General features: G+C 41.1%; 2 protein-coding genes and 7 pseudogenes across 3 annotated transcripts; 5 read left to right on the top strand and 4 right to left on the bottom strand.

Annotated features, from left to right (window-relative positions):
* Positions 1-5,452: 5,452 nt before the first annotated feature.
* On the top strand, positions 5,453-6,552 carry LOC113881215 (annotated as a pseudogene).
* Positions 6,553-14,604: 8,052 nt separating this feature from the next.
* On the top strand, positions 14,605-15,949 carry LOC113881880 (annotated as a pseudogene).
* A 6,369-nt stretch (positions 15,950-22,318) lies between these two features.
* On the top strand, positions 22,319-22,437 carry LOC113882308 (annotated as a pseudogene).
* Positions 22,438-45,811: 23,374 nt separating this feature from the next.
* Positions 45,812-64,134, bottom strand: LOC113881931 (liprin-alpha-1-like). 2 transcript variants are annotated; one of them, XM_027525059.1, is made up of 7 exons: positions 63,975-64,134; positions 62,331-62,873; positions 58,899-59,030; positions 55,020-55,099; positions 52,228-52,441; positions 49,401-49,624; positions 45,812-47,611 (listed from the first exon to the last, which is right to left on the bottom strand). In XM_027525059.1, exons 2-7 carry the CDS (start codon positions 62,502-62,504, stop codon positions 47,257-47,259), a joined length of 1,179 nt encoding a protein of 392 aa, XP_027380860.1. In that variant the 5' UTR covers positions 62,505-62,873; positions 63,975-64,134; the 3' UTR covers positions 45,812-47,256. The 2 variants fall into 2 exon arrangements, with proteins under 2 accessions (XP_027380860.1, XP_027380861.1); XM_027525060.1 differs by lacking the exon at positions 58,899-59,030.
* Positions 64,135-72,915: 8,781 nt separating this feature from the next.
* On the bottom strand, positions 72,916-91,601 carry LOC113882272 (annotated as a pseudogene).
* Positions 91,602-105,133: 13,532 nt separating this feature from the next.
* On the top strand, positions 105,134-106,117 carry LOC113882269 (annotated as a pseudogene).
* An 11,729-nt stretch (positions 106,118-117,846) lies between these two features.
* Positions 117,847-118,860, bottom strand: LOC113882268 (olfactory receptor 5M10-like). Its single transcript, XM_027525468.1, has one exon. The coding sequence runs from the start codon at positions 118,858-118,860 to the stop codon at positions 117,847-117,849; it is 1,014 nt and encodes a 337-aa protein (XP_027381269.1).
* Positions 118,861-127,709: 8,849 nt separating this feature from the next.
* LOC113882267 lies at positions 127,710-128,493 on the top strand (annotated as a pseudogene).
* Positions 128,494-136,223: 7,730 nt separating this feature from the next.
* On the bottom strand, positions 136,224-137,250 carry LOC113882266 (annotated as a pseudogene).
* Between the last annotated feature and the right edge of the window lie 6,929 nt (positions 137,251-144,179).

Raw genomic sequence — 144,179 nt, 5'->3', positions numbered from 1 at the left:
GTCTCCACAGTAAGCCAAGGGAGTGAGAAGTGGGAGAAGGTTACAGGGATGGATTTATGTGACCTTCAAATGGTTTTTTCTAATAGAATATTAGGAAAAATTTGACAGCAATTCTAAGATGATCTTTCTGAGTCTCTATCATTCTAAAGTAAATTTTATTATAAGCATTCTGTGTTTTTATGTCTCTTAAATACATGACAAAATAATTATAATGATAATGACATGTAATTAAAATGAATTTTCATTTCATTCTATCAAATATTGAAATAAAATTTATTTATTTGACAAATGCATACTGAATACTTAAAATAATCAAAGTATAGAGTGAGGGTATAATGGGAAAGACAACAGAATTAATAATTTAATTCATGATGAGACACAGTGCCATATAATTGATTAAATGAGGAGTGTTTTGTATAACCTAATTCATCAAATCCTTGATAATTTGTCATTATCCAGTCACAACCTTATTATGGGAGAACTAGATAACTAACTTACTAAATGAGAATTTCAATAAAGCCTCCTGAATGATTTTAGTCTTTTTTTCACCTAGCACAATTCTTGACACATAGTAATTGATAACTGGTTAATAACTTTTCCCACATCCAAGATCAGATCAGATCAGATCAGTCGCTCAGTCGTGTCTGACTCTTTGTGACCCCATGAATTGCAGCACACCAGGCCTCCCTGTGCATCACCAACTCCCGGAGTTTGCTCAGACTCACCTCCATCGAGACCTCCCAGCATCAGAGTCTTTTCCAATGAGTCAACTCTTCGCATGAGGTGGCCAAAGTACTGGAGTTTCAGCTTTAGCATCATTCCTTCCAAAGAAATCCCAGGGCTGATCTCCTTTAGAATGGACTGGTTGGGTCTCCTTGCAGTCCAAGGGACTCTCAAGAGTATTCTCCAACACCACAGTTCAAAAGCATCAATTCTTCGGTGCTCAGCCTTCTTCACAGTCCAACTCTCACATCCATACATGGACACAGAAAAAAACATAGCCTTGACTAGATGAACCTTCATCCAAAAGAGATGAGCTTTATTTTCCTTTCTTTAGAGATCAAACAAGTAAGATGGCTCAGAAAGTTTATATAATCTGTTCCAAAGTCAAACATTCACTGTTCAACATAGATTTGAATGGCATAAATTTTGTTTGGTTTTGTTTTTCATTATGTCCAGGTTAGGGAGAAAATGAGGCACTGGCCCTAACTCTCACCAAGATAAGATTGTTTTAGAGAGATAAGCTAAAGCACTTAACAGTATCTGGTAATTATTAGAAAAAAAATATGAAGCAAGGTAGATAGTTCTAAGAACCCCAAGACTTAGAATATTTGAGTAACCATAGCATGGTGGGCTGTAGTTAGTGAAATCTACCTGGAAGTAGTAGATTTCACAGAGTTTAATACACTGTGATAGTATTGAGCAAAGATTGGTTTGAAACTGCTAGTCCAGGTTCACTACTTCAGGGAATCATTAGGGATTCCAGAGAAGAACACTTAAGTTTGAACTATAGATGATGGAGCCTTCTATATACTTGGATTGGATAAAGGGAATTTAAAATATCAGGCTATAAAGGATCCAAAGAAAAGGAAAGCTGGAGGAGTTGTGTTTCTTTCTGAGACTGGATCAGTTAATCTTAAAGGAAATGAGAGACAATAACCTGGAGGGGAGTTGTAAATTTATTCTGATTTGTTTGGAAAATAATAGTCATCAAAATCCAGCTATTAACTCCTCAAAATATATGTCAGAACCATGGACAAGGAGTTAGGGTCCAGCAGAGATCCTTAAACATATAGTTTAACTCCCATTGCTTATTGATGCCTAAACTGAAATACAAAAAAGGGATGTGGTATACTCATGCCAACAAGTTAGAAAATAGTACAACGAGATGAAGGAGACAATATTTTGCTTCATTTTCCAAATAGTCCAGTATTTTAAAGAATACCTTCTGTTGATATAATTATTAATGTTTTAAAATATGAAAATGACGCTTATAGACAAATGAGGCACGCTTCCTTTTTTTTTAATTTTTTTCCTTTTTTTTAAATTTTATTTTATTTTTAAACTTTACATAATTGTATTAGTTTTGCCAAATATCAAAATGAATCCACCACAGGTATACATGTGTTCCCCATCCTGAACCCTCCTCCATCCTCCCTCCCCATACCATCCCTCTGGGTCATCCCAGTGCACTAGGCCCAAGCATCCAGTATCGTGCATCGAACCTGGACTGGCAACTCGTTTCATACATGATATTTTACATGTTTCAATGCCATTCTCCCAAATCTTCCCACCTCTCCCTCTCCCACAGAATCCATAATACTGTTCTATACATCAGTGTCTCTTTTGCTGTCTCGTACACAGGGTTATTGTTACCATCTTTCTAAATTCCATATATATGCATTAGTATACTGTATTGGTGTTTTTCTTTCTGGCTTACTTCACTCTGTATAATAGGCTCCAGTTTAATCCACCTCATTAGAACTGATTCAAATGTATTCTTTTTAATGGCTGAGTAATACTCCATTGTGTATGTGTACTACAGCTTTCTTATCCATTCATCTGCTGATGGACATCTAGGTTGCTTCCATGTCCTGGCTATTATAAACAGTGCTGCGATGAACATTGGGGTACACGTGTCTCTTTCCCTTCTGGTTTCCTCAGTGTGTATGCCCAGCAGTGGGATTGCTGGATCATAAGGCAGTTCTATTTCCAGTTTTTTAAGGACTCTCCACACTGTTCTCCAGAGTGGCTGTACTAGTTTGCATTCCCACCAACAGTGAAAGAGGGTTCCCTTTTCTCCACAACCTCTCCAGCATTTATTATTTGTAGACTTTTGAATCGCAGCCATTCTGAGTGGTGTGAAATGGTACCTCATAGTGGTTTTGATTTGCATTTCTCTGATAATGAGTGATGTTGAGCATCTTTTCATGTGTTTGTTAGCCATCTGTATGTCTTCTTTGGAGAAATGTCTATTTAGTTCTTTGGCCCATTTTTTGATTGGGTCATTTATTTTTCTGGAGTTGAGCTGTAGGAGTTGCTTGTATATTTTTGAGATTAGTTGTTTGTCAGTTGCTTCATTTGCTATTATTTTCTCCCATTCTGAAGGCTGTCTTTTCACCTTGCTAATAGTTTCCTTTGATGGAGGCACGATTTCTTATTTTCCATAGAAATACCTGAAAATAGGGAAAATGCTTTCAAGTCGTTCAGGAATATAGATTATGGTTTTGAGTCATGCATTAAATAGTTTTTATATTTTAAAATGCAAATTAATTTTTAGGTATTTTTCACATATTCCCTCTCTTTCTAATGGCCTAGACTGAGTGCATTTTCAAGATTAAAATTTTTTAAATAATTTTCAATCTGTCTGAAATATTCAAGTATTGGTAAGACAAAAGAATCTGCATTTTAAAAGCTTTTGTTTATTTTCTTGGTAATTCATAATCATTTCATTGATTTTCCACTTTTAGTCTGCAAATACACTTACCAAAATGGCATTTACATTGTCTTTTTCAAATATGATTTGACCTGCTATCTGATAAAGAATCTCAGAGGTAGGATTTTAGACAAATAGTAAGGGAAAAGATGCTGAGAAGATATAAGTTAATTGATCAATTCAAGCAGTAAGTCAAGTATTAAATTAAGAATAATCTGTGATTGAATATATAACTTACAGTGTTTCCCACCAAATCAGAAGAATATAATTTAGGGGAGAAGTTAGAATAGAGCCCTGAATTTTTTAAAATTATTGGGAATTATTTTAAAAGCCTAAAATGTAATTGTTAGTTGAATGAGATGGTTTATTTGACCACTACAAATATCCTCTCTTCACTATTCAGTTGTTACATACTTGAATGTCATTTTGTGGCCACTGATGTTGACTCTCACACACTAGATAGATTTGCAGTTTTTCTCTTCCAAACCCTACTTTATGTACACAGATTTGAATGGCAATTTCACTGAAAATGAAAAATAAGGAGAGGAGCATTACAGATTTGAAAATAAATTGTGGATATATTGGTTCTGAAGTTTGGAGTAAATGAAATAAAATATTTTAAATATTAAGGCCTTGTGTTTTATATAGTTGAAGTAGAGAATTTTGGTGTGATTTAGTGGAATGATTAATTCTCAGTAGTTCTCCCTAGTCTATGCTTCTTGAACTTCTGCCAGGAGAAAGGTATTGGTTTGTTCAAAGGCATAATAGTTATGAGCATATTATTAGAGCTGGTTTTACATTACTTTACAGCAGTGACTAGAAGGAGGAGGAGGTAAAAATAACAGGAATGGAAGAGAGAAAAGCCAGCCTGAGATACTAAGACATATGATATAGGAACAGAAAGAAGCAAACGTTTTCAGGATGAGTGATTATTAGGAAGAGTTGAACAGCTTGAGTACATCGCTTAGAAAGAAGCCAATTTATGCAAGTGAGTAAGACACTGTATGAGACTAAAATTCAAGTGAAACCTACTATTAACCTCAAATGCCTTACTGAACGTAAAAAACAAATATTTTTAAAGTTTGAGGTGATACCTTTTGAAAAAATAGAGGTAATTATACTTTGCTTGTTATCCTTTTGTTTGACTATAAAATATAATATTCTATCTGTAAATTAAGCACATTTGTAAATTAATAATATTTGTAAATTAGGTACAACAGATATATAGCTGATTTTGGTCATGTATATAGTACTTTGGCCACCTCATGCGAAAAGTTGACTCATTGGAAAAGACTCTGATGCTGGGAGGGATTGGGGGCAGGAGGAGAAGGGGAGGACAGAGGATGAGATGGCTGGATGGCATCACTGACTTGATGGATGTGAGTTTGAGTGAACTCTGGGAGTTGGTGATGGACAGGGAGGCCTGGCGTGCTGTGGTTCATGGGGTCGCAAAGAGTCAGACATGACTGAGGGACTGAACTGAACTGATATACCTCATGATTCCAAATTGGTTGATTTTTTTCTATTTACCACATTTCCACCTAGGATGGATGGAAGGAAATTTCTCACATATAGCATTATCCACATATAAGTGCTTTTTAATTTTCTCTCAAGGTTTCATTTCTGTGTCTATTTTCTCAATAACAAATAGTGAGAATAGGAAAGGGATGACTGATTTTTATCTACAGTACCATTTTTGAATTCAACCAGGGCCTATTATCCAGTTATGTTTGATAATACATGCTAATAGAATGGTTGCATAAATATGCTGCATTCTACAGGGTTAGTTTTTAAATCAGGTATCAAAGTTGTTTATCAGGAATTAATATTTTCCAGAGAGGGACAAAAAGAATGCAAGGGAAGCCTTTCAAATAAAAATCAAATATTTTTCTTCAAGTTTTGAATGCTTTCCATTTTAAAATGCCCATAATAAGGAATAATATACATAATTGTATTTACATATTTGTAAAGATTGATAACTATTTAATTTCAAGTGGCTACAAACTGCTCTGAGTCATGGAAAATAGGAATAACATCACAGAATTTATTCTCTTAGGACTTTCTCAGAAAAAGGAAATTGAAATTCTCTGGTTTTTACTGTTCTTACTTTGTTACTTTGCAATTCTGATTGGAAACCTACTTGTCACGATTTCTATCGCCTCCAGTCAACTTGTGAAGCAGCCCATGTGTTTCTTTCTGAGTCACCTCTCCCTCGCAGACCTTTGTTACACCTCCACTGTGACCCCCAAGTTGATTGCTGACTTGCTGGCAGCAAAGAAGATCATTTTCTACCATGGCTGCATGACACAGCTCTTCACCATGCACTTTTTTGGGGTGATTGAGGTCTTCATCCTCATAGGGATGGCCTGTGACCGCTATGTGACCATCTTCAAACCTCTGTTCTATACTCTGATCATGACCAGACAGAAGTGCATTGCCATGATAGCTGCTTGCTGCGCTGGGGGGTTCCTGCGTTCCTTTGGTCAGTTTCTCCTGGCAATCTTTTTACCCTACTGTGGCCCATGTGTATCATTTGCTGAAACTGGCCTGCACTGACACCACCAGAATTGGTCTCCCTGTCATTGCCAACTCGGGCCTCATGGGCCTGGTGACTTCTGTGGTCTTGTTGGTATCCTACGCTGTGATCTTGTCCACTGTCAGGTCCTACTCTGTAGAGAATCGCCACAAAGCTCTCTCCACCTGCAGTTCCCACAACACTGTGATGGTTCTCTTTTTTGCTCCTTTATTCTTCATTTACATTCGACCAGCAACTACTTTACCAGAAGACAAAGTGTTCGCTCTTTTTTATACTATCATTGCTCCCATGCTCAATCCTCTAATCTACACACTGAGAAACTTGGAGATGAAGAATGACATAAAGAAATTCTGGTGCCATATCACAGTAAGAAAGGAAATGAACTAAAATATACCTCTGATTTTCACTGCTGAACTTGGTTGAATATATGGATTTTCTACAATGAAGACTTTAAAATGTATAACGCTTGCCTTATATGCTTTTTTGTTTCATTTTGTTTTAGCAATATATAGGTTTAAGTATGAGCAAAAGCTTACAACTCCCTGGATTTGTCCAGACTCTGCTGTGCTCTTTTCTAGTTTTCTTGTTTTCTTATTTATAGCTCCTCTTCCCCTCTGATCTTTTGGCTGTGTAATCAATTTAGATATTTAGCAGTAGACTATCAAAGGCATCATGTAATACAAATCAACACTGAGAACCTATACAGCCCATTCTTGTATGTGACTTTAGTCAATAAAGCCAGTCCCAGGTAGCAATGATTTAGAAGATAATTCCAACATTTTACTTGCATCATTTAAAGAATATTCTAAAAGACCAAATTTTGGACCTGCAACTATATTTCTTAAAAATATAGCTTTCTACTCTGATAATTTTGTAGCCAACGGTGATCTGGAGCTTCTCATATGTCCAACACCAGTACTCTTACCTAAGTCCCACATCAATCTCTTTTCTTTTGTTCAAAGGAACTGTCTCTCCCAACTCTGTCCGTGTAAACGTGAACTGCAACTCTGGCTAATTCTAGCACCTGATAGTGTATATTTGTTATGGGCATGTGTTCTGGACTCAGAATTGCTTACTAACTATGAGGACTGGGACATATGCTCAACAAACCATCCATCAAGTGATAATAATAGCCCAGCACCCAGTCTAGTGAGGATACGTGCAGGACTGAAACACTGTTGGTCACACAGTAAGTGCTCAACACGTATGAGCTATTTTATTGCCCAGTCTCCTGTTATGCATCAGAAATGTAACCCTTCTGATAATAACTTTCCTTTGCAACAGTGAGGGTGTGAGAATGGGGCTCATATTAATGTCATGCTCCTATTACTAGGCTTCCCTGGTGGCTCAGACAGTAAAGAATCCACCTGCAATGTGGGGGATCTGGGTTCAATCCCTGGGTGGGAAGATCCCTTGGAGGAGCTCATGACAATCTGTTACAGTATTCTTGCCTGGAGAATCCCCATGGAAAGAAGTACCTGGCAGGCTACAGTCCAGGGGGTCACAAAGAGTAGGACATGACTGAGTGACTAAGCACAGCACAGTGTGCAATGGGCACCTATTACTGGTGAAATTAATCTTTTCTTAGAGTGGGCAAGTGGAGAATATCACTCAAAGTCAATGATCACATCTTTGGCACTGTTCAAGTTAATAGCAGTTTTTCCAGTAGGAATTTAAAGTCACCCTGGAGCACCTTTGCCCAATGTCAGAAATGACTAGGAGCAAGATCAGGCCACTGGATAACTGATTAGGAATGAGTAGAATCTCAAAACTCTCAAAAAAATCTCAAAGCTTCATGGATATGATGTACTTGCATGAGAATTTATTTTCAAGTTGTAGAGAGAGCCAGGTTAGATAAAAATGAGTTGTCAATGTTGAGGATTCTTAAGATGGGTTCATAATATAAAAAAGAAAAATAGCATAGTCCTATGACTCAGTTGAAAATGCCCAACAAATAAACCTAAAAATATTATGTGCTAGAAATTCTTATAGAAAGATCCTAACATATTTGCTTGTTGTTGTTTTAAACCTACTTCTTGACAGCTCTCTGAAAACTCCTGGATAGGGCATGCACAGTATACATATCAGAGAACATAACAGAGCAGGAAAGTGAAAGATCACTTTCTGGTATGAAATAAGCAGGGTCTTTAATAAGACCAGCCAACCCTCAAAGTTTCCCTCTGCGTCAGAAGCCCTATCCTCCAACCAACCAGACTTGTATTATTGACAAATAAAACTTCAAAAATTAACACGAATGTTTCTGTTTTACTTTTATTCTTGGAACAAAAGTTGTGAATGTGGATTATTAAAATACTTGGAGTCTGCAGCAACATGGATGGACCAATAAATTATCTTACTAAGTAAAGTAAGAGAAAAACAAACACATATAATCACTAATATGTGGTTTATAAAAAAAATTACACAGATGGACTTATTTACAAAACAGAAAAAGACTCACAGACACAGAAAACAAACTTATGGTTACCAAAAGAAAAAGGGGGAGGGGAGGGATAAATTGGGAGTTTGGGATTAACAGATACAGACTACCAAATATAAAATAGATAAACAACAATGATCTATTGTATAGCACAGGAAACTATACTCAATATCTTATAATAACCTATAATGAAAAGTAATCTGAGATGGAAAATATACATATATATGAACCACATATATATGAACTGAATCACATGACTATATACCCCAAACCAATACAACATTGTAAATAAACTATAGTTTAATAAGATAAGCAAGCAAACACTTCATTGTTAATATTAATCATTAACTAGGGAATTATGATTAACTCCTTCACTTTTGCACTGTGATCTCCTCCCTTCTCAGCTTCTCAAGAGCATCAGCCATATTTCTCTCTTCAGTTAAGTCATTAATAGCACATATAATATCAAGAAAGAGCAGTGAGATTCTCTGTAATTTAGTGAGTGACCTACTAGTTCTTGCATTCAGGTTATTACCTATCTTTCAGTATTTTTGGCTAAGACATTTTACAACTCAAAATAGAGAAGTTGACTCACACAAAATAATATCAATGTCAACAATGTCTGGCCATAGAAATTCAAATTGTGTCAGGTGAAATGCAAGTAATGATAGCCCTTTGGATACTTGACTAGTTTTGCATCAACTTATAAATTCATTTTAGCACCCCTTACTGATGAAAAATATGTGGTAAACTGTTGCCTGAACTGATGGTAACATCTTACTGGTTTCTACATTAAATATTAATAATAAATTCAATAGAATCTTTGACATGTGTCCATTCATCATTTGCATAAAAATTCAATAATATTCTCTTTTAAAATGTATCCTTTTACAAATGGTAAACTTTAAAGAACTATAGAAATAGATCCATTCACAGATACCCACTGACTGTTTTAAAAAATTCAATGGTACATGAAAAGATCTTAGAAGCTTTTAGACAAACAATAAAGATTAAGTAAATTTTTAAAAATAAGAATTCAATCATATGATTTCAACTTTCAACAAATATAAATACTACATTTGCAGGTAAAAAATGGATGAGAAAATACAATTGTCTTATGGAATTACATAAAGTAAAATTCAAGAGGCAACTGAGGAATAAATGTCTGTATAACATAAGAATGTCCAAGATTTACACTTGACTAAAATGTCTATAGATTAAAATTTGTATAGATTAAAAAGAAATGACCCACAACTTCCTATTCATTTATTTAAAATATACTATTTGTAATTATACATTTGCTTATTTTCTTGTTTATTTCATTTTCTATCTCTTTCCTTAGTCTCCAGCCTCACTGAGGACAAAGGCTGTTTTGTTCACCACTAAATATATTCTCTAGGGCTTCCCTGGTGGCTCTACGGTAAAGAACCCACTTGCCAATGCAGGAGATGTGAGTTTGATCTGTGTCAAGAAGTTTCCCTGGAGAAGGAAACATATTGCAGAAACCCACTCCAATATTCTTGCTGGAAAATTCCATGGACAGAGGAGCCTGGCAGGCTACATTCTGTGTGTTTGCAAAGGAGTGGGGCATATCTTAGTGACTAAACAGCAACAAATGCATTCTCCATAGTAAGTTTTGTCCAAGTCAGACCTTTTAGAATTAGGACATAGTAAATATTTTTATATGAATAAAGGAGTAAAGCATAGGAGTCTTTTCCAGGCATCAGCCAGAAATTATAATGCCCTAACAAGCTTATTTTTTTTCCTCCCCAGGAAGAATTGTCTTAAATCCTGGGTCTACTCGCTGAACTTTTAATTCTAGCTGTAGGGCTCTCAGTATTTCCCATGGCAGCTCACTTCAGTCTCCCTCAGCTAACTGATTCTGCCCCGTCCTGACAAATGAGCATTATATACTCCATGTCCATAGTCATCATATACTCCATTTCCTCATAGTCTCCATGTCCCATGTCTGATCTCAGTGCTTTGGATGTTGATGCAATAGGGAAATATAATTAAGAACTTTGGCATATTTATTGATTAGGTAGAAATTGAGAAATTGAAGCTATGATTTACGTCTTTGGCAAAGTATACTGATGGGAAATTTCTATATTTTTAGAGATATTGAGATCTTTTCTATATTACACATTTTGTCAGAATTCTCCTTAAATGCCAATTTAACATCAAGCAGAATATTCAAAAGCAGAGACATTACTTTGCCAACAAAGGTCCGTCTAGTCAAGGCTATGGTTTTTCCTGTGGTCGTGTATGGATGTGAGAGTTGGACTGTGAAGAAGGCTGAGCGCCGAAGAATTGATGCTTTTGAACTGTGGTGTTGGAGAAGACTCTTGAGAGTCCCTTGGACTGCAAGGAGATCCAACCAGTCCATTCTGAAGGAGATCAGCCCTGGGATTTCTTTGGAAGGAATGATGTTAAAGCTGAAACTCCAGTACTTTGGCCACCTCATGCGAAGAGTTGACTCACTGGAAAAGACTCTGATGCTGGGAGGGATTGGGGGCAGGAGGAGAAGGGGACGACAGAGGATGAGATGGCTGGATGGCATCACTGACTTGATGGACATGAGTCTGAGTGAACTCCGGGAGTTGGTGATGCACAGGGAAGCCTGGCGTGCTGCGATTCATGGGGTCGCAGAGTCAGACACTATGGAGCGACTGAACTGAACTGATACATATATATGTATATATGTCACTTTTCTATAGAGACAAAGGCAAAATATCAGAGAGACACATATTTATTTTTTAGAAGTGGAAAAACTGCATGTTAAAAAAAATCTCAAAATTAGTTCAATTTACCAAACATATCTGTAGCAGTGGAACTCACAAGTTCTCTTGTAAGATTTTATGCAATTAGAGATGGATTACTGCATGGAAATTCCAGTTTTTTAAATTCTGACTTTATCTTAGGTATGAAGCCTCATCTTATAAGAAATCTGTCTGATGAGTTAAGCAGCTGGTAAGTTAAATCCAGTTCGTAATTATAATAGTGATTTTCCTTAAAATGAATATTTGAATCATTCTGATTGTATTTATGATCTAAGCCTTCTAACTAACCTTTGAAAAATTCCAGAAACTTTAAAATGCTATTTTTACTATTTGGGAAAACCTGGCTTCAACTATCATGACTTGTGATTTGTACATGAGCTCTTAAAATTATCAGTGCCATGTCTCTCAGCAGCTCTCAAAATATTGCTAGATTTATTTGTCTTTTCATATTTCAAAAATTTAATCATATTATTAGCTCTTTGGATTCCATTATGGAAAAAAGTTTAATATGAAGAAGAATGCACTGGCCCAGCAGATAAGTGGACAGTATTGCAGTGAAGGAACTGAAGATGTATTTTAAAAAATTAAAATCAAAACACCAGTATGCTTCTAAGATTATGCAGAAGCAAAAATATATGATGAAATTTTCAAAGAAGCTATTTGAATGGATAGTATTTAAGTGGTAGGTTTCTTTTTCCTTAGTTGAGATGAAGAAAAATTATCAAAGGGGAACATAAATATCTGTCTAATTCAGATCAGTTCAGTTCAGTTCAGTTCAGTCGTTCAGTCCAGTTCAGTCGCTCAGTCGTGTCCGACTAGGACACCATGAATCACAGCACCTGTCCATCAATAAGGTTAATTAATTCAAAAGAAAGAAAACAAAAGTATTAACTGGATGAAATAAGCAGTACATTTATCTTCAGAAATGTGGAAAGTCAGCTCAACCCTGACCAAAGAGAACGATTTGGCTTAATGACAGGATGTTTCCCCACAGTGAGCAACCCCAGCCTTCAGGTAAGAAAGAGCACATTGTTTATGACAGGGAAACTCTGCTATGTCTTATCCATATTTATCCCATGTTACAACATTACATATTTTAAGTAAGCGATTCAAAATAAAAAGTAAGAATAATACAGTGTACCCATTGATAGGACAAATATAATGTCAATGACAATGAATATTTACTAAATGTTTTATCTTAATATATACCAGTTTCTGTCTTAAGCTGTTATATAAGTGAACTCATCATATCTTTACAGCAGATCCCAGAGTTAATTACAGTATTATTCATTTTATAGATGAAGAAACTGAGGTTATATATTTTATCTGTGATTATGCTCCAAGTGAATTTTGGAGCCAGTATCTCATTCTATGTAGGTCCAGAACTCATAACCTTAATTACTAGACTCTACTACCACTCAAATAGTGTGAGGACCTCCTAAATTTATAACACTATGGGGGTTCCAAGAGGAAGGAGGGGAAACTAACATGTTTTTGAGCATCAAGTTCTGTATATGTAAGCTTATTTACATTCCACAGTAATCCTGTAAATTAGGCACTGCATGCTTATTTTAAGGAAGAAGGAAAAAAGTATTTAAGGAGGTGAAGAGTCTTGCATTTGAGTATCAGAGCTGTGTCTGAACACAACTCTTATCTCTGAAGTTTCTGATATTAATGTTAATAATATTTCCTATCTTGTTCAGGGAAGGATAGTACAAGGTACAGTTCCTGAGGTGGTGTACTCACATTTTCTCTGGGGCCTTGATCTTATAGTTAGTAATCATGTGTGTGTTATTTGCTCAGTTGTATCTGACTCTTTGTGACCCAGTGGACTATAGCCTACCAGGCTCCTCTGTCCATGGAATTCACCAGGCAAAAATATTTATTGAAGTGTGTAGCCATTCCCTTCTCCAGGAGATCTTCCCAACCCAGGGATTGAACCCTGGTCTCCTTCATGGCAAGCAGATTTTTACCAGCGAAGCTACCACGGAAGCCCTTAGTAATTGTTGAGGATGGCCAATAACTATTAAATATATAGTACTTTCCAGATATTGCTTTAAGAAATTTCATATTTAGAAACTAATTATTCAAAAAATCACCATATAAAGAGATATTATCTTTACCTTGATTTTACAGAGAAGTAAACTGAGGCACAGGAATTGTAATGAAATTGCCACTGTACTTGTTACTTTTTATAGTTTCAATGTATCAAGCAGAGAAGGGAAGGCAGGAGAGAGGTAAACAGATGTCTTCCCCAAATTAATGGAGAATCAGAAGTCACACATTATTGGAATCTGGGGAGATCTTCAGAGATTATCTAATCACTTTTGTTTTATGAATGGGAGCCTGGGATCCTAGGGAATGAACAATTAAGCAACAAAGTGGGAGGAAAAAACTAGCTATTTTGCCTACTTACATAGTGTATTTACCAGATGATTACATGAATACAGGTATAACTGTTTCTATTTTAGAGAACCGAAGAGATTCCTCTATATAGTCATGCAGATTGTGTGGGTGAATTGTCTAAGAAATTAAGGGAAGAAGTGCTACATCTTGTTTATTGTATTGTGTTTGGGGGAACTATTTTGGAATTAGAGGAGCCCATTTCTCAGTATATTATTTCCAAACTAGGCAACTATAATTACAGTCTGATAAGATGTAACTCAAATAACTTCTGAATGTTAATTTATTTTGAAAGAGGAAATAATCTTGCAAGAGAAATGTAGACAAATAGGAAAAGCAGAGTTGTAAATATATTAACCTAGAGATGCTACAAATAAAGTTTAAGAAATATGAAAGTTTCATGGAGTATTTCACATGAAGGAATTATTTCCTCTTAAAAGTCAAAAGGGCTTCCCTGGTGGCTCAGAGGTTAAAGCACCTGCCTGCAATGCAGAAGACCTGGGTTTGACCCCTGAGTCAGGAAGATCCCCTGGAGAAGGAAATGGCAACCCACTCCAGTATTCTTGCCTGGAGAATCCCATGGACGGAGGAGCCTGGTGGGCTACAGTCCACAGGGTCACCAAGAGTCAGACACAACTGAGCAACTTAACTAACTTAAAAGTCAAAAAGGATTATGAGTCCACTCATAAAAATGATTTGTTCTTCAGTTTTATCATGAATTACCTGACTAAAGGATGATTATTTATTGTATTATTCCTTCAAAATTATAGCACATTGTTCACTTTCCAGATTTTTATTTAATTGATATTTATTTAACATTGACTCTATGCCAGCACTGCAAAACCCACCCACACACCCTACACCAATTTTGTAATTTCATTAGAAACCACTTAATCAAGCAAATTCTACAGTTGCCTCTATTTTACATCCTAAATTGGCACATTATATGTCATTCTACTTAACACTATTAAGATTATCTCTTTTTTTTTTTAAATTCTTGACAAATATAATTCCTTGCTTCCTCACAAAATAATTTAAATTATATAAAAACTGGAACTTTGTCTAATTTATCACTGTATTCTTAGCTCTTAGAAGAATATTAGTACTAGATATTCAAAAGACTCATATTAAATGAAAATGATTTCAGTGGGTCTCAAAATAACTTGTCTTTAAAAGGCATTGGTGCCATTTTAAGTAGATATTAGGTTTCCATTTTCTCATCAATGATTCGTTTCATTGGTTTTGTCATTTCAGATAACTTTCTTGAACATCATATCATGGAAGATAGAAATAATGTTACTGAATTTATCCTCTTAGAACTTTCTATGGACAAGAAAGTCCAGATCCTCTGCTGTTTATTTTTCTTATTCTGTTACCTGGCTATTTGGTTGGGGAATTTGATCACTGTGATTTCTATTACATGCAGTCAGCTAATCACCCAGCCCATGTACTTCTTCCTTAACTGCCTTGCACTCTCAGACCTCTTCTACACCTCCACTGTGACACCCAAACTCATGACTGACTTACTGATGGAGAAAAAGGCCATTTCCTATAAAAACTGCATGACACAGCTTTTCACCACCCACTTCTTTGGGGGGAGATTGAGGTCTTCATCCTCATAGGGATGGCCTGTGACTGCTATGTGGCCGTCAGCAAACCTCTCCACGACGCCATCACCATGAACAGGCAAAAACGTCACTCAATTCTCATAGCATCGTGTGCAGGGGGACTTCTTCATTCTCTTGGTCTCTTTCTTCTTGCGATTGTTTTACCTTTCTGTGGCCCCAGTGAAATAGATCACTATTTCTGTGATGCATATCTTTTGTTGAAACTAGCCTGCACTGATACACACAAAATTGGCTTTCTTGTCATTGCCAACTCTGGCTTGATGGGACTGGTGCTCTTTGTGGTTTTGATGGCCTCCTACATTTTGATTCTGTATAATGTGTGCACATATTCTGCAGAAAGCCACCATAAAGCACTTTCCACCTGTAGTTCCCACATCACAGCCCGTGATCCTCTTTTTCACACCTGTCATCTTTGTTTACATTAGACCTGCCACATTACCAAAAGATAAAGTGTTTACGCTCTTCTACACAATTATTGTCCCCGTGCTCAACCCGCTTATCTACACACTTAGAAACATGGAGATGAAAAATTCCATAAGAAGAGTTTGGTGCAATAAAAGGTTCTGGGAAGGGAGCTTAATGATCTGAAGGTCATTTGTCTCTGACGCCAGTGACTGTCTTCTCATCACTCCCTCTGTTGCTGATTCTCTCCTGCTAATGGGAAAATCATTCAGAATGTGTAAAAGCCAAGCCTCCAACAACAGCTTGCCTTCAGTGGTTCCTTCTTTATTTTCCTCTCAATGCATTTTCCTTGATTTCACTTTTCACTAATAATCCCCTTTGTTTAAAAAAAAAAGAAAAGAAAAGAAAACTTTTTACAGAGTAAAAACACACTGAAAAATCTGGAGGGAGAGTGATCCTGCCTGTATTGAAGGCTAAACCTGGGGGAGACCTCGCTCTCAAAATACTTGGCCTCAAGGTATAAAAGGTAATAATATGTTAAAAGGTAAAAGACAGTTAAAGAACCCACCTGCTAATGCAGGAGACACAGGTTCAATCCTTCGGCCAGGAAGATCCTCTGGAGAAGGAAATGGCTGCCTACTCCAGTGTTTTTGCCTGGGAAATCCCACGGAGAGAGGAATCTGGTGGGCTACAGCCCATGGGGATGCAAAATAGCTGGACATGATTCAGCGACTAAACAAAAACAAAAAGGCAGTTATAGGAAAATAAGAACAATCACATACTGCAAACTCCTTTCAGAACTATATACCTAGCCTCGTATCCTACAACTCTAGATTTCTTTTAATCAAGTACCTAGAGATTTTTTTGTGTGTATTTGTGAACTGCGATTATTTTACTTAAGTGAAAAGAATATATAGATCTAAATACAACATAGTGTAAAGTCCAGCCTTATAGTCTACATGGCAAGTCTTACAGTCTGAAACGCAAGTCACTGTGTGATCTGTTTGTGAAGTAACATTGTAAGTATTGGGGAAAATATATGTGTGTGTATATATATATATACACACACAAACTCTTGCTATTTTAACTGGGTTTGACATTAAGTATACATGATCAAGGAATAAATAAACTACAACTGACTTTGCTACAAAAAAGAAGAAAATATAAATCCAGCTTGAACATCTGGAAGTTCACAGTTCGTGTATTGCTGAAGCCTGGCTTGGAGAATTTTGAGCATTACTTTACTAGCATGTGAGATGAGTGCAATTGTGCGGTAGTTTGAGCATTCTTTGGCATTGCTTTCTTTGGGATTGGAATGAAAACTGACCTTTTCCAGTCCTGTGGCCACTGCTGAGTTTTCCAAATTTGCTGGCATATTGAATGCAGCACTTTCACAGCATCATCTTTCAGGATTTGAAATAGCTCCTCTGGAATTCCATCACCTCCACTAGCTTTGTTCGTAGTGATGCTTTCTAAGGCCCACTTGACTTCACATTCCAGGATGTCTGGCTCTAGGTCAGTGATCACACCGTCGTGATTATCTGGGTTATGCAGATCTTTTCTGTACAGTTCTTCTGTGTATTCTTGCCACCTCTTCTTAATATCTGCTGCTTCTGTTAGGTCCATACCATTTCCGTCCTTTATCGAGCCCATCTTTGCATGAAATGTCCCCTTGGTATCTCTAATTTTCTTGAAGAGATCTCTAGTCTTTCCCATTCTGTTGTTTTCCTCTATTTTTTTGCATTGATCACTGAGGAAGACTTGCTTATCTCTCCTTGCTGTTCTTTGGAACTCTGCATTCAGATGCTTATATCTTTCCTTATCTCCTTTGCTTTTCACTTCTCTTCTTTTTACAGCTAAGTCATACAGTGACTCACTTAGTGGCTCAGTCACACACTTGATAATGTAAGGAACAACACTTCTTGAAACAGGCAATATAGAAAACAATAGCAGTAATAGTAGAATCATAAGTAAGAAGTTAAGTCAAGAACTTCTGTTAGGTGTAGCCCAGTGACATCTCCATGTCATCTGACTTAGTTTGCTAAATGACTATAGCTTGCTGTTGATATCCTGGTTGTAGATCCTGAGCATCTGATCTTTATTCAAAGACTGGTTATTGAGATAAGCTTTAGAAACAAACTCAGAATGTCCTTTTTAACAACTTAATTAAACCTCTTAGCAATGTAACATAACCACAAGGAACTATCTAAGGAGTGAGTCTTAGTAAATACAGACCTTAATTAAAAAAACTGGAACTTAATATTCAATGAAACATAATAGATGCCATAGGCCTGACATCAGTTAGGTGGATTTTTCTTTTAGAGCTCCCCAGTATACGTTGAGATTTCTGTATATGTCAGGAGACAGTCTTTTTATTTACCTGATAAGGCTGTTCAGAACCCAAGTGTCTCCAGTTTCTGGAGGGATGAGGCAGGGAGAAAAAAGGCATAATTTTACCCCCAGGAGTAAATCACTAGATTGTTTTAAATGATCAGTAACTCGAGGAGAAGTGCTTCTTTATATCTGAAAACACAGAGTAAAAGTCAACAATATGTCAGACAAAAAGTCGTGAAAATTGTGGTCATATTTAGCAATCTACTCCATCCCATGCAATTGATCCCTTTGTTCTGCTGTCCTTGCCCAATGACCAAGGACATCAGGGAAAGCAATAGTCTCGAAGAAACTCATGAAGTTTTTGTGAACGTCTGTGTGACCTGTCCAGCAAAGTGGGTGCCCTGATCACTGGAGACTGTGGAAAGCACCTTTTAACCATTTTTTCTATTCTGAGATATTAATCCTGAAGCCAGGAAAGGCATTATCAAATAAAAATGAGGTTTGTCAGGGAGCCAGGAAAAGCCAAGTGGCCATCTTGGACCTCTCATAGCCCCAACTCTTTGGTTTATGGCCATTTTTAATCCATTTTAAATTCCCTGAAGAGGTGTTAACTTTTGTAGAAGCAGAAGGAGCTTTGTCCATATGTGCTGTAGTCTATTATCAAAAGCCACATTCCAAGAAAACTGTGTTCTTTTAATCAGTGAGAGAAAACCAAATTCGAGTTTGGTAACAGCTTATATTCACTGTGAAACAATAGTTATTCACTTAGTCATAGTAACAATAAGACTTCAAAGGCAGTTTAATGTCTTAACAAACTTATACCATGCACAAAACTCTTCTTTCACTTGCAACACACCTGTTTACACTTTCTGTATTCATCACTTCATTTGTCCATTTAGAAGACAGCCACCTGTACGTTTAGACTTACTTTGCTTTTCCTTAATAGAATGTAACTCCATTCCTTATTACTTTTTATTAAAAACACACATCTTACTTTTCTTCAGAAACCATGACTTGTACTTTACATCATCATTCTGTAGATTGGTAAGGATAAATCACCCAAAGTTATATCATTTATAAAAGTATCTTCACAATGTCTCTGTTAATTAGATCAATAAACAAACATCAATATCATGTATCAATTCAATAATGATTATTTCCCAGTTCACACAAGCCTCCAATTCATTTACTTTAATTTTCTTGAATTTAGAATTGTTTGATTTGTAAGCACTTACTTCTCTTTAGGCCAATTAATTAGAGCTCATTGAACCACTTAGCCTTTAGCAATTTTTTCCAAGGATGGAGACACACCGAGACACAAACAAATCTGGACAGACAGAAACCTCAGATTTTCCACCTGAAATTTAAAATGTCTCTTTGTCCCTTTTATTTTCTTGGCTTGAGTCCCAGCTCATGGCTGGAGTCCCAGATAGAGTGGGCTGTGTATCTCAAGGACATGATAAGAGTTAACTCAGGTTTTTCCCCAGGCATGTTTCTGTTTTTCAGGCAGGATCAGAGCTCCCCAAAAGAGTATTTTCACAAGTCAAACTTTTAGTAATTACATGTGCAAAAAGAACCAGTTTTGCAATTTCAAAAAGATTCCATTTTACCTAGTTTTCTCCGGAGTCTAAAGAATACACATGGCCATTCAGGGTTCAAAATGTCATTTCTCCTTCATGTAGTCATAGCTTCATAGCTAAAATTTAAACCAGAGAGTGCTCAAATTGGCTCTGATGACAGGGGTAGACTGATCGATAAGATGTCCCAGCAGGGATTATCTCTCTGGGCAGGCGAGGTCTTCTCTTAAAGCAAAGAAACCTCATATATAAGGGATTTTTAGGCCTTGAGGATCAAAATTATCCCAGTTTTTCAAGATATTATTCAAGGGGGGTGGTTCTGGACTGTTAGGCCCCATCTGTAAGAGAGAAAAAAGCAGTGCCCAGTGCCATGGCTTTTTTCTACCAGAGGTGTCTGCCCCTGCTCTAGACAGGGTTGGAGACTGATTTTCCACCTAAGCTTCCTTCCCTGGCCAGAGCTAACCTGTCTCTTACAGGTGGAGGTGTCCTACTCCCAACCCCCCTCGTTCTACCACCCAGGCATGGTGGAGATGCACCAGGGTTAGACCTGATGGCATCCCAGATTGATGTCCAGGTCCTCACCATTAAAACCTTGGTTTGATTTCCCTTTTATTCCGGCACCACCTGGGGTGGAACAGAGTAGTTTTCCGGATGCTTGCCGAGCCAAGACCACTAGGGGAAGCACCCAACTTCTGTGTACCTGCACACATTCCTCATAACAGTATAAGTGGCAAGTCATAAAGGGATGAACAGAAAACCCAAGACATCCTCCTGACAGTGGCCACACGAGTCTATTTAATAACAAAGGAGGCGATGGAGGGCCCGCCTGTGAGGAAAAACTAATCCTTCATATTCATGGAATGCCAACATCATCCTTTTTATTCCTGTCCATCAGACTGTACAAAAAGAATACCTAAGGAGTTGAGACAAGAGCCACTGGAGGGCTTCGTCTGCTCTGCTAAGAGCTAGCGCTACTAAGGGAAGAAGCCCAATGCACTTTCAATCTGCCCAAATCTGGGGTGTCCCAATCTGTGTCCTCAGGAATCTCATGCTCACCAGCAATGCCTCAATCCATATAGTCCAGAGGCATAGCCATGACAAGAACTTTCCTGAGTGTCTGTGGGATCAGGATGGTGATTTCCAGTCTGAGAGATGTCCCTGGAGCTAGAGCTCCAGCTAGCTCCCTAAAGTGCTCCTGTCTGCAGTGTCCTATAAAACTTGGAATGGGGGCCTTGCTAGAAAAGCACAATAACAGCATGGATTGCCAGTCCCTTGAAAGTCTACAATCTGGCACACAAGGTTAATAACTTTAATTCCCCAAGCAGATATGAAATGGTCAGAGGGACCAGGAAAAGCTGACTGGGGAAAATAAGTTCAGTCCACATGCTTCTGATTTAGTAAAGTAGCTGCTGCTGCTAAGTTGCTTCAGTCGTGTCCGACTCTGTGAGACCCCAGAGTTGGCAGCCCACCAGGCTCCCCCGCCCCTGGGATTCTCCAGGCAAGAGTACTGTAGTGGATTGCCCTTTCCTTCTCCAATGCAGGAAAGTGAAAAGGGAAAGTGAAGTCACTCAGTCGTGTCCAACTCTTAGTGACCCCATGGACTTCAGCCTACCAGGCTCCTCCACCCATGGGATTTTCCAGGCAAGAGTACTGGAGTGGGGTGCCATTGCCTTCTCCGTAGTAGAGACCACAGTAAAAGAGCAAAAGAATCTCAACTCTGAGTGTTCTTACCTTGTCTCGAAGATCTTGGACAAGCCCCCAAGATGATAACCTAGCAGTCAACGGTGACCAAAGCCACTGGATTCATGGTGTCTGAAGAAGAAGATATTAATCTGGGGTCAAAGACAGTCTCAGTCACTCAGAGCTTTGTGTATATTTTATTTAAAGTGAAGGTGACAGAAAAAGCTTCTGACACAGATATCAGAAGGGGTTCACTAATTTAAGTGGGGCCATATATACTTCTCAACTAGCCTCTGAGAATAGACAAAAAACATCTCAAGGATGTGAGCGTTTTGCCCAGACCCTTTCCTATAACATACATCCAAAGCTCAAAAAGAGGAATGTCCTTGAACCTGAGATACTCCTCCCTACAATGCCTACTTGTCTTAAGCAAAAGAATGTGAAAAAGAAAGCAAGCTTGCCTCCTCCTTAAAGGGGCTTTAGGCTTGGACTCTTTATCAACCTGCTGGGACAGGTAAGTATACAGTTAAACTCAGAAAACTCTAATGTTGTAATGGTGGTGAGTAAAGCATTTGTATAACATACCACTGATAACTCATATAAGTATATCACGTATAAATTCAGTATGAAGGTCAAAAGATAAAATATCAAAATGATAACTACAAAATGAAATAATGGAACCATGTTTGAAGAATTAGATGACAGTATGATACTAAGTCAACAGAGAGACTCAATGAAGAGCTACAAATTATTATTTTTTTTAAAGAAAACTAACATAAATTCTGGATTTGAAAACTAAAATAATTGAAATGAAAAATTGATAGGTTCAACAGCACATTTGAGATGCTAGCAGAAATAATCCATAAACTTGAAGATGAATTCATAGAAATCAATGTAAAAATAAAGAGAAAAAAATGTTCAGGGAAAATGATCTAAGGCATCCATTCATTACACCATCAAGTATGGAAGGAGAGAGACTCTCAGAAAGCAGGGAGAGAAAGGGGAGGGAGTAAAATTACTTGTAGACGGAATGGCTGACCGGCAGGTCAGAGCAAAAGGGAGGTGCAGCGCAGGGCTCTTAGGGCGCCAGGTGGCAGCAGCCTCCGTCTAAGGCCATAGCACCCTGAACGCGCCCTATCTCGTCAGATCTCTGAAGCTAAGCAGGGTCGGGCCTGGTTAGTACTTGGGTGGGAGACCGCCTGGGAATACCGGATGCTGTAGGCTCTTTGCCTTCCCTCTCCTTTAGCCCCCACCCCAAGTCCCAACTCTTGGGCTCCCGCAGCCCCAGCCCCTCCTGGGGGTGGGTGGCCAGGGCACCGACTCCCGCTGCAGACCTGGGTTGCCTCCGCGCGGCCCGCGAGCCCCTCCGCATTTGGCTTCCAGGAAACCAGACGACCGTCCCTCGGGTCTCCGTCTGGGGCTCCCTTGGCGTGCCTCAGGCAATCCCGGGGGGCTGCACCAGCTCCAGCCCCAGCCCCAGCCCCAGCCCCAGCCCTACCCCCAGCCCCACCGCCCACCCCCCATCCTCGCAGGCGAATGCCCGAGCTCGCGCGCACCCACGCGCGCACACACAGATATATGTGCACAGACGGTGCATGTATACTTTTGGTGGATATATGCCTGGGAGTGGAACTGCTGAATCATATGGTACTTCTAGTTTTAGTTCCTTCAGGAACCTCCATACTCTTTTCCATAGTGGCTCTACCAACTCACATTCCTACTAAAGGTGGAGGCGAGTTCCCTTTTCTCCACATCCTCTCCAGCATTTGTTATCTACAGACTTTTCCATGAGGACCATTCTGACTAATGTGAAGTGGAACCTCGTTGTAGTTTGGAGTTGAGTCTGTCCAATCATGAGTGATGTGGAGCAAGATGACCTTTTTAAAATGCAGATGCATTTCTATCACCTCCCTGCTCCAACTGCTCTTGTATTTTCCCATCATAGAGAAGATATGACCAAATCCCTTCATTGCTTGGTCCCCACTTTCTTCTCTGATTTCTTTTCACAGGAATGCCCTCTGCACTCTTTTGGTTCCATCCCATAGGGCATTTTTCATTTCTTGAATGTACTAAGGTTCCCTTGTCACGTAGCCTTCCAAGATGCTATTTTACCTGCCTGAAATTCTTCCTGCATCTCAGCCCTGGTTTACGTTGGTTCAACCTATGGATCTCAACTCAATTATTAGGCTGAAAAGCCTTCTCTGACACCCAGTTTTTGGTGAGGGAAGAGGCCCCTATAGAAGTTCTCAAAGTATCTGCCTGTTATTTATCATTAGATTAGTCTCAGTGAAAGAAGGAACTGTGTTTCTTCTTCTCTCAGCATTCTATTTCCAGAAACATATTGCATGCTCATAGTAGGTGCTCAATATTTATTCAGTGTGTGAAAGACAGAAAAGTTCTGTGAAGCCTCAACTTTTCACTTGGCTCAGCACTTTTGATCTCTTTGTATCTTTGTCGATTCAGTTCTTTTCTTTCTTCTGTTGATGTGCACACTATATTCAAGGCATGATCTAAGGCATGAAGACATATCAATAAATATAGGTTCTTGCTTTCCAGGAACTCGTACATCAGATTTCTATAATTCAGGTTTGTTTTTTTTTAATGCTCTAGAACAATGTGAACTTTTAGTATTATCCATTTTCATTTCAAAGAAAGATCATTTTACTTACATAGCAAAGGTGGAGATCTTCCAACTTTCAGTCCAATACTTATACCTTGACGATTTCAGGCAAGTCTTGTGGTTCCTTCTGGAGGTGTGTGGCTCTTCCAGAAATGTGAAGATCTTCCATAGTCCTCAGACTTTGGTGTGATTTGGAATCATCAAGAAAGTTTCCAGGTATAGGTTCCAGACCACCACCTCAAAGAGTCAGTAGCGAATGGAGTGGATTCCAGCAATATGCATTGTTAACCAGCATCACTGGTGATTCTGTTGCTACAGACTCAATGCAGTGGGCAGGGCCTGGACTGCCCACTTGGGTCTGATGTGGAATGGAAAGAAGGGCTTACCCCCTCCACTGTTTCTAGCCCTGTGACTAGAAATGGTCCCCAAACAAAAATCAGACAAACAAGATTATCCCAGATCGTAGTCCATGAGATGAAGGAACTAAGCAGCTGGTTGAGATGGAGCCAAGGGGAAAGGTTGCTCTTTTTTTCTCCACCTCTACTCCTTTCTTCCTTGATGCCTTAGTGATTCATCGTGGAGATTTGAAATAAAGTTCACAAGAGTCATATTTGTTGAATAAAGATTTTGCATTGAACCAACTCTATAAAATGAAGAAAGTTTCACCTGCTACATGGGTCTTTTAAAAAGTCAATTGCTTTTCAACTCTGGGGTTTCTCCATTGCCTTGTTCAAGTAGCCTTAATCGTAAAAATAAAATAAAACTAAATAAAGATTCAAATATACCAACAAAGGAAAGCTTCCGTTTCTTAAATCATCTTTCCACTTAGTAGAACACTAGCTCTTTTCTTTGTATTTTGACTAGGCAGTTAGTTGTATTGTGGCTCAGATGGGAAGGCATCCACCTGCAGGAGACTCAGGTTTGATCCCTGGGTTGGGAAGATCCCCTGAAGAAAGAAATGGCAAACCACTCCAGTATTCTTGACTGGGAAATGCCACGGACAGAGGAGCCTGACGGGCCACAGTCCATGGGTAGCATAAAAGTTGGGCACAACTGAGCAACTAAGAACAGAAGTATTTCCAAGGACCACATTCAAGAGATTTGGAACTCTTGCTTGACTCCCTCATGTTGACCATGTTGACTAGGCAGCAGATAGCAGCTGATTCATCTGTACAATTAACAAAGAATGTGTTATTCTGTTCTATACTTTTCTGTACTGTAGGAAGAGACTGTACAGAGCAGATGTCTGGACTTGTACAGGACTTTTGGTCCTTTAGAGGATTACAGTTGCACCATCAATGCTTGCCAGAGGTGGCAGGAAGGCGGCCCTGAAAGTTTGAGTCCAGACATGTTCAGTGTTTTAGGATATATCAGATGAGTAAGAATGCATTTACCCTTCACTATGTCTCCATAGAAAGTTGCTTTGGGTTTGGAGGTACACACACACACACACACACACACACACACCCTGCCGCCGAGACAGGTCAAGAGCTAGAAACCACAGGTAAGGGAGACGGAGAAAGAGGGAGAGAGAGACAGCAAGAGGACACGCAAGCTTCCCAACCCCCGGCCTCCACACCCTCCCCCCTCCACTCTGGGTATCCACCCGGCCCCAAGTCGACCCGACCCAACCCTCACCCACTGACACACTCACACACACTCTCACACACTCACCCTCTGGCCTGGGGGTGGGGGCTGGGTCTCGCCTTAGGTAGCCAGGCCGAAGGGGACCTTTGAGACCTCGGCTTCGAGGAAGTCTTGGGGTCCCCACGGGTGACCGCCAGCCCCAGGGCACCACGTCCAGCCGGGCCCGGCCCAAAGCTGACGCCCCCTCCCTTGGGGAAGCTGCTTCTTCCTCGTGGCCTTCCTCTGAGGTGCGTCACGGGCTGTGCCAGTGTGTCTGTCTCAGATCCGATGCCATCCTCTCTTCCCTGTCTGTCTCCTGTTTGCTGTCTCTCTGTCACTTGCTCTGTGTCTCCCTGTCTCTGCCTCCGTGTGTGTGTGTGTGTGTGTGTGCGCACGCGCACGCGTCTGTCTGTCTGTCTATCTGTATCTCCCTCTCACAGTCCTGGAGTCTATCTCTGAACTTTCATCTCTTTCTGCCTCTGTCTCTCCTGACACCCGGCGGCCCGTCCGTTCCTCTGGCCCCGGCCTCTCACAGGTGCTATGGCTCTGGTTGACGAGGTTGCGACGGCGAGCTGTCGACTGTCTGTGTGTCCGTGTGCCTGCCTGTCGCTCGTCTGCTCTCGCAGGAAGGTTGTGTGCTTGTCCGGCGGCGTGGGGGAAAGGGGTGGGGGGCCTCGGTAGGGCGAAGGGGCGGGGCTGAGGCGCTCGGGTGGACCGCGCCTCCGTGGCTCCCGGTGGGATTTGGCACCAGGCAGGTGTCAGGCAGGATGGGCACTCAGGGCCCTGGCTGGGCTGCGCCTAGGCCCACAGGAGGCTCAGAGGCCCGAGGGCCGCGGGGGTCGGGCGGCGGCGGGGCCGAAAGCCAGACACCTCAGGGCCGCGTGGCCCTGGGCAGCAAACGGGATAGGGGGAGGCCCGGCTCGCCGAGCGCGGCCGGGCCTGGAGAGGCCCGGGGTGGAGGGCGCCGAGACCTCCGCGCCCCTCAGCCCACCCCCCAGGCCCCGCACGCACGCACGCCCGGCATGCCGCTGGGGGTCCCGGAAGCCCTCCGGGCTGCCGAACCTGGCCAGGCGTTTGCTGGCCGCGGGGTGGCGGTGTTCAGGGGCGTGGCGGCATTGGCCGGCCGGAGTCTGGTCGCGGGTCGTTCGGCTCAAGTACATCGCGCGCCCCCGTGGTGAGGTGCGGCTGGCTGGCCCGACCGGCAGGTCAGAGCGAAAGGGAGGCACAGCGCAGGGCTCTTAGGGCGCCCGGCGGCAGCCGCCTCCTTCTACGGCCATACCACCCTGAACGCGCCTGATCTCGTCTGATCTCAAGGGCTCACATTTGATGGTGGTCTTGTCATCTTGTACCTCTTTCTCGTAAAGCTGGCAGCTGAGGGAATGAGGTAAGTGTAAAATTGAATAACAATAGACTGTGTAGAATCTGTGAATGTGGAGCTCTGTGAATCCGTAGGTCTAAGGAGAGACTGGAAGCTGCCGACGTGGAGTATCTGTCCCCATGACCGCGTTTACGTCATCAAATGTGCCACTGACCGCCCTCCCCCCACCCCGGGTGGCAGGGACCCCCACGTGGCAGCCCCCAGGCTCGCTTTCTCTGGCTCATCCACCTTCTAGAAGTTTCCCCAGACCCTCAGTAGGAGTGGGCACTGCTGCGGGTGTGCGTTGTGTGTCCTCGTGCCCCATGTGACGTTGCACGACTAACCGCACTCTGTGTTTGCACCCTTCCTCCCGCGCTCATGGGACCAGGTAGCGTGGCGGGAACGCAGGGGCTGGATTCTGCTACAGTCAGGACTTGCTCCTGATGTGCTTCGGGGTGAGTACAGGCCGGCCTGGTCCTGCGGGGGCACGGAGCCCACGCCCCAGGGAGTGGAGGGTCAGTGGGTCTCCAGAGGTTAGCCTGGGAGAACCCTCACAGCAGAGAACGTGACCTTGGTGCCCCACTGCCGCCAGAGTGGTCAGAGCATGGCCAAGGCCCCTGGCATAGGGACGCATGGGTATCCCTCCCACAGCGGCACTGCTGCCGGCCATGCCCTGCGTGCACGTTCTCGGAGGGAAGCGGGCCCAGAGCGTCAGGGTTCACGAGGCTGCCCTGCCCTGGGCCTCTCCGTGTGGAGGCCAGCGTTTCACACGGAGGTGCACCGGCATCTGGGGCTCGGCCACCGCTAAGGGGCCACCCTCCCTTGCAGGTGCTGCTCTAGGTGGTCCTCTGGTGGGTCCGGCCCTGGGGCCCAGCCCTGCTCAAGCAACTCTGAGGGCAGGAGGCTGTCTGCTCTGTCCTGTTCACATCTCAGCTAGAAAGCTGGATTGGGCTTTTGAGGTTTTTTTTACCAGCAGCTTTTAGCTATATGTCAGAATAAAGTCAGCCACAGAGTTCTCTCCTTGATCTGCTTGGTCCTCCATGTTTCTCTGAATTCTCAAAGCAGCTGAAGCCCCAAATGGGGTGGGGGGGTGGGGGTGCCAGGAGGGGCAGGGGCTGGGGCACCAGCTGCCAACCCAGGACTTTTCTGTGTGTGTTTCCAGTTTACCTGCACGAATTCTCCAGATGTTTATACAGCATCCAGTATACAACAAAGACTACATTTTGAACTCGATGTAATCTTTACTCTGTTAATACTTGTTACATGGACCCGAAGATATTACAGGGTTTTTAATTAGTGAAAAATTCATGAATACCATAGAGAAAATATTTTAGAATTTAATGTTTCTGATATTTATGTAAACTTATGACTTCATTTATATAATTACTTCCTTTTTCTTGTCTATTCAGGCTATGAATATCCTTTCAGACCAATTCATGTTCTGATACCTGATTTCAGTCTTTCAAATGAATGTACTGTAGTGCTTGTCTGTATAAATCCTATGAACAAACACAGGGCTTTTGTAAATGATGCATTTATTGTAATTATTCTTGTTTAATTTTTCAATGTTAAACCATGAGAGAAGGGGTTTTCCTGCGATTGTAAAATCATCATGACACGGTGTGCTTTATTATCCTTCCAGAATGTAACCAAGCTCTCCAACAATCACTCTGAAATAAGCAAACTTAATTTCAACCAATTGTTGTTGTATGTTAACGACTGGCCTAAACTGTACTTTTTCTAGCAAGAAATGCTTTTTGTCTGCAGCGTGAAGTGATTTAAAAGTACTGGGTGTTAAATGTGAGCTTCTAATGAAATTTGGGCTGAAAGGATGCCTAGAAGACTATGAAAATCTGTGGACCTGGATCCCTCCTGTCTGGTGAGACTCTTTGGGGACCAATCGCGATGCCCTGCACCCGCTGCAGAGCCATCGAGCTGGACAGTGAAGGTGCCACTTCCCAGACAGACAAGGTAGTGTAGCTCTGTCAAAGGCCTTATTTTTATGTAAATCATCTTTTTACATGATTGTAAACATGTTTAAAGAATGGACCTAGGTGTACATTTTTAGATTGTGATGACATAGCCATTCTGGATTGTATAAGTAGCAAATGTAATTTTTACTTTTTCAGTGGCACATTAAAAAAGCCAGCAAGAGATGCGTTCAGGTCACAGTGTGGTATTTATTATGCAGCTGGTATCTTGGTAGACAGAGACAGCATGTCTCTTTACATGTGGGTTCCGCCTTTAATTTACTTGTACAATTCATTGTTATCATTCTATTTTCCTATTAATCTTTTGTGAACTTCCCGAATATGTGACAAAGTATGTACAGTCTACTTTTGAACTATTTTTATCACAGTATTATTTATTGCTTTCTTTCAATAAAGTACTGAAGCAAAATTTCCCAGGGCCAATAAAGAGTGCCGAGGGTAAGCTGTACTCTCACTGAGAACAGACCAGAGCTGGTAATGGGAGCCCGTGTCATCACACGGACATTCTGTTAAGAGAAACGGACGGATGCAATGGAAAGGCCAGAAGGCGGAAGCATAGGTGTCCCTAGAGGACGACCGACGGTGTGTTCACGCCCTTGGCTCTGGAGATAAGAGGTTCCATCACTTCAGCATCTGCGGGGACAGGGCCCCTCTGCTGCTGAGGCGTGGGCAGCTGGCCGAGGGTGGGAACAAAGTGCAGATGTCTAGGCTCGCCATCAGTCACAGGGTGGGGTGTCCGAGGGCAACCTTGACGGGGACCCAAATGATGCACCCTAGTCCAGCATCAGGTCCTCCCCTAGCATCAGGTCCTCCCCCAGCATCAGACCCCAGTCCAGCGTCACGGCCCTAGGCCAGCATCAGGCCCTCCCTGACCTTCAAACCCTCCCCCCACCTCCGACCCTTCCCCAGTATCAGGCCCCCCAACTCCAGTATGAGGTGTGGCAGCCCTAATTGTCTGATACTCTTGAGCACACTCAGGCAGCCCCAGAGCAGCAGGACGATAGCTCTGGCAGAAGGTGCATCTTTAGGAATCACCTGCAGAGCAGCAGCAGCTGGGGTTTGTTTCAGGTCAAGGAGAGACAAAGAAAAAGCACTTGTGCAGGAGGCAGTGGAGGCTGTGGGCACATTCCCCCAGCTCTGCTTCCTCCCCGTAGGGGCTTTGCTCTCCTGCTCTCTCACAGGCCGCAGGGTGGTGTCCTTCCAGATTCACGGTCTCCTTGATATCTCAAGCCCAAGTCCTGAGTTGCGTCCCAGTCCAGTGTGGCAGAGGGCTGGGAACACCCAAGCTCAAGGGCTGAAAGGATTCCAGGGGGACAGCCGGGCCCCAGCAAGTGGCAGGGCAGGGGATGAGGGTGGCCGCCCACAGAGGGCCCCGGAGCAGCACTGGAAGGAGAGCAGTGATGCCTTAGCTCACTCGGGGACGCTGCCCGGCCTGGCACTCAGAGATGTTACTGCCAGCAGCTCTGGGGATACAGGAAGCCCGGTGAGTGACACCACGCCACCCAGGCCGTGTGGTGGGCACTGCTGACCATGGCCTCAGTTTCCATTCTGGTTCCAACTGTCCCTCCAAGGGCTGACGGGATCCTCTTCCGAATGGCACAGATATTTTCTTTCTGTGGGTGAACGCATCCCTTGTTTCTGTTGGCGCTGTTGTCGCTCATCGTGTGTTTTCCTCTTTACAACCTGTGCTTGCTGCTCTTCCAGTTTAACTTAGGAGCAGCCCTTATTTTCTGCATTTCTAGTTGTCAGCATTCACTGGGGCTTTCCAGGTGGCACTAGGGGTAAAGATCCTGCCTGCCAATGCAATAGATAATGAGAGATGTGGGTTCCATCCCTGGGTTGAGAAGATGCCCTGGAAGAGAGCATGGCAACCCACTCCAGTCTTCTTGCCTGGAGAATCCCATGGACAGAGGAGCTAGTGGGCTACAGTTCCTGGGGTCGCAGAGTCAGACACGACTGAACCAGGTCAGCACACACTCAGGTTTTAGTTCAGTCGCTCAGTTGTGTCCGACTCTTGTCACTCCTTGGATTGCAGCACTCCAGGCTTTCCTGTCCTTCACTATCTCCTGGAGTTTGCTCCAACTCATGTCCATTGAATCATCATGCCATAGAGCCATCTCATTCCTGTTTCATCCACGAGAGAGGTGGCTGGGGCTCGGCAAAGTGTCTGGTCCCACTGGGTGGGTGTGAACCTGCCCTCACCGCTCCCTAACCACGTGACTGTCACTGTGTCCTCCTCTGTAAATCGGGAGGGGGCAGCACCTGCTTGGTAAGGGGCACACACGGCATCTGGTACATAATCAATGCACCATCCATCTCAGCATTGTATTTACTACTAATAGGGACAGCATTTAATAATCTGCTCCTTTTTCTCTCTTGTCACTTAACTGTGCTCTAGACCACATCTGCTTTACTTACCCCTGTAAATCCCACACCCAGCACAAATGAGACTCAACACATTTGTGGCTGAAGAGGCAGGAACATACGCTGTCCTCAAGGAGAGGAAGCTGAGTGATATGGGGGCCTGATGATAACCCTGTGTGATGAGGGGACCCCAGGAGGACCTGTGTGGCTGTGGGGTGGGGTGGGGGGCGTGGGCAGAACCCCTGATGAGCTCCTGGGGATGGGGAAGGTGGCAGGAAGGAGGGCGGGCTGTTCCTTGTGGGGTGTCCACAGATTGTACCTCACCCCTCACTGAGGAGCACTTAGGCCGTTTCCAAACACATGTCACTGTTAGGATGAAACAATCATTGCCCAGCTCCTACTCAATCAATTTCGTAGAATATGTTTCTAGCACTGGAGTACAATCATCTGCTTTATTCATTCCATGCTCCGTTCATCCACCCATCCAGCCAGCCATCTGTTCATCCATCCACCACTCACTAATCAATCCATCCATCCACTCTTAATTCATCCATCCATCCAACCATCCACTCATTAACTCAGCCGATCATCTCAGACCCATTGAGAAGACAGATGCCTCCTCCACTCCTGCTCCCAGGAGGACCCCCAGCGTGATTGACAGGAGCCTCATGGGGACGACAGGGGAGACACAGAAGGGAGATGCCTGCAGGCCCTCCTCCCTCTGATCGGTGAAGCACCCACCTGGTCCTAACGCCTCCTTGCTGGGGTGTTCAGGCCGGCCCTTTTCCTTCTTGCGAAACAAGCGGCTGATGGAGGACTTGATGCCCTTCTTCTTTGGGGCTTTGTGCAGCGAGCCCTGGCTGCTGGTGCTGCTGCTGGGGTTATTCCTGGGGCTGTCCTGAGAGCCTGTGGAGCTTCGGGGAGAGAAAACGACCTTTAACTGGCACCCTTGTGCAAACACACACCCCTCCACAAGAGCTACTGATAGAAACGGGCACCCAGCAACACCCGCGCCTCAACCTCGCAGCTGACAGTTGGAGTCTCCTTCACCAAGCACACTCCACACGAGCAATGCAGGCTCGCGGCGTAAGACAACCGCACCGGGAAGCTGAGATTCTCTGCCTTGAGCTCTCCCCTGAGGAGGGCTTGACTCCAGGCCAGCTGGTGCAGAGGGCGCTCTGACCCTCCCTTAGAGTCGCTGCTCGGCAGGTGATGACGCTCCAGGAGAAGACGAGCTCCCCTGCTCTGGGTAGGTCCCCCCGCCTCCCACAGGGTAACCATCCGCGGCCGTGGCAGGTCACCGTGTAGGGCTGCTGGTCAGGTGACCACACGTGCTCCCCATCGAGTGCTGCCTGGCTCAGGACGGGAGCTCAGCAAGTAGTGGTCTGAATGAGGACAGTGTCAGTCACAGGAGGGGACAGGGTCTCCTGAGAGGAGACCCCTGCAGAAAAGGGAGGGACCCTCAAGAGCGAACCCGAGAGGCACGGGGCCGTCACCATCAGGAACGTGCCCCAGGCCAGGCAGACCTCTACCAAGAGCAGGAAGAAAGCTCCCACAGGAGTCAATCTGTAGAGATGGACGTTTTCTAAAATCACTGAGGTCACTGAGCTCTTCTTCCCCAGCACCTGAAGTTCACCACTAAACACAGGCACCGAACTCAGTGGTATTCCTTTAAAATCATCCTTGCAACTCTTTCAAGACAAGAGGCGCAGTGCCGGGGACCAGCCCCGGCTGATCCAGGGTATTCGAAGGAGAGACGGCGTAGGCGAAGATCAGGAAACAATTGCTTGATTAAACGTTAATTAAGGATATAAAGAGTAATAGAATGAGGATAGCTCAGTAGGAAAATTCAGTGGAGAAAAGAGGCTGAGATAAGGATAGCTCAGTGAGGAAATTCAGTGGAGAAAAGAGGCTGAATAATTCAGCCAGAAGGTAAGAGAAAGAACGACATGGTGAGACCAAGTTTCGGTGAACAAGGCCCGCACTTCATTTTTCAAAGTAGTTTTTATACCTTAAGTTATGCACAGAGGATAATGGGGGAAGGGGTAGAGTCTGCAGCAAACCAGGCTTTCTTCCTGCAAACTTATCATATGCAAAAGCTTAGGTGATTTGCATCATCTTCTGGCCCGGAGGCCTGTTAACATTTTAAGACCTTTTCTTCAGAAAACTTATTTTTCTCTAAAGGTGATTGGTCAGGAGCCACCCTCCAAAAGCATTAGATAAAGTTGCATTCCTACAGAGCAAAGGTGTGGTGGGCTACAACAAGAAAAAGAATTAACTCAAGGGTCCCAGGTTACAAACATTAAAGCTACTATTTACACCAATTATATTAATCAATACACTGCCAGGGACACAGCAGGTAAGGGATATGGAGACTTAGCAGCAAACATTGGCCCAACAAGTGAAAATCCCTTCACCAATACAATTTCTAATCAATCTTTTAACTACTCAAAAGAATCTGTGTTTAGACAGTTTAGAACATCTCCTGCCTCTCACAGTTGGGAGGCTCTGAACAATCACATGTGGCCAGAAAAACCTATTCAGGCAGGCTAGAGGATTTCCAAAGGCGTTTGTAGGTTAAACACTGTCACACCCAGGAATTATTAACTGGAGCTGTAAGCTAACTTTTTTCAGAGAGGTAGTAGGGGACAGCCCCCCGTAAAGTCAGAGGTGTAGGTGAAAGCACAAAGCAGAAAGTAGGCAGACTCTGGTTTTGGGGGTAGATTGCTCGAGAATTTCCAGGGAGACTCCTGAGGCTTGATCCCGCCTTTGCGTATGCCAAGCCTCCTTCCTCATGACCTTTGCCAGAGGCGGAGCTCGCTCCCCACATCTCCCCCTTTTTTATTTCTTAAAACAGCCAGAGGCAGCTCAGTCGCGAGCTTTTGAATGTTCTGCCGAAGAATCCTGACAATACAAGGAAGAATGATTATGAGAAGCAAAATTAGAACTAAAGATATTAGACAGAATGTTTTTTCCAGAAGTAAAGTTAGAGAAGGTGTGAAATAAGTCATTAGCTGCTCCAGCGGTGGTAAAATCCAGTCGGCAGTGTTCCAGGGCTTGTATTTGATTATGAACTTTCCCTAAGTCCAGGCCAATGTCAGAGCTGTTGCAAACACCTGAGATATGTTTTTTGATTTTTTCCCATTCATAATCTGTCTCGTTTACCTTTAAAGATGTCATGCATATCCACCGGTAATCAGCGTGGCAAGACAGAGCCATTTTCACTTTTAAAGCCTGTAACTCAGTCCCAGTATGCATTATTGCCTCTTCTAAGGCATCTACTCTCATCTCCAATTTTCTATCTATAATTTCCTGTGTTGCTAGACTTAAAGAGACATTTTTAGACATAGTATCAACATATTGGGCAGTATGCACTTGTTGAGTCAATGATATTGCTGCCACAGTAACAGAAGCAATTGCTGCTATTAAAGCTGATATTCCTAAAATAAGTAAGGCCCACAAATCGTCGTGATCACATTAAATCTTGTAGTTGTTGTAACACAGCAAGACTATAGTTAACATATCAATAAGTGGTTACATCATAAGATAAGGTGGACGTTGTAACACTACAAAGGAGCAAACATTATATTGAGGGTTTAAACAAGATGAGAGCGTGCATTGTTCACAAGTCACTACATTGGGTCCACCAGTGAAAGTCACATGTACATTAAGTTTTCCAGAATCATTGGTAAAGAGAAGAACATAAGGAGAGGGTAGACAAGCCAAAACAGAATAAGTAGAATTATTTTTCTGGTTGGAGTTCGCGCTGCAGCAGCCCCATCGGTCGTGCCAGGATCTCAATGTTTATCTTGCCTCCCCTTCTGGCGGGCTTCTCTTTTGTGATCGAAGCAATGGGGGAACTGGATGTCTGGGGGTCTGCAACATGGAGAATCAACCTGTCTTGGATCTAAATTGGAGAATCTGCATCCTGTGGAAAAATACAAGCACATCCTCGACCGCTAGTTAATAATGGGTCAGGACCCTTCCATTGTCCTGAGAGGAGGTCCTTCCATTTGACTAATGGTTTTGCATTTAATTGCTCCAGGCATCAATGACGAAGCATTGCAGTAGTTCCAGCCAGATCAGTATTTAGAATATTTATTACGAAAAGAGCATGTTGCAAGATTTGATGGGGAGAACTATACTTAAACTCCCCTTCTTTTAGTTTTTGAATTTGGATTTTTAATGTTTGATGCGCTCTTTCAACAATGGCCTGTCCCTGGGGATTATAAGAGATGCCTGTATTATGTTTAATTTGAAACTTTATACAAAATTCCTGAAAAGACTTAGACGCAGGAGCATTGTCAGTTTTCAGAGCTTTTAGCAGGCTCAAATATGAAAAACAAGTAAAGAGATGTTGTATTACATCTTTAACTGCCTCTCCGGTACGAGCAGTTGCAATAATAAAATGAGAAAAGGTATCTACAGTTACATGAACAAAGGACAGTTTTCCAAATGAAGAGATATGAGTTACATCCATTTGCCAGAGTACATTAGGTTTGAGACCGCGAGGATTAACTCCCATAGGTAGACTATTATAAACAGTGGGGCAATATAAGCAAGAACGCACAATTTCTCGAGCAGTCTTTCTGGGAATTTGGAATTGATATCTTAAAGCAGTAGCGTATTGATGAAGTGAGTGAGAGGCTCTGGCCTCCTCAATCACAGTAGCCATGTATTTCTGGTTAACAAGTTAGCCAAATCATTAAAGGCATTTTAAGGGCCGGGCAATCTGGAATGAGCCCAAATATGTCCAATGAAAAATATTTTATTTGTTTTCCAAATTTGTTGCTGTAATTTAGTTAACAAATGAAATATGGTAGTTTTATTTTCAGACAAAACCCGCAGTTTCAGTGTGTGGAAACAACCTGACAATATACTGAGAATCAGAATAAAGATTAAATTCCTCATCTGCAAACATAGGAAAAGCCTCTATGACTGTTGTTATTTCAGCGCTTTGAGCTGAAGTTTCCTGTGTTTCTAAAACCTTTTGGTGATTTTTAGTAACTATGGAGGCTTTACCATTTGCTGACCCATCAGTAAAAACTATTTGAGCATTTGGAATAGGAGATTGTTTACATCTGACAGAAAAAATAACTGGATGTCTGGATATAAAATTCAGCAAAACATGCGAGGGTAAATGATGCAAAAATTTTGACCAAAATAGTTTCCTATAGCAATCTGCCAATTTTCAAACATTAGAAGAGCATCAAGTTGTTCCTTATTATATGGAATTACAATTTCTGATGGCTCTTTACCAAATAATTTAATGCTCCACTTTTTTCCTTTAATATCAAAGTAGCTATCAATCCCGGATAAGAAGCCACTACCTTTTTAGTTTGAGCGGGAAGATGGACCCACTCTAGGGGGCCGTTTTGCTATAAAACCAATTTTTTGTCTGGCCACCCCAATTACACCTATGGGGGTTTTATGGCAAAGGAATTGTCGAGCAGTTGTCAATTTAATTTTTAAAATTTTTTAAAATTTACATTTTAACAACATAAATTTAGAGATATGTTAATTTAGGTCTAATGTTTAGTTTAGGTCTCTATAAATTTAAATAATAAATGTATAACCTCCTTATCTCATTTTGATATACAGATATACCTAAATGCAAAATGTATTTATATATGGCAACAAGTATAAACTTATTGACATACAATATATATAAATCAATATACTTGAATTAATCTTATAATATATTAATTCATATATATTACAGCAATACAACACGCACACAGCCAATACCAACCAACACAAACCAATGTACTGTAATAATACATGTCACACATATATAATATAATTATACAGCATACAGAACATATATCACAGCACATCAATCCATACCAATTAATATCAGCCACATACATTATATTACTGCAATATACATTTAATTATACAGTATATATATAATACATATATTGATTTATATACAAATTAAGTAAGTACAGATCTGTAAATAGAATTAGGCATACCTTTATTATGTTTTATTTATACCCATACCTAATTAGGCAAACTGTAGTTAGGCAAATATATTTATATTACGTATTTATAGCAGTATATAAAGTATTGTTAATTGTACCACCTGTTGATAACTAAGAAATTGAGAAAACCCTTCTCTGAGTATCTCCTATTTGAGACAGCACGTCCCTCCCCCATAGGGTAAAGGGGAGCATAGGAACTACATAGGGTTGGAAAGTTCCACAGGTATCCTCAAACTGCCAATCTAACATTTTTGAACTTTTAACTACTGTGGGGGCTTGAGGGCAAATGAAACAAAATTTGACCCCTGAAATCTATCAGGGCAACTTGACAATCATCACTATTTTGTAAAAGACTTGCAGTTGATCCTTATTGAGTGAAATTATTATATTTGCTACTTCTTTTCTAAAAAGTTCCACACTTCTTTTTTCCTCCTTTTATAATTAATTGTGCCACCAAGCTGGGATAAGATAAAACTATTTTTCTTGGGGTCACTGGTAGATGGAACCAATGGGCCTTTTTGTCACAAGCACCCTGTAGGTGTATGTTTTGTTGGAAGAATAATTTAATCTCATTTTTTGGTAATATTAATCCTAATTAACTGATCATTTAAAGTCTCATACACTTCAACAAGAGCTAACTCTGTCTCATTAGTCAACTTTCTCTTAGAACTGGAATTAGGATTAATTTTTAAGCAATCAAATAAAGGCTTTAAATCTGCAGTAGTCAGTTTTAAATGAGGGCGTATCCAATTAATGTCCCCTAATAATTTTTGGAAATCATTTAAAGTTAGTAAACAATTTCTCCACAGCTTCAAAGGGGCATTATCAGTTTTTTAAAACTTTTGGCCAACCTAAATATGAGAAGCAAGTAAAGAGGTGTTGCACAACATCTTTATAGGCTTCTCCAGTTATCGTTTTGTAACCTAAATCTGATCTATAGCTTTTTAGATGACAAGCAACCATCTAATCTTTGCTTGAATACTTCCAACAACAGGAAACTCACTACTCTTCAAGGTTTTAAACTCTCCCTCACCTTTTTCTCTACAGCATTCCCACCCCGCATACCAGTTTCTCTAATCTCAACTCATTTTTAGTAGTATGTGTTGGCCAGGAGCTGGGTCAGTCTTTCCCAGCAATGTTAAGAGACGTCTGTTCCTGTGTCTAATAGCCCTGACATTTTATTTTCTTGAATTAAAAGATCTTTTAAAGGCCTTGGAGCTGTACTTTCCTGCACCCAAAAGGCTAGATCACTAGATCTAAATGCTCTGTGGCTCTTAGCCTAAGAAGTCAAGTTTTTTCCTGTCTGATACTAAGGTAAAAGCAAAAACTGTGTTATTCTTTGACCTTTATTAATTTGCACAGTTTTGGTAGGCAGCGAGATCAAAACTTTAATTTCTCCAATATAATCAGAATCTACTACACCATACACCACCCAAATTCCTTGAAAAGAAAGCGAGCTACACCCTAGCACAAGTCCTACAATGACCTCAGGCAGGGGGCCAGCCACTCCCATTGGAATTGGAGCAACCGGAATATCAGGGTTAATATTGTTACTAAATCCCTTTACCGTTCGCTTTTTTCTTAGCCTGGGTGAGACGCCCCTGAGGGGGTTTTCTCCAAAGAGCGCTGCATAATGTGCACGCAGTCTGTTTTAAAATCTCCACTGTTCAAAAAACTTTTTATCTTCCTCAGGCTTAGGCAACACTTTGAGAGGCTTTGGGGGCAAAGTGGGGAACTTTTGGGCCCTGGAAGGCGCAAACGGAGGCGGCAGCAATGGCCTTAAATCAGAAAGTGGTGGATACGTTGGTTTTTTTTTTTTTTTTTTTTTAAGGTTTGCGCAGGGTGGGTGGGAGCTCGCCAGGGCACCTGGTCACAGCGTCTCTTACAGTCTGTCTCTCTCTTCCTCTCTTCCTGCTTTTCTCTCCCCCTTCCTTTTTCGCTACCCTTCTCTTTCCTTTGTTTCTTTCCCTTTACCCTCTTCTCTTCCCTAATCTTTTTTTTTTTCTCCCTATCTTTTTCTCTGTTATCTACTTTTTTAACTTCCTTTCTCTATCTTGCTGCGTTCCCTGATTCCTTCCTTCTCCGTTCCTCTCCTTTTCACTCTTTAGCTCTTTCTCTATCTTTACATCTTTCTCTATTTTCTTTTTTTCTTTTTCACTTTTTTTTTCTTTTTATTTTTTTCTCTTTTTATTTATTATTATTATTTTGTTGTTGTTGTTTGGGTGAGGCCCCCCTGAGGGGGTTTTCTGCAAGGAGCAGGCTCTGTATATTGTGTATTTTTTAAAAGCTCCTTTGTTTAAAAGAAATCTTTTTTATCTTTTTCAGCTTTAGGCAATGCTCTGGGAGACTTTGGATGTAAACTGGGGAATTTTTAGGCCCTGGGAAGTGCAAGCGGAGGTGGAGTAGTCACCTTAAATCAGAAATTGTTGGATAAATTTTTAAAGGTTTGTGTAGAGGGGGAGGGGGCTCGCCAGGGCGCCCGGCCGCAGCGTCCTGTAAGCCCTCTCCTTCCTCCGGAGGTAGAGCACAGTCTCCCTCCTTTTCTTCGTAAAATATGCAGAAGGTGGAGACCCACTACCATCCACCGCTATAGCCTCTCCCATAGACTATCCCACAGCCTCATGACGAGGGTCCAGAACATTTTTAATCATATTTATAGGATACGTTTTTAGTTGTTTTTTACCTTCACCCAAGTATCTAAATTAACAGTAGCTTCTTTAACAGTTTCAAGATTACTTGTATAAAGAGTTGCCATTCTTAGTTTCGTGTTACCCATGTCAGAAAATTAAGTATAATAGAAGATAAAGCTTTTAGCTTTTAAAAGATCAGGCTTTTCTTTGGCCTTTTAACTCTAGAAACCGTTTTCTCTCTCTAAGTCTAACTCTTTTAACACTTTCAACACTTCCCACTCCTCTCGCCCTGTCTATCCTACAGGGGGGTCCGCGGCACCCTTGAGTGGGGTCCTAGCCGTCCCGAACACTGGAAGAACAATAGGGCTGGTGACCCAGATTGTTCCGGGGGAGGAACAGTAGGCTGATGGCCCAAATTGTTCCAAGGGAGGAGCAGTAGGGCTGGTCACCCAAACTGCTCCGTGGGGGAACAAGAGGGCTGGTGACCCAGTTGTTCCGAGAACGGGGAGCAATAGGGCTGATGGCTCTGATTGCTTTGGGGAGCTTACCTTCGAAAATCCCTGTCTCGGGCGCCACCTGCCGGGGACCAGCCCCGGCTGATCCAGGGTATTCGAAGGAGAGACGGCGTAGGCGAAGATCAGGAAACAATTGCTTGATTAAACGTTAATTAAGGATATAAAGAGTAATAGAATGAGGATAGCTCAGTAGGAAAATTCAGTGGAGAAAAGAGGCTGAGATAAGGATAGCTCAGTGAGGAAATTCAGTGGAGAAAAGAGGCTGAATAATTCAGCCAGAAGGTAAGAGAAAGAACGACATGGTGAGACCAAGTTTCGGTGAACAAGGCCCGCACTTTATTTTTCAAAGTAGTTTTTATACCTTAAGTTATGCACAGAGGATAATGGGGGAAGGGGTAGAGTCTTGCAGCAAACCAGGCTTTCTTCCTGCAAACTTATCATATGCAAAAGCTTAGGTGATTTGCATCATCTTCTGGCCCGGAGGCCTGTTAACATTTTAAGACCTTTTCTTCAGAAAACTTATTTTTCTCTAAAGGTGATTGGTCAGGAGCCACCCTCCAAAAGCATTAGATAAAGTTGCATTCCTACAGAGCAAAGGTGTGGTGGGCTACAACAAGAAAAAGAATTAACTCAAGGGTCCCAGGTTACAAACATTAAAGCTACTATTTACACCAATTATATTAATCAATACACTGCCAGGGACACAGCAGGTAAGGGATATGGAGACTTAGCAGCAAACATTGGCCCAACAAGTGAAAATCCCTTCACCAATACAATTTCTAATCAATCTTTTAACTACTCAAAAGAATCTGTGTTTAGACAGTTTAGAACATCTCCTGCCTCTCACAGTTGGGAGGCTCTGAACAATCACATGTGGCCAGAAAAACCTATTCAGGCAGGCTAGAGGATTTCCAAAGGCGTTTGTAGGTTAAACACTGTCACACCCAGGAATTATTAACTGGAGCTGTAAGCTAACTTTTTTCAGAGAGGTAGTAGGGGACAGCCCCCCGTAAAGTCAGAGGTGTAGGTGAAAGCACAAAGCAGAAAGTAGGCAGACTCTGGTTTTGGGGGTAGATTGCTCGAGAATTTCCAGGGAGACTCCTGAGGCTTGATCCCGCCTTTGCGTATGCCAAGCCTCCTTCCTCATGACCTTTGCCAGAGGCGGAGCTCGCTCCCACAGCGCAGGGCTCCTGAAACTGACGATGCACACACAGGTCGCTTACTTGTGGGCGTCCCTGAGGTCCTCATGGGTGGCTGTGCGCAGCGCCCCCGTGTGCAGGCGGCCCAGCTGAAGGGACCGCGGCCAGGCGAGGGTCGAGGTTTCACATTTGATGGAGGTCTTGTCATCTCCTACCTCTTCCCGTATAGCTGGCAGCTGAGGGAGTGAGGTAAGTGTCAAATTGGCTAACAATAGACTGTTCTGAAAAAGGCAATCACACAGGCTTTACATTATAACCAGAAACTTATTTGAAGATCTATTAGCTATGCTTTCCCCCAAGTACAAAAAAACCCTTGTTATAGCTTAATGCCATCTTAAAGGACTGTCTTGTTCAAAAAATGCGGGGCTATGGGGCAGTGAGAGCATCTGAGTGCAGAGACCCCGGATGGGAGCCTCCCTGCAGCCGTCCTCGGCCCTCCCTGGAATCCAGCGACCAGATGACCCTGCAGGGCAGGACAGCAGAGCGATGCTGGCACCATGAACCCTGCATGGCATGAACTGCCCTGATGAAAGGACTGTGCTCATCACCAGATGCTGCTCAGAAGCACCACAGCTAGAGTACAAAACCTCTCAGCAAAGGCGTCCAGACCTTTCTGTTTGAAGGAGAAAAAGACACAGCTTGTGCCACCATCCAAGATCATTTGTAGTGATGATGCAGGTTATTGGAAGCCATGACAACAACAGAAACACAGAAAAGGTACCTAACCCCTCCACGCGAACACCGTGTGCCTGGATCATATTTCTCAGTAACATACAGACTGGGGACTACCCACTGAAGTACTTACATGCAGTTTGAGTGTCATTCGCTCACAGTGGTTTCCATAAGGCACCCCCAGGTCTTCACTAAGAGATGATCTTGTATCACCCTAGAGCAGTGGGAAGTTCAAAAGGGAGGAGATATATGGGTACCTATGGCTGATTCATGTTGAGGTTTGACAGAAAAGAAAATTCTGTAAAGCAATTACCTTTCAATTAAAAAATAAACTAATCAAAAAAAAAGAAGAATAAGATGATCTCTCTTGGACTCCCAGCGTTTCCACTGGTCCTGGGTGTGAGGAAAGGAAAGACAGTGTGGGAACAGATTAACCCTACAGGGTCCAAACAGGTCTCACTGATACATTTCGGTGTGTGGTTAAACCAGGGGAGGTTTTAGGAAACATGCATGGCATGTATTGTTATAAACAATGAGTGCGTTGTTTTGACCAACTAACCTGTGCCTCTTTGGTGGGATTCTGTAAGGAATACTGATCCCGTGCAGCCCCACAGGAGCTTGGTGACAACAAAGTAACTTAGTGCAAAATACAGCTGAACTCATTTAACAGCAGCTGGATAAACTGGGCTCCCTCCCCTGAGCTCTAACAAGAACCCTCAGACAACAGAAGGCTACAAAGGCTAGAAATTTTCCACATGGAACTGAACAGGGATCAATCTCAAAGTCAAGTAAAAAGAAGCATTTATAAAAATCAGAAAACAACAATGAACAGAGCAGGGAAGTGACACACCTGGGTTGACTATGGACTCAGTGGAGACAAACACCTGCCTCAGAGTCAGGGCCCAGGCCAGCACCTTCCCCCGGGCCTCCTCCTGAGGAAGGCCTCTGGGTCTGCAGCCCAGCTGCCCTCCCCCAGGATGGGAGCTGCCCCACTGGTGCCACATGTGGCTAGGAAGGGCAGTGCCGTGTCCTCGCTGAACAGGAGAGCAAAGCAGGCCACAGAGCAGGCGAGCGGCACACCCAGGTCACCAACCCCAGGGGGACGGCGCTGCTCTGCTGTGCTCAGCAGAAGGTCTCCTGGGCACTGAGCTGCCTGAACTGGAGCACGGCCACCCCAGTCCTGCGGGAAGGCCCAGGAGTGCTTGGTCAGTGTGCTGGGAGCAGGAGAGGAACAAGGAAGGCCAGCCCTTGGGGCACTGGACTCCAACAACAGGGGCTCATCCAAGTGACCTGAGGGGAGAGGCAGAACTCCCTCCTGATGCTCCCTCCATCAGGGATGCTGTGATGGACACAAGAGCCTCTAGAGGAAAGCGGGCTGGACAGCACCATGGTTAAGTGTCTAGGCTCTGATCAGACCAGTCCGCACCACACTGCTGGGTGTGACAGCCTGGGCACGATGCCCGGCCTCGCTAAGCCTCAGTGTCTATGTCTGCTGAATGGGGATAGCAGCAGCCTGGACCTCACCTGAGGATGAGAAGACAGACTCGGAAAGCACATGCCCAGCACACAGAGTCTCCTGCACACTCCTACCCACCATCATTAAATTGGCTTCCCGCAAATCTAACATCTATGGCTCTGATTCAGTCATTTCTTTTTTTTTTTTTTTTTTCTCTCTTCTTTTTTGTGCCCCCCTGGCCGACGGCGGAGATGGAGGCCTAGAGAGAAGAACAGAGAAGAGAGGGGGAAGGGAGGATGGATGGCTGTGTGCCTCAGTCATTTCTTACATGAAAACACTAAGCAGAAATTCCATGGTGGTCCAAAGGTTAAGACTTGGCACTTTCACTGCCGGCACACTGGTCTGATCCCTGCTTGGAGAACTAAGATCCCATAAGCTGTGCAGCATGGCCAAAAACATAAGTATAGAAATTTTTTAAAATAAGAAATAATACTATGTCTATTATAAACAAGCATGAGATGATCAGAAGGCAAACAAGTGGGAGAAAGGCAAACTGTTACAATTGTCCCAACGAATGACCTATTTCCAACAGAACCATCAGCACATTTTAAGTGGTGGGTGAGTTTCATCACTTCCATTAAAACGTCAATTATTCACCAGGACATAACCACACAGTGTTCATTCACGTTAAATGATAAGGACTCTTTAATACTTCACAGAGAAACAAAGGCGTGCTACATTACTAAATAGTTTACCTTTCGACACTGCTTCCTTAAATCACTAGGCTGATAGATGCATGCAAAGAAATGAAGAGAAACCAGATTTATTGCGACTTTGAAGCTAAAATTTCAAGAATCCGTAGAGGCAAATACAGTAAAGCAAAAATGATGGCAAACATGTAAGTGACATAAAGATTTAGAGAACATGTGACTGGAAACAGAACATTTTTTTTGACCACAGAAGTTAAATAAGCTATTCAAGATTTACTAGAGAAACAGTATAAATTATTACTCAGGAAGATACCATTCTATTACAACATCATGATTTATTAAAGCATAGCATTCTGTACAACAAAGGGCCTTAACAGGTGTCTATTCTCAGCCAAATTTCTCTATAAGTTAGTTTCTCTTAATCAAAAACATGTTATACTTTAAATTATTAATTTAACTGATGAGGAAGTTACCATAGTATCTATTTTAACATTGAACAAATCTAACCACCTCCTGGACATTAATGTAAAATCCTGACATAGAATTTGATTTAAAACTTCTCACAATAAATTCATTAAAGCAAGTTTGCTGTGAAAATATGTAAGAATGAAAGCTAGCATAATAGCAGGTGCAGTCTTTACATTTTATTAACCATAGAAGATACTTTCTTAACGAGTCTAATAGAGACATTAACTGTGCAAAAGCTGATGAGATTTACAGTCTTAAATACAAGCACCAAGACAGAAAGGATATTGTGTCAGTTCAGTTCAGTTCAGTTCAGTTGCTCAGTCGTGTCCTACTCTTTGTGACCCCATGAATCGCAGCATGCCAGGACCCCCTGTCCATCACCAACTCTTGGAGTTCACCCAAACTCATGTCCATTGAGTTGGTGATGCCATCCAGCCATTCATCCTCTGTCGTCCCCTTCTCCTCCTTCCCCCAATTCCTCCCAGCATAAGAGTCTTTTCCAGTGCGTCAACTCTTCACTTGAGGTGGCCAAAGTGCTGGAGTTTCAGCTTTAGCATCAGTCCTTCCAATGAACACCCAGGACTGATCTCCTTTAGAATGGACTGGTTGCATCTCCTTGCAGTCCAAGGGACTCACTCTCAAGAGTCTTCTCCAACAGCACAGCTCAAAAGCATCAATTCTTTGATGCTCAGCTTTCTTTACAGTCCAACTTTCATATCTACACATGACAACTGGAAAAACCATAGCCTTGACTAGATGGACCTTTGGTGGCAAAGTAATGTCTCTGCTTTTGAATACGCTATCTATGTTGGTCATAACTTTGCTTCCAAGGAGTAAGCGCCTTTTAATTTCATGGCTGCAGTCACCATCTGCAGTGATTTTGGAGCCCCCCAAAAATAAAGTCTGACACTGTTTCCCCATCTATTTCCTATGAAGTGATGGGACCAGATACCATGATCTTAGTTTTCTGAATGGTGAGCTTTAAGCCAACTTTTTCACTCTCCTCTTTCACTTTCATCAAGAGGCTTTCTAGTTCCTCTCACTTTCTGCCTTAAGGGTGATGTCATCTGCATATCTAAAAGTCCATTAATTCTACACTTAAGAGGATCATTTCTTTATGTAAGCACAATCTCATTTATGAATTACACATGATATGTAGTTTAGGATCCATCTACATATATTATGCTTATAACTGCGTGCTGCTGCTGCTAAGTCGCTTCAGTCATGTCCGACTCTGTGCGACCCCATGGACTGCAGCCTACCAGGTTCCTCCGTCCATGGGATTTTCCAGGCAAGAGTACTGGAGTGGGTTGCCATTGCCTTCTCCTGTAACTGCACAGTGATACACCAATTCGACTTACTGCTATGGGGGAAAAACACCATTTAATGAGACATGAAGACAAAGCACAAACCCAACTAAGGGGACACATGCTGTGGACCACAGAACGGCTATGACCAGAGGAAGTGGGGGGACAGGGGAGGGGAGATGGATAGGTAAACGACAGCCTCGGGGGCTGGTGGGGATCTGGATTCATGACGACTAAGCAGACAACAGGATGAGAGAGGGAATCAAAAGCAATGATGAAAGCAGACACACTGTCAGAGAACTCCAACAGCAGGGAAAACATACAGAACTGTTCTTTTCCAAATATTTGGAAAGAAATCAAGCATGAATCCGCAGAGAAATCATCAAAGAATTTTAAATATCAACTAATTAGCCAATGATGCCAATTATAAAAACAGTGTCAAAAGACCACAAAATGGACTAGTTACCACTTCACAGGCCGCTAAAATGATTCACGGTTAATTTAATTATAAGCTGACTAACAATGCAGCTAACATGAAATGGGTGGTAACAGAAAAAAGAGACAATACAAGTCCAGTTACAAAGCAGAATGTTGCACACGTGATTTCATGGGGTAAACAGCAATACACTCACAACACCTAAGCTAAACACGCAAGAAAGCTGGAACATGTGCTTTAGAGCCGCACACTCTGTCACCAAAAGCCCTAGGTCGTCATCCCAGTTTTAGACTCGGAAAAGTGAGGCAGCCCGACGTCTTCCCTGGGGCCCTGGGGCCCTGGGCTTTTAACCTGGTTTCACACGCAGAGCTGGACTGAGCACGTGGCCAGGTCCATCAGCAAGCAGACCAGTGTAGATTCTTGGTTTTGTTCCCACCGCATGCCCTGCACCCTGCAGCCAGGCATCCCCAATGGAAAATCTGCTGTACGGCTTTCCCATGCCATGAGAGCTGCCTATGGTTACTTTCACGAAGCTGTCTGCTCCCTGAGAACAGAAACTTCCCTGCAGCTGCTGTGCCCAGCACAGGCCAGGTGCAACGTTACAGAGGCAGGCTCTGGCTGAGTTCATGATGACGTGCTAAGTAGTGGTCCAAATATCAAGACTAATTTGTCGCTGTGCCATTGTGGAATGATTAAAGACTAGGCAGTTTAAAAACTTTTAGACCTCTGAGCGTAGCAAATGTACCTAATTTTCTTCTGGGTATAAAGAGAAAAAACAAAAAACAAACAGAAAACAGCGTGCTGGGGGAGGGATGCGGCAGGGAGGAGGCAGACACATACCAGAGTCATGATGCCCAGCTGGTCTCCCTCCTGCGCCAGGCTGTGCCGCCTCCTTCTGGGCTTGGGCAGGGGCGGGCAGGAGCCAGCATGCGAGGAGGTGGGAAGCAGGTTGAGGGAGCTCACTGATTTAAAACGACGGAGGCTGCCTAAGCTCCCCCTGCCCTCCCTGCTCTCAGTCTCCTCGGCCCACTGCTCCGTGTTCTCCTTCTCTTCTTCGATCAACCTAAAATAGAATAAAATGCATCACCTGCCTTTGTCAGCAGAGGAACCTGTCTGGACAATAAATTTGGGCTGGCATTCTGTGTCATGATTAGCAAATTCCAGAAACAGTTGCTCAATGAACATCTCAGCCAAAAGGTTCTACGTTTCCTCTTTTGAATATTCTCAAACTTAGAATAACTTAGCGTTGAGTCTTACAAACTGGCCCTGATCATTCACGCTTGATTTCACTTATTTACTCTAACATTCTGAAGGGGCCCTGGTGGCAACTCTCTTTCCTGTGAAGAGATACCTCAAGTTGACAACCCTTACCTCCCCTGCTCTCAGGGCAGAGATGCACGTCAGTGCCTCAAGTCTTTTCCACTGGGAATCAGGAACTCTGTATAATCAAAACACCAATTCACAAACAAGCTGCAGTTTCTAAACACAAGTCTCCAGACCAGATGAAGTGCTGAGTTGATCTTTTTTTTTTTTTTTTTTAAGGTTGTATATATACAAACGCATCACTTGATGAAGTTCTCCACCAGTTTTGTCTGAGTTTCTGGATTCATGTCAATGTGCTGCATTAACCTAGAATTCAGTTTCTGCTCTTCTCCCCTAATGTGTGGTGGATGTTTTTATATAGCAGTTTAAATACACGATTATGCAAATAAAATGATTTTCAAATTAAAATACAAGATTCTTACAGGAAGTAAACTCTCCAGCTTCACTTCTACTCATACATCTGGAAAGTTTTTCACTGTTGATAACAAGTTGATGGATAGAATTGACCATTTACATCAAGTCAACTTGTCGAATAAGGAAAAATCACTTTTACCTGACAACTTGCTGTAAAAATAAAAATATTAATCTATAACCGTTCCATACTTCCTGCAGGGACATGGAAAGACCATCTTTCTGAGCTCATCTGTGCTCAAACACGGCCCACAAAGCTGTCTGTCTTGGCGTCAAATGGGCAGGTGACACCACTTGCGTTTGCTGGTTGTCCCGTACACCCCCTGCCTTTCCCCCGGAGCATCCCGCTCGGCCGACAGGAACGGGCACCTCGGCCTGGGCTGACGTGGCGAGAACAGTCTGAGCAGCAGCTCTGCCTGGTCCTGTGCAGGGTCACCGGCCTGCGGCCACTCTGAAGGTGGACTCGGGACACGGGCATAGCTGTGAGGGTGTGGCACCAGGCAGGCCTCGGGGCCCCCAGCCACCTGGCTGCACCCAGACCCAAGGCCCCCTGCTCACCACGAGGGAGGCCTTTGGATTCTATCCTGTTTTGAAAATTGTTATAACTGCCAAGACGGTGTCTAAAGAAAACATCTTAAATATACTGATGAGATGAGAAAAACTCAAACACATGTCCTTGGACCACTGTCTTACAACAAGCCAATCTTCACACTGCATTAAGTTAAAAAGGAAAATGCAGATCTGAGTGGGAATTTGCCAACCCCAAAACCCCAGCTTTCACCAGGTGGCTTTTCACCAGAACATGGGGGGCTCTGAGGGACACAGGAGGGTCCACGGGCCGCAGGGGACACCGCCTCGGCACCTCACCCACCTTGGTGCTCAGAGCTGAGGGGGGACACCCCACAACGCCTCCTGCCGCCCCCACAGAGTGCGGAAACCACACCATGGACAGAACGCCCCGGCTGACCGAGCTCTGTAATCAAGGGCCATCTCAAAACTGAAAATTCTTGACGCAGACCTGAGGTCAGGTTTCTTACTATGGAACACTCAGACGTCCCTAGGAGAAGACAGCTCCTCAGAGAAACCGAGTTTCTGGTGCTGAGTTAAGGATCACCCACCGGATCTCTTCATTGATGACGTCCAGCTGCTCCTGCATCATCACGGTCAGAGTCTTGGCATCGGCCTGCCTGCTGGGCGACAGCTGAGTGGCCGAGCTGAAGAGGGTGACCCTGTCGCCCTCGTCGTCAGACACGCCCTCGTCACTCTCAAAGGCCTGGGCCACGTCGGCCAGCATGCTGGCTTGCTGCGTGTGCTCGCAGTCCTGCTCCTTTGGGGTCTGCACCTGGGCACGAGAGGACCACGTCTCATCAGCGACATTCAGGGCAGCTCAAGTCTATCAGGAACTGAACCCAATTTTACATGGAAGCCCTGACTCTGGATAAATGGGCCATGCTCATGAGACACTGCCATCTCTTAAGCGAACAGGACTCAAGAAACAGGCAGGGGAAGAATCCAGTTCCTAGATGGCCTGGTGACACTCAGGTCTCAGCGTGGACGGCAGGCAATCCTATGAGGTTATTCACAAGGGTGGGCTGATGGAGTCAGAGACAGAAACTGAAAATTACAAAAATACATCCATGCCTCCATCAGCCAGGCTGGAGGAAAATAAGAAAAAAGAACCTTTCAGCTCGGCAGCCGCTGGGTCCCTATCAGCGGTCATCACTGGTACCAGTTCACCAGAGTGTGCCGTCCTCCCAGGCTCCCAGACCTCCGTTTCCCAGGCTGGTCTGAACACCCACAGACAGGAGCGAGCAGGGGCAGCCAGGAGACGGGAGGGCCAGCCCCTCCGCGGCTCTCCTCTCGGGACACAGGCCCTTGGGCTGTTCTGGGGGATGGCTCCTCGCACCGCAAGGGTGGCTCTGTCATCAGAGACACATGGGATAGTGCCTGCGGGGCCCCGTGCCGCCCTCCCGCTCTCACACCTCACACCCTTCTCTCTGAAAACATCCCCCCTGCCACACTGTCACCCAGGTCCTGCCTTCTTTCCCAGACATGACCTCAAAGGAACTGAGGGGCAGCCTCGAGGTGCTGGCTTGCTGGCTCCCTACCCCTGTGGCCAGGGCCCTGGCCTCCTGTCTTCATCACGACCCCGCCCCAGGGCTGGGCTACCCCATTCGCTGGCTCCAGGACCACCTGCCATCATTCCTGCTCTGCTCCAGCGAACCAGCTGCCTATGGGTTCACCCCCATCAGCCCGGTCGGCATGTCCTCTCCCTTCTCTCGCCTTCCAATCGCACAAGGGGAACCAGCAGATTCCTCCTCCAGGGCTCCCTGCAGCGCCCACTGCAGGTCTCTGAAAGCTCCTTGGGAGTGGCCTCTACGGTCCCCCTCCCCGCCAGGTCTCCACTTCTCTGCCAGCAGGCGGTGAGCCCCGCCCTGCAGGGCAATTCCCCGGGGGCTCGAGGAACCCGTGTTACCAAGCCCCTTCCCTTCCTTGCCCTCCCCCACGCCACCCCCCTCCCCCAGCATGTCTCTCCCTGGGCTCCAGGCCCTGCCCTCCCTGCGGTTATTCCTCAGTCCCTTGTGCCCCTTCTCAACCTTGGAATGCAGGATGCCCCATACCTCTACCCTTGCACCCCATCTCTCTCCACCGGCACCCACCTGGTGACTTTACCGTGCTCGTGCCTTTAAATGCCATCTGTATGCCCACGACCCCAAGTCCACCCTGAGCTGAATGAGTTCTCTCCCGGATGCAGGCCGCAACACTCAGCTGTTCTCCTGACACGTCCCCGGGACACCCAATGGGCTCGTCCACCTCAACAGGGCTGAGGCCCGGCTCTTAGCTCCCCGCCCCGGCAGCCCTCCTCACCTCAGGAAACAGGCTCTGGCCTCGAGCTGCTCAGGCCTGAGCCCAGGCTCCTCCCTGATGTGGCCTGCTCTCTCCCTTGTCCCCGCTGGTTGACATGACCCTTTTTCTATCTCCGAGTGGCTACTTCTCTTCCTGCCTCTGGGTCTCTGGTTCAAGGTCACCCTCCTGGTGTCACCTCACTGGCCACCCTGTTTACACACGATCATCCCCTCCTCCTTGGACAACTCAGGCACTCTGGTCTCCTTTCCCTGCTCATTACTGTTCAACAGGCTGCGCGGGTTTAAAAAGGGGTCCACAAATTCTTCCATCCTCCTCCCTTCAAGAGGCAGAAGGGGCAACTCCTGCTCAGCCCCTGAGCGAGGCAGGACTTTGCAGCTCACTCTCGCAAACAGAAGTGAAGGTGTGCGGCCTCGAGACCAGGGCGTGAAAGGCCCCGGGCTAAACCCCACGCTCTCGCTCTCAGAGGGTATTCCGAGGAAAGCCAGGCCATGGGAAAGCCACACGGCAGGGACCTCGGCCTGTCCCCAGCAGCCAGGTGAGTCTGAAAGCCTGCCATCCAGCCCTGGGGGGCCTTCCCTTGCCCTCAGGAGGCCCTGAACCAGGCCCGCCTGCTACAATGCACAGGCACTGGGGACTGTGAGCTGCTCCCTGGGAAGTCACTAAGCTTTGCAATGATTCGTTACGTAGCAGTGGATAAAGGACACACACGGTTTTTAATTCACTGCTGGAGTCCTACTTCTGACCATGTCTGGCCCAAACTAACTGCTCACTGAATGTGGAAGCTCAAAACACAGACATGTATGAACAAATACACGGCATGAATGAGGCGAAAAGATAAAGGCACTTAAACTCCCAATGAGAATTCTTCTCACTATAAGCTGATGGATATGTGTATCCATTTACTCGTAGGACGATTTCAAAACTGTGCTAATTAGTACCATGCTGGGCCTCACAGTAGGCCACAAATAATCAAAATTGGTTAAGGAAAAAAAGCATGCCTTCAAAGTAAACTCTTAGCCAGAAAAAGGAAAATGGGGAGACGTAAAGCAATCTATCAGCGCTTTGTTCCAAACCCACCTCAGGACCACGGTGTGAGGGGGCAGGTGCCTCACAAGGTGCCCACCAGGGACGGGAAGGGGGCGGCGGGGTCCTTGCCTCAGATGGCTCATCGTGCAGCGCTGCCAGCCGGCCTTTCTGGGGGCACCGCAGCACCGCCCCGTTGCCCAAGGAGTCTGCCGGCCGGTCCGCCACAGGGAACCTGAGGTCCGGGGCGCTGCCCAAGTGGGGTCGGCTGAAACACACGGGGAAGAAGAGTGCTGTTAGAAGAAAAGAGAGCTCACTCTGTCAGACGAGCCAGAGCCTGTCCATTTGGAAGATCGGCAATTTCACAGCAAAAGGGCCCCCGGGAGGGCACTGCCCTCCTGGCTCCAATAGCAACAGGCCGCCCGCTGCTCCGCAGACACTCAGGGCTCATCCCCAGCAGCTGGAAAACTCCCGTATGTGGGGAAGGCAGTGCTGACGCGAGGGTGTGGAGCTGACTAGGACAGGATCGGCTGTCTGGGGTTGGGGCGTCCAGGGTCCCCCTGGAGCCCGCTCTCAGGTCCCAGGGCAGGGCGTGCACCTGCTCTGCTTTCCCCTTGGCACCCCACCTCCCCTTTGGCCCACGCCTGCTCTGACCTCCCTCTCCCACGGGAAGTCTGTGGATCACAATCACCGGTCTGCCTGGAACACTGTCTGCACCGCTCTCAGTGTTTTTAAAGGCGCCTCAGACAACCCGCAGCAGAAAAGCCTCGGACCCACAGCTCGGAGCTGAGCACCATTGGTGTCTCCCATTAAAGCAGAGGTGAGCGTGTCACCAGAGTCTGGGCTGAACAAGGCCCAGCACAGATGCTCAGGCCCTGAGCACTAAGGCCTGGGCCTGCAGGTGCCAGGAGCTCACTCAGCAGGGGCCTGCTGGGAGGCAGGGCAGCCCCGCCTTGACTGTGAGCCGCCTGCACTGCAGGACCGCCCGGGCTCTGCTCAGTCTTGTCTCTGGGACGAGGGTGGTGCCTTCATGTGCAGGATTCCCTAAACCCAGGAGACAGGGCCTTCCTCCGAGGACAGGACACCCCATACGTCTGCAGAGTGGCCAGGGCCAACCACCAGCTCAGCCTGCTCGGGGTCACACGCTGCTCTGCTCGACGGTTTTGCGAACACTGTGCTGCACAGGAGATGGAAGTCTGGAATCTCCCGGAGCCACACCTGTCTTCCCTCCCATCTCCCCTCCCTCCTGACAGAACTGTTCCCTTCTCTGCTCCACTTCCACCCAAGGGCCTGGGGCTAGAGCACACTTGGGAACTGAGTGGGGGGTACGACACAGTCCCGCTGTGGACTGGGGACCCTCGAGGGTCCTCTGAGGGCCACAGAGGCCTCCGGGTTGGGTCGACCCCCAACCATCACCTCCCAGTCCCCTCGCGGGGTGCAGCCTCCATCTCTCTCCCCCTCCTCACCCGAAGCTCTTTCCTCCGGGAGAAGGTCTCAGAGACAAGGTGACCAATTCCTCTGGGAGGTCCCACCAAATACGCCGTGCCTGCCCTGCCTGTGAGCCAGTTTTCAGTCCCCACTCCCTCCCTCCTGAGGCAGCACAGTGCCCCCCACCCAGCCCACACTGCCCACAAGCCCCACTCTGAGGCCCCACCTGTGCTGCTAAGTCACTGCTGTGACCCCTCCAGAGCTGCCTCCTGGAGACACCCCTCCCTCGCACCAGCCGCTGTGGCCCACTGTCTTCAGAGCACAGCGGCTCCTCCTGCCCCGCGGCTGCTTCCTCTTCTCGTCTCTCACTCTCACTGACACACACGGGACTGGTGACCAGGCCCCAGGCTTCTCCATCTGAAGCCCCCAATTGTGTCAGGCCTCGGTTCCTGGCACCAGGTCCCTCCTCGTTACCCAAAAACCCCCAAGAGGAGGAGGCCGTGTCCACCTCCTCTTCCTCCACTGTCTACGCAGTCCTCCTCACACTCACCTCGTCCACCCCGGGAGCAGGGGTTCCCCACCTCTGACAGCCCCAGCCCCTCACCCTGGAGGAGCTCTGCCACCAAGTCCGGCCACGTCCCCTCCTGTTCTGCAGGGCACGTGCTCTCCTTGAACTCCACCCACCATGGTTTCAGACACAGGACCAGTTTCTGGCTCTGCCTTTGTCTCAAATGACATCTCCTTTTCTCTAGAAGAAGGCTGGGTGGGGGCTCTGGACTGCGAGGATCCCCTAAGCACACAAACACAGAAATATGCGTATGGGCTCCAAACTGTCTCCTAAGTCAGGATTCAAGCAGTAGTCCATTTCCTACAGATGAATGAATGTCACCAGTAAGCACTTAATAACCTTTGCTAAAGTTTATCTCTCACTTGTGACCATTTTCCGTGAAGAAGCCAAAGAAACATTTAAATACTTAATAAGAATTACCGCCCCTATAACAACGAGGAAGAAAAAATCAGGATGCTCAGTAATCTGCTCTCCTCATTCACAAGCCAGGTGATTCCTCCCACCGCAGTCAAAAGACTACAGGTCATTAACCTTCTGCGACTCTTCAGAAACATCAGTGTCACAGTCTGTCAGGCCCCTCAAATGAATACGCCCAAATATCAACTGGTCGGCCCCCTACTTCCAAACCTCTGCCTGTGGTTTTGAGTGTTGTCAATCCTGTGACGACCACTCCGTGGTACCAAGTTTGACCCTAAGGAACGATGCTTGTCTCTTCCCTCTCGCTGGCCACGAAGCTACAGGCTCCTTGAGGTGCGACCATGAGCAACACCCAGTCATACTGTCCACACACCAGACAGGCCCTTGTCACACTCGACAGCGCTGAGGGGAGCTGCCCGGGGGAGCAGCCTACCTGTGGTGGAAGGGAGCCCCTCGCAGTCTCGTCTGGTCCACTTCGGCTCTCAGGGTTTCCAGGTTTAGAATCAGCTGGTCCTACGAAACAGCAAATGACACAGCCTGCACCGCTTGCTTTTTGGATGTAAAGTGACTTGCACCAAAATGTGCAGAACAGGTTACATCAGTAGGTATCAACTCCCAACATTGTAATTCTGAGAAAATGTTCTCTAAGAGTCCCTAGCAAATAGAAACACTCAGAACAATATTAACCCTTATAAACCATAATGAAGAGGAAGTTCCATCTCAGGTGTAGAAAAGGTTTCTCTGGAGGAAACATGGCAAGCCATTAACAACGATGAAGTCTGTAGAGAGAAGCTAGACTTCAGGCGGGGGTTTCGGGTCAGGGGGACATGACTCACTCTATTGCCCTCCCTCCTCTCACTGCTTTAAACTGTCTCCATGGAGCTCACCTGCATTCCTCACATTCATTCCTCTACAGCCCACTTCACTTGCTCATGGGGTAAAACAAGTCAAACGGGCCAAGTTTGTGAGTCACTCAACTCAACCTGGAAGCTCTGTGCTGTCGGCCACGGCAGTCACTCGCCTCGTGCAGCCCCTGAGCACGTGAGACAGGCTGGTGCAAAGCCCGATGTGGAAATCACACAGAGGATTTCAAGACTCGTGGTGAAAGAAGGACGTCGAGTAGCCCGTTGGTTTTTAGGAAATTTTAGATTGTGTAGGTGGCTCGTATTATCTTTCTGACGCACAGCACAGTCCACGTGAATGGCTCACGCTTTGTCTGAGCTTTTGGGTGATCCCTGAAAGGACTACTCAGAATTCTGAACCACACACAACAGCCACACACTCTAAATCCATCTATAATGCAAACACATTCAGTGTTCAAAACCAGAAGTGCTATACGTGTTATAGCAGTGGATTAGCCATAAGGAAAATGGAACTCGACTTCTGCTAAGCATCTGCTCAAACTCATGTCCACTGAGTTGGTGATGCCGTCCAACCATCTCATCCTCTGTCATCCACTCTCTTCCTGACTTCAATCTTTCCCAGCATCAGGGTCTTTTCCAATATGAAAATTCATATTAAAAAACTGGAAATAATTACCTCAAGCAATTTTTAAATGCAATAACAAAGTTGCCAAGTCTGTGTTTTATAAGATGAGCATCAATTTCAAGGTTTAAAAAGCTGTTTTAGGACCTACTGTATTAAAAAAAATGGAGAGAAGACAAAAGAATGATCTATTTGAGATTGGCTCTGTATGAGAAATTGCTGAGACTAATTGACGGGACGGGTCATGGGTATTTATTATACTACTCCATCCACTTTTGTGCATGTTTGCAATTCTCCATCGTAATACATTTAAAAAGTTTATTTTCTGTTAAAGCAGAGTCTTCTCCAGCAACACAATTCGAAAGCATCAATTCTTCAGTGCTCAGCCTTCTTTATGGTCCAACTCTCACACCCATACGTTACTACCGGAAAAACCATAGTTTTGAGTATATGGTTTGTCATATATGGTTTGAGTATATGGTTTGTCGGCAAAGTGATGTCTCTTACTTTTCAATATGCTGTCTATGTTTGTCATAGCTTTCCAAGGAGCAAGCATTTTTTAATCTCATGGCTGCAGTCACCGTCTGCAGTGATTTTTGAGCCCAAGGAAACAAAACCTGTCACAGCTTCCACAATAAGGCATCGGCATTCAAAGATTTTTAAAGCAAAACAAAAGTTGACTTTGAATTGGCTTAGTCTAGTCATAAACAGCATCCCGATCTCAACAGCCTCTGAGCAGCAGTTATGAAAGTAAGAAGTGCACACCTGATCGGGAGATATTGAGCTCTCTGCCTAAGCGGGGAGGGCGCCTCACCGCGGGTCTCACGATGGGAGTCAGAACCACTGCCCCCTGGAAGTCCGCCTGTGAGGCTCTGCAGTCCAGGCCCAAGAACACAGGTATGGTGGGGACAGTACTGACACGTGAGGCTGGACCCGGGATCCCCACTCCATTTCCTGGATGGTCTGTATTGCCGTGTGGCCAACCTTTCCAGGAAACCTCTCTCAGGACTCGGTGATGTGAGCCTCCACCATCACCCTTTCCTGATGCGCCTTCTGTTGCAGGGCAACTGCGGTTCTCCTGTCTAGAGGCAGCCATCCTACACACACACCGTGTCTGGACCAGCGGTTTGGCATGTGGGACTCCAGCGCCATGTCCGAGGCAAGCAGGCTCCACACCTGGGTGCCATGCCTTCAGTTTCATGGGCCCCGGGCTGGCACCCCTAGGTTTGTCTGAGGGGCAGTTGGGAGGTCCACCTGTATCCCAAGCAGCTCCCCGGACTGGCTGGTCAGAGCAACAAGCAGCCTCTTTGAATGTGGGGAAGCCCTGGCTCCTACCCACTGCCTATGGGCGACCACCTCTGGCCCTGCTCCCAAGGAGGTGGGTGCCCGGATCAGCAGATGGGGCCACACAGGCACACACTCGATGCCAGAGACGGGAGTGGTGGAGAAAGGCAGTGCTGGCCCCCGCCCAAGCCACGTCTCCTGCCCAGACGCCGCCTCCCTGTCAGCACAGGCACCCGCTGCAGCTCCTTGTTCTTTGCCTCCAGTTGGGCCTCCATCTGGCGCAGCCTATCCTCGATGCTGCTGTGTCTCTCTCTCCTGCCTGTCGGCCAAGAACAGCGTCAGCTCCGCTCACAACAACCCTGTCCTGACAGCACGCGGGCTGTGATCGCAGGGGCGGCAAGCGGGCCATGCTCTGTGCGAACCACGGGCCCTGGGTTCGCCGGGGGCACGCCCGCATGCCTGCTCACACAGCCTGCGCGGCTTCGTGTGTGACACATGGCTCACGGAGGATGCTGGTGACCAGCTCGTGAGAGGAGACGTGCTCCCCGTGCCCCAGGCCCCACACCCACGGCCGCTGCGCTCCCTCCTCGGACTGCCTGTGGCGAGCCCGCGTGGGCAGCAGACAGCGGCAAACCCGAGGCACACGTTCTACCTTCCTAAGCTGGGAAGGAAGTTCGAACCGTTTAGCCTCCTGAGTGGTAGAGCTTCCGGAAGACAAAAGGTCGGACTACAAGGCCGACTGGGGATGGACAGCAGAGATGCCAGGGGAGAGGAGAAACCAAGCCTGGAGAGGAAGATCACAGGCAGAAGGGTGCCCCCTGGCGGCTGTTAGTGACCCTGCTCTGGGAGGGTCTGTGAGCACCGGACACCGGCGGCCTCCCGCGACGTGATGGCCCCTCGGGCGCTCACTGAGCTCCTGGCAAGGCTTCCGACAGCCGCGTCAGCACAGACCCGGCCCGACTCTCTATGTTCAGCCAGTGCCCACTGGCAGCGCAGGGCAACACCTTTCCCGTCAGAAGGACAGGGTGGCTGGCTGGCTGGCAATGGGGTCGGTGCCCCCAGCAGCGCCACATCCCAAGGACATGGCCTCTCACCCGCGGGCTCCTGGGGACGGCGAGTGGGGAGTGGGGCCTCGGGTCTGCACGTGCCCTGCTGGGACTTCTTTAACAAGTGTATGGATAACAACTTAAAACTGTGTTCATTACAGAGCTATTTTGGCCATCTCTTAAACGAGAATGGGATTTTTCTAGGTCTCTATCCTGCTAGGCTTTGAGTGGCTGACTGAACTCTGAGCAGCAGTGACTCGGAGCTGAAGCGTCCTAGGGACACACAGAACTCGGGACAAAACTGGAGGGAAATTAACGTAGGGATGACGCAGAAGTGGGGCGTGCCTGACACTCAGGGAGCGCTCCCATCTCAGACGGGCAGCACGACCCCCACGTCTGCGCTCCTGTGTGGACTGAGCAGCACGGGCAGGGGCGCGGTGGGAGAGCAGGGGAACAGGCCCTCCCTGTGCCCGCCCCCCAGGGACCCAGAGCAGCACCTTGGAGAGCGAGGCCACCCTCTGCGCCTGCTCCGCCTCCACCTCGGGCAGCGTCTCTGCCCTCCGCAGTCTCTGCTGCAGCTTCTCTACCAGCTCCAGGCGCTCCTGCAACTGGCGGTTCTTATCCTCTGTCTACAAAGGGAGAGCAGAGGATCAACACAGGCCGAGAGGTGTAGCCACTGTCGCTTTAAGTAAGCTGAGACAAAACCTAAATGCACGTGTCTAGTGGATTCATTCTGTTTCGGAAGCTCCCTCAGGGTAAATTTTCTCTCAGTGTTCCTGGGCTTGGTCTCAGTGAGCAGAACGCCTCCTGCCAGAGTATTTGCTTTTCCTAAACATTCCCCAAGGACATCTTAAAAAAAAAAAAAAAAAGTTCTTCTATATTAAAGAAGATCTGTAGAATCTTATTCATTCTTATTGACAAGTTAAGGGAAGAAGGGTTCACTACAGACCCTTCTTAAAACATCACCAGAATCATCATTTAGAGGGAACCCTACCGACCGCAGATGGCTACGGGCGTGTAAGCCAAAATATGGCTTTCATCTCCTCTGAAATACAGACCTGATAAGAGCATGCCTGGTGAAATGCCAGTCAACTAGTATTTGTAAATGCACGATTATTCTTTTAACAGATCTTCTTACTCTGAAAAACTTTCAATGTAGAACATTTAGACAGATTCTTTTTTAAAAAAGAAAAAAATTAAACTATCTATAAGCTCAGGTTCCTGAGAGGTTAGCATTTGTTTCTAAGCAGCTTTCTTACTTTTTCTGTGTGCGTATTCCTCTATGTACGTACACAAACAATATGCTATGCTTTAAAACCCGCAGAAAACAATAGCATATGGTACATAGTATTTTCTGATCTGCCTTTTACAGCCATTATTTTGTATATCGTGATGCTTTTAATTAGCATTCCCCATCATACTTTTCAATGGCTTTCTAGTATTTTATTTTTGTGGTGGGGACAATGATACACTTTGGCACACACCAGACTGACTCACTTTGTTTTGGAGAAGCCAGATTTGGTTTTCCTGGTTAAGTCCTGATTATCTGAGACCACTCGGGAACAGGAGCGAGTAAGGCTCACCACACCACAGGAAGTACAAACCCTAATCAGACCGGAGCTCTAACCCTGCCTTTTGTCACAGTGACCCCAGTTCCCAACAGGCAGCCAGCTGCCGTGAAGTTCCCTGCTGCTCTCTACTCTTTCGGTAAAAACTCTAACAAGCCAACAGATTCACCTTCAAGTAAAACAAAAGAGTCAGGAATGGAATTCCACAAAATGGTTAAACCAAGTCCCAAATAATTCAAACCTGTAAGTTGCAGTCACCCGCAATTTTTTAAAAATGTATTTCCTTCCAGTACAGCTGATTTACCATGATGTACATCCACACTTTTGAACACAGTATTTTAGGGTCATAAGAACTTTACACTGGGACTTGATTTCCAATGTGGGAGTCACATGAAAAGATCTTTACCTTCCTTCCTCAGTAATTCACTACTATAAAAGTCAGACACAGTTCATAAAAGCCATTACCTGTCGATGCCTAGAATCCTTATTTGCAATTTCATTTTCAAGTTTATTACTGATGTCGTCCTAAGTTTCAAATCAAACATAAAGTTAACGTCCTCAGAATAAAAGTCCTAGACACGGCAGTTTTCTCGGACGTGAGCAAAAATGCGCCTATCCCAAAGGTCACGATTGGCACCCATCTGTCTTAACGTTCTGTCCAGCCACTTGGTTTACCAAGCTTCTTTTCTACATAATAAACCCAAACAGCAAACGAAAAGTATACTAAACTACCCTGTTATTGCAAGAATTCCAGGAGGGAAGGTATCTGGCATGAAGTCAGGACCTCTGTCTGCTACACCATACAGGCGGGCTTGACCCAGAACAAGGAGGGACCTTCAACAGATCCAACGGGGAGCTCTGAGGCTCGTTTCCTCGAGTGAAAGTTGGAAAAGTCTCATGCAATTTCCTCAGAATTAAAGTAGAATATTAACGAGTGGAAACAGAAGTCAAATTGTACACAACTGGGAGCAGCCTTCTCAAGCCTAGTTCTTCAAAAGCAGAGTTACACCACATGGATGAAACGCTCAAACCAGGACCAGAACTTGCTGCTGGTGCAACTCCTGTCCGCCACTTCAAAATCCACTTCAGGTCCCTCCCTGGTCACTAAGTAACCAATGTGGGCAAAGTCCTAACTTTAAAAGTGAAAGGTCTTGAAAACGCGTTTTCTAGAATTCTATACGTATTAAACTCTGCCACCTAATCTCCTGTTGCCAAAGAGTAGTGTGAATAGCTTATGCAAACCTGTGCAAATATTTCTGTTTTGAGTTCTCACACAGAATTACTCACACCAAGCTACTAAACAAGTACACCTGCTGTACCACATGTTGGAGGGGTTCTCTCTGAGACGGTCTCACGGGGGAGGGGTGGGCCGGGTGGGTGCTGTCTGTCTGTGCACAGAGGAGAGGCGAGGCTCACAGGAAGAGGCCTGAGTCCCCAGCACTCTCTGTTTTCACAGTGACCGCTAGGGAGTTTCTCATAAATCAGGACACCCGCAGACATGACCGCCAGAGACATCACGATTCCACATGGTTACACAGCTCGGGCCTGAGGATCTGAGGGTGAGCAAACACCACTCGACTTGTCTGACCGCCGGTATCACTGTCACACATCCCTTCAAGGAGCGAACCTCAGAAAACTCGAGAAGATGGCCAGGCAAGCTGCCTCAGCAGAGCCCACACAGCATGCTCCCATCTCTCCGAGAGAACAGGCTCCACAGGTGTCACCAGACTCGCCTGAGTGAATCAGAAGCAAATTTCAGCATCATCAGGAACACATTCGACAGGCAGTAGCGGGGGGCGGGGGGCGGGGATGAACTGGGAGACTCGGGTTGACATATATACAGCACTGATACTACACATAAAGTCAACGAGTGAGGACCTAGTGTACAGCACAGGGAAGTCTGCTCAGTGCTCTGTGGTGAAGCAAATGGGCAGGAAATCTAAAAGAGAGACAGATACGTAAATAGATAGATAGATAGATAGATGACTGATTCACTTTGCTGTACAGCAGAAATTGACACAGCAGTGTAAAGCAACTATACGCCAATAAATGAATGAATGGATGAATGAATTTTTAAAAAAGGAACACAGTGGGCCCCCTAGAACTTGTGGAAATGAGGAGTCCACACCCAGGGTGCGGCACAGCGTCAGGGCTGCCCTCATGTTGGTCCACTGCCAACGGACCGCCTGGACCAGGCCTCTTCTACCCCAGAGACCTCGATGCGGAGGCAGGGAGGCAGCCAGTTGTGGTCTCTCCAGTGCTCTGCTCTTACTCACGCAGCCATCCCAAGGCTGAGATCCCCGGGAGAACAAGAAACCCACATTCCACCTCAGGACAACAGACACAGCTGCAGTCACTCACTTCGCGGACGTCCCGCTCAAGTTTTCTGTTCATGTCCTTGGACTTGAGGAGGTCCTTCCTGGCCGTGTCCAGGTCCTCCTCCAGATGTTTCACGTGGGCAGAGAGGGCTGCCAGGCGCTCCTCCATCTGGCTCTGCTCCCGCAACTGCCTCTCTATGATTTCCTGGAGCTCCATCTTCTTAACCACGTCTTCCTTGTGGCTTAGAGAGCCGTCGGAGGGTCTCTAAGGGGGAAAGGAAGCCTTACACAGCCTGGTTTTGGGAGGGAGGGAACACAGTACTTCCGGGCAATCTGTGAGGTCAAAACTGCCTTCTGCGCTCTGGGAGCTCACAGGACCCTCGTGGCCACTCAGACCTACATGGTGCATCGGTGAGAGGTCCCAACAGCCCCGCACAGACTGGATGGTAAGACGAGAACCAGACAGAGAGCGAGACCAAGGACTTGCCTTTCCATTGGCGCTTGGCATGTTTTCTTGCTCATGATGTACATCAAGCACCCTGTCCGTTAGTATCTTTTCCTGGTTATTCTCCTCTGAAAGAATCATCTGCTAAAACCAAAAAAATTGAATCAGAGTAAAGAAATAAGTAAAGACAGCAAAACTCCACCTGGAAAACTCAACTCTAAACTGAAAACACAACATAAAAAGAAAATACATGGTGATGCTATCCATCCCGAATACCACCAGGTGATTAGAGTCAGAATTTGTCTTCTACTGGACAAAGGGGTACTTAAGAGATCCTGCAACTCTGAGCCACAAGTCTAGTTTACTAGTCATTAAAATAACCCTGGTGGGCGGGTCCTCAATCAGAAAGATAAATAACATCTGATGCCCACCACTACAGCCTTCATTCTTTTTTAAAATGAAAGGATTCAAATGACAAACCCTTCACGGAAATTACACAAAGACTGATCAAACTTACCTCTTTATGTGTGGCACCTAATTCTTCTTCTAACAAACTACACCTTTCGAGTGCTACTCGTAATCACGCTCTCAACTCAAATAAAAGGGGCCGAGTCACTGTGTGTTGATGTGTGTATATACGTTAGTACACTTCTTAGTGTATACTCACCCTAATACATGGATACTGTCACAGAATACCTTGAATGTCTCTCATTGATCTTAACGTCAAGAGAATCTGCTTGTTAACAGCTTTAAATTCTAAGTTTGAGAGAACAAAATGTTCTCCTAAATTAATTATTACCCAGTTTTTAACTGCAAATTGATATACAGAATATAATAAATCTTGAGACATTCATGCCAACTAATACTTTTTAACTGGGGGCTTCCCAGGTGGCTCAGTGGTAAAGAATCCGCCTGCCAATGCAAGAGGGCAGGTTCGATCCCTGGGTCAGGAAGATTCCCTGGAGTAGAAGATGGCCACCCACTCCAGTATTCATGACTGGGAAGCCCCATGAAGAGAGGAGCATGGTGGGCTACAGTCCACAGGGTTGCAAAGATTCGGACACGACTGAGCATGTATGCAGGCAACGCTTTTTAACCATATAAAACTCTGAATTCTTACAGAAAAAAATGTATATACAAGAATTCAAGACGCTCAAAAGTCAACTAGTTACATAAATATGTGCATCATCCGCCTAACAAGGCAGCAAGTGTACAAATCCAGGACGGCCGGATGGCTGGTACCTTCTCGTCCAGGGCCTTGTGGTGTTCAAAGAGCAATTTCAGCGCCCTGAGCACCTCCACCTCACTCCTCATGCCGGCTGGGGACTGCGCCTGCCGCTTGCCTGCTGTCATCCCGACGGGTGGAATATATCGCGAAACCAGGCACTCCAGGTGCTCCAGCAGCAGCTGCAGGGCAGGGCCAAAGGAACACCTTCAACCTCATGCTCGAATTCCGGGCCGATAACTCCTCTCAGCCTCACGCTATAGCCGGAAACATGCTAAGGCACGTCGGAATCCTGCCAGTTCAGTCGAAAGTTAGAGTGGACTTCCCCAGGGGTCCAGTAGTTAAGACTCCACACTTCTTCAAGGATCATGGGTTTTAACCCCTGGTCGGGGAACTAAGATCCCACACAAAGTGTAGCGTGGACAAAAATGTAAGTTAAGAGAACTCCCCCCTCATATGTACTAAAATTACATTAGCTCTCATCAGAAATTTGAAGCAAGGTATGAGAACCCAGAACTGATCCACCCTGGTCTGTTCAGTGGGAAGATGTGGAAAATGACTTGAAAATCAGACAAAGTTTAAAGACAGCACACGGAGGCCAGCGGTGACCCCCGCGGGGCAAATGTCAACACGTGAGAATCCCCCTACTGACCCTGGTGTTGTTTCTTTCAGCTTTCAGCTGAGCGATTTCCTCTTTGCTTTTACAAAGCTGCTCCCTGTAGGTGTATCCTTCGGGAGTTGGAAATTCCTAGAAAACAGTTAAATGAGAAACTAAATGCAAACATAAATTAAAAAGAGAGCGAGACTGTGAAGACTGACCCTGTCAAGTCTCTCCAGGCTCCACACAAAGGATCTCCATGCCCCTCCAGAGAAGAGGGGTCCACTGACCCCAAGACCACACAGACCACCACAACTCAGACCGGCCTTCAGCCTCCACCTCGACCTGGCAGGCACGCGGCAGGAGAGAACCTGGAATCCAAGCCTGCCTTCTCAAGACCCAGGGACATTTGAGAAACTTTCCAAAACGTAAACCTAACAACAAAGTGGATAAAGAGATTCTTAAACGACACACAGACCTGGAGCCACTGGGGAAAGTGAAGAAAAAAAGGAAGGTCTACAAGGCCACGAGGCTTTGGAGTGTTCCTCTGGGAAAAAGGCGGATGGCACCTCAAAGCCATCTGTTAGCCTGACTCCACAGAAGCCACCCAGTCATTCAATCAACTGGTTAAAATGTTAAATTTATGTTATATGTACTTTACCACAATTTGCGTGCATGCGGGGCCGTCCACGTGGTGAACTTGCTCAAACTGAACCACACGGAGTCTTTCGTTCTTCTATTTTTCTTTGCAGAAATTAAAAAAATCCTGGGCTACGTATCCACTACTACATACTGAGTGTTCAGCACCCAGAACAGTGCCCAGCACTTGTAAGAGGCATGCAGTAGACATGTGTAGCTATGAGGGTGTATGTCATACACGTAAGCAGTAGGTACCTGTCATTAAAATACTGGACACACTGGTCTGTGCTTTGTAACATGGGAGACATTAACGGGCTTAGCCGTTCTGCTTCAAGGACTGACTCTCTAGCTCGATCCTCATGCCCCAGAGATTCCTCCAGCCCGTATATCCTTTCTTTGCAAGAAGGGAGACATTAAGGGCCTTACCCTTTCTGCTTCAAGGACTGACTCTATAGCTCAGTCCATGTGCCCCAGTGACTTCTCCAGCCAGTGTTTCCCTTCTTGTGGGGCCCCCGCCCATCCTCCATGCAGCAACTGCACAACCTCTTACAAGGTAAACCTGCTGGGGTCGATCCTGCCCACTAAGACCAGAATGCCCTGGCCGGCAGGGCCCACAACCATGCTAACAAAATGAAACACAACCCCAATGCTTCGCCGGGTGAGGGCCAATCTGACGGGCCCAGCCCCCGGCTGCTCTCACCTCAGGCCGCTCTGCTTCCAGGACGTGGGCCGAGGCCAAGTCCTTCCTAGTCTTCGCCTTTGCCTTGGGGTTGCAGCGCTGGAATAACGCCCAAAGGCGGGCCCTTCTGCGACCCATCCTCGCGGATAGGGGCAGCCCCCACTCGGGGGCAACCGCTGTTTCACGGTAGGATACCTCGGCTACCGAGCTATCACCACCAATCTCACACTACGACCACCACTCTCACACACACTGCTCTCACACACCACTCTCACACACACCGTTCTCACACTATGACCACTGCTCTCACACTATGACCACCAAATGGCATGAAGGCTCCGCCTCCAGCACATCTCCCAGGAGCCCAGAACTGGAACCCACTCGGTCACAAGGGGCTCCGTGGCAACAGGGGGCTGGGCTCAGGTCCACTGTCAAGGGTGCAGAGAGGGGGGAGGGGCTGCCAAAAAGACAACAATTGAGTGCGGAGTGCAGGAGAAGGCAGGCTGTGCCCACAGCTCAGGCCCCCTGTCAAACACGACCCTGCAAGGTACTGGGTCACAGTCGAACCAACCAGTATAAACTCCTTCAGAAACCACCACCCCTGGGAATGAGCACGTCTTCTAAGTGGGCTTCTGCCCCCTCTACCCCCCAAACAAGCCTCCAGTGAGGCTACTGAAAGGGCAGCCCTGAACTCAAGGGCGTCCCCAGAACCCACTCAGCTGAGGAAGACTCACCACGCTAGCTGCCCCTCACTCTCACCCTGAGCTCGGTCCTCCCTGTCGGACTCCCTCACTCGAGCTCAGCAAGGGCTTGACCAACTTCACTCCAGGCACTTAAAATGAACCCACAGTGAGTACAGGGGTTCCTTCAACCTGCTGTGAACTCGCCCTCTTTACTTCGACCCTCGGCTGCCAGACGACTCTGCCCCGTGGGGACTGCATGGTGGAGGTTCAGGGGTGTCCCTGCCTCGAGCCACGACAGCCAGCGCCTCCCAGACCCCGCCTGAGTCTCCCGCCCCTCTCCTGGCTCCACTCCCACCCTCGCGGTTCTCCACAGGCCACTTGCTCCTGGCTCAGCCCGGACCTCTGCTGTCATTTGAGGACCTCGGTCCCCAGGGTGCTTGGGGTCCTATATCCACCCATCTCACCAATTACACACTCTGGGAGAGACAGGGTACAGTTTGGGGTCCCGCCCACAGTTCACTCTGAACACGTTCTCTTTTTTTAGCTTTATCTACTGGAGTTCTCTGAGATGTGTTCTTAAAACATCAACTGTTGCTTTCAAAAAGACTGTAAGGTCACTGTGCTCAACTTTACGAATAAAATCTTCATTTTCCACCTTAAAGTGAAACTGGAGGGAAGACTAAAAGCAGTCATTTTTTCAAACTGAAAAAGAAAACCCACATGTGACCATGTCACAGAATACAGGTCACGTAACCCCTCCCTCCTCAGCCTTGGCCTCCACCACCAGCAGCCCGGCATTACAAGGCCTGCCCTGGGCCGCCAGGGGCAAGGGCAGAGGGGAGACCGGCTCCTCTGTCTCCAGGCCACGTGGGCCGCCTGCTCCACCTCCTTCCCAAGTTCACGTGGCACTGAAACAGCCCAGGCAAGCTGGGGACTCTGACCAGAAACACAACCATGGGTACCAAGCAAGGACCCCTGGTTCTTGTTTTCCCTGGTATCAAATAAACTTGATCAAGACAATTACTGTGACTGTTACATGTGGCTTCAGATGACAGAAGACCCCCCCCCCCCAGGGTGTCTCCACTTCCAGTGACAGACGCAAGCATCTTGTAGGTCAGTCTACCAAGAGTTAGAAAAGCTAAATAAGGTTTAAAAGAGGTCCTTAGGCAGCCACAATCCAAGATTTCAAACAAAAGCGAAGCTCAGTGAGGGAGCTGGAGACTGAGAGGGCCGCTCGTTCCCTCGGGGCATCTGAGCAAAGCTGACTCTGTGAAGAAAAGGAAGGGAAAAAGTCAAGCAGAGGGGGCTGGCTAACACAGCTCTGGAGGGTTCCTTGGGCTGTGGAGACAAAAAGTCAAGCGCAGGCCTGACGAGTCAGTCTGGATGTCAGAAAACGTACCCAACACTCTGCCCAAACCGGCTGAGCGCTGACTATCAGTCACCTCGTGGTGCTCAGGAGAGACGGTGGGCTTCAGGACCTGCCGAGAACGCGGGACCCTGGGAGGCACCCCAGGCTTCCAGACACTGGAGACGCTGGAAAGCTCCTCCCTGGGGTCTGGGGGGAAGGTGGGTGAAGGCTACTGAGACTGAGCTTAAAAGGACCCCCAAGCTTCAAGTCCCTCAGGCCCTGAGTGAACAGACAGCTCTGTCCCCACTGGAGGTCTGCGTCAGAGGAAACTCTGGAGAAGGCAGCATCACTCAGAACGTCTAGGGTTTTCCAAACATAATGTCCAACATGCAACCAAAGAAGCAAAAGAGGGTGTAACAACAAACAGGACCAAGAGAAAAAGAACTGAACCAGATCCAGAGGTATGAGATATATATCAGCGTATCAGAGGTATGCTAGAGGTATCAGATGCAAATGTCACCTGTTCAAAAATATACTTGACAAAAGGAAAAATTTCTGAGAATCAAAACCAATCTAGAACTTTACAATAACAGTGACTGAATTTAAGAACTCAGTCTCTGGGCTTAACATCAGATTGGACGTAGCTGAAGAGACGATCAGTGAACTGAAGGACGGATCGGTTACAATATATATATAAGAGGGAAAAGGGATAGAATGTATTGAAGGAATCTGTTGTTAAACTATGTTGTTAAAAACTATAAATGGGGACCCTCATGGTGGAGAAAAGACAGAAAGGGGAATAAGAAATGCCTCCAGGGGTTGAAACTAAAGAGCCTCTTAGTGAAAGTGAAAGGGGAGAGTGAAAAAGCTGGCATAAAACTCAACATTCAAAAAATGAAGATCATAGCATCCAGCCCCATCACTTCATGGCAAATAAATGGGGAAACAGTGGAAACAGTGGCACACTTTATTTTCTTGGGCTCCAAAATTACTGCAGATGGTGAAATTAAAAGATGCTTGCTCCTCGGAAGGAAACCTATGACAAATCTAGACAGCATATTAAAAAGCAGAGACATTACTCTGCCAACAAAGGTTCATTTAGTCAAAGCTATGGTTTTTCCAGTAGTCATGTATGGATGTGAGAGTTGGCCCATGAAGAAGGCTGAATGCCAAAGAATCAATGCTTCTGAACTGGGGAGTTGGAGAAGACTCTTGAGAGCCCCATGGACTACTAGGAGATCCAATCAGTCAGTCAATCCTAATGCAAATCAGTCCTGAATATTCATTGGAAAGACTGATGCTGAAGCCCCAATACTTTGGCCACCTGATGCAAAGAGCTGACTCATTGGAAAAGAACCTGATGATGGGGAAGACTGAAGGCAGGAGGAGAAGGGGACGACAGAGGATGAGCTGGTTGGATGGCATCACTGACTCGATGGACATGAGCTTGAGCAAGCTCCAGGAGTTGGTGATGGACAGGGAAGCCTGGCATGCTGCAGCCCATGGGGTTGCAACGGGTCAGACACGGAGCGACTGAACTGACTGACAGGGACAGTGGTAAGAGTTGGTTCAAGAATCAGACCATTGAGTCAAAAATGAAAACCACAAATTGGTTTCAGCAGCTCTGCGGGTGCCTAAGGCAAGAAGCAAATGTTCAAGCACTCAGAGGAAAAAGGGTGTGGCTTTTAATGGCACAACAACACTGAGAGCTGACTTTCCAAGAACAAGGAAGTCAGAAGATAATGGACTGGCATCTGTAAAATGCTGAAAAACAAATAACCACCAACCTGGAATTCTACATCTAACAAAAACTCTCTTCGAAAGTGAAAGCAAAATAGAGACTTTGAGGGCAAATGGAAATGAGACAACTCATCACCCACACACATCAACTAAAAAAAAATATTAAGGCAGTGCTGGCCAAGATGGCGGAGGAGTAGGACGGGGAGAACACTTTCTCGCCCACAAATTCATCAAAAGAGCATTTAAACGTCGAGTAAATTCAACAAAACAACTTCTGAATGCCGGCAGAGGACATCAGGCACCCAGAAAAGCAACCCAACTCTTCGAAAGGAGCGCAACTGAACAAAGAGAAGAAATACAGCTCCACCCATCAGAACACCGACACAAGCTTCCCTAACCAGGAAACCTTGACAAGCCACCTGTACAAACCCACACACAGCGAGGAAAAGCCACAATATAGAGAACTCCACAAACTGCCAGAATACAGAAAGGACACCCCAAACTCAGCAATTTAAACAAGATGAAGAGACAGAGGAATACTCAGCAGATAAAGGAACAGGATAAATGCCCACCAAACCAAACAAAAGAGGAAGAGATAGGGAATCTACCTGATAAAGAATTCCGAATAATGATAGTGAAATTGATCCAAAATCTTGAAATTAAAATGGAATCACAGATAAATAGCTTGGAGACAAGGATTGAGAAGATGCAAGAAAGGTTTAACAAGGACCTAGAAGAAATAAAAAAGAGTCAATATATAATGAATAATGCAATAAATGAAATTAAAAACACTCTGGAGGCAACAAATAGTAGAATAACAGAGGCAGTAGATATGGTTTATTGACCTGGTCCTCACGAAGTTGAGAATATTGATGATAATATATGAGTCAATCACACTGATAATATTAAAATGGCAGTTGCAAAATTTATCTGAATTAAAGTTATATGATATTGTGAGAATATATCCTAAGAGAATATGACTTTAAGAAATCAGCCACGGAGGCACTGAAAATACTAAAGGGTGGATACAACTAAATCCAACTGACATTGAAACTGAAAATTGATAATTAAAAAGATAATACATTACCCATAGAAAAATACCAAATAATCTGGTAGAGTGTCAGTCTGTATAAACAAGATAAAAGAAGACAGAAAATAAAATACTTTAAGTCCTCTAGGCAAGTAACTGTTTTTGTACATGCATACCCAAATGAATTCTTTGAGAATGGACAAGTGATATTCTCAGATAAGTGGAAAGAGAGACACTCTACTGACAGATGTGATTAAGGGTTTACATCAACTAAAGAAAACTAAGCCATAAACAAAGAGTGAGAGCAAGAAAACTGTGAGAGAAACATTGATAAATGTCACTAAAGTTAAAAGAACATGGACATGGAGTCAAAATTTGATATAATTATAATTTTAGTCATAAAATATAAATAATATTTAAACTTCATTATTGAAAATTTGTTATTAGAGATATATTCCCAACCTTCAAATGATAGTTTATAAGTAAGAAGCAGGATTTATTCATAATTAAAATATTCTAAGGCCCTTTTATTATTTAAAATCAAAGTAGATGCATTGAATAATGAAGACTAAGTTAAGACAAGTATGCATATACAATTTAAGGGAATTTATTAAAAGTGGTAATAGAACATGTCATATTCAAACATGGAGTAAAAAGAAAACAAACTTAAAATTTGATTTAATTCACAGTAAGTAAAGGGAAAAACACATAAAGTAGTTTGTGAACAGCATAAGTTAATTATTAGAAAATATTCAAAAGTGCCAATATTCACAATAAAATAGAGAACACAGTAATTAAAAGGACTCACGACTTGAAAATAAAAGTCAAAATATACATAATAGCCATAAACAAACAAACAAAAAATACTGCCTAATATATGTGAATATCAGACAAATTTGACTTTTAGACTTTATACATCACAGAAGGGAAGGAAACTATAAATGTTAAAAGGAATTATACTAGCTCAATACTTGACGTGTCATAATAATTTGGCCTAAATTTTTTTTTTAAATTACCAAAAAAATAAATAGGCAAATCCACATCATGTTTCTCCATTTTTATATGTGAAAATTCAAACATCTGTAAGGACACTGAAGATCTGAAAAAAAGAAAATTCACTACATGGACTTAATAGGACCCTACTCTGCTCAGTTCCCATTTAAGCACTTTTCAACATCATAGTCTTTTCCCGGATATGCCTCAGGAGGAGATGCCAAAGATGAGCAGTAGTGTCCATGACATGGAGAGGTGTGGGATCTGAGTTTCTAAAATGTAGGAAACAAAAGGACCTGCTGTTATAGCACAGGGAACACTGTTCAATACTCTGTAGTAACAGAAATGGGAAAACAATTTTAAAAAATAGATATATGGATATTTATAACTGAGTCACTTTGCTGTATATCTGAAACTAACACAATATTGTTAATCAAATCTGCTCTAAAATAAACTAAAAATTTAAAAATAAAAATTGTGGCTATGCTTAAAAATATTAATTTGTAGTTATACTGACCCTGGTGTTCTTTATATTAGTTTATAATTTGGTTGTGTATTGGAAATCATTCATAACAACAAAAAGTGAAACTCCAAAACTAGTTTTATGATAAGGATGTAAATTAGTTTAAAACAGGTAAAATGAATAATAAAAAATATTCGAATCAGTATTAATTGATTCAATTTACATCAATCAATAATGTAAATATTTGCATTTACATAAAAAATCTTATGAATGAGAATTCTATTCAACCAGTATTATGATCTAAAATATATCCTGGAATAATAACCTGAGATTCCCCAAAATCTTCATTGCTATAAAATTTGAATAATAGTAAACAAAAGAAACAAACCAACAGACAAATAAACATACAAGGTTGACAAGTTCCTAGAAAATAAATTGAAAACCCATTAAGCCCTGGAAATCTAAAACATTGTCATTCCCTTAACATCATTTTTTAGTTCTATCTGTTAAAAGTCTGTACCTTTTTGAGTAACATGGATAGAATAATCTCTCCTTTATTTATTTTATACAGCAATAATAATGTTATTTGGTCTTGTGTTTTAATTTATATGTAGTATTATTTTAATACACTGAGTCACAGCTAACAATTTAAAAACATTGTTCCAAGTCTTATTCGTGAATTATACAAGTTAAGAATGGTCAATAGACAAAATGATTTGTTAAAGTGCTCACTAACTGATCAGAGACTATGTATATGTTACATACCTGTGACCAAAATGTCTATTCTATTTGACAAAAAATTTCTCTTGAATCACTCTCCTTATTGCCTTTTTAACATCTTTGTTCTGAAGGCTGTAGATCAAAGGGTTTAGCATAGGACTCATGAAAATGTGAAAAACAGCTACAAGTTTGCCCTGTTCTACAGAAGTCTCAGAAGGGGGCCTCAGATACATGCAGAGAAGTGTCCCATAAAAGACAGTGACAGCTGTCAGGTGGACCCACAGGTGGAGAAGGCCTTGTGCCTCCCTTCTGCAGAGCGGATATGCAGAATGGCTCTAAAGATGAAAATGTAGGAGATGGGGATGACGGTGAGAGAACACGTGAGGTTGGAACCAGCAACTACAAACATGGCAGTCTCTTTGACGTAAGTATCTGGACAGGCCAGGACTAGGAGAGGTGGGTCCGCACAGTAAAAGTGGTTGATTTCATTGGGTCCACAGAAGGAGAGACGAAGCATCAGGATGGTCTGGGCAAGACCATTTGCAAAGCCGTAAGAATAAGGAGCAGCAACAAGAGAAAGGCAGACACCTCGGGACATCTTGCTGCCATATAACAATGGTTTGCAGATGGCCACATAGCGATCGTAAGCCATCACTGTGAGCATATAATAATCTGCAATCACCAAGGCAATGAAAAAGTGGAACTGTATAAAGCAGCCAAGGAAGGAAATGGTTTTCCTCTTGCATAGGAAATGAACCAGCATCTGAGGAGTGACAGTGGTGGCATAACAGAGATCTACAAAGGAGAGGTGGCTGAGGAAGAAGTACATTGGGGTCTGAAGATTTGAGTCAGTTCTGATTAGCAAAATCATGCTTACACTGCCGATGACTGTGATCAGGTAGATGACTAGGAAGACTGCAAAAAAGACAGGCTGCAAGTCAGCTCGATCTGTCAGTCCCAGGAGGATGAACTCGGTCACCTCTGTATAGTTTTCCTTTAACATTGTGTTTGCTCAGCTTCCAGTGAGATCTAACATAAAGGAAATAAACATGAATTTATCTTTCATCGTTTTTCCATTGTTCACATCATTTCATCAGATGCCTACTCCTCTCAAACTTGTAAATACTTATGGCATAAAGAAATAATTCAAGGGACATCCTTGGTAATCCAGTGGTTAAAATTTCACCTTCCAACGCAGGGGATAAGTTTGATCCCCAGTTAGGGATCTAAGATATCACATGCCTCTTGGCAAACATTATAGGAAATTCAGTAAAGTCTTCAGAAATGGTCCACATAAAAACTTTTTTTAAAAAGCAGAAATCACCTAGTAATCATGCATTAATGTTTTCAATATTTAACTTTAAAAGTAGAATTCCTTTCAGCTTCACTGGTGGCTCGAGTTGTTCAAGAATCTGCCTGCAATGTGGAAGATACAGGTTTGATCCCTGCTTGGGTAAGAGCCCATGAAAAAGGAAATGGAACCCACTGTAGTAACCTTGCCTGGAGAATTCCACGCACAGAGGATCCTGGTGGTCTATAGTCCATTGGGTCGTAAATGCTTGCTTGGACATGACTGAGTGACTAACAACAAAAGGAAGGAGAGGTCCTTTGCATAAAGAGTCATATTTTCAAATGTGTTTTTACATTTCTTTTCATAATTGAAGCTTTTATCTTTCTTAAAAATCATTATCATTAATTGGTCACTTTCAATTCCTTTAATCATTACAATTCTTTGAAATTATAATCCTTTGTTTTCAGTGTAATTTTTATGTGGTACCTAAAACATCAGTAATTGAAATAGTTATTCACAGTGGAATGAATTTAAGGTGTGGAATAAATAGATCCTTATAGAACCAGTGTCTGTCTATCTGCCACTCTAACCTCAAGGTCATTTTCAACCTAGTCCCTCACCCTGTGTTACATGTTCATTTCATGTACTCCTGCCTACCTCCAGAGGCCCTCACATCAACAAACCATGCTTAATTTTTTGACATCTCTGGATATATTTAGATTACTATATTACAGACAATTATTGAGGGCAAAAATTGGTTCATGGGACATAAAAGTAAATAAGTTATTTTCTATGAAAACAGATAAGCATATAGTATATAAATACTATGTGTATATTTTTATACATATCAGTGGTATCAACTGTTAAAGGAGGCAGTATCAAAAATTTCATTTTGGGGGAGGAGACAATTACTTAAAAAGATTGACAGACACATAATGATTTTGTTGTAACTACCTCATTTTAACTCTTGCAGAGAATAAGAGTAAACTTTATGACAAGAATTCTACTTCTTTAAATCATGTAAAAGATCACACTGATAATAAAATAATCATATTACCTATAAAACTGAGACAGTAGGTAAAGAAATCACAAAGTTCACTTCTCAAATTTTGTGCATGATAAAGGAGACCATGAAGGCCATACTCAAAAAATCTACACTTTCCTTCAATAGCACATAACCAGGTATGTCATTGTTATAAGACTCATTAATAGCTACAAGGTTAGGGATGGACATGGGTCACGTGTAATGCACTTTGTAAATGAACCACTCCTACTTTCTTACCCATTTGAACTATTTCGTTATCTACTTGAGATATTTGAACTTACTAACCAGGGTGATAAAATGCAAGGCAAGTCATTTAAATCTATGAAACCACAATCGTTTGGTTTTTCTAAATTTCTAAGATTAGAGTTATGTTCATAATAAGCAAACATTCTTTGTTTCTGGTTTGTGTCTTTAAGGTTTGTATTTATTCAATCATCGATCAAGATATTTAACATCTCCATTCAACTTTTACTGCATGGAAATGAGGCAGTGCAAGCAATGAACATTTAAGATCATTTACCTCAGTAGTTTACAGTCATGATCTTTCTTTTCAAAAACAGAACACAATATCCTACATGACTGGGCAAGAAAAACTCAGAAATGGACAGAAATGGCCTTGGGGACTAATGAGATTTGTGCTCTGACAATCACACATACCTTCAGGCTCTGTCTGTGACGTATGATCTATAGCTTTTTCCAATATGATACCCCTCCATGGTACAGTTATAAATTTTCATATTATGAGAAAAATAGAAGAATTTAAGCCTGCTCAGTTTTTTTTTATCTGTATGTTAATGAGGGTTGCAATTTTCACCTAATGAAATCTTGCACTTACCTCTTCATGAGGGAAGTGTTCAAAACAACCAACCTAATACTTACAAATGATTGTTGAATCTGAGTCACATTTTAACATTTCTCAAAGTGAATTGTGTCTTATATTTGATGTGTGTGTTTATGATATCCCTTTTAGGAGGAAACCTATCACCTTCACCAGGTGAAAGTTAGTGGCAATTAGAGAGGCAGTATAGAAGAAACTGGGCTTCCCTGTGGTAAAGGGAAAAACTGGGCTTCAGTTGGTAAAGAATCTGCCTGCAATGTAGGAGACACAGGTTGAATCCCTGGATTGAGAAGATCCTCTGGAGGGAATGGCTACCCACTCCAGTATTCTTCCCTGGAGGATCCCATGGACAGAGGAGCCTGGTGAGTTATAGTCCATGGGGTACCAAGTAGTTGTACATGACTGAGTGACTTTCCCATTTTTTCTTCACTTTTATACCAGAAGGGACTCAATAAGCAGTAATTACTTAGGTGATAATCTATATAGCACTACTTCTTCTTTTACCCACATTATAGAGAAAAAGAAGAAAAAAAACTGTTTAAAAAGAAATTTGCCTGACATAAAATAATAATGATTTCCACACAGTGGAAATCTTCAATCATTCTTCATTTTTAGTGAAGAAATTTTCTCCCATTGTATTTATTCTAAATATGTACTGCTCTTTTCAATATAATCCCAGAAAAGTCAATTTTTTTTTGGGCGGGGGAGGCTTCCCTAATAGCTCAGTTGGTAAAGAATCCACCTGCAATGTGGGAGACCACAGTCCAATTTCTGGGTCAGGAATATCTGCTGGAGAAGTGATAGGCTACCCATGCCAGTATTCTTGGGCTTCCCTGGTGAATCAGCTGGTAAAGAATCTGCCTGAAATGCGGGAGGCCTGGGTTTAATCCCTGGGTCAGGAAGATTCCCTGGAGAATGGAATGGCTACCCATTCCAGTATTCTGACCTGGAGAATTCTATGGACTGTATAGTCCATGGGGTCACAAAGAGTTGGACATGACTGAGTGACTTTCACTTCACTTCACTTCTCAGAAATTTTATTAAATTTTTTTTTTAAGAATTGTTTAAAAATTGCTAATGGATGAGAATACATTTCAGGCCATAATTTTATTCTAATTGATTAAAATATTTATTTCTAGATTTCACAATATATTTTAACAATACCTAGCCTTACCTGTGAAAGAAGTGTGATTTCTCAGTGACAGCATGGGCGTCAAGAACCTGAGGAGTTTATACCAGAATTGCCACAGAGGGACAAAATCTCTAGGGCTGAACTCCTTCTCAGAGGAAATCATTTAGATTATAAACAACCACAAGTGTTTTACTCTTTTAATAATCTTAAACCCACAGAGAACATAACATCTTGTCTCTCCACAATATCATCAGGGAATCAAATCTCCTGGAATGGTGAAGCAAAAGGATTCATTTTTGTTCAAAGCTATGTCTCCATGTCTTGATATTTTGAAACATAACTTGTGGGAAATATTAAACTCTCCTGTTTACAACATACAGGATAGAAGAGTGAATGATAGAGGGAAACCATTGGATGATCAGACAACATTTGTTGCATTAGAACTACTTATTTCCTGATTCTGAATCTATTCTTTATATTTTAAATACTATAATAATAAATACATAGCACAGGGAACACTGTGGATATATAGATAATATAAATGTGCTGGTAATTCTTCCTTTGTCAGCCTAGCTCATTTAGAGTTTTTATCTTTTTTTTTTAACTTTTTTTTTTTTGTCCATTTGGAGTTTATTCTTTAGATTCTATCAATAGAGCTCCTTTGATGTCTAGTTTCCATCAGAGTTTGGCCAATGGGAGAAACCAGGAGCATAACACAAGTTAGAGGAAGGGAGAAAAAAAAATCAAATTTCCCTTTAATTGTCTCCCAGCTTCACAGGGAAGTGCTAGGGTGGCTGCATCTTTCCAAGGAAAATTTTGGCTGACGCTTGTGTTGAGAAGGTAGCAGGGGACATTCTTCCTGGATCTAGTTTGACTGGATTCCTGACTGTAGCCCTTGTGTTTGCTGCTTCAGGACGGGGATGAAACTGCTTTCTGAACTTACTCTCCAGGCACTTCAACTTCTTGGATTAACTTCAACACTGCCTGTGTTCTCTTTATTAAATTCTTTCCATCGAATCCTCTTCAGTTAAACAATCTGAGTAGAATTCTGTTTTGTGTCATGTCCCTGACTTAGAACAGAGTTCACAAGATAGTTAATAAATGTTTTAGTGGAAGACACATTTCTGGCTTTATCATTGCTGGATACTACAGAGGCCACTGGATCACCATAATGGATCACTGGCAGACTCACACAGGAGGCAGAGATTAGCATTACTAGCATTATTGTGATTAAATTGGATTCCGAATGTGGCTTATCCATGCTTTTCTGCCACTTTCTTGAGAACTGGAATCACCCAGACATAGCAGAGCAGTGAGATAACTCTTGTTCCTTCCTCCTCTTTCCAGAGCCATGACCAATCACCATGTCTGATTGAGGAGACACAAGGATACACATTTTGTATTGATGGTGAGGTACCTGTGATGATATTTTTTCACAATGTTATCAATCTCCATTTACCTTTCCAGGATAAGTTCATGGGAGTCTATGGAGAAGATCTGAAGTGTCCTCCAAATAACCACCTCCTTTACACTTGCTTCCATTCATCTTTGACTCCAAATAAAGATACTGTACCACCATTCTCTATACAGTACAGTATATCAGTAGGGCATTATGCTACCAAAATAAAACAGATAGAGGAAAAAACACAACAAATATTGTATGATATCACGTATATGTGGATTGTAAAAAAATACAACAGACTTGTGAATTAAACAAAAAAGAAGCAACTCACAGATACAGAGGCAAAACTAGAGGTTACCAATGGGGAGAGGGAATTAAGGGAATGCAATATTGTGTTGTGGGGGAGGGAGAGGTTATTATGGGAATATAAGAAGTCATGCGTATGAAACTTGAAAATTTTAAAGTACTACAGAATTTAAAGAATCTTTCACTCAATAAAAAATATAATAGAATTAATATAATATCCATGGAATTCTCCAGGCAAAAATACTGTAGTAGGTTGCCATTTCCTTCTCCTTTTACATATGCATATGTGTGTGTGTGTGTGTGTGTAAAAATGCTATATGTGATCATCCTTTGGAGCTTGTAGGTATGTGTGTATGCACACATTTCATGCAAAGCATTGCAAAAAATCAAAAATGAGATGCTCTCAAACACAAATGTATCACTTCATTGAGAGCGTGAAACATCTCTACCTATGAGTTTCCTACCAAGATATCACAATCTTCACTGGAGAACAGGAGTTGGCACTGTTACAGGTGCTATGTATTTTCAAGATCTTTAACACACAAGAAACCCAAAAGAAAGAATAAGTGATGATTACCAGAACAGAGAAAAATGGAAAGATAAAGATCAAGACATGGAAATATCAAATGCATAAAGATGTGGCAGGAAACTGAAATTGAGAAGTTCATTTGCAGAATTAATTTATTACATGTCACTTGATGATTGCTTGTGGGAGTAAAAATGGCCTTGACTCACAAGCCCAGTTACTTGTGTGAGATCCAGACATATCCCAACTGAAGCAGAGTAGAAGTATTGATAAGTGGAGAGACAAAAAAATGTCTAGTAAGAGAATATGTTTACAGAGAAAGAAAAGTCACAGTTGATTTGGCTGCCTGTTTGGACTAGAGTGAAGATGAGTATCTTCTGAACAAAGTACTTATGCATTTACTAGTGCACAGCCAAGAAGAGCCTCTTCTGATGCTGGAGTAGCTCAAGGACTGTAGAAGGCTACAAACTGTTAAACCTGGAACTAAGACATTATATGGTCTTCTCTGGTGGTTCAGACGATAAAGAATCTGCTTGCAATGCAGGAGACCCATGTTCAATTCCTGAGTTGGAAAGATCCCTGGGAGAAGGGAATGGCAACCCTCTCCATTGTTCCTGCCTGGAGAATCCCCATGGACAGAGTAGCCTGGTGGGCTACACTATAGACAGAATCCAGTACAAAAGAAAATGTACTCATTGTTCAAAAACTATCAAGCATATCAAGACAATGAGAGCAGAGCATAATAACTAATCTAAGGAGCTTCTGAGAACAGAAACCTGTTAACTGCACAAGTTGTATGTGCCTGAATCCTGCCATTCCTGCAAAACAGAGGTCAGGAGAGCTGCCAATGTAGGGTATGGAAGGAAAATGAGCGCTTCCTAAACCCCACAAAAAATGGAAAGGATTAAGGAGAGATGAGCCCCAAAGCAAGGGTCAGTGCTTGAGTGGTGTGTGTGCTCAGTTGTTCAGTTGGGTCCTTGTGGCCCCATGGACTAGCCAATCAGACTCCTCTGTCCATGGGAATTTTAGTTGCAAGAATACTGGGGTGCATTGCCATTTCCTCCTCCAGGTGAGTGCTTGTGAGATTGTCTTAAAGGGGAATCTACCTGTCTAGATGAACTTTGTAGGGCATTCACTTACAAATGAATGAGAAAACAAATTTGTCCAAGAAAAGAGCAGTAAATACAAACTTTTAGCAAAAAATCACTGTTAGAATGGTTCTCAAGCTTACTGTTTTTTTTTTTTTTTTGCTTCATTTTGTTTTATATCTCATGAAAGACTAAGAAAGGATATTAAAACAATGGATCCTCATTAAAATAAAGTATCTGCACCAAATCTTAGTAAGAAATCAAAATCAATATGAAAATGGCTCTGAGATTGTCTGCCTCTAATGAGAAGATCTCTTGTACTAGGGTCAAGTCCATCCTACACCTGAGAACATGTCCTTACATTTGTGTGGGCAGAGAAGAATGTTTGCCTTCCTTGGTTCTTGTGCAGTAGTGACAGCTCTGTCATATAGTGTTCAGAGAGATCAATAGAAATGTCACTAACTATGTTGTCCAGGAACTTAGTTGAATTTGACACTGATACTGAAAACAGAAAGGATTACATGTACTTATTTTGAGCAAACAAAGTGCAAATTTTGGGCATCAAATTGAGACTCCAATAAAATTTCCTTTCAACTGAAAATAGAAATTAGAAGCACAGAGTTTTACTTCTGGCTTGCATGTACACTTGCTTTCTTTATCCCTGATTAGGATAGTTAATTAACCCTCTCTAAGCTGAGAAACATAACCACAATTCTAGCAGGATATGGGAGTTGGGGACCCATTCTTAAAGCAAATCTCAGAAGGAAGTAGGAGCAGTAGCAATGATTGTGACATTGGGAATCAACCCTCATGAGATTTACTGGAACACCTGGGTCACAGAGCACATCATACTCCTCAGGCTTATTCTCCATAATTTCAAATCACTATGTGACCTAGGAGATGTATTCAGTCACTCAAAAAATATCAACTTGAAATTTTGATTAGTGTTTGATTTGATATATTTTCCTTTTCTTTTAAACTGAAACTGCTTCCTCTCCAATATTAACAGCTCATATCTTATCCTTCCTGATATACATGGATGTCTTGAGCAGGTCAGGCATGAATAGGACTTTGAAACAGGCTAGTGGATTGACAAACACCTTTTCTATAGGTAATTTCACTGATGCCTCAAAACAACCCAAAGAGGAAATGACTTACTCTTGAAGTTTCAGCTAAACAGATAGAGGTTACTCTAAAGGAATGGTCAATCTCTAACTCACCTGTGCCACATGGCTAGTATGTGTCAGGGTAGGATTTGAATTCCTGACTTCACAAACCCAGTTGACTGCTTTTTCAGCCATAGGTCATTCCATACCTTAACCTGAAGACATAGTTTGTCCTTTCTTCCCTCATTATTTTTTTATATGTTCCCTTAGCTTTCCCTGTGTCAGTGCTTTCTTGGTTCTTAATGGATTTATGTTGGTCATGGCACTAAAGGTGCCACAAAAGGCACCTTTAGGTGCCATGAAAGTGCAAACTGAAAATTTTCAGAACACGCTTTCTGTGCCTCCACAGAGATTGACCTCCATCCTCCACGTGGTCTTAACTCTCTGCCCCATCCTTGGCTGAAACATTGTTTTCATTACTTACTAATATTGCTATCAGCAGTGGCCACAGCATTGAAACATGTCAGTTTTCATTCTAATCCCAAAGAAAGGCAATGCCAAAGAATGCTCAAACTACCACACAATTGCACTCATCTCACATGCTAGTAAAGTAATGCATAAAATTCTGCAAGCCAGGCTTCAGCTATATGTGAAGCGTGAACTTCCAGATGTTCAAGCTGGTTTTAGAAAAGGCAGAGGAACAAGAGATCAAATTGCCAACATCCACTGGATCATCAAAAAATCAAGAGAGTTCCAGAAAAACATCTATTTCTGCTTTATTGACTATGCCAAAGCCTTTGACTGTGTGGATCACAATAAACTTTGGAAAATTCTCAAAGAGATGGGAATATCAGACCACCTGACCTGCCTCTTGAGAAATCTGTATGCAGGTCAGGAAGCAACAGTTAGAACTGGACATGGAACAACAGACTGGTTCCAAATAGGAAAAGGAGTACATCAAGGCTGTATATTGTCACCCTGCTTATTTAACTTATATGCAGAGTACATCATGAGAAATGCTGGGCTGGAAGAAGCACAAGCTGGAATCAAAATTGCCGGGAGAAATATCAACAACCTGAGATATGCAGATGACAACCCCCTTATGGCAGAAAGTGAAGAGGAACTAAAAAGCCTCTTGATGAAAGTTAAAGAGGAGAGTGCAAAAGCTGGCTTAAAGCTCAACATTCAGAAAACGAAGACCATGGCTCTGGTCCCATTGCTTCATGGGAAATAGATGGGGAAACAGTTTTGGGGGGCTCTGAAATCACTGCAGATGGTGACTGCAGCCATGAAATTAAAAGACGCTTACTCCTTGGAAGGAAAGTTATGACCAACCTATATAGCATATTGAAAAGCAGAGACATTACTTTGCCCACAAAGGTCTGTCTAGTCAAGGCTATGGTTTTCCCAGTGGTCATGTAAGGATGTGAGAGTTAGACTGTGAAGAAAGCTGAGCACGGAAGAATTGATGCTTTTGAACTGTGGTGCTGGAGAAGATTCTTGAGAGTCCCTTGGACTGCAAGGAGATCCAACCAGTCCATTCTAAAGGAGTTCAACCCTGGGTGTTCTTTGGAAGGAATGATGCTAAAGCTGAAACTCCAGTACTTTGGCCACCTCATGCGAAGAGTTGACTCATTGAAAAAGATTCTGATGCTGGGAGGCATTGGGGGCAGGAGGAAAAGCAGACGACAGAGGATGAGATGGCTGAATGGCGTTACCGACTCGATGAACGTGAGTTTGAGTGAACTCCGGGAAATGGCGATGGACAGGGAGCCTGGCGTGCTGTGATTCATGGGGTCGCAAAGAGTCGGACATGCCTCAGCGACTGAACTGAATTGAACTGAACTGAATAATGCTATTGTCACAACCAGATTTCAAACACTTTTGAGCACAGATGTGGTTTCTACAGCTATCCTTGGCGATAACAGTTGAGAACAAATATCTGCTAAATAATTCAAGAGTAGGCAATCTGTATTTAATTCAATGACTGTACAATAATTCTTTTTTTTCCCCTCAGGTCAATCTATATTTTATTGAACACATAATCTCACCTTTCAAAATTGCAAGTCTACAGGGAGAGGATGTAGAATGAATAACAAACTCATTTAAAAACCGTAGGAAGAAAACAGAATGGGAGTCATTATTTATAGGTAGCATTACTATTATTTATATGTAACTTTGAGTACATCCTATGTGCCAGCATTAGACTTAGTATTATACAACCGTTAGCTCAGTTAATCCTCACAAACACTGTGGGTGCTTAGTATTAGTACCTTCATTTTACAGATGGGAAACTGAAGCAAGTAGAGTTTAATAAACTTTGCCTGGAACCAACAATTTATAAATTGTGAGGCTGGGATCTAAACAGAGTATTAGACAGTATTTGATAACATATTGCTTAGGAAAGAAAAGTGACAAATTCGCCTAATGCTACACATTCTCTGGGTAAAATGGCATTCACTTATCCATTAAACCATTAATTCATCCATATATACAGTTAACAAAGATTCAGAGAAAAGTATCTGTTTGCCACTGTATCATCGATGAAGAAAGTGTTAGAAAAAGAAAAAAGATGACATTTGTCCTTCAAATGCTTCTGTTTCATGGTGGGAGTGAAGAGGCATTGAAGTTGCACAATCAGATTTATATATTTAAGAATGAGTGAAAATCATGTGGGAAACTGGAAGGGAGTAGATCTTGCACTGCTCAAAGAACTGTAATGCATAGGGCATAGTGATATTTTATTAACTCAAATGACATATATTCAGAACATGTACATTCTAGGTTTGGGGATAAAGTCTGACTTTAAATATGTGAGCAAAGTTAGACATGGTTTATTGACCTGGTCCTCACGAAGTTGAGAATATTGATGATAATATATGAGTCAATCACACTGATAATATTAAAACGGCAGTTGCAAAATTTATCTGAATTAAAGTTATATGATATTGTGAGAATATATCCTAAGAGAATATGACTTTAAGAAATCAGCCACGGAGGCACTGAAAATACTAAAGGATAAATATGACTAAATCCCAAATGACACTGAAACTGATAATTGATAATTAAAAAGTATAATACATTACCCATAGAAAAATACCAAACAATCAGGTAGAACATCAGTCTGTATAACCAAGATAAAAGAAACAGAAAATAAAATATTTTCGTACTGAAAGCAAGTAACTGTTTTTGTACATGCATACCCAAATGAATTCTTCTTTGAGAATGGACAAGTGATGTTCTCAGATAAGTGGAAAGAGAGACACTCTCACTGAAAGAGGGGATTAAGGGTTTACATCGCACAAAAGAAAACTAAACCATAAACTAAGAGTGATAGCAAGAAAACTGTGAGAGAAACATTGATAAATGTCACTAAAATTAAAAGAACATGGACATGGAGTCAAAATTTCATATAATTATAATTTTAGTCATAAAATATAGATAATATTTAAACTTCATTATTTAAAATTTGTTATTAAAGATATAGTCTGAACCTTCAAATGAAAGTTTATATGTAAGAAGCAGGATGTATTCATAATTAAAATAGTCTAAGTTCCTTTTATTATTTAAAATCAAAGTAGATGCATTGAATAATGAAGACTAAGTTAAGACAAGTATGCATATACAATTTAAGGGAATTTATTGAAAGTGGTAATAGAATGTGTCATATTCAAACATAGAGTAAAAAGAAAACAAACTTAAAATATGATTTAATTCACAGTAAAAAAGGGAAAAAACACTTAAAGAAGTTTGTGAACAGCATAAGCTAATTATTAGAAAATATTCAAAAGTGCCAATATTCACAATAAAATAGAGAACACAGTGATTAAAAGGACTCAGGGCCTGAAAATAAAAGAGTCAAAATATACATAATAGCCATAACCAAAAAATTTAAAAAAAAATACTGCCTAATATATGTGAATATCAGACAAATTTGACTTCTAGACTTTATACATCATAGAAGGGATAGAAATGATAAATGTTAAAAGGAATTATACTAGCTCAATGCTTGACATGTCATAATAATATAGCCTAAATGTTTTTTTAGAAATACAAAGAAAAAAAAAAAAATAGGCACATCCACATCATGTTTCTCCATTTTTATATGTGTAAAGTCAAACATCTGTAAGGACACTGAAGATCTGAAAAAGAGAAAATTCACTAGATGGACTTAATAGGACCCTTCTCTGCTCAGTTCCCGTCTCTTCTAAGCGCTTTTCAGCATCATAGTCTTTCCCGGGATATGCCTCAGGAGGAGATGCCAAAGATGAGCAGTAGTGTCCATGACATGGAGAGATGAGGGATCTGAGTTTCTAAAATATATGAAATGTAAGGACCTGCTGTCATAGCAGGGGGAACACTGTTCAATACTCTAGTAACAGAAATGGGAAAACAATTAAAAAATAGATATATGGATATATATAACTGAGTCACTTTGCTGTATATCTGAAACTAACACAATATTGAAAACCAACTCTGCTCCAAAATCAACTAAAATTTTTAAAAATAAAAATTGTGGCTATGCTTTAAAATATTAATTTGTAGTTATACTGACCCTGGTGTTCTTTATATTAGTTTACAATTTGGCTGTGTGTTGGAAATCATTCATAACAACAAAAAGTGAAACTCCAAAACTAGTTTTACGATAGGGATGTAAATTAGTTTAAAACAGGTAAAATAAATAATAAAAAATTTTCTAAACAAGTGCAGGCGGCTGTGAAGTGTGTGCTAAGTGGGGCCGAGAGGAGCTACCCCATGTCCGAGGTCAGGGGCAGAAGCCAGGAGGACCCCATGCCCAAAGGGCGGCAGCCAAGAGGAGTTACCCCACATCCGAGGTCAGGGGCAGCGGCCGAGAGTGCCAGACTGCAACGGCACAGAAATGGCCAAGAGGAGCTACCCCACGTCAGAGGGGGCAGCGGAGAGGAGATACCCAGTGTCCGAGGTCAGGGGCACCGATGAGAGGAGTTACCCCACGTCCGAGGTCAGGGGCGGCGGCCGGGAGGAGATACCCCAGTCCTTAAGCCCGAGGCCAGGGGTGGCAGCCGGGAGGAGAAACCCCACACCCAAGGCCAGGGGTGGTGGCCGGGAGGACCAACCCCACACCATGGCTGCACGGGCACAGGAGGGCCTAGAGGAGCTATCCCACATTGAAGGTCAGGAAGGGCGGCAGTGAGGAGATACCCCTCATCCAAGGTAAGGGGCATTGGCTGTGCTTTGCTGGAGCAGCCATGAAGAGATACCCCACGTCCAAGGTAAGAGAAACCCAAGTAAGACGGTATGTGTTACAAGAGCGCATCAGAGGGCAGACACACTGAAACCATACTCACAGAAATCTAGTCAATCTAATCACACTAGGACCACAGCCTTGTCTAATGAAACTAAGCCATGCCTGTGGGGCAACCCAAGTTGGGCGGGTCATGGTGGAGAGATCTGACAGAATGTAGTCCACTGGAGAATGGAATGGCAAACCACTTCAGTATTCTTGCCTTGAGAACCCCATAAACAGTATGAAAAGGCAAAATGATAGGATATTTAAAGAGAAACTCCCCAGGTCAGTAGGTGCCCAGTATGCTACTGGAGATCAGTGGAGAAATAACTCCAGAAAGAATGAGGGGATGGAGCCAAAGTAAAAAGAATACCCAGCTGTGGATGTGACTGGTGATAGAAGCAAGGTCCGATGCTGTAAAGAGCAATATGGCATAGAAACCTGGAATGTCAGGTCCATGAATCAAGGCAAATTGGAAGTGGTCAAACAAGAGATGACAAGAGTGAATGTCGACATTCTAGGAATCAGCGAACTGAAATGGACTGGAATGGGTGAATTTAACTCAGATGACCGTTATATCTACTACTGCAGTCAGGAATCCCTTAGAAGAAATGGAGTAGCCATCATGGTCAAAAAAGAGTCTGAAATTCAGTACTTGGATGCAATCTCAAAAACGACAGAATGATCTCTGTTCATTTCCAAGGCAAACCATTCAATATCACAGTAATCCAAGTCTATACCCCAACCAGTAATGCTGAAGAAGCTGAAGATGAATGGTTCTATGAAGACCTACAAGACCTTTTAGAACTAATACCCAAAGAAGATGTCCTTTTCATTATAGGGGACTGGAATGCAAAAGTAGGAAGTCAAGAAACACCTGAAGTGACAGGCAAATTTGTCCTTGGAGTATGGAATGAAGCAGGGCAAAGACTAACAGAGTTTTGCCAAGAAAATGCACTGGTCATAGCAAACACCCTCTTCCAACAACGCAAGAGAAGACTCTACACATGGACATCAACAGATGGTCAACATCGAAATCAGAATGATTATATTCTTTGCAGCCAAAGATAGAGAAGCTCTATACAGTCAGCAAAAACAAGACCAGGAACTGACTGTGGCTCAGATCATGAACTCCTTATTGCCAAATTCGGACTTAAATTGAAGAAAGTAGGGAAAACCACTAGACCATTCAGGTATGACCTAAATCAAATCCCTTATGATTATACAGTGGAAGTGAGAAATAGATTTACGGGCCTAGATCTGATAGATAGAGTGCCTGATGAACTATGGAATGAGGTTCATGACATTGTACAGGAGACAGGGATCAAGAAAATCCCCATGGAAAAGAAAAGCAAAAAAGCAAAATGGCTGTCTGGGGAGGCCTTAAAATAGCTGTGAAAAGAAGAGAAGTGAAAAGCAAATGAGAAAAGGAAAGATATAAGCATTTGAATGCAGAGTTCCAAAGAATAGCAAAGGGATAAGAAAGCCTTCTTCAGCGATCAATGCAAAGAAATAGAGGAAAGCAACAGAATGGGAAAGACTAGAGATCTCTTCAAGAAAATCTGAGATACCAAAGGAAAATTTCATGCAAAGATGGACTCCATGAAGGACAGAAATTGTATGGACCTAAGAGAAGCAGAAGATATTAAGAAGAAGTGGCAAGAATACACAGAAGAATTGTACAAAAAAGATCTTCATGACCCACATAATCACGATGGTGTGATCACTGACCTAGAGCCAGACATCCTGGAATGTGAAGTCAAGTGGGCCTTAGAAAGCATCATTACGAACAAAGCTAGTGGAGGTGATAGAATTCCAGTTGAGCTATTGCAAATCCTGAAAGATGATGCTGTGAAAGTGCTGCACTCAATATGCCAGCAAATTTGGAAAACTCAGCAGTGGCCACAGGACTGGAAAAGGTTAGTTTTCATTCCAATCCCAAAGAAAGGCAATGCCAAAGAATGCTCAAACAACCGCACAATTGCATTCATCTCACATGCTAGTAAAGTAATGCATAAAATTCTCCAAGCCAGGCTTCAGCAATATGTGAACCGTGAACTTCCTGACATTCAAGCTGGTTTTAAAAAAGGCAGAGGAACCAGAGATCAAATTGCCAACATCCGCTGGATCATGGAAAAAGCAAGAGAGTTCCAGAAAAATATCTATTTCTGCTTTATTGACTATGCCAATACCTTTGACTGTGTGAATCACAATGAACTGTGGAAAATTCTGAAAGAGATGGGAATACCAGACCACCTGATCTGCCTCTTGAGAAATTTGTATTCAGGTCAGGAAGCAACAGTTAGAACTGGACATGGAACAACAGACTGGTTCCAAATAGGAAAAGGAGTTCGTCAAGGCTGTATATTGTCACCCTGTTTATTTAACTTATATGCAGAGTACATCATGAGAAATGCTGGACTGGAAGAAACACAAGCTGGAATCAAGATTGCTGGGAGAAATACCAATAACCTCAGATATGTAGATGACACCACCCGTATGGCAGAAAGTGAAGAGGAACTAAAAAGCCTCTTGATGAAAGTGAAAGTAGAGAGTGAAAAAGTTGGCTTAAAGTTCAACATTCAGAAAACGAAGATCATGGCATCTGGTCCCATCACTTCATGGGAAATAGATGGAGAAACAGTGGAAACAGTGTCAGACTTTATTTTGGGGGGCTCCAAAATCACTGCAGATGGTGACTGCAGCCATGAAATTAAGACGCTTACTCCTTGGAAGGAAAGTTATGATCAACCTAGATAGCATATTGAAAAGCAGAGACATTACTTTGTCAACTAGGTTCGTCTAGTCAAGGCTGTGGTTTTTCCTGTGGTCATGCATGGATGTTAGATTTGGACTGTGAAGAAGGCTGAGCGCCGAAGAATTGATGCTTTTGAACTGTGGTGTTGGAGAAGAGTCTTGAGAGTCCCTTGGACTTCAAGGAGATCCAACCAGTGCATTCTGAAGGAGATCAGCCCTGGGATTTCTTTGGATGGAATGATGCTAAAGCTGGAACTCCAGTACTTTGGCCACCTCATGCGAAGAGTTGACTCACTGAAAAAGATTCTGATGCTTGGAGGGATTGGGGGCAAGAAGAGAAGGGGACGACAGAGGATGAGATGGCTGGATGGCATCACTGACTCGATGGACGTGAGTCTCAGTGAACTCCGGGAGTTGGTGATGGACAGGGAGGCCTGGAGTGCTGGGATTCATGGAGTCGCAAAGAGTCGGACACGACTGAGCAACTGATCTGATCTTATCTGAAACATATTTGGCATTTACATAAAAAATCTTATGAATGAGAATACTATTCGATCAGTATTATCATCTAAAAAATGTCCTGGAATAATAACCTGAGACTCCCCAAAATCTTCATTCCTATATAATTTGAATAATAGAAAACAAAAGAGACAAACCAACAGACAAATACACAAGCAAAGTTGACAAGTCACTAGAAAATAAATAAAAAACCCATTAAGCCCTGGAAATCTAAAACATTGTCATTCCTTTAGCATCATTTTTAAATTCTGTTAAAAGTCTATACCTTTTTGAGTAACATAGATAGACTAATCTTTCCTTTATTAATTTTATATATCAATAACAATGTTATTTGGTCTTGTGTTTTAACTTATATGTGGTATTATTTTAACACACTGAGTCACAGCTAACAGTTTAAAAACATTCTTCCAAGTCTTATTGGTGAATTACAGAAGAAAAGAATGGTCAATAGACAAAATGATTTGTTAAAGTACTCACTAATTGATCAGAGACTATGTATACGTTACATACCTGTGACCAAAATGTCTACTCTATTTGACAAAAAATTACTTTTGAAATCATTCTCCTTATTGCTTTTTTAATATCTTTGTTCCAAAGTCTGTAGATCAAAGGGTTTAGCATAGGACTCATGAAAATATAAAAAACAGCTACATTTTTGTCCAGTTCTACAGAGGTCTCGGAAGGGGGCCTCAGATACATGCAGAACAGTGTCCCATAAAATACAGTGACAGCTGTCAGGTGAGACCCACATGTGGAGAAGGCCTTGTGCCTCCCTTCTGCAGAGCAGATATGCAGAATGGCTCTAAAGATGAAAATGTAGAATATGAGGATAATGGTGAGAGAACACGTGAGGTTGGAACCTGCCCCCACAAACATGGCAGTCTCTGTGACATAAGTATCTGAGCAGGCCAGGACTAGGAGAGGTGGGTCCACACAGTAAAAGTGGTTGATTTCATTGGGTCCACAGAAGGAGAGACGAAGCATCAGGATGGTCTGGGCAAGACCATTTGCAAAGCCGTAAGAATAAGGAGCAGCAACAAGAGAAAGGCAGGCACCTCGGGATATCTTGCCGCCGTATAACAATGCTTTGCAGATGGCCACGTTGCGATCGTAAGCCATCACTGTGCGCATATAATAATTGCAATCACCAAGGCAATGAAAAATTAGAACTGTATAAAGCAGCCAAGGAATGAAATGATTTTTCTCTTGGATAAGAAATGAACCAGCATCTGAAGAGTGACATTGGTGGCATAACAGAGATCTACAAAGGTGAGGTGGCTGAGGAAGAAGTACACTGGAGTCTGAAGCTTTGAGTCAGTTCTGATTAACAAAATCATGCCGACATTACTGACAATTGTGATCACGTAGATGACTAGGAAGACCACAAAAAGGACAGGATGCAAGTCAGCTCGATCTGTCAGTCCCAGGAGGATAAACTCAGTCACCTCTGTGTAGTTTTTTTTTTTTTTTAACATTGAGTTTGCTTAGCTTCCAACATGTTCTAAAGTAAAATGAAATGAAATAAAACTCGTTTGTCATTTTTCCATTACTCACATCGTATCGTCTGATGCCCACTCCTCTCAAAATGTGAAATAAATGGCATAGAAAGCATGAAATTAATACTTTGAATATCTAAATTAATACAGAGCTTCTTTACATAAAGACAGACATACATGCAAATGCTTTTCTCCAAGTCTTTTCGTAGTTGAAAAATCTTTATATTTTCTGAAAATTGTTTTCATGAATTACTTCAGTTCAGTTCAGTTGCTCAGTCGTGTCCTACTCCTTGCAACCTCATGAATTGCAGCACGCCAGGCCTCCCTGTCCATGACCAACTCCCGGAGTTCACTCAAACTCATGTCCATCAAGTTGGTGATGCCATCCAGCCATCTCATCCTTGGTCGTCTCCTTCTCCTCCTGCTCTCATTCCCTCCCAGCATCAAAGTCTTTTCCAATGAGTCAACCCTTCACATGAGGTGGCCAAAGTACTGGAGTTTCAGCTTTAGCATCAGTCCTTCCAAAGAACACCCAGGACTAATCTCCTTGAGAATGGACTGGTTGGATCTCCTTGCAGTCCAAGGGACTCTCAAGACTGTTCTCCAATACCACAGTTCAAAAGCATCAATTCTTTGGCACTCAGCCTTCTTCACAGTCCAACTCTCCCATCCATACATGACCACTGGAAAAACCATAGCCTTGACTAGACGGACCTTTGTCGACAAAGTAATGTCTCTGCTTTTGAATATGCTATCTAGGTTGGTCATACTTTCCTTCCAAGGAGTAAGCATCTTTTAATTTCATGGCTGCAATCACCATCTGCAGTGATTTTGGAGCCCCAAAATAAAGTCTGACACTGTTCCCACTGTTTCCCCATGTATTTCCCATGAATTGATGGGCCAGGTGCCATGATCTTAGTTTTATGAATGTTGAAAACTAAGCAACCCCATGTCCAAGGAGCAGTGGCTGCACAGTGCAGGAGGGCTGACAGGAGCTACTCCACGTTCAAGGTCAGGAAAGGTGGCAGTGAAGGGTGAACTCCAAGGTAAGGAGCAGAGGCTGTGCTTTCGCAAACCACTTCAGTATTCTTGTCTTGAGAACCCCATGAACAGTATGAAAAGGCAAAATGATAGGATACTGAAAGAGGAACTCCCCCGGTCGGTAGGTGCCCAATATGCTACTGGAGATCAGTGGAGAAATAACTCCAGAAAGAATGAGGGGATGGAGCCAAAGCAAAAACAATACCTAATTGTGGATGTGATTGGTGATATAAGCAAGGTCCGATGCTGTAAGAGCAATATTGCATAGGAACCTGGAATGTTAGATCCATGGATCAAGGCAAATTGGAAGTGATCAAACAGGAGATGGCAAGAATGAACATGGGCATTCTAGGAATCTGTGAACTAAAATGGACTGGAATGGGTGAATTTAACTCAGATGACCATTATATCTACTACTGTGGGCAGGAATCCCTTAGAAGAAATGGAGTAGCCATCATGGTCAACAAAAGAGTCTGAAATGCAGTACTTGGATGCAATCTCAAAAACGACAGAATGATCTCTGTTCATTTCCAAGGCAAACCATTCAATATCACAGTAATCCAAGTCTATGCCCCAACAAGTAATGCTGAAGAAGCTGAAGTTGAGTGGTTCTATGAAGACCTACAAGACCTTTTAGAACTAACACCCAAAGAAGATGTCCTTTTCATTATAGGGGACTGGAATGCAGAAGTAGGAAGTCAAGAAACAGCTGGGGTAACAGGAAAATTTGTCCTTGGAATACAGAATGAAGCAGGGCAAAGACTAATAGAGTTTTGCCAAGAGAACACACTGGTGTTAGCAAACACCCTCTTCCAACAACACAAGAGAAGACTCTACACATGGACATAACCAGATGGTCAACACCAAAATCAGATTGATTATATTCTTTGCAGCCAAAGATGGAGAAGCTCTATACAGTCAGCAAAAACAAGACCAGGAGCTGACTGTGGCTCAGATCATGAACTCCTTATTGCCAAATTCAGACTTAAATTGAAGAAAGTAGGGAAAACCACTAGACCATTCAGGTATGACCTAAATCAAATCCCTTATGATTATACAGTGGAAGTGAGAAATAGATTTATGGGCCTAGATCTGATAGATAGAGTGCCTGATGAACTATGGTTGGTGGTTCATGACATTGTACAGGAGACAGGGATCAAGACCATCCCCATGGAAAAGAAATGCAAAAAAGCAAAATGGCTGCCTGGGGAGACCTTACAAAAAGCTATGAAAAGAAGAGAAGCAAAAAGCAAAGGAGAAAAGGAAAGATATAAACATCTGAATGCAGAGTTCCAAAGAATAGCAAGGAGAGATAAGAAAGCCTTCCTCATGAATTACTTATAATTCTTTAAACATTGCTTTTCTTTGAAATTATGACACTTTTTCAATATAACTTATGATGCAGTATGTAAAGCATCAGTCATCAAAACTCATGTGTTTTCACAACTTAGTGGAATTAATTTCATGGAATTTGTAGGTCTTTATAGAACCAGATTCTGTCTACCTGCCCCTTCAAACTCAAGATGACTTTCAGACTGATCCCTCACTCTGCAATGCATATCCTCTTTTCCCACTCTTGTCTATCTGAGGGGGTCCTAAAATAATCAAATATTCCTCAACTTTTAAGACAGCTCAAAATACCTTTGCTTTGTGTTTTATAGCCAATTATTGGGGGCAAAATTGTTGTATGAGATACAAAATCAAATCCCTATTTTTGGATAATAACAGAGAAGCATATAGTACATAAATAATGTGTATATTTGTGTTGGTGGATGGGTATATATATATATATATGTATATATATACACCATATTTCAGTGATATTAAATATTTGAGTATAGAGTTATTGGGGTACAGAAATATTGTATTAAAATCTTCCTGGTGTGGCATATGTGGAACTAGATAAGTGGTACTGATGAACCTATTTGCAGGGCAGGAATAGAAATGCAGACAGAGAACTGGCTTCAGACACAGCAGAGGAAAGAGATGGTGGGATGAATTGAGAGAGCAGCACTGAAACATATACATAACCATATGTAAAGCAGAGAGCTAATGGAAAGTTGCTGTACAACACAGGAAACTCAACCTGGTGGTCTGGGACAACTGAGAAGGGGGATGATGTGCAAGGTAGGAGGGGGGTTCAAGAGGGAGGGTTCATATGTATATGTATGGCTGATTCGCATTGTCCTATGGCAGAAACCAACACAATTTTGTAAAACATTTATCCTCCTATTAAATATAAATTAAAAAAGCATCAAAAAAGATTGTCAATAATATCCTTGGATCATAATGATTTTGTTATAATGTTACCACATCTTAACTATTGCAAAGAGTAAGTATAAACTCTAAAACTGGAATTTTCAATATAAAGTTCATTATAACATGCAAAAAATCATACTGAAAATAGTCATATGTTTCATATAACTGAGACAGTATGTAGGAAATCATAAAGTGCATCTCCCAACTTTTGTGCATGATAAAGGTGACCTTGAAGATTATAATGGAAAAATCTACACTTTTCTTTCATAGCACATAAAGGCAGTCATTGTTATAATGACTCTTATAATAGCTACCATTTCAGTGATGGACAGAGGTCCCTTGTAATGTACTTTGTAAATGAAACACTCCTGCTTTCTTGTCCATGTGTATTATTTTATTATGCACCTGAAAAATTTAGACTTATTGGCCAGCTTAATAAAATACGAGTCGCCTAAATCAATGAAATCATAATCATCCTGTATTTGTCATAATAAAGCATTTTTGGTTCTGGGATTGTATTTTAGTGTCTCTATTTATTAAATTATTAATCAAAAGCCAAAATAACTAATACAGTAAACCCCCTACATACAGACATTCAAGTTGGAAACTTTCAAAGTGCGAACATAGGTGTCAGCTCCTGTTTGCCAGCCATTGCACAGTACTAGTGAACTTTAAAGGTACTGTACTGTAAGATTGAAAGTGTTTTCTTTATTTCTGTGTTTGTTCTTTATGTGTGCATTATGTTTGTACTGTAAACATATTACTGTACCTGTTATGAACATATATTGCTGATTGTGTTAATTGGGTACTTAGGCTAACTTAGTTGGACTTACAAATTGTAATTACAAATGCACTCTCAGAACTGAGCTCATTCAAATGTAGAGGACCTTTTGTCTTTCCATTTGTTTTTACTATGGGGTAATGAGGGATTACAAGCAATGAGCATTCCAGATCATTAGAGTATTTGATGGTAATGACCTTCTTTTACAAAAATAGAACACAACATTTTATGTGATAGGGCAAAGAAAACTCAGGAAGAAGTATTTGCAAGTGGAAAGAATTGTCTTTGGATATGAACGAATTTGTACCCTTGACATTCACTTGAGTTTCTGTCATTGGTCTAGTTCTTTTTCTACTATGATGCCACTCCACTGTACGGTTATAAATATTTGTACTCTAACAAAAATAACAATTTAAATCAAGACATTTGCTAATTCATCAGAATATGTTTCAGGCCATCACTTTTTTTTAAACTTTATTTTGCTATACCTTATCCTACCTGTGAAAGAGGACTTCCCAGTGACAGCAAAGATGTGAGAACCTGAGGAGTTTATATCAGAATTGTCACAGAGGGACTGACTCCCTAGGGTTTCATTATTTCTCACAGAAACTCATTCAGACTGTTAATAACCACTAAGGTTTCTTTTATTTTTAAAATCTTATGCTCATGAGGACACGACAACTTGCCTCTTCCTAATATCATCAGGGAATCAAATCTCCTGAAATAACGAAGCGATGAGATTCACTCTTCATTTCAGTATGTATGCCAGTTGGTCTACATAATTCGAGACTTGACTTGGGGAGTGGGGGAATATTAAGTTTCGTTGTTTTCATCATGCAAAATAGAATAGTGCCTGATATATGGAGTTTTACAGTCTAGAAAACCACTGGAAGATCAATTAAATTGTGTTAAGTTTGAACTAGTTATTTCCTGATTCTGAGTCTTCTCATTTTTAAAAAAATACGTATAAAAATACAATAGCTAAGAGAATTTCATTGTTGTTCAGTCACTCAGTGGCGTCTGACTCTTTGTGACCCCATGGACTACAGCATGCCAGGCTTCCATGTCACCATTTCCTGGAGTTTGCCCAAACTCATGTCCACTGAGTTGGTGATGTCATCCAACCATATCATCCTGTGTCCCCTTCTCCTCCTACTTTATTTTATTTTTTAACTTTACAATATTGTATTGGTTTTGCCATGTATCAACATGAGTCTGCCACAGGTATACACGTGTTCCCCATCTTGAACCCTCCTCCCTCCTCCCTCCCTGTACCATCCCTCTGGGTCATCCCAGTGCACCAGCCCCAAGCATCCAGTATCGTGCATTGAACCTGGACTAGTGACTCATTTCATGTATGATATTATACATGTTTCAATACCATTCTCCCAAATCATCCCACCCTCTCCCTCTCCCACAGAGTCCAAAAGACTGTTCTATACATCTGTGTCTCTTTTGCTGTCTCATATACAGGGTTATTGTTACCATCTTTCTAAATTCCATATATATGCATTAGTATTGGTGTTTTTCTTTCTGGCTTACTTCACTCTGTATAATAGGCTCCAGTTTAATCCACCTCATTAGAACTGATTCAAATATATTTCTTTTTAATGGCTGCGTAATACTCCATTGTGTATATGTACCACAGCTTTCTTATCCATTCATCTGCTGATGGACATCTAGGTTGCTTCCATGTCCTGGCTATTATAAGCAGTGCTGCAATGATCTTTCACAGCATCAGGATCTTTTCCAATGAGTGGGCTTTTCTCATCAGGTGGCCAAGTTATTGGAACTTCAACTTCAGCATCAGTCCTTCCAATGAATATTCAGGGCTGATTTTCCTTAGGATTGACTTGTTTGATCTCCTTGTCGTCCAGGGGACTCTCAAGAGTCTTCTCCAATACCACAGTTCAAAAGCATCAATTATTTGGCATTCAGCTTTCTTTATGGTCCAACACTTACATACATTTACTACTGGAAAAACCAGAGTTTTGACTATATGGACCTTTACTGACAAAGTAATGTCTCTGCTTTTTAATATGCTGTTCTAGGTTTGTCATAGCTTTTATTCCAAGGAGCAAGTGTCTTTTAATTTCATCGTTGCAGTTGCCCTCCACAGTGATTTTAAAGCCCAAGAAAATAAGTCTGTCACTGTTTCCATTGTTTCCCCATCTATTTGCCATGAAATTATGGGAACAAGAGTATATTATAAATATCCAGATAATGTAAATTGCTGGTAATTCTTCCTTTTTCAGCTTGTCCCACCCAGATCTATTGTCTTTTTCCATCTGAGGTTGAATTCTTAGATTCCATCAATAGAACTACTTTAGTGTCTGGTTTCCATCTGAGTTTTTCCAATGGGAGAAACCAGGAACACGACAGAGGTGGCAGGAAGAGAGAGGTATCCCAATTTCATTTTCATATTCTCTCAATTTCATAATGAAGTGGTAGGGTGGCTGCAATCCTTCCAAGGAAAATTCTGCCTGAGGAGTGTGTTGAGTATGTGGCCTAGGACATTCTTCTTAGTTCTAGTTTCACTGGACTTCTGACACTAGTCCTTGTGTTGGCCACTTTAGTATTGGAATGGAAATTGCCTTCTGCAATTAACCCCCAGGAACTTCATATTCTTTGTTCTCTTTAACATTTCCTGTGTTCTATTCTATTAAATTCTCTTCAGTTAAATCATCTGAGTAGACTTTTGTTTTGTCTCAGGTCTCTGACTCAGACCAGAAAGTTGCACGATAGTTACTCAATAAATGTTGCAGTGGAAGAGAGATTTCTGTCTTCACCATTGAAGCCTTGCTTGGAGAAAGTTGAGCATTACTTTGCTAGTGTGTGAAATGAGTCCAATTGTGTGATAGTTTACACAGGGATACAGTATTCTTTTTTTTTTTTAATTCTTTTTTTTTCCTTTTTTTTAAATTTTATTTTGTTTTTAAACTTTGCATAGTTGTATTAGTTTTGCCAAATATCATCTTTTTTTGGCATTTTGCTCCATTTTAGTGTCCTTGACTCTAATAAAGTGGTAAATCCCTACCTTGGAAAAAAAAAAAAAAAAGAAAATTCTTTGGAATTGCCTTTCTTTGGGATTGGAATGAAAACTGATCTTTTCAGTCCTGTGGCCACTGCTGCATTTTCCAAATTTGCCAGCATATTGAGTGAAGCACTTTAACAATATCATATGTTAGACTTTGAAATAGCTCAACTGGAATTACATCACCGTCACTAGCTTTGTTCATAGTGATGCTTCCTAAGGCCCACTTGACTTCACACACTCCAGGATGTCTCGCTCTAGGTGAGTGATCACACCATCATGGTTATCTGGGTTATTAAGATCTTGTGTAGTTCTTCTGTGTATTATTCTTACCTCCTCTTAATATCTTCTGCTTCTGTTAGGTTCATACCATTTCTGTCCTTTATTGGGCCCATCTTTGCATGGAATGTTCTCTTGGTGTCTCTAATTTTCTTGAAGAGATGTCAAACTTATTCAATTTATTTCCCATCCTATTGTTTTCCTGTATTTCTTTTCACTGATTGTGTAGAAAGGCTTTCTTATCTATCCTTGGAGAAGATTCCTGAGAGTCCCTTGGAATGCAAGTTCAAAACAGTCAGTCCTAAAGGAATCCAGACCTGAATATTCATTGGAAGGACTCATGCTGAATCTGAATCTCCAATATTTTGACCACCTGATGTGAGGAACTGACTCATTGGAAAAGACCCTGATGTTGGGAAAGATTGAAGGAAGGAGGAGAAGGGGATGACAGAAAATGAGATGATTGGATGGCATCACCGACTCAATGGGCATGAGTTTGAGCAAGCTCTGGGAGTTGGTGATGGACAGGGAAGCCTGGAGTGCTACAGTCCATGGAGTCACAAAGAGTTGGACATGACTGAAACGAACTAAACTGATATACACACACACACACACACACACACACACACATATATGTATATTTATATATGTATATATGCATATAGGTATGTATACATATGTATGTGTATACACACACACACACACACACACATATATATATATATATACATATACATTTCTCCAATATTCAGATTTCTCCAATATTCAGGATCTTCATCTGTTAGAAAGAAATAATTTCCTATCACAGGGATATTATAAGTGTTAAAGAAAATGTTGCTCCTTACTAAAGGACATGTGTATTCATTTTGAAATGCTTAGCACACAAATGTCTGGTATCTAATAAATACTCAGCAGATGATACTAACTGTCTTACTAAAAAAGTTGTAAATATATGAGCTCTACAACCTGGTAATGTAAATAAATTTTGAAAATACAGCTTTTTAAATTATCCATAACTGCTTCAATCTACTATATATGTCCTATTCAACTGAACAGGAATATAGGAAAAATAAGATTTTGAAATATATTTTATACTGAATTTAATATAAAGCCAACGATTCTATTTGTTCAACCTGAAGTAAGGAAAATCTCAAAATATTTGCAACAATTAAAAGGGTGTATTCACAGTTGGTAAGGTTGAAGTCAATTGGAAAAACATTTGCAATCTCATTGCAACTTATCAAGCATCATAGGATTAGTCAGCAAATTCAAATTTCTACAATGAAGCCTATGGATCACCTTAACGAAGAAACAATTTTTAAACTCCACATTAAAATATAATGTCTCCCAACCAAGATATTTAATATAATAACATGTATATAAGCTAAGTGATATAAAATATGAGGTAATTATCAATACAATTTTATAGGTGAGCTTTTACCCATATCCACAAACCAACTGGACTGAAGAGCATTTTCAGAATGACACAATAGTTTATATGGATTTTGTTTTTCTACAAAGCAGGGTCTTTGTCCACTTCACAAAGACAGTGAGTGCATTAATTATTATTTGCATGTTTATAATAACTGATATATAAATATTTTGCGTGTTTCTCTATTATCTTTTGAGATAAGTATCTCAATGACCCAACATCTTTAATTATTGTATTACCTGGGTTCTTACATCAAAATATAATTATATAGAAGGACTTGTGAAGTATACCTTTCTTTGAAAGAATAGTTTTGGACTTAGAAGAGTATATTGTTTAAATAAACTCTCTTGGTTGATCTTTCTCTTTAGGCAAATGCCTAGCCCTTCATATTTCAGTCCTTTTTCCCCTTATATGACTTATGAGAACTTCTGTCATCTGCATCTGTTATCTTTGTGCTTCTTTCTGATCTTTCTTGGCCTCTAATCTGAAAGATTAATGTTTGCTCTGCTGTTGTCCACCAGGATGTGGGCATCTTGTGGGCATTACTCTCTTCTGATTGGATACAGCCTGCTAATCTTACCTGCTGACTCAGCTGCATCCTGACTCTTAGAGCAATTACAGACTTAAACCTGTTCTTTATATTTACTGGGACCTCTCCTGGAAAGTTTGCTGAGTAGGAATCAACTTCACTAGCTACATATCCCAGACTTCAAATGGTTGCTATCTTCATATTCCTCTCTTTGGAATATACTAGAAATTTGGAAATCTGGCTACTGTTCATATCCCATAGAGACTGAAGTAACTGTGGGAGTACTAAGTCAAGCCCAAGTGTAAACTGTTTAAGTAAGCTGTGCACAAACTTCAGTTTGCTTTGGCTGACCAACAAATTGACTCTAGCAAGGACATTGGGACAACTGGTCTCAGAGAGATCTGCTAAGGCTTTGAATCATCTTTTGCTTTTTCTATCAATTATCAGAACTACCAAAGCAGGTGTACACTGCTTTACTCAAGAGGAAGATGCTTTCTTCTGCTGTGCTTGTGTCCCTTTCCAACACTGCTATGGATTTTATTGAACTTCCATCTGAATCATCCCATTTGGCCAACATTCTTAGAAAAAAACTATACAGGATTTATGGTTTTTGGATTTCATCCCCCTGCATTGTATATAGACCTTTAATTCATACCTACCCTAAGCATAAGTGTGGTTGTTTTCAGTAGTTCTACTCTTTGAACTGTAATGATGTTATACCTTTAACTGTTATCTTTTGGAAGAATATTATTCCTCCCATTTTCTCACTCACCTTCCTCTTTGAATGAAGAAGAAGATCTCAACAATTAACACAAGCAATCTGCACTAGCATTTTCACTACCCTGAACACTTTGTGCTAAGTCACTTCAGTCATGTCTGACTCTTTGTACACCATGGACTGTAGCCTGTCAGGCTCCTCTGTCCACGGGATTCTCCAGGCAAGAATACTGGAGTGGATTGTCATGCTCTCCTCCAGGGGATCTTCCAGACCTGGAGATCGAACACACATCTCTTATATCTCCTCCATGGCAAGTGGGTTCTTTACCACTCGGCCAGTACTTTAGTGAGAATGATAAAAATGAATCCTTCTCCTTCACTCCCTTACTTCTGCTAGTAATTTGGAAAATAACTATACTAACACTACTTTTGCAATGGGTGTTTCCCATGTGAATCCCAGAAACTAAGCCCTGAATTGCATGTAATGAATAATAGAATGGTGTGATCCTTAATAAGGTTTTCTCTTCTTTTCTATTTCTTGAGTGCAAGGCAAAATTGTGGAGTTTCTCAGAAACGTATTTTCTTTACAAGCTTTGTGAAACCAACAGAATATTATACAGACTGAAGTCAGAGGCTGGAATTTTGTCTTAATCAGAATAATAGAAAAAGAACTTTGTGTACTGTTGATGACAGCAAGTTCCATAATTAGGAGGAATTTGTGGCAATATCTCAGAAATCACTGAATGGGGAAAGTGTAAGTTTTCAGAGGGTAAATCTATGTGTTAAAAACTTACCTAATTCAAGCATATCATTTCAGTTGTCTCATGCAGCACTTCAGCCCTGGCTACACATTAAAACCCTGTAGAAAGCTTGTTAAATATGCCAGTATGTGTACTGACCTCAGCTGAGCTAAGACTCAAGGATTAGTGCTTTTAGAAACTCCACATTTGATTCCAGTGTGAAGCCAGAGTTGATTACCCTTACTCTGAGTATTATATTTATTAAAACATTAATTTAATAAAGCAATAGAGTTGTCTTTTAAGAAATGTGACCATTCTATGTCCTTCTGGAGTTGTAAAGTTTACTGTAGTGATTAAAGATAACTCATTTTTTCAATCAGCTTTTACTTTTACCTGTTTCCAAGGATTCAATGTACAAGTTTTAGCTGTTAATTATTGAGATTTAAAATACGTACAACTATCACTAACACTAGATTGTGTTATTAAAATCACCTCTTATTTGTGCTCCCTCTAGAGAATTTTGTAGTAACTCAGTCTCCATTGGCAACATCAGGGAGGCAAGAAACATACATATCATGGAAAATCAGCTGATGTGATTGCAGGATTACCCCACCAGTTCATCATTTCTGCAACTAATGGATACTGTTTTCTTGACCATGATTCAGGAACTCACCCAAATTCTGGGGATATAGCACAAATAAAGTTCCTCATGTGACTAGTATTCCAACGGTGGAAGGGGTTGTAAAAAATAATACTTTTAGAAGTGATAAATGATATAAGAAAAATCGATCATCATGCTTGATTAGAGAGCTATTTGGTTATTGAATAACTTAGACAAGAGGCCCAGACAAGCTTTCCAGAGGAGGTGTCATGAGAAGAGAGATGTAAATGAACTGATGAAGTGAATAATTTAACGATCTGAGAGAAAAACATTCTAGGCAGATAGAACACTATGTGCAAAGGCCCTGAGGTAGTAACATATTAGTCATGTTTAAGGCACAACAAGACAGTCAATGTGGCAAGAAAAAAGGGCTGAAGAGAAATTGATGGAAGAATTTGGAGAAATGTATGAGAATACATCACACACCCCCTTGCAGACCCTGATAAGAAGTTAAATTTTAAACCCAAATGTGATGAAAAGTGTAGTGCCATTTTACCAGGTCACCAACATGATGTAATATGTGTTTATAAAAGATCAGTGGCAATCTTATATTCCTGGATATGTTCCAGTGTCTTCTTATTTATACTCTATGGGAACTTGAATAGAATTTGTATCCCACTGTTATGTCAAAATTGTGCAAATCTTAATTATATTGAATTGGTTCACAGTGCTTTTCAGTCTAATATATCCTTCTACTTCTTTGTATATTCATTCAATTAATTTTTGAGAGTTTAATAGTAAAACACCAACTAAATATCTTAATTTACCTATTTAAAAATTATAATATATATTGGAAATATATATAACTTTGCTATGTATTTTCCAAGTCTCCTGCCAATGTGTTAGCATCTTTTCATAATTTAAAAATTAAAAGAAAGAGTAAATATGCAAAAAAAAGATAATTGGCTTATGTTGGAGGATAGAAGATTTCAAATGTGGAAGAGGGAAAATCATTATAATAGCTTAGGCATTAGAGTAGCTTAGATTTGACTGGTAGCAGAGAAAATGCTGACAAGCTGCTGTAATATTCAATAAGTAATGTGTTAAAGGTAGAGCAGACAAGACTTTCAGATAGTTTAGATATAAGGTATGAAGTCAAAGGTATGATATTAATCAAAATGTGAATCTGAAATACACACACACACATATATGTAATATAAAATAAACTGAGATGTGTGAATTAATAAGAAATTAGTGAGGGTCTTCCCTGGCAGTCCAGGGGTTGAGACTTCTCTTTCCATTTCAGGGACACTGGTCCAGCCCCTGGATAGGGAGCCAAGATCCCATGCCTTGTGGCCAGAAAACCAAAGCATAGAACAGAAACAGTATCACAGCAAACAATGAAGGTGCTAAACACAGTGCACACCAAGATAAAGAGTGAGAGATCAGTGAGATCATAGTGGGGACCAGACAAAGAAATAACCCTAGACTACCTATTGTTGATTTGAAACAAAGGAAATAGGAGGGGCAGACTATCAAGGGACTGGGAGAAGTTTATTGCTGCTGGAAAATAAGTAAGAGATAAGGAAGAAACTGAATCTGAATAAATGTACACAGGCTGTCAAGAAGAGTATACTACTCTGGTTATGGAATGTTCACCTTTACTGACAAAAATAGAATCAATGTACAGAAAACCAACCATTTTCTCCATTCCCTGATCCAGCATTATGTCACGATCAAACAAAGGCAGTAGTTTGAGCATCAGTGCTTCCTAGTCCATAGCCTAATGAGGGACACCAAAGAGTTAAGTCAGATTCTATATATTTTAGTAGAGATAGGTGGAGATTGCAGAGCAGCCTGCATTGATGCTGCTTGGACTTCAAAACATGCTCATGAAATAGATTATCCAGTTTACTCAGCACCACCAATCATCTGAGGCATTTAGAGAGACTCTTTCATCTCTCAGGGTAGTAACAGCTTAGTTAGACCTCTCTTTTGAAAACCAGTTTTAGTGCTGATTTGTCTATTTTTGAATTTCATACAACCTATTTCTTTTTATATCTGAGACATTATTCTTCTTTTATTAGAGAGTCTGAAAATGGATACATTTCCCTCACACAATGGCACATAGGTGACTGAGTTTATTCTGCTGGGACTTAGCAGTCAACAAGAGCTGCAGCCCATCCTTTTTATGGTGTTTCTCCTGATTTATCTCATCACCCTGACTGGGAACTTTGGGATGATTTTATTAACCAGATTCACTCCCCAGCTGCAAACCCCCATGTACTTTTTCCTCACCCATTTAGCGTGTGTAGACATTTTTTACTCTACAAATGTCTCTCCTCAGATGCTTGTTAACTTCTTATCAGAGAAAAAAAAAAAAAACATTTCCTATGCGGGGTGCCTAGCACAATGTTTTGTTTTTGTGACTCTGCTTTTTACTGAGTATTACATGCTTGGTGCTATGGCCTATGACAGGTACATGGCAATCTGCAACCCCCTGCATTACAAGATAAGGATGTCCAGGTCCCTGTGCATCTGCCTGGTCAATTTCCCCTACTTCTGTGGGTCTATGGTGGGCACAATGCAGGTAATATTGACCTCCTGCTTGTCCTTTTGTGGATCCAACACCATCAACCATTTCTACTGTGCTGACCTGCCCCTCTTAATGTTGACATGTTCTGACACTTACATAAAGCAAACTGCCTTGTTTGTGTCTGAAGGGATTAACCTCACAGGTTCCCTACTCATTATCCTCATCTCCTACGTTTTCATTTTCATCACCATTATGAGGATCCGTTCTAGCAAAGGGCAGCACAAAGCCTTCTCCACTTGTGGCTCCCACCTGACAGCTGTCACTATGTTCTACGGGTCCCTGACTTGCATGTATCTGAGACCAGCAAACAACCAATCTGTGGAACAAGGGAAAATTGTGTCAGTGATTTGCATTTTTGTGAATCCCATGCTAAATCCATTTATCTGTAGCCTCAGGAACAATGATGTGAAACAGGCTTTAAGAAGAATATTTATGAGAAACGTTGGTGCAATGAAGAAGAGTTCTCTTTTGACAGTTTCCCAGTAAAAAAAAAAAAAAAAAAAGAGAGAAAGAAAGAAAAAGTGTCTCGAAAGCAGCCCCAAAATATACCATCTTGCCTGAAGAATCCAATCCACTTCAGTATTCTTTCCTGGAGAATCCATGGACAGAGGAGCCTGTCAGGCATCAGACTCCTGTCCATGGAATGGCAAAGAATCGGACCTGACCCAGCACACATGCACATTGACACACGTTTGCAGAGCTGGGGATCGAGTCTAATGGAAACAAAGAATGGAAGTGTTGTTTGGAAGAAAACACAACAGAAGTCAGTTTCTTATGATTAAGCAGGTTTAAGCTTTTAGCCTCACTCAAGGACTCATTTCCACTTGCTTGGCATATATTTCTTCCTTTTTCTTCCTAAGTCTTCAATATTGAGCATCATTGAGGTATTCTTACCAGCAAAGCAATCTGCATTACAGTATATTTCCTCAATAAGAAGCTAATTTAGTTCCCTGTGATATATGACATATTCCCTTAATGAAAGCTGATTATCCTCTCAAAAATCTCATTTCTCTAATCTTCAATGTGTGTTCTGAATAAACCTTTGATGAATGCTTGTCTATATCATTTGAATGTAAAAACATATATGTTTTATCATTGTTGTTTAGTCGCCCAATCATGTCAACTCTATGTGACCCCATGGACTACAGAACACCAGACTTCCCTATCCTTCGCTATCTCCCAATTATTATTTGGAACAAACCCTGATATTGTAATTTTAATAATCCAATAATCTGTTTCATTAGCTTCCTTTAATCAAAGCAGACACCCTTATGAATGGGAGCTACACTTTGCTGACTTGGAGTTTTCATTTCTTATATAAGAGATTTATATCATTTTCCCCTACAATGTTAAAAATTATTGTGCCATAATTTTACATATTATCTTTTAGTTCTTGTTTATCCACAAACAATTTTAAAATAAAAGCTACTTTAATATGCATGAAAACTTGGTTTTATTTATTTGTTTTTAATTAATTTAATTTTATTTTTAAACTTTACATAATTGTATTAGTTTTGCCAAATATCAAAGTGTTCTGAAACTAAGTTGTATTTTCCAGACTGCTTGATAATCTTTGGAATTGATCTTTATTTAAAAGCATAATGTAAATTAACATTGATATGACACACATAGTTCACCACTTCCTTATAATATTTAAGTAGTTTTTGTTTTTTCTACCTTTAGGAAAATCTTTATGCATATAAGTTATGGCCTCTTGTGTATAGTTATTACATTAAGGTAGATTTCCACCATTTTATTCTTAGTTACCTTTATATATATTTTTTCCTTTTGGATTTAGTCATGTATGACATCAACCCCAGCAAATGAATACCCTAATTTTCTCATACCCTTAATAACACTGGAAATATCCTTTCATTGTGTGAAGATAGTAGATACAAATGCAACAAAGAAAACATCCATGTATCAAAAACAACTTATTGGAATTCAACTTTAATTTATTTTGCTATTTCTCAATTTTATAGTATAGTATCATAGCTACTGTGCTAGTGATATTTAATCTCAAGAAGAAAAAGTCCCTTACTTGGATGAATTTTTTCTTGAGAAATAAAATTTTTAAAAATGGTTCCATATTAAAAAGTAATAGTTATAAATATTGATACTCATTTGTCACTCACTGTTAACAAACAAATAAAGATGGCTTGTTTACCCTTGAAGATTTCAACCTATTCATAAGCACCATATTTTTAAAAGGAAAAGGGACAAACAGTAGGAGGTTGAATTACAAGGATCTTGGATCACCAACCAGTTGAATACTTTTAGAGAACAGATTTTGAACCCCCGCTTTTTTCTATTTTCATATTCCAATATTACTATTAATGAATAAAGATCCATTAATTTTATATTTTGGGATTGGAAGAGTTTAGAAATATTCATTTTACTTTTTTTTTGCTTATTTAAATACAATAATTGATTATCATAGAAAATTGGTACACAGAAGGAACTAATTTTACTTTTCCTAAGCCTAGTATTTTACAAAGTCATCATCATGTACATATCAATGTGACCTTATTCTTCATAAAGTAACATAAAATACTTTGACCTTTTCTTAATTGAAAACTTCTTTAATGTCTGTGTAACATTCTAATGCAAAGTCCATCACGTGATAGTAAAATTCCTCTTTATGATCACAACCAATGCAGCCCTGCAGGTGTTCTAGTTACATACATACAGCCTCTGGTCTGTCTGGTGTCTGACTATGCCTAACCCAGTATTGAATGCAGGTGAAACTCTAGTACTTTGGCCACCTCATGTGAAGAGTTGACTCATTGGAAAAGACTCTGATGCTGGGAGGAATTGGGGGCAGGAGGAGAAGGGGACAACAGAGGATGAGATGGTTGGATGGCATCACTGACTCAATGGATGTGAGTCTGAGTGAACTCCAGGAGTTGGTGATGGACAGGGAGGCCTCAAAGAGTCAGACATGACTGAGCAACTGAACTGACTGACTGAGTCCTCACTTTGCACACTGCTGAGGTCACACAAAGTGAGGACACATTTCCAGGTTCTATGGTTTCAGTTAGATGAGATCATGCAACATGAAGGCTGTCTGTTTTAATATATCACTTGTTTACTTTTTCTCAAATATGAAACAAATATTATATTAAAATCTTCACTTAGTTTTCTCATTATACCTCAGCACATGCTTAAAATTGGATTTACTGTAAGTGCACATTTCTAAGACTCTTGAAACATGTTAAATAAATTTCTAGAAAAAATGTGTATTATTATTTTTCTTGATATAATCAGTGTATGAAAGCACCAGTCTTTTTAAACTCTCTTAAATACAGATACACAAAGCAATATTTTAATTCATATTTTTATTAACAATAATTTTATTCACTAATTTTAACATTTGTTAATTTTTATCAATTCAATATGCATAGCCTTCAATGTCATTGTCCATATGATTTCTATGAAATTAATAGCATCATATTTTTGTAATATTTTCATTTTTTCTTATTTGCAATAAAATCTTTTGTCAACTTGGGTGGTGCTTAGTTTTAAATTATTTTATGATAAAATCCAAGAGACTCACCGACTTAGAGAACAAACTAATGCTTACCAAGAGGGAAGGCTGGGACAGAGAGAGAGATTTGGAGTTTGGGATTGACATGTGCACATTATTATATTTAAACTCTAAACAACAATGACCCTGTGTGTTAGCCCAGAGAACTCTGACTCATGTACATATATAACTGAAAAAATATTATGTAGCTAAAAGCATCTGATTTATATTATTCTGGGATAAATTTAAAAGTGAAAAATATTGAAGATGAATTTTCTCTGTGCCTGCATCCTCAGGTGCTTCAGTCATGTCTGACTGTTTGCGTGACCCTGTGGATCACAATAAACTGTGGAAAATTCTGAAAGAGATGGGAATACCAGACCACCTGACCTGCCTCTTGAGTAATCTGTATGCAGGTCAGGAAGCAACAGTTAGAACTGGACATGGAACAACAGACTTGTTCCAAATAGGAAAAGGAGTACATCAATGCTGTATATTGTCACCGTGCTTAGTTAACTTATATGCAGAGTACATCATGAGAAACGCTGGACTGGAAGAAACACAGCTGGAATGAAGAATGCGGGGAGAAATATCAGTAAGCTCAGATATGCAGATGACACCAGAAAGTGAAGAGGAACTAGAAAGCCTCTTGATGAAAGTGAAAGTGGAGAGTGAAAAAGTTGGCTTAAAGCTCAACATTCAGAAAACGAAGATCATGGCATCCGGTCCCATCACTTCATGGGAAATAGATGGGGAAACAGTGGAAACAGTGTCAGACTTTATTTTTTTGGGGTTCCAAAATCACTGCAGATGGTGACTGCAGCCATGAAATTAAAAGACGCTTACTTCTTGGAAGGAAAGTTATGACCAACCTAGATAGCATATTCAAAAGCAGAGACATTACTTTGCCAACAAAGGTCCGTCTAGTCAAGGCTATGGTTTTTCCTGTGGTCCTGTATGGATGTGAGAGTTGGACTGTGAAGATGGCTGAGCGCCGAAGAATGGATGCTTTTGAAGTGTGGTGTTGGAGAAGACTCTTCAGAGTCCCTTGGACTGCAAGGAGGTCCAACCAGTCCATTCTAAAGGGGATCAGCCCTGGGCTTTCTTTGTAAGGAATGATGCTAAAGCTGAAACTCCAGTACTTTGGCCACCTTATGTGAAGTGTTGACTCACTGGAAAAGACTCTGAAGCTGGGAGGGATTGGGGGCAGGAGGAGAAGGGGACGACAGAGGATGAGATGGCTGGATGACATCACTGACTCGATGGATGTGAGTCTGGGTGAACTCTGGGAGTTGGTGTTGGACAGGGAGGCCTGGCATGCTGCGATTCATGGGGTCGCAAAGAGTCGGACATGACTGAGCGACTGAACTGAACTGAACTGATGGACTGCAACCACCAGGCTCCTCTGTCCGTGGGATTCTCTAGGCATGAATTCTGTAGTGGGTTGCCATTTTCTCCTCCAGGGGATTTTCCCGACACAGGAATCTCTTGTGGTCCCCGCATTGCAGGCGATTTCTTTACCACTGAGCTACAAGGGAAGCCCAGATTTTCTCTACTAGAAATTAAAACACCAATCTATAGCAAGTTTAGGAATTTTGCTTAAAATGCAAAATATACAATATAATATATTGGCTTAATCAACATATTGGTTAAAGAATAAATAACAATGAATGTATTTAGTGTACAATGAAGATAACATCACAAATTAGTAAGAGATAAAAGACAACTTGATAAATTGTAGGAGGAAATGGATAAAAATGTGAGAGAAAAGTTATATGCAATATTACAACATACAACAAAATTGTGTCTAGAATGAACGTGGAAGTGAGAGTGTTACTTGCTTAGTTGTGTCCCCCTCTTTGCTACCCAATGGACTGTAGCCCACCAGGCTCCTCTGCCTATGGAATTCTCAAGGCCAGAATACTGCAGATGGTTGCCATTTCCTTTTCCAGAGGCTCTTCCCAACCCAGCATCAAATCTGGATCTCCTCAATTGCAGGCAGATTATCTACCATCTGAGCCACCAATAAGCCATATATAGAATAATTCGAGATATCTCTATAAAATATGGCAATTAAAAATAAAGAACATAATATAATAACGTGTTTTACTACAGAAATTGTGTATAGTGGAGACAAGCCATAAAACTAAAAACAGAAAAAAAAGCTCTCTATATATATATTCTCAGGGGAGGAATCATCAGAAATAAGATCAATAGCAAAATCAATCAACATAATGTATATCATTTATTTGTTAAACATTTCTTCTTTTGTTTTAATTAAAACATATTTCTTCCCTAAGAACTTCAGTTGAGAAAACAAGGAAGCATATCATTTTCGCTGATATTTTCTAAAGTTTTTAAGGTACATTTATGTGATTACTCTCAAATATTAATTAATAGTCATAAGTATAAATGTCCAGTGCTTTTCGGAGAAAAAATTACCTATATAAAAACTTAAGCAGGACTTTTAAAAAATTTAAAATCTTAATTCAAAAATTATACATTTTGAATATCCTCAAGAAACAGAGGGATCTGCACATACAAATGTGAGTCAATTATCAATATAAAAAATATAGGATACCTTGACATAATGAAATGATGGTTTGCAATATAAACTAAATGAAAAAATATATATACCAAATACTCAGAGCACTTTTCTTTAACCAGAGATAACAAGTAAATTGTGCTTTCTTTCCAAAATTGAAATTTAATTTTATCTAGAATAATTCAGGGATTCCCTGATAGCTCAGTTGGTAAAGAATCTGTCCAAATTTCAGTATTTTTCAATTTATGTATCTTTAAATGAATTGCAATATTTTTGTAATTAAGTTCAATTCCTTAATTCTGTGTATTCAGTTCAGTTCAGTCGCTCAGTCGTGTCCAACTCTTTGTGACCCCATGAATCGCAGCACACCAGGTCTTTCTGTCCATCACCAACTCCCGGAGTTCACCCAGACTCACGTCCATCAAGTCAGTGATGCCATCCGGACATCTCATCCTCTGTCATCCCCTTCTCTTCCTTCCCCCAATCCCTCCCAGCATCAGAGTCTTTTCCAATGAGTCAATTCTTCACATGAGGTGGCCAAAGTACTGGAGTTTCAGCTTTAGCATCATTCCTTCCAAAGAAATCCCAGGGCTGATCACCTCCAGAATGGACTGCTTGGATCTCCTTGAAGACCAAGGGACTCTCAAGAGTCTTCCCCAACACCACAGTTCAAAAACATCCATTCTTCAGTGCTCAGCTTTCTTCACAGTCTAACTCTCACATCCATACATGACCACTGGGAAAACCAGAGCTTTGACTAGACGAACCTTTGTTGGCAAAGTAATGTCTCTGCTTTTGAATATGCTATCTAGCTTGGTCATAACTTTCCTTCCAAGGAGTAAGCGTCTTTTAATTTCATGGCTGCAGTCACCATCTGCAGTGATTTTGGAGCCCAGAAAAATAAAATCTGACACTGTTTCCACTGTTTCTCCATCTATTTACCATGAAGTGATGGGACCAGATGCCATGATCTTCTTTTTATGAGTGTTGAGCTTTAAGCCAACTTTTGCACTCTCCTCTTCACTTTCATCAAGAGGCTTTCTAGTTCCTCTTCACTTTCTGCCATAAGGGTGGTGTCATCTGAATATCTGAGGTTATTGATATTTCTCCTGGCAATCTTGATTCCAGCTTGTGCTTCTTCCAGCCCAGCATTTCTCATAATGTACTCTGCATATAAGTTAACTAAACAGGGTGACAATATACAGCCTTGACGTACTAATTTTCCTATTTGGAACAAGTCTGTTGTTCCATGTCCAGTTCTAACTGTTGCTTCCTGAACTGCATACAGATTTCTCAAGAGGCAGGTCAGGTGGTCTGGTGTTCCCATCTCTTTCAGAATTTTCCATAGTTTGTTGTGATCCACACAGTCAAAGGCTTTGGTATTGTCAATAAAGCAGAAATAGATGTTTTTCTGGAACTCTCTTGCTTTTTCGATGATCCAGTGGATGTTGGCGATTTGATCTCTGGTTCCTCTGCCTTTTCTAAAACCAGATTGAACACCTGGAAGTTCATGGTTCACATACTGCTGAATCTTGGCTTGGAGAATTTTGAGCATTTCTTTACTAGCATGTGAGGTGAGTGCAATTGTGTGGTAGTTTGAGCATTCTTTGGCATTGCCTTTCTCTGGGATTGAAAAGAAAACTGACCTATTCCAGTCCTGTGGCCACTGCTGCAGTTTCCAAATTTGCTGGCATATTGAGTGTAGCACTTTTACAGCATCATCTTTCAGGATTTGAAATAGCTCAACTGGAATTCCATCACCTCCACTAGCTTTGTTTGTAGTGATGCTTTCCAAGGCCCACTTGACTTCACATTCCAGGATGTCTGGCTCTAGGTGAGTGATCATGCCGTAATTATTATCTAGGTCATGAAGATCTTTTTTTGTGCAGTTCTCCTGTATATTCTTGCCACCTCTTCTTAATATGTTCTGCTTCTGTTAAGTCCATACCATCTCTGTCCTTTATCGAACCCATCTTTGCATGAAATGTTCCCTTGGTGTCTCTAATTTTCTTGAAGATATCTCTAGTCTTTTCCTTTCTGTTGTTTTCCTCTATTTCTTTGTATTGATTACTGAGGAATGGTTTCTTATCTCTTCTTGCCATTCTTTGGAACTCTGGATTCAGATGCTTATATATTTCCTTTTCCTTTGCTTTTTGCTTCTCTTCTTTTCACAGCTATTTATAAGGCCTCCCCAGACAGCCATTTTGGTTTTTTTTGCATTTCTTTTCCACGGGGATGGTCTTGATCCCTGTCTCCTTAACAATGTCATGAACCTCAGTCCATAGTTCATCAGGCACTCTGTCCATCAGATCTAGTCCCTTTAATCTATTTCTCACTTCCACTGTATAATCATAAGGAATTTGATTTAGGTCATACCTGAATGGTCTAGTGGTTTTCCCTACTTTCTTCAATTTAAGTCTGAATTTGGCAATAAGTAGTTCATGATCTGAGCCACAGTCAGCTCCCGTTCTTGTTTTTGCTGACTGTATAGAGTTTCCTCCACCTTTGGCTGCAAAAAATATAATCAATCTGATTTTGGTGTTGACCATCTGGTGATGTCCATGTGTAGAGTCTTCTCTTGTGTTGTTGGAAAAGGGTGTTTGCTATGACTAGTTCGTTCTCTTGGCAAACTCTATTAGCCTTTGCCCTGCTTCATTCTGTATTCCAAGGACAAATTTGTCTGTTACCCCAGGTGTTTCTTGAATTCCTACTTCTGCATTCCAGTCCCCTATAATGAAAAGGACAACTTTTGGGGGTGTTAGTTCTAAAAGGTCTTGTAGGTCTTCACAGAACCGTTCAACTTCAGCTTCTTCAGCATTACTGGTTGGGGCATAGACTTGGATTACTGTGATATTGAATGGTTTGCCTTGGAATGAACAGAGATCATTCTGACGTTTTTGAGATTGCATCCAAGTACTGCATTTTCAGACTCTTGTTGACCGTGATGGCTACTCCACTTCTTCTAAGGGATTCCTGCCCACAGTAGTAGATATAATGGTCATCCATTCACGCCTGAGTAGCTGCAATGGCACACAAGTGCAGGTGGCTGCGATGATGCACAAGCATGGCCAAGAGGAGCCACTCCACGTCCGAGGTCAGGGGCAGCGGCGAGGAGGAGCCTTCAACGTCTGAGGTCAGGGTTCACAGCCGAGAGGAGCTACCCCACATCTGAGGTCAGGGCCGGTGGCCAGGAGGAGCCTTCAACGTCTGAGGTCAGGGTTCACAGCCGAGAGGAGCTACCCCACATCTGAGGTCAGGGCCAGCGGCCGGGAGGAGCTACCCCACACCCGAGGCCAGGGGCGGTGGCCGGGAGAAGCAACCCCATGTCCAAGGAGTGGTGGCTGCGTGGGCGCAGAAGGGCCTAGAGGAGCTATTCCACATTCAAGATCAGGAGGGGTGGTGGTGAGGAGATACGCCTCGTCCAAGGTAAGTAAGAGAAACCCAAGTAAGACAGTAGGTATTGCAAGAGGACATCAAGAGGGCAGACACACTGAAACCATAATCACAGAAATCTAGTCAATCTAATCACACTAGGACCACAGCCTTGTCTAACTCAATGAAATTAAGCCATGCTGTATGGAGCCAGCCAAGACGGGCGGGTCATGGTGGAGAGGTCTGACAGAATGTCATCCACTGGAGAAGGGAATGGCAAACCACTTCAGTATTCTTGCCTTGAGAACCCCATGAAAAGTATGAAAAGGCAAAATGATAGGACACTGAAAGGAAATCCCGAGGTCGGTAGGTGTCCAATATGCTACTGGAGATCAGTGGAGAAATAACTCCAGAAAGAATGAAGGGATGTAGCCAAAGCAAAAACAATACCCAGTTGTGGATGTGACTGGTGAGAGAAGCAAGGTCCAATGCTGTAAAGAGCAATATTGCATAGGAACCTGGAATGTCAGGTCCATGAATCAAGACAAATTGGAAGTGGTCAAACAGGAGATGGCAAGAGTGAACGTCGACATTCTAGGAATCAGCGAACTAAAATGGATTGGAATGGGTGAATTTAACTCAGATTCTGTGTATTATACTACATTAAAAACAATGTTCACTAAAAATACATAGTCTGTAGAAAGTTACAAGCACAATACTATCAAGTAAAAATTAATCTTCAAACTTATACATGGCAACTGCTTCCAATTTTGTCATATTAATTCTAAGAACAAGTAAATGTTTTAACTTATTGAGAAAATAGAACAACCAAATACAGAAGCTATCCTTTGATTTGAGACATACTACTGATGAATGTTACTCCTTCACTTCTGTCTGCTTTTTTATTTATTTATAAATAATATTTTTTGTAGAATTAGCCTTAATCAGCTGAGACTTAAGAATGAAGCCCAGATTTCTAAAACTTCAGGTTATTTGGATGATTTTCTGGAAAATGATTTGAACACATTATATTAAATATAGCAGTTCCTTTCATATGACCACTTATTATTGTGGTCTTAGTTAAAATCGGAATGTACAATATTAGAATACTTATGTATGAATGTGATAGTTGGATTATAAAGAAAGCTGAGTGCCAAAGAATTGATGCTTATGAACTGTGGTGTTGGAGAAGATCTTGAGAGTCCCTTGAACTACAAGGAGATCCAACCAGTACATCCTAAAGGAAATCAGTCCTGGGTGTTCATTGGAAGGACTGATGTTGAAGCAGTAACTCCAATGCTTTGGCTACCTGATGAGAAGAACTGCCTCATTTGAAAAGACCCTGATGCTAGGAAATATTGAAGGAAGGAGGAGAAGGGGACAACAGAGGATGAGATGGCTGGATGGCCTCACTGACTCAATGGACATGAGTTTGAGTGAATTCCAGGAGTGAGTGATGGATAAGGAGGCCTGGCATGCTGCAGTCCATGGGGTCCAAGAGTTGGACATGGCTGAGAAACTGAACTGAACTGAACTGAAGCATTCAAGGCCATTTAAAATTAAATATATGTTTCAATATAGAACAATATAGCTCACTAATAATGCAAGGATCAGTGTGGATGAATTATGTATCTTTTTATATAACTTTCTTTGCTATTGATTTTCTCAAAAGATGGCTTCCCTTGTGTCTCAATTGGAAAATAATCCAACTGCAATGCAGGAGACCACAGTTCCATTCCTGGGTCGGGAAGATCCACTGGGGAAGGGATATACTATCCACTCCAGTATTCTTAGGATTCCCTAGTGGCCCAGCTGGTGAAGAATAAGCCTGCATTGTGGGAGACCTGGTTTGGATCCCTGGCTTGGGAAGATCTCCAGGAGAAGGGAAAGGCTACACACTGCAGTATTCTGGCCAGGAGAATTTCATGGAATGTATGGGGTCCCAAAGAGTTGGACACGACTGAGGGACTTTCACTTCTCACTATTGGAACAGACTTGCCTAGAAAATAATGAGCAACCACTTTTGTATTTTTTTTTCATTGTTAGAAAATTGCTTTACAGTGTTGAGCTGATTTCTGCCATAAATAAAACATCACTGTTCACTTTCAGAAAGATATCTACACACCTCTTCATTTGTATATCATTTTAGGGCATTCTTGTGTCTACAGAAGCCAAGTGCTAAGCTATGTTTACTCAATAAATTTGTTATAATTTCGAACAAAAACATGAAAAAATATATCTAGACTGTCATTATAATATATTAATGACTGAATTGGATCTCTATTCCTGGAAGCTCATAAACAGGTGTTGAGAGTTCATTTTCAAAATTGCAAACCACAACCAATATTTATAAATGAGTAAAAAGTTTCTCAGGATATCTATAATATTGGTTGGGGGAAAATTTATAAAAAATTTTAAAGCTATGGGTGATCCGTGTACTTCAAATTTCCCTAGTCAGGCACTGGAGTGATTGTTCTACATCACACATTGAAGAAGAAACTTTTTCATAAATTTTTAAAAGAAGCTAAAAAGCAATCATCCTATTTTGAGCCTCACTATGGCTCTGTAGACCATTTGATTCAAATAAGATGGATTGGCAGTGTTCACATCAGATTGAATTAATATTAACATAATACTTGTCCCCAAGTGAATAAATTTAGTAAAATATTAAATGTGCTTATTGAAAACATTTGTCTTTAAAGTATAAATTTTGAGGAGAAATTATGCAATATCAGTGAGAACTCATGAAGATACACTAATAGTGACAATAGACTAACAGGCTTTTCCTTGAAGGAACCCCTGCATTATTACAGATACCTTAAATATGAATAAGTGCCTAAACTGTACTTCTGTGAAATAAAAAGTTACCTTAATCATATGCCTCATGGCATGGATCACATGCTTGTTCCTTAGACTGTAGATCAATGGGTTCAACATTGGGCTCAAAAATGTATAAAAGACGGCAATTATTTTGGACTCCTCTACAGAGTTCTTAGATGGAGGCCTTAAGTACATGCAGAAGAGGGTTCCATAAAATAGAGTGACTGTTGTCAGGTGGGAACCACAAGTAGAAAAGGCTTTGTACCTGCCTTTTGCAGAATGGATCCTCAAGATGGATGCAATGATGAAAATGTAGGACATAAGAATGATGAAGAGAGAACTTAAGAGAGTGAAACCAGCAACCACAAACATCGCCATCTTTTTGACATAAGTGTCAGAGCAGGCCAACATTATCAGAGGAGGATCAGCACAGTAGAAATGGTTGATTTCAAGGGAGTCACAGAAGGACAAGTGAAAGGTCAGCAGGGCCTGAGAGAGACCATTGAGGAGACCACAAGTATAAGGGACTGTGACTAGAAAGATGCAAACGTCCTTGGACATCCTGGTGCTGTAATGTAGAGGGCTGCAAATGGCTACATAGCGATCCAAGGCCATTGAAGCAAGGAGATAAAGTTCAGTGATCACCAGGGCAATGAAGAGAAGACACTGTGTGAAGCATCCAGCATAGGAAATGGTCTTCTGGTCTGAGAGGAAATTGTGCAGCATATTTGGAGTAACATTGGAGGAATAGCAAAGGTCTACGAAGGAGAGGTGGCTGAGGAAGAAATACATGGGAGTCTGGAGGTGGGGATTGGTCCTGATCAGCACAATCATGGTCAGATTTCCTACAACTGTGATTAGGTAGATCACCAGGAACAGCCCAAACAGGGCCTTCTGTAGTACTTGGTCATCTGTGAGTCCCAGGAGAATGAATTCAGTCACTATTGTGTGATTTGGGGAAAACATATTCTTATTCCTTGAGAACTGAAAGTGACAAAGAAAGTTAAGAATTCTGTATGACAGGCTCTGCATTCACTCCATACCTCTTACATTTACTCATTGATCAATTCGTCTATGAAGAAATTTCTATTTTTCAACAAATTAATCAGGATTTCTGCACAAATATTCAATCCTATACCTCAGTACTATTCTGCATTTTCTCACTGTATCTCAATCTCTCCCTTGTTTGTATATACATATATCATTAATCAAATATTGGTATATAATATTATATGTATTATATACAATAATTGTATATTATCATTTATTAATATATTGGTTTTGATATTATATTAATTATTATATATTGTTATATAGTATCTAATATTATACATTGATTATTATATATTTTATACATGGTTATATATTAAATTTTATATATAATATAATATATTAATTATATTAATTATTCTATGTTGATTATTAATAATATATATTAATAAATGTTATGATCTAATAATATTACATATTATATATATTCACTTATATCTTTTATATCATTATATATATATATATACATTTATATCTTTTAAGGGGACTATACTTTGATTTTTTTTTCAAACTTTGTGGGAACAAAAACCAAAGGTATGAAAATCAGGTATGAAAAGCAACAAGACATCATCAACACCTTTAAAATGGACAAATGAAGAAAACTGTTTTTCTAGAGCTCCAGTTCTTACAGACTATTGTTTCAGATCCTGCCAGGCAGCACTGGACTATATAGTGAGGACTGTGCTATAAAGAAAGCTGAGCACCAAAGAATTGATGCTTTTGAACTGTGGTGTTGGAGCAGACTCTTGAGAGTCCCTTGGACTGCAAAGAGATCAAACCAGTTAATCCTAAAGGAAATCAGTCCTGAATATTCATTAGAAGGACTGATTCTGAAGCTGAAACTCTAATGCTTTGTCCACCTGATGCAAAGAACTTACTCATTGGAAAAGCCCCTAATGCTGGGATAGATTGAAGGCAGGAGAAGAAGGGGACGACAGAGGATGAGACGATTGGATGGCATCACCAACCTAATGGACATGGGTTTGAGCAAGCTCCCAGAGTTGATGATGAACAGGGAAGTCTGGTGTGCTGCAGTCCATGGGATTGTGAAAATTTGTACACGACTGAGCGACTAAACTGCATTGAACTGATTGTTTTAAAACAGTTATAAATGTTCAGTACTGCATTTTCAACTGAATCCCATAGTTGTATGACTTAATTTCATTCAAAGAACATTGAATTAGTGAAATTTATCTCAAGATATGACTAAGAATAAACAGAATGAAGAATTCATACATGCACTCATTTATTCTTTTACACTGTAAAGATTGATTTTTTTTTTCCTGTTCTAGGTTCTAGTGCTACAGCAATGAAAAAAAAATCTCCAGCCTAATGAAGTATAATATTGTAGGAGAAGGAACAAGTACTAAACCCAGAGATAAAGATATATCACGTACTGTTTGGAAACCACAGCAGTAATTGTCTCCTCTGAATTGGAGTCATGTTGTGGGGTAACTGTCTTTGATTTGTTAAACTCTGATTTATCTTTTGAGGAAGCACAGTAGTTTTTACAAGTACAGAAGTGGCCCTTGTATTTAACTGTGCTGCCTGTAACACACTTCTTATCTGTTTTCTGTAGTTTACATAAAGCATTAGTTCATTTCCAGGAGTTGGAAAATTTGAATTCTAAAAGGTTAAATTCACACACACACACACACACACACACACACACACACAGAAACCCATCACCATTAGAATTCCTATTTTAGGCAATGCATATCCTTTTGTATTGTGAGCATGATGGCTCTCTCTGCACTGTCTGGCTGCAGAGCTGTCACTCTGGCACTTCTTGTCTCTGTATACTTGCCATCTTCTTCCTGATGTGATCCCAGGACTAAGAATGAAGACATCTGGAGCTTATGATTAAGCCAAATATTTGAACCTAGGAATACTGTGTATCACTTTCTTCCCTGGTCCCTTTACAATTTCTAGACTTGATGAAATCTTCACCATTAAAAAAGACTCTAATCTCAGTTAGAAGCAAGTATTGTGAAGAAAAATGAATGTGGGATGCTTTTAAATGCATTTTTTTTGGCATATGGTGAATACTAATCTCCACAAAAAAAGAAAAAAAAACTTATACTTGGTGAACAAGTATATCAAATGACCTACCTGTAAAACTGAAATTATGACATTTTGAAAAAAATAAGAGGGGATGATTTATAATGTATTTCTTAAGTATAGTCCCTAGGGTGTTAAAAAAATCTAAAAGCCAATTAAAATTACCTTTGTTTCTCAAAATTGTAACATTAACTTGATCCCTTGGGAATTAGAGTCTCCTCTGAGGCTAATATTGCTACATAGCATTATACACAGGATTGATACTGTGTGTGAAATCTTTAGCAGAGAGACATTAGCCGTCACTTTTAATACCATGGAAGTAGGGAATATGGTAGATAAGTTTAGTACTTACATTACAGTAAGGAAGAAAGAATATCAATTATTTTTTTAAATGTCATTTTCTCTATAAATGCTAAGGTGAGGTCACATACTGATAGTGAGAAATAGAAAAAAGTGAACTAAGGGAGAGTTTTGAGGAGCACAAAGACTAGGAAAGCCACAGACTAGGAAAAATATTCATACTGAGTAATGTTGGCAAGGATTCCTACTCAGAATGCATATAGATCCTCCACTATTCACTGATCAAAATGCAATCAGACAATTTTTTTAAATCTATGATCTTAATACATTTCATATACAAAAATATATGAATTGCCAAAAACCGTATGAAAAGAATTTCAATATGTATAATTGTTAAGGAAATATAAATTGTAACTCCCTTGAGATACCACTTCACATCCTCATTAATAACAAGAATTGGGAGAGTGTGATTGAGGTATACACACTGTTGATATAAAATAGGTAACTAGACCTTCCCAGGTGGCGCTAATTGTAAGAACCCACCTGCCAATGAAGAAGGCATAAAACATGCAGGTTCGCTTCCTGGGTTGGGAAGATCCCTGAAGGAGAAAATGGCAAATCCACTCCAATATTCTTGCCTGGAAAATCCCAAGGACTGAGGAGTCTGGCAGGCTATGGTCCATGAGGTTGCGAAGAGTAGGACATGTTGAGTAGCTGAGCATGCATGCAATGAGAACACACTGTATAGCACAGAGAGCTCTCCTTAAGGCACTGTGGTGACCTAATGAGAAGGAAGTCCAAAAGGGAGGGGATACACTTATATGTAAGGCTGACTCATTTTGATGTACAGTAGAAACTAACACAACATTGGATAGAAATTATATCCATTGTCTTATAAAGACAATGTGAATCCACTGTAACTCTCATAATATATCATGTGAAGAAGTTTAAAATGATTCAGCTACTTTGGAAAACTAGTTTTTTATTCTGAAATGCCTTATAATGTCTTAATTTTCCTATAAAACTATGTCTCAGTAAGTATTAGGATTTTATCCAAGAGTATAAGAAGGCATACACCCACAAAGAAATTCAAACTTATAGAGGCAGATACTTAGATAAACAAATTGTGATATATCCACATAATGGGACACTACATAGAAATAAAAACTGAACAAAGTACTAATAAAACTTAAATGAATCTCTAAAACATTGTATCAGAAGTAGATCAACTTTTGAATAGCAGAGTAATGGCCTCCTCAAACCTACTCCTCCACAAAAGCAACAGAAACAGGACAAAGTGGTCAAAATTGCTCTTTCAGAATTCTGTATATTAACGAAGGCTTGTGACAATCCCATGAGTGTTTTCATTCAAGTAAAAAGTCAGAATATTTCTTTTTAAATTTTTTTAATTATTTTTTTTTTATTTTACAATACTGTATTGGTTTTGCCATACATTAACATGAATCTTCCATGGGTGTACACGTGTTCCCCATCCTGAACCCCCCTCCCACCTTCCTCCCTAGCCCATCCCTCTGGGTCATCCCAGTGCACCAGCCCCGAGCACCCTGTATCATGCATAGAACCTGGACTGGTGATTCATTTCACATGTGATAATTTACATGTTTCAGTGACATTCTCCCATATCATCCCACCCTCTCCCTCTCTCACAGACTCTAAAAGACTGTTCAATACATCTGTGTCTCTTTTGCTGTCTCACATATAGGGTCATCATTACCATCTTTCTAAATTCCATATATATGCATTAGTATACTGTATTGGTGTTTTCCTGTCTGGCTTACTTCACTCTGTATAATAGGCTCCAGTTTCACCTACCTCATTAGAACTGATTCAAATGTATTCTTTTTAATGGCTGAGTAATATTCCATTGTGTATTCCACAGGTTTCTTATCTATTCATCTGCTGATGGACATCTAGGTTGCTTCCATGTCCTGGCTATTATAAACAGTGCTGCTATGAACATTGGGGTACATGTGTCTCTTTCAATTCTGGTTTCCTCGGTGTGTATGCCCAGCAGCGGGATTTCTGGGTCATATGGCAGTTCTACTTCCAGTTTTTTAAGGAATCTCCACACTGTTCTCCATAGTGGCTGTACTAGTTCACATTCCCACCAACAGTGTAAGAGGATTCCCCTTTCTCCACACCCTCTCCAACATTTTTTTTTTAATTTAATTTAATTTTTTTCTTATTTATTTATTTTTTTTAAATTTTATTTTATTTTTAAACTTTACATAATTGTATTAGTTTTGCCAAATATCAAAATGAATCCGCCACAGGTATACATGTATTGCTTGTAGACATTTGGATAGCAGCCATTCTGACTGGTGTGAAATGGTACCTCATTGTGGTTTTGATTTTCATTTTTCTGATAATGAGTGATGTTGAGCATCTTTTCATGTGTTTGTTAACCATCTGTATGTCTTCTTTGGAGAAATGTCTATTTAGTTCTTTGGCCCAATCTTTGATTGAGTTGTTTTTTTTTTTTTCTGGAATTGAGCTGCAGGAGTTGATTATATATTTTTGAGATCAATTCTTTGTCAGTTGCTTCGTATGCTATTATTTTCTCCCATTCTGCAGGTTATTTTTTCACCTTGCTTAGATTTCCTTTCAGAGAAGGTGATGGCACCCCATGCCAGTACTCTTGCCTGGAAAATCCCATGGATGGAGGAGCCTGGTAGGCTGCAGTTCATGGGGTCATGAAGAGTCGGACACGACTGAGCGACTTCACTTTCCCTTTTCACTTTCATGCATTGGAGAAGGAAATGGCAATCCACTCCAGTGTTCTTGCCTGGAGAATCCCAGGGCCAGGGCAGCCTGGTGGGCTGCCGTCTATGGGGTCACACAGAGTCGGACACGACTGAAGCGACTTAGCAGCAGTAGCAGCAGATTTCCTTTTTTGTGCAGAAGCTTTTAATTTTAATTGGGTCCCATTTGTTTATTTTTGGTTTTATTTCCAATATTCTGGGAGGTTGGTCATAGAGGATTGTGCCGTGATTTATGTCGGAGAGTGTTTTGCCTATGTTCTCCTCTGCTACTGCTACTGCTGCTAAGTTGCTCCAGTCATGTCCGACTCTGTGCAACCCCAGAGACGGCAGCCCACCAGGCTCCCCTGTCCCTGGGATTCTCCTGGCAGGAACACTGGAGTGGGTTGCCATTTCCTTCTTCAAAGCATGAAAGTGAAAAGGGAAAGTGAAGTCACTCAGTAGTGTCCAACTCTTCATGACCCCATGGACTGCAGCCTACAAGGCTCTTCCGTCCATGGGATTTTCCAGGCAAGAGTACTGGAGTGGGGTGCCATCGCCTTCTCTGATGTTCTCCTCTAGGAGTTTTATATTTTCTGGTCTTACGTTTAGATCTTTAATCCATTTTGAATTTATTTTTGCGTATGGTGTTAGAAAGTGTTCTAGTTTCGTTCTTTTACAAGTTGTTGACCAGTTTTCCCAGCACCACTTGTTAAAGAGATCATCTTTTCTCCAGTGTATATGCTTGCCTCCTTCGTCAAAGATAAGGTGTTCATAGGTGCGAGGATTTATCTCTGGGCTTTCTATTTTGTTCCATTGATCTATATTTCTCTCTTTGTGTCAGTACCATACTGACACACTATCTTGATGACTGTGGCTTTGTAGTAGAGCCTGAAGTCAGGCAGGTTGATTCCTCCAGTTTCGTTCTTCTTTCTCAAGATTGCTTTGGCTATTCTAGGTTTTTGTATTTCCATACACATTGTGAAATTGTTTGTTCTAGCTCTGTGAAAAATACCATTGGTAGCTTGATAGGGATTGCATTGAATCTATAGATTGCTTTGGGTAGTATACTCATTTTCACTATATTGATTCTTCTGGTCCATGAACATGGTATATTTCTCCATCTATTAGTGTTCTCTTTGATTTGTTTCATCAGTGTTTTATAGTTTTTTATATATAGGTCTTTAGTTTCTTTAGGTAGATATATTCCTAAGTATTTTATTCTTTTCATTGCAATGGTGAATTAAATTGTTTCCTTAATTTCTCTTTCTGTTTTCTCATTGTTAGTGCATAGGAGTACAAGGGATTTCTGTGTGTCGATTTTATATCCTGCAACTTTACTATATTCATTGATTAGCTCTAGTAATTTTCTGGTGGAGTCTTTAGGGTTTTCTTTGTAGAGGATCATGTCATCTGCAAATAGTGAGAGTTTTACTCCTTTCCAATCTGGATTCCTTTTATTTCTTTGTCTGCTCTGATTGCTGTGGCCAAATCTTCCAAAACTATGTTGAATAGTAGTGGTGAGAATAGACACCCTTGTCTTGTTCCTGACTTTACGGGAAATGCTTTCAATTTTTCACCATTGAGGATGTTTGCTGTGGGTTTGTCATATATAGCATTTATTATGTTGAGGTATGTTCCTTCTATTCCTGATTCCTGGAGGGTTTTCTATTTGTTTATGTGGTTTATTACTTTGATTGATTTGTGAATATTGAAGAATCCTTGCATCCCTTGGATAAAGCCCACTTGATCATGATATATGATCTTTTTAACATATCGTTGGGTCCTGTTTGCTCGACTCTTGTTAAGGATTTTTGCATCTATGTTCATCAGTGATATTGGCCTGTAGTTTTATTTTTTTGTGGCATCTTTGTTGGGTTTTGGTATTAGGGTGATGGTGGCCTCATAGAATGAGTTTGGAAGTTTACTTTCCTCTGCAATTTTCTGGAAGAGTTTGAATAGGATAGGTGGTAGCTCTTCTCTAAATTTTTGGTAGAATCCAGGTGTGAAGCCGTCTGGTCTTGGGCTTTTGCTTGTTGGAAGATTTCTGATTACAGTTTAAATTTCCATGTTTGTGATGGGTCTGTAAAGATTTTCTATTTCTTCCTGATTCAGTTTTGGAAAGTTGTACTTTTCTAAGAATTTGTCCATTTCTTCCAAGTTGTCCATTTTATTTGCGTATAGTTGCTGATAAAAGTCTCTTATGATCCTTTGTATTTCTGTGTTGTCTGTTGTGATCTCTCCATTTTCATTTCTAATTTTGTTGATTTGATTTTTCCCCCTTGGTTTCTTGATGAGTGTGGCTAATGGTGTGTCAATTTTATTTATCTTCTCAAAGAACCAGCTTTTGGCTTTGTTGATTTTTGCTATGGTCTCTTTCTTTTGCATTTATTTCTGCCCTAATTTTAAAGATTTCTTTCCTTCTACTAACCCTGGGGTTCTTCATTTCTTCCTTTTCTAGTTGCTTTAGGTATAGAGTTAGGTTATTTATTTGACTTTTTTCTTGTTTCTTGAGGTAAGCCTGTATTGCTATGAACCTTCCCCTTACCACTGCTTTTACAGTGTCCCACAGGTTTTGGGTTGTTGTGTTTTCATTTTCATTAGTTTCTATGCATATTTTAATTTCTTTTTTGATTTCCTCTGTGATTTGTGGTTATTCAGCAGCGTGTTGTTCAGCCTCCATATGTTGGAATTTTTAATAGTTTTTATCTTGTAATTGACATCTAATCTTACTGCATTGTGGTCAGAAAAGATGCATGGAATGATTTCAATTTTTTTGAATTTACCAAGGCTAGATTTATGGCCCAGGATGTGATCTATCCTGGAGAAGGTTCCATGTGTGCTTGAGAAAAAGGTGAAGTTCATTGTTTTGGTGTGACATGTACTATAGATATCAATTAGGTCTAACTGGTCTATTATATCACTTAAAGTTTGTGTTTCTTTGTTAATTTTCTGTTTAGTTGATCTATCCATAGGTGTGAGTGGGATATTAAAGTCTCCCACTATTATTGTGTTATTGTTAATTTCCCCTTTCATACTTGTTAGCATTTGTCTTATATATTGTGGTGCTTCTATGTTGGATGCATATATATATTTATAATTGTTAAAATATTTCTAAGAGTGAATTTTGTGGCTTTTTTCTTTTTCATTATTCCCAGTCTCTCTCCCTACCTGCAGATGAGTGTGTGTTCAGTCACTTAGTCATGTCCTACTCTTTGTGACTCTATGGACTATATTCTGCAAGGCTCCTCTGTCCATGCAATTTTCCAGACAAGAATACCAGAGTGGGTTGCCATTTCCTCCTTCAAAGGATCTTCCCGACCTAGGGATTGAACTTGTGTCTCCTGCATCTGCTGCATTGGAAGATGGATTCTTTACCATTGTGCCAACTGGGAAGGCCCCCTTACCTGCAGAGCAGCCTGGAAAACTTGACTTATAACAGAATGGTTGTGCTTGCTGCCAAACTACTTTAAAATTGCCACAATTTTTTACATGTAAATTTACCTCCACAAAATTGATTTAAAGATAAGGTTTGCTTTCCTCAGAGTAAAGCAGATCAAATTATTCACTGGGTGTTTGTTTTTGTTCAGTTGCTCAATCATGTTCAATTCTGTGGCTTGGTGGACACACCAGGTGTTTGATACAATGGGTGTTTAATACTGAGTTACAGCTAATAAATAACAATATATGCACAGTGTTAGGAATTTTCCCTTAGTTAGATAAAAGCTAGTCAAAGCTAAGCATTGAAATCTTGATAGCAAAGGACAGGTACATGGCAATCTGCCATTCCCTGCATTACAACAGAAGAATGTCCATGTCACGGTGCATCTGCCTGGTCACTTTCCCCTATCTGGGGGTCTATGGTGGGCACAATGCAGGTAATATTGACCTCCCGCTTGTCCTTTTGTGGATCCAACGCCATAAACCATTTCTACTGTGCTGATCCACCCCTCTTAATGTTGACATGTTCTGACACTTAGATAAAGCAAACTACCTTGTTTGTGTTCACAGGGATTAACCTCACAGGTTAATCCTACTCACCATCCTCATCTATGTTTCCATTTTCATCTCCATTATGAGGATCCATTCCAGTGAAGGGCAACACAAAGTCTTCTCCACCTGTGATTCCCACCTGACAGCTGTCTCTATGTTTTATAGAGGTGTGTATCTGAGATTAGCAAATGAGTGATCTGTTGAACAAGATAAACATTGTGGCACTGATTTGTACTTTTGTGAGTTTCATGCTGAACCCATTTATCTACAGTGTTGGAATGTGAAACAGGGTTTGAGAAGAGTAATTGTGAAAAACCTTGGTATAAGGGAGAAAAGTTCTATTTCAACAGTCCCCCAATGTAAAAATAGTCCCCAAAACAATCCAAAAGTGTTCTTTGCAGGTCTGTCTGAATGCAATTCTCTGGAAAAACAATAATAATTTATAAATATGGAAACTGTAACTGGGAAAAGCATTTGGAAATGATGACTGGTGAGAAATACAACAGCAGAACAGCTTTTATGATTATGTAGGATCACAGTTTTAGTCTCAAGAACGCATTTCACTGATTACTTAGCAGATACTTCTTCCTTTCTCTTCCCAGGTCAGTGATGTTGAGGATGCCTGAGCTACTCTTACCAGAAAAGTGACATATATTACAATGTGTTTCCTGAATGGAAAAATTATTTACTTTCACATGGTCTATATATTCATGTGGTAAATAAATACTGATAAATATATATAAAGAGAAGGAGAAAGAATGAAAAAACTGGCTTAAAAATCAACATTCAAAAAATAAAGATCATAGCATTTAGTTGCATCACTTCATAGCAAATAGATGGGGAAACAATGGAAACAGTGACAGACATTATTTCCTTAGGCTCCAAAATCATGTGGACAGTGACTGCAGCCATGAAATTAAAAAAAAAAAAAAAAAAAAAAAAACACTTGTTCCTCGGAAGAAAAGCTATGACAATCTTAGACAGTGTATTAAAGAGTAGAAACATCACTTTGACTACAAAGGTCCATATAGTCAAAGCAATGGTTTTTCTAGTAGTTATGTACATATATGAGATCTGGGCAATAAAAAAGGCTGGGCACCAAAGAACTGATGACTTTGAAGTGTGATGCTGGAGAAGATTCTTGAGATTCCTTGGGCAGCAAGGAGATCAAACTAGTCAATCCTAAAGGAAATCAACCCTGAATATTCATTGGAAAGACTGATGCTGAAGCTGAAGCTCCAATATTTTGGCCACTTGTTGTGAAGAGCTGACTCATTGGAAAAGACGCTGATGTTGGGAAAAAGTTGAAGGCAGAAGAAGGGGACAATGGAGAGTGAGATGGTTGGATGGCATCATCAACACAATGAATATGAGTTTGAGAAAACTTTGGGAGATGGTAAAGGACAGGGAAGCCTTGGCATGCTATGGTCTATGGGGTTGCAGTCAAACATGACTGAACGACTGAACAACAATATACACTTTCCTTTAATGAGACCTGATTATCTTCTCTAAAGAATCTCTAATTCTGACTTTTTCTTTCTTACAGGACATTTGGTTTATATTTAAGTCTACTTCTTGGGAATACAAAACAATATATACTTCATTATTTCAACATATAGTTTAGTATTTCATAATTTTAAATGTTTCCATTATTTGTTTAATCTGTTTCTTTTAGACAAGGCAGATTCCCCTCTCAGTAGGAGATACCCTTTCCTGATTTAGAATTTTCCTTTCTTACAGAAGAATTTTATATCATATTCTGGATCACTTGATACTCTTTGAAATCGATATATATTTTTAAAATCATAGTATAACAACATTCGTAACATTCAACAAAGCATTTTAGTACATCACTTCCTTTTAATATTTAGGAAGTTTTTAATTTACCCTCTTGAAGAAAATATTACAATAGTCAAGATATGAAAGTAACCTAAATGTAAACTGACAGAGACTACTCAGCCATAAAAAGAATAAAACAATGTAATTTGTAGTAACATGAATGGACTTAGAGATTATCATAGTAAGTGAGGTAAGTCAGACAGAGAGACAAATTATCACATGATATCACGTATTGGTGGGATCTAAAATATGGTATAAAAGAACCTATTTACAAAACAGAAATAGGCTCACAGACTTTGAAAACAAACCTATGGTTATCAGAGGGGAAAGGTGACTGGGGGGTGGGGCGGGGGTGTGGGTAGTGAATTAGGAGTTTGGGATTAATATATGCACACTACTATACTAAATGTAAAATAGACAACCAACAAGGACATACTGTATAGCACAGGGAATTCAGTATTCTTTAATAACTTTATAGGAAAAGAATCTGAAAAATAATAGATATATGTATATGTAGAGGTAAATCACATTGCTATACATCTGAAACTAACACAAAATTGTACTTCAACTATTAATATGCTCCAATATAAGATAAAAATTAATATATATAAATACAAACTATATAATAAAACAAAAGGTAAAAAGATTGTTCCTGAATGTCAATTTTAAGAACATAATATTATTAAATTGCAATGATGCATATTTATTTTTGCTCTTTTAGGAAACATCCCCTTTTCAAGTGATTTCTTTTGAAATGAAAATACATGCTTTTTATCTTATTTGTTTGTAATTTTGTAAGATGAAATATTTAAAATAGAGTATCTTCATGTATACTTTAATTATGCATGAAATGTTTAATTAAAAGGGAGACTCCAGCTTGGAAAATATGATTTTCCAGCTCTAATGAGCAGAAAATCACCACACTTCTGGCATGGCAAGAGGAGAATAATAAATGACTTCAATTTAAAAAAGGAAAGAAAATATTTATTCATATGAATTATTGTTTTTGATCATTTACTATGCTAATATACATTTCCAAAATGCTACCCTTGCTATTCTTTATACTTCCTCCTTTTTGAATGTAGTGATGTGTGAAATCACCACCAGTAACCAGTTACTCAAGTTCTCCTGAATCCTCAACATGATCGTGAGTGTTCATTCTATTGTATGATGTGTGAATATAGTAGATTACATTTAACATAGAAAACATTGATCTGTCAGACCCTATTTGTTGGAACTCACTTTAATTTTTTACTTCTTCTCAGTGTCATGGTGTGTTAGGTACCTGATGATGATATTTAGGCTTGAGGAAATGAAATAAATAAAATAAAATATAAAATTCTTTTGGGCAAGTTTTGTGTTGAACAGCAAACTTCTCAATGAAATATAAATTTGTTTTCCAGATCAAAACATTGTGGACAGAGATTGATATTTACTTGCCCTGATCACCCAGTTGACAATTACCAACAAATTGAAGAAATCAACCTATTCAGAGCACAATATTTTTAAGGTGGGGGTGATAATAGAAGCTTGTATTAGAAGAAACCTGAATAATCATGGGGCTTCCCTAGTGGCTGAGACAATAAAGAATCTACCTGCAATGCAAGAGATGCAGGTTCCATCACTGGGTCAGGAAGATGCCCCTGGTGAAGAAAATGGCAACACATTCCAGTATTCTTGCCTGGAGAATTCTGTGGACAGAGGAACCTGATAGACTACAGCTCATGAGGTCACAAAAGAGTCAGACATGATTTAATTACTAAAGAACATAGATAATCGTGCAGCTCAATCCTTTTATAGGACAGATTTTCAAGCTCTGCTTTTCCTAATTTCACATTGAAATTATAACAATGCATAAGAAAGAAGAAGTGAAACCGTTAGTTGCTCAGTTGTATCTGACTCTTTGCTACCTCATAGACTACAGCCTGCCAGGCTCCTCTGGCTCTGAGATTCTCCAGGCAAGAAAACTGGAGTGAGTAGCATTCCCTTCTCCAGGGGATCTTTCTAACTCAGGGATCAAATCCCTGTCTCCTGTACTGCAGGCAGATTTTTATTGTCTGAGCCACCAGGGAAGCCCACAATAAACAGAAGTTCTTTAATTTTATGACTTGTGATCTGGATTATATTGAAAGTAGGCTTTTTGTTAGTTTGGTTCTTGCTTATGAAACAAATGATTGTTTACTGTGGGAAATTTGGGCATGGGTTAATAAACATTGTTTATTGTTTCTTAATCCTAGTATACTATAAAATTATCATAATGCATAAACTGATGATTCCTTTTCTCATAAAAAAACTATATAAAATGGTATGTCTTTTTCTAAAAATCTGTGATATTCATTTTATTGTATGTATACATTCTAATGAAAAATACGTTGCATGAGAGTCAAATTCCCCTTTGTGATCAGAGCCAATTCACCCTTCCAGGGGTTCTAGTTACAAACGTCCAGCCATTGGACTGTCAGGCATCTGCCTGTGCCTAAGGGAGTACTTAGTGCAGGTAGTCCTCACTTAATACAGAGCTGTGGTCACTGAAATCCACCAAAAGCAAGGACACATTTCTAGGTTCCATGGTTTCAATTACAGGAGATATGCAAAGTGAGGGCTGCCTGTATTAATATATCATTTGTTTTCTCCTTGGTTGGATCTCCTTGCAGTCCAAGGGACTCTCAAGAGTCTTCTCCAAAACCACAGTTCAAAGGCATCAATTCCTCTGTTCTCAGCTTTCTTCACAGTCCAACTCTTACATCAATACATGACTATTGGAAAAACCATAGCCTTGACTAGTTGGACCTTTGTTGGCAAAGTAATGTCTCTGCTTTTGAATATGCTATCTAGGTTGGTCATAACTTTCCTTCCAAGGAGTAAGCGTCTTTTAATTTCATGGCAGGAATCACCATCTGCAGTGATTTTGGAGCCCCCCAAAATAAAGTCTGACACTGTTTCCACTGTTTCCCCATCTATTTCCCATGAAGTGGTGGGACCAGATGTCATGATCTTCGTTTTCTGAATGTTGAGCTTTAAGCCAACTTTTTCACTCTCCTCTTTCACTTCCATCAAGAGGCTTTTTAGTTTCTCTTCACTTTCTGCCATAAGGATGGTGTCATCTGCATATCTGAGGTTATTGATATTTCTCCCAGCAATCTTGATTCCAGCTTGTGCTTCTTCCAGCCCAGCGTTTCTCATGATGTACTCTGCATATAAGTTAAATAAGCAGGGTGACAGTATACAGCCGTGACGTACTCCTTTTTCTATTTGGAACTAATCTGTTGTAGAAATATCTAATTTGTACTATCCTAAGCCAAAGAATTGATGCTTTTGAATTGTGGTGTTGGAGAAGACTTTTGAGAGTCCTTTGGACTGCAAAGAGATCCAACCAGTCCATTCTGAAGGAGATCAGCCCTGGGATTTCTTTGGAAGGAATGATGCTAAAGCTGAAATTCCAGTACTTTGGCCACCTCATGCAAAGAGTTGACTCATTGGAAAGACTCTGATGCTGGGAGGGATTGGGAGCAAGAGGAGAAGGGGATGACAGAGGATGAGATGGCTGGATGGCATGACGCACTCGATGGACATGAGTCTGAGTGAACTCCGGGAGTTGGTGATGGACAGGGAGGCCTGGCGTGCTGCAATTCATGGGGTTGCAAACAGTTGGACACGACTGAGCAACTGAACTGAACTGAAGACAAAATTCTGCTTTTGCTTTATTGGCCATGCCAAAGCCTTTGATTGTGTGGATCACAGTAAACTGTGGAAAATTCTGAAAAAGATGGGAATACCAGATCATATGACCTGCCACCTGAGAAATCTGTATTCAGGTCAAGAAGCAACAGTTAGAACTGGACATGGAACAACAGACTGGTTCCAAATTGGAAAAGGAGTATCCCAAGGCTATATTTTGTCACCCTGCTTATTTAACTTATATGCAGAGTACATCATGCAAAATGCCAGGTTGGATGAAGCATAAGCTAGAATCAAGATTGCTGGGAGAAACATCAATAATCTCAGATATGCAGATGACACCACCCTTATGACAGAAAGTGAAGAAGAACTAAAGAGCCTCTTGATGAAAGTGAAAGAGGAGAGTGAAAAAGTTAGTTTAAACTCAACATTCAGAAAACTAAGATCATGGCATCCAGTCCCAGCACTTCATGGTAAATAGATGGGGAAACAATGGAAACAGTGTGAGATTTTATTGTTTGGGGCTCCAAAATCACTGCAGGTGGTGACTGCAGCCATGAAATTGAAAGATGCTTGCTCCTTGTAACAAAAGTTATGACCAACTTAGATAGCATATTAAAAAGCAAAGAGATTACTTTGCAAAGAAAGTTCTGTCTAGTCCACCTGATATGAAGAAGTGACTTTTAAAAAGACCCTGATCCTGGGAGAGATTGAAGGCAGTAGGACAAGGGGATGACAGAGGATGAGATGGTTGAATGCCATCATGGAATCAATTGACATTGATTCCTACTCAAACTCATGAGGGAAGCCTGGCATGCTGCAGTCCATAGGGTTTCAAAGAGTCAGACACAACTGAGCAACTGAACTGAACTGAACTGAAGACAAAATTAAAAGCAAAAAAAAAAAAAACAATAAAGATGGAATTTGTCTACCAGAAATTAAAATACATTTAAAATCTACATTAGTGATAAGAATTTGATTTAAAATGCATATACAACTTGGTCAAAAATAGAAGAAAGAGACAGAACTGGATTCATAAATGTACAATGAAAGATAATATCACAAATTAGTGGGAAAATAAGGGAATGCTTAATAAAAAGTTGGCTGAAATAGGTTACAATACAGGGAAAACATTGTTTGATATATTTTCAGATTTCTTTGTTTTTCTACAATTAATATGAATTATTTTTGTAATGAAGTTAAAGTGTGATTTAATTGTTAATATTCACTGCATTAAAGTGGTGTTCACCAAAAATAGTATTTTTAAAATGCAAACCTTATACTATCAAATGAAATTCAATGTTAAGATTTATATATAGCAAATAATCCCAATTTTTTATCAATTATAATAGTATATGTACATAAAATTATTGAGTAGGAATATTTAAAAACACAAAGAAAAATCATTCATTGGTGTAGAACACATAACTCATAAAAGTTATTTCTTCACATCTGTTTTTATTTTCTAGTCATTTTTAATGAACATTGTTGTTTTATAATCTGGAAAATATATTCATAAAATACAGTCAAAATATACCTTCCATGTATCAAAATTGCCTACTTTACATGGAAGAACAAGACAGTTCTATTATATTACCAACAAATTAAGCTGAGTAAATGCAGATCATTTATGGCAATAACCTGGTCAGTTCATCACCCCCAATATCTCACCCAGTATTTGCTGTGTAATAAGGGGTTTAGCTGGTTTCTCAGGTGGTTCTAGTGCTAAAGAAAACACCTGCCAAAGCAGGAGAAGTAAGAGATGTGGCTTCAATCCTGGGTCAGGAAGGTCCTCTGGAGGAGGGCATGACAACCCACTCCAGTATTCTTGCCTGGAGAATCCCATGGACAGAGGAGCCCATTACATCACAAAGAGTCAGACACAACTGAAGTAACTTAGCATGCACACAAAAGAGGTTTAACAGCTTCAATATGAATTGGAAAGAGAGAGAATTTGGAATCAAATTGCCTTGTACAACTAAGTGGCTGGATGACTATGGGCAGGTCATTTAGTCTCTCTGTGTATAAGAAAGTAAAGCTTATAAATGGAGATGATCATTTTCTCACTTAGTTCATTTGTTAGAATTTAATGCATAAAGACATAAAAGTGAGAATTCAAATATAATTGTATTACTTATGATTATTTTCATACATGTTGATGCATACTCTCAAGAATTTCTAAGGTGATTTTCACCCAAAGACTTACAAAGTACAAAAACATAAATCACAAATAGAGGTCAATAAGTAGAATGTTAAAAAATGAGACTCCAAATAGGTCAACCATTGGATTAAGAGAGTTGCAAAGACTGAGTTTAAATTTGGGTCCTGAAAGTCACAGTGGTTTTCAAGACTATAAAATTTAGGCAAAATGTTAAGTACTTTACAAGATTTTAAAACACATTTTCAAACTGGATATAAATCTTGACATCAGAATATTCTGTTGGCTAAGAGTGAAACAAAGCTCTTTGCTTAACCAAAAGAAGAGATTGCTATACGTTATGTCCCAATGACTAAATGATCCTTATCCTCAAAAAAAAAAAAAAAAAAGGATCTGGAATTCTATCACAGTTAAAGCTCTGTGTTACTCATTTCTAATCTCTAAACCACAAGGCTGTCATGGACATTTAGTCATATCAAATGAACAGATGCTTAAACTGCAATTTTATGAAAGATTTCTCTTAATCAATTGCTGCATGGCTTGGCTCACATCCCTGTTCCTCATACTGTAGATCAATGGGTTCAACATTGGGCTCAAAAAACTATAAAAGACTGCAAATATTTTGGACTCCTGTATAGACTTCTCAGATTGAGGCCTCAAGTACATGCAGAAGAGGGTTCCATAAAATAGAGTGACTATTGCCAGGTGGGAACCACAGGTATAAAAGGCTTTGTGCCTGCCTTCCACAGAACAAACCACCAAGATAGGTGCAATGACGAAAACATAAGACAGGAGAGTGATGAACAAAGAGCTTGAGAGAGTGAAACCAGCAACCACAAACATTGCTATCTTTTTGACATAAGTGTCAGAGCAGGCCAACATTATCAGAGGAGGATCAGCACAGTAGAAATGGTTGATCTCAAGGGAGTCACAGAAGGACAAATTAAAGGTCAGCAGTGCCTGACAGAGACCATTGAGGAATCCACAAGTATAAGGGACTGTGAGTAGAAAGATGCAAAAAATCCTTGGACATCCTGGTGCTGTGATGTAGAGGGCTGCAGATGGCTACATAGCGGTCCAAGGCCACTGAAGCAAGGAGATAAAGTTCAGTGATCACGAGGGCAATGAAGACACTGTGTGAAGCATCCAGCATAGGAGATGGTCTTCTGGTCTGAGAGGAAATTGTGCAGCATATTTGGAGTAACATTGGAGGAATAGCAAAGGTCTACAAAGGAGAGGTGGATGAGGAAGAAATACATGGGAATCTGGAGGTGGGGATTGGTCCTGATCAGCAAGATCATGCTCAGATTTCCTGCCAGTGTGATTAGGTAGATCACCAGGAACACCCCAAACAAGGGTTTTCTGTAACACTGGGTCATCTGTGAGTCTCAGGAGAATGAATTCAGTCACTACAGTGTGGTTAGGGAAAGAGATATTCTCATCCCTTAAAAGCTGAAAGTGGTAAAGTGAAGAATTCTGTCTGATCTTGATTCTGCATTTATTCCATTCTTTTGTCATTTACTTTTGATCTATTTCTCTATAAGGAAATTACTCTTCTCAACCAGTGCATCAGAGCATCTATGTAAATATTTGCACCTTATCTCTTTGTGATATATCTTTCTATATATGTTGGAAACACACACTCACAAACTCACACATTCCCTTTTCCTTTCTTATTTGTAAATCATGTATACACATACAAAATTAAACCTGTTTTCTTGGAAAACTTCACATTCGGTATTTTTTTTTTCAAATTCGGTGAAAAAGAAAGCCAAAAGAATGAAAACTAGGTCTGGAAAGCAGCAGGTCAGTGGCATCATTCAAATGGACAAATGGAGGATGCAGTTTCTACGGTCCCTGCAGCTCTGATACCTTATTTTCGACACACAATAGAAGACATGTTCACTCCTGAAACCCATACTTGTCTGGCTTAATTTCATTCAGAAGACGTTGAATTAGTAGATGTATCTCTTAACATATGGCTAAGAAGGTACAGAATGAAGAATCATTCTTTCTGCTTTTTAAATTTACCCACTCATTATTTATGGAGGCGTATTTTTTTTTTCTTGTTCTAACTTCTGGGTTACATGAGTGAGCAACTTACCTATCATTGTGAAGCACATATTGTAAGCAAAGTAATAGACATTGAGCACATAGACAAATGTTTACAGCAGCATGTCACTTGGAAGAAAACACTATGAATAAAATTAAAGGTGGAGTGCTTTTAGATGGTCATTCAGAGAAAGCCTGAGAAGGCAGAATTTGAACAGTAAATAAAGCATTCAAATATCTGAATAGGAATTTGTCTCCATTATTTTTTAAAACTGACACACTTCAGAACATATTTGTTTAGGAAAGCACATTAGGTTAATATTTAAGTGTGGACTTAGCTCCCAACTGGAGTTATTTCTGTTGTTGTTGTTGTTTTTTTAAAATTAAGATATAACTGGAAACATTATGCCTCAAGAATTTCACCTTAAGGCTTTGTAAATTTAGTTTTCACATACACATCAGAAGAGCATGTATATAATACTTGATTTTTTAGACATGTCATGAAATATTAACCTTTGAATAAAAAAACCAAATATAAATGGTGAAAATAAATTTTCAATATAGTGAGAATATTAATCTTCACACAAAATTTAAAAAAAACACTATTTTTAGTGAACAAATGTAGACAATAACTTACTTGTAAAACTGACTTACCATATTTTCTAAAGCAACATAGGAAGAATTATAATGTGTTTCTTAGGAATATTCCCTAGAGTATTTTTAAAATAATTCTTATAATCCAATTAAGATAGATTATGTTCCCTCAAGGGCATAACCTTAATTTCATTCTTTGAGATCTTTAATTTTCCTTCAAGACCAAAATCTCTACCTAAAATTTTTGTACCCTGCTTTATACTATGTGCCTGAGATCTTTGGCAAAAATAGAGAAGTTTACCATCACTTTTAATACTAAGAAAGGATGAAAATGTGGTTGGATGAATTTTATATTTTTTGTGTATAAAAATGAAAATATTCTCATTAGAATTCTTCAATGATTCTCCATAATCACTGAAATAAGGTCATCTAATGAAAGTGAAAAATAGGAAGGTAAAGCAAATGAGCCATTTGAGAAGCAGAAAGAGTGTAGAGAGCAGAAGGGTGGTCTAACCAACTGAAAAAAGTAAAAATATTGGTCAGGGATGATGATCCTTTGGAGGGTGAACATTGTGGATTTATACTGGAATCAATCTGTACCACTGAACTGATTTGGTCAACATGTTAGGAATCAAAGATGGGTCTAAGAACCAGGATCATTTATAAAATTGATGAATCACAAAATTGGTGATTTAGGAGGAGAGGTCAAATTTGAGTAAATAATAACTGAACATTGTTTGATACTGCATTTGTTAGAGAATAAAGAAATCTAGAGATGGTCTCAGTAGTCTCTGTCTCCCAATGCATTCATAATTACAGCCAATACAATCAAAGGAATTACAGCATAGTCTCATTAATACAAGAGAGGCATCCCTGATTGCATTAGATTTCCAAATACTGGGTTACAGTCTGAGAAATCAGCCAGTGAAATAAAGCTGCATATCAATGTAAAAATATATATATTGTCGTCAACTTAGCACATTAGGGGAGATTTGAGCATAACCATGCATTTTTCAAATTGGGGTAGAAAAATTAATTTATCCCAACATTTTCTGCTTTACCTTGATTCCTTGAACAAATTAAATGACAAAATTTAAAGTGTAAAATCCTAAATATTCCCGTGAAATAAAATTTTCTTATATAATTGTAGGGCTAACTGAAGGATGGTAGAGCTCTTATTTCATGACTCCTTAATGTGAAAGTTCCTTATTTTTCACAAAGATACTTGAAGATTTGACCCTTCTTTAAGCTGAATATCAGCATTAGCTTCCTAAAGAATATATATATATATATATATATATATATATATATATACACACACACACACACATATACACACACACACATTCTGATATGAGCTTCCCTGGTGACTCAGACAATAAAGAATCCACCTGCCTTGTGGGAGACACTGGCTCAATCCCTGAGTTACGAATATCCCCTGGAGAGGGAAATGGCAACTCATTCCAGTATTCTTGCTTGGAGCAAGAGGACAGAGGAGCTTGGACAGAAGAGCCTAGTGGACTACAGTCCGTGGGCACACAAGAGTCAGACACGACTCAGTGGTTAAACCTCCACCACCACTATATCCTGATATACTGTAATGTAGGATTAGTTCAGTTCAGTTCAGTCGCTCAGTCGTGTCTGACTCTTTCCGACCCTATGAATCACAGCACGCCAGGCCACGGTTTAAAAGCATCAATTCTTCAGTGCTCAGCTTTCTTCACAGTCCAACTCTCTCATCCATACATGACTACTGGAAAAACCATAGCCTTGACTAGATGGACCTTTGTTGGCAAAGTAATGTCTCTGGTTTTTAATATGCTATCTAGGTTGGTCATAACTTTCCTTCCTAGAAGTAAGTGTCTTTTAATTTCATGGCTGCAATCACCATCTTCAGTGATTTTGGAGGCCACCCCCTAAAAAAATAAAGTCTGCCACTGTTTCCACTGTTTCCCCATCTATTTCTCAAGAAGTGATGAGACCAGATGCCATGATCTTCGTTTTCTGAATGTTGAGCTAGCATTGTAATAATGATAATATTTATAAAAAGATTTTTCTAAGAAGAGGTAGGATTAACTCAATAGCAATTGAAAAAGTAGTGAATTAATTCTGGAAAGGCAAAGTGTGGGATCACTTGGTCAGTGTGGGATTACTTGATCAGAAGTTCATGCATAAATGAATGTTTATTTTTTTATATAACAACAAATAACATTGGAGGGCACAGACTTTACCTACCTATGATACTATCACAAAGAAGAGCTTTATGCATTCTTATTTTATTTTCCTAGAAAGCCTTTGAGAGACTATTTAAATTATACTTGAAGACATGAATTCCTTAGTTAATATCACTCTGCTTCAATTGCAATGACCAGTTGACATGTGTCTGCTAAAAGAACACTTAATAGCTTTAGCTACACAAACATCAGTCAGATAATTGAAACTATCCCACTGACACTGTTTGCTATTTGTGTCCTTGTGATTATGTAATTCACTATATTTTTGGTTATGGCAGATTCAGTAATGTACTGGAAGTTCTAATCTATGTAATAAAATTGTACTGATTGAAATGAAAAATAAAATAAAAGCATCCTATTCACAGATCACTTAATAGTTTATACCATGGCGGATTCATGTTGATGTATGGCAAAACCAATACACTATTGTAAAGTAATTAGCCTCTAATTAAAATAAATAAATTTAAATAAAAAAGATACACAAATGAAATGTTAACTAGATTTATTGTGGTGATCATTATGTTTTACATCCCATTTTTTAATATGCAGAAGAAAAGCTAAGAGTATACAGTGGAAGGTCACATGATAAAGATTAATATACATAGATTATTTATATTATTTTGTAAAAACCAACTGTAACTAGAAAATAAATATTTATATATATTACTTAAAAACATCAAGAGAGTAAACCATTTAGAAATTTTTTTTTTTTTTTAAATAAAACTGCAAGAGATACTTACGGATAACCACAAAACACTGCATGCAGGGAGAAATTAAAGGAGACTTAAATGATGGAGAGATATATCTTCCTTATGGATTGTAATATTCAGTATTTTTAAGTCCAGTATTTTTAAGTTACCAATTCTTCTTAAAATTGATCAATAGCTGGCTTATTTTTAATAGACAAACTGATTCTAAGTTATATAGAGATTGTTAAAAAAAATCTTAAGTTAGCCAAAACAATTTTGAGAGAGAAGAAAAATCACTGAATGCTTTACACTATCTAATATTAAGAGTTAGTAAGAAACTACAGTACTCAAAACAATAAATTTAGTTATACTAAGAAACAAATTTTCAATATGGGTGAAATAGCCTTATATTGGAAAAAGACTAGGACTCCCATAATTAAAGAGAAGTCAAAGTTTCAAAGGAGAGGGTTTGCCTCACTTCAAATCTTCAAGGGATTGACTGACTCTCTTGTTAGGGCCTAATGTAGCTCGTGGCTATAATTGAAGCCAATGCTCATTTACCACTTTGAACATTCTAGGGCCCTTAAGAAGTATGCTAAATCTACTTTGCCTCTGCTCTATAAGTGAAACAACAGTGTAGAGGATAGCGCATCTGTTTACAACATGTTGCTGTTGCTAAGTTGCTTCAGATGTGTCCAACTCTGTGCTACCCTGTGGACTGTTGCCTGCCAGGCTTCCTCTGTCCATGTTATTCTCCAGGCAGGAATACTAGAGAGGGTTGCCATGCCTACTCCAGGGGAATCTTCCCAACTCAGGGCTCCCCAACCCAAGCCTATGTCTCTTATATCTCTTGCATTGACAGGCGGGTTCTTTACCATTAGTGCCACCTAGGAAGCATGGTATACTAAATATTTTAAGCCCACTGTTGAGATCTACTGCTCAGAAAAAAATAAATGAAAAGAAAGAAAAGAAGATAAAATGATTTCTTTCAAAGTATGATTACTTATTGACAATTCACCTGGTCACCCAAGAGTTCTAATGGAGATATACCACAAGATTTGTGCTGTTTTTATGCCTGCTAACACAACAGAGCAATCACATTCCCCATCCATTCTGCAGCCTATAGATCAAGGTATCATTTCAAGTTTCAGATGTTATTATTTTAAAAATATGTTTTGTAAAGCTATGGCTGTTGTAGTTAGTGATTTCTTTGATGTATCTGGGCAAAGGAAATTAAAAGCTTCCAGAATGGATTCAATGTTCTGGATGTCATTAAGAACATTCATGATATGTTTGGAAGATGTAAAGATACTAACATTAACTGGATTTGGGAAAAAGTATATCCAAACCTTCATGAATGCCTTTGAGGTGATTAAAATTTCAGTGGAGAGAGTAACTTCAGACATAATGGAAATAGTAAGAGAACTCAATTAGAAGTAGAGACTGAAGATATGACTGAATTGCTGCAATCTCAGGATAAAACCTTAATGGATGAAGACTTGCTTCTTGTGGATGTACAAAGCAAGTAGTTTCTTCAGATGGAGTCATTCCTAGTGGAAATGTGCAGATTGTTGACATGACAAGAAGGGATTTAGAATATTGCATAAACTTAGTTGATAAAGCCGTGGCTGTGTTTGAGAGCATTGATTCCAACTTTCAGAGATCTGCTGTGGGTAAAATGCTGTGGAACAGCGTTACATGCCACAGGTAAATCATTTGTGACAATTTCAATTATGTGGCAAACTTCATTGCTGCATTTTAAGAAATTGTCACCACAACCCAAATTTCGAGCAGCTGCCACCCTGATCAGTCAGCAGTCATCAACAGTAAGGAAATAACCTTCACCAGCAAAATGATTATAACACACTGAAGGCTAGATAATGGTTAGCATTTTAATAAAGTATTTTAATTAAAATATATGCATTTTTAGACATAATGCTTTTGTGTACTCAATAGACTACAATATCATATAATATAACTTTTATATGTATTGGGAAACCAAAAAAAATTTGTGTAATTTGCTTTATGATGCCATTCACTTATTGCAGTGGTCTGGAATCAAGCCTGCAATATATTTTAGGTATGCCTGTTTTGAGTTTTATGCTCCCAAATAGGGAGATGAACTGTGATATTTGGTTATTTTCAAGCACATAAGTTTTGTGGACTAAATGGGATTTATATAGAGCAATCATATTCCCCAGGATGCTTGGAATATTTGATACAATTCCACTATTAGAAAAAAAAAAGGCAGAAACAAAACAAGAAACCTCATGACAGTATGACATGGAGCCAGAGTGAATACATGTGGATTTGGCCATTTATAAGTTCCCTCTGAGTCCTAAAAGCCCATGCTTTGGTGATTTTAAGTACAGAAGCAATACCTGTGGCAGATTCATTTTGATATATGGCAAAACCAATACAATATTGTAAAGTTAAAAAATAAAATAAAATAAAAAATAAATAAAAGGAATGTGGAATCTCAAAAAAAAAATTTTTTTTGCCAAAGGAAGTTTTGACCTCCTTTTTTCTCAGACTATAGATGAGAGGATTTAACATGGGGATGACCACTGTATAAAACACAGACACCACTTTGTCTTGGTCCATTGAGAATTTGGAGCTGGGGTGCAGATATATGAACAGAATTGTGCCAAAGAAGATGGTGACCACCATCAGGTGGGACACACAGATGGAGAAGGCTTTGTGCCTCCCTCAGCAGAGCAGATCCTCAAGATGGCAGTGAGGTTGCAGAGATGGGAAATGAGAATGGTCAGGAGGCAGCTCAGCTTATTAAAACTGGCAAAGGCAAGAATGACATTCACTGACATGTGTGTCAGAACAAGCGACTTTCAGAAGGGGTGGAGTGTCACAGAAAAAATGG

Source organism: Bos indicus x Bos taurus, chromosome 23 (genome assembly GCF_003369695.1).
Source record: "Bos indicus x Bos taurus breed Angus x Brahman F1 hybrid chromosome 23, Bos_hybrid_MaternalHap_v2.0, whole genome shotgun sequence".
NCBI classification, from domain to species: domain Eukaryota; kingdom Metazoa; phylum Chordata; class Mammalia; order Artiodactyla; family Bovidae; genus Bos; species Bos indicus x Bos taurus.
This window is presented reverse-complemented; position numbering and strand designations above follow the sequence as displayed.

Bases quoted from the DNA above. Each gene is read 5' to 3' on its own strand.
- LOC113881931 (XM_027525059.1), bottom strand. From the start codon at position 62,504: ATGGAGCTCCAGGAAATCATAGAGAGGCAGTTGCGGGAGCAGAGCCAG. The intron at 55,100-58,898 runs GTGCTGCTCTGG...GCTGTTTCGTAG, and splicing joins GGGTGGCCTCGCTCTCCAAG to GACCAGCTGATTCTAAACCT. The intron at 47,612-49,400 runs GTGGGTGATCCT...ATTCTATTTTAG, and splicing joins GTCATCAATGAAGAGATCCG to GTTGATCGAAGAAGAGAAGG.
- LOC113882268 (XM_027525468.1), bottom strand. From the start codon at position 118,860: ATGTTTTCCCCAAATCACACAATAGTGACTGAATTCATTCTCCTGGGA.